The sequence below is a fragment of the Anser anser genome (genome assembly GCF_964211835.1).
Source record: "Anser anser genome assembly, chromosome: 2".
Taxonomy (NCBI): domain Eukaryota; kingdom Metazoa; phylum Chordata; class Aves; order Anseriformes; family Anatidae; genus Anser; species Anser anser.
In genome coordinates, this window is record NC_139721.1 from 109848103 (window position 1) to 109974951 (window position 126849).

The 126849-nt window shown below is 41.7% G+C and overlaps 2 protein-coding genes and 1 long non-coding RNA gene across 15 annotated transcripts; 2 read left to right on the top strand and 1 right to left on the bottom strand.

Annotated features, from left to right (window-relative positions):
• Window positions 1–40596: 40596 nt before the first annotated feature.
• LOC310893613 lies at window positions 40597–42380 on the top strand. The gene is made up of 2 exons (XR_014579135.1): window positions 40597–41645; window positions 41794–42380. It is a non-coding gene; the product is annotated as an uncharacterized lncRNA (long non-coding RNA).
• An 802-nt stretch (window positions 42381–43182) lies between these two features.
• On the top strand, window positions 43183–117785 carry RNF182 (ring finger protein 182). Of its 13 annotated transcripts, none has more exons than XM_083822826.1 (6): window positions 43183–43517; window positions 58997–60732; window positions 66522–66621; window positions 68201–68322; window positions 93924–94052; window positions 114586–114821. In XM_083822826.1, the coding sequence occupies exons 2-5, from the start codon at window positions 60705–60707 to the stop codon at window positions 94007–94009; spliced, it is 336 nt and encodes a 111-aa protein (XP_083678952.1). In that variant the 5' UTR covers window positions 43183–43517; window positions 58997–60704; the 3' UTR covers window positions 94010–94052; window positions 114586–114821. The 13 variants fall into 13 exon arrangements, with proteins under 13 accessions (XP_083678952.1, XP_083678953.1, XP_083678954.1 ...); XM_083822827.1 differs by having other exon boundaries at window positions 93924–94048; XM_083822830.1 differs by lacking the exons at window positions 43183–43517; window positions 58997–60732; window positions 66522–66621; window positions 68201–68322 and adding exons at window positions 86861–87091; window positions 99327–99367; window positions 102056–102354; window positions 102958–103143 and having other exon boundaries at window positions 114586–117785.
• Window positions 51194–64233, bottom strand: CD83 (CD83 molecule). Its single transcript, XM_083822837.1, has 5 exons — window positions 63974–64233; window positions 63702–63832; window positions 55273–55486; window positions 55056–55159; window positions 51194–53009 (listed from the first exon to the last, which is right to left on the bottom strand). The coding sequence occupies exons 1-5, from the start codon at window positions 64014–64016 to the stop codon at window positions 52854–52856; spliced, it is 648 nt and encodes a 215-aa protein (XP_083678963.1). The 5' UTR covers window positions 64017–64233; the 3' UTR covers window positions 51194–52853.
• Window positions 117786–126849: the final 9064 nt, after the last annotated feature.

Genomic DNA, 126849 nt, shown 5'->3' on the forward strand with positions numbered 1-126849 from the left:
TACTTTTTATGTCTGAAAATAATATATAATTAAATATATATTTATTCTTTCTCATAATCTGTGTCTTAGGCTGTCCTGTATATTATCTTTCTACATCAGACCATGCGAGTTATTTTTAAATCCAAATTTTCTTCTCTTTATCCCATTCCAAAAACAATAAACAGAGCTTGCGAGGAGAAGGAATAATAACATACAACCTCCTTATAAACACATGGGTATAATTCCACCCAAATTCCACTCCTGTCTAGCAACCACCCCAGAGCTCACCTCCTCTTGCTGCTCACGGCACTTCCTTTGGTTTAGTCCTCATGTTCCAGAAGGGACTGCGTGTTTATACGTGCTGTTACATGTTAACTTGTGCAATGCTTTGTGGGGCTTTGTATTAGGTTTTTAAAACCACCAAGCCACGTTCTGCCCGTATGGTCTGGCTACAGCCACATCCAAGCTGTGGAAGATGCCCATACAATGGATGTGTTTCTGCTGCCTGCTCTCACTTGTGTCAGTGCTGGAAACTCTATCTCCAAGAGGTGGTTGGTTATGTGACAAAATCACACCTCACCTTAAAATGCAAAACAAATTCTAGCTCTCCCCATTGTGGGAAAAACTCTGAGACAGAAAGCAGACCTACTGCCCCGCAGGAGCCACGTACCCAGTGAGAATCCAACAGGCTGCACATCACGTCCCCATCTTGTCCAAGAGGGGAGAGGTTTTAAGCTGCATTTAGCAGACGCTGGCTGCAGAGTTGCAGTGAGACGCACACACAGCCAAAATAGCTGTGATCGTGTTTCCTCCTGCTTGACTCGTAGGTGGAGAGATGTGGGAAGATTTCTCTCTCTGCTGGGGTCATAGCAGCATAATGTTTGTTGTCTTCTGCCCACCGTCATATGCCCCATAAAAGCCCCAAAAGGCCTTCTCTATTGAAAGAAGTACTTGGCATATTTGGAGCACATGCCGACACCAGTTGCTTTTCAAAGGCTCTGTAAATTCCAGCTCACTCTTCCATCCCATTTTCCATTCAGAGACACAGCGAGGGGCATTTGGCAGACCATGAAATAAATCTGCACGTGCTGTAATCCTTTTCGGGATGAGGCTCCTGCTCCTGCTCACTCCCCTCCCTCCTTCCCTCTCTCCCTCCCTCCCTTTTATTCAGATTCCCTTTCTCTTTGAGTGTCGCCAACTACAGGAGCACCTTGCTTGGATTAGACAAGGTCATGAAGAATGCTTGGAAAAGCTAGGGCTTGTTATGAGCTCAGCGAGCAGCGTTATTGACCTTACTAGTTTTAGTAGCGTGAGGCTTTAATTCCACCCTATGAGCTGTTTTTTTGCTTTCTCCCCTTCCTTCTGTTGTTAACCAAGGTTAACTCTTTGCAGACTTAGGAGAGGTTGGCTCCTTTGTCAGCTGTAACAGGAAAATACACAGGGAGGACCTCAAATCCATCTAAATCACTGTATCATACTTGCAAGCATGAAAAAAAAAAAAAGTCAGTTCTGTGCTTGGTGGCTGAGCTCAGTCAGGTTTGCGGTACATGTGCCTAACGCTTCACTGCATGCCTGGATTAATTTGATATTCCCTTTCCGGCACTGAGAAAGCCTGCTGCCCCACTTGGAAGATAAAACACGAGAGCAAAGAGCGTGTTTCTCAGCCTCAGTGTCGGGCCTTACTCTACAAGGGGGTCTTTAGAAAGCACTGGTGCAAAAGTGGTGCAGAAGGAAACATTTGAAGTGATCCTCAGGAAAAGCAGAGGGCTGGAGAGCGAGGCTTCTTGAAGATAACCCGTGAGCTTCAGGGACCAAACCTACTTAGTCAGTTTAAATTGGCTTTGTTCCATTGACTTGGTTTCTCACTTAGACATTGCTTTGTGTGTTTCCGGGTCCCTTAATTTTAGGCCTCTGAGAAAAAAACTTCTCTGATTTCCCACTGTCTATTTTCCTCTGAAATGTTACAGTTCTGCCTGTCTCTCGTGGGTCGGTGCTGCCGGCTAATGGCACGCTCCCCCCACCTCCTGCCTGCCTCCAGCCACATGCTCCTGTTCCCCTTCTCCTGCGCCACTTAGCTAAGACGTGGGCACAACAGGGACATCTCCTTCCCCTCCCCCTTTGTCTGCTGGTTGCTTTCCTGCTGTTTTGCAAGACACCGTGAGTTGCAAAAGAGCCTGATGGGTGCTGGATGCACCCATGTGAAAGTGGGAGCAGGGCTGGAGAGGAGAGGTGGGAGGTGAGGCTCCCACCTCACCTTTTGGTGCTGGTGTTGGGTTATCCCACCAGAGCTATGCCCTACAACCTTAATGATTTGGCACTCAATAACCATTTGCCTTTGCTGAGCCCAGCCATGAATGGGGCAGGGTGATGGACAAGGCCCTTGCCCCAGAGAGCTGACATCAGGAGGAGGTGGGAGGTGGCCACAGGCTGGCTGATGGGTAGAAATCAGCAGCGTGAGAAGCAGCTGCCAGGGGAAAGCAGTGTAACAAGCTGGGAGGTAAAGGCACAGATCAAAAGAAAATGCAGAAATGCCTTATGAGAAAAGGGAAAAGTCAGGAGGGAAGGATGAGTTAATTAACATAAAAACAACCAAGCTGTATTAGAAGGGACACTTGTATTTGAGAGAGTAGTTTTCCAGTACATGACCCTGGCAAGACTTCCCAGCCTTATTTCTCTAAATTAAATTCAAATATACATTCTTGATTTGCTTTCAGCAACTTGGAGAGAGTTCATATCTAGATGCAAACCTCATGGCTTGGTCTAGTCCTTTTTGTGTCTATCCATTTATTTAGTTTCCAATTTATAGCTTTCAGATGTGGGCCATGGATAAGACAACGTCATTTCATTAACTTAGGCCCCTTTTAGGTGTCTTCTAATAGAATAGTCTTCAAATACATATTTGTTCCCTTGGTTTTCTTTAGAAAATTGGAGAAATAAGTTAGCAAATGTGGGTACGTTAGTGAAAATAAGCAATATTTCTCCAGACACCTCTAAGCCAGTCTCTTTGTACCCAGAAGAGGTATAGTTTTTAACTGCCTTGGTTTTAAACCCAGTGACATTGGAGAATCAGAGAAGCAAAAATGATGAGCCCCAAGGTGTGTATACATAATGTCCTTGGAGATGCTGTAAAATCATACCTACTTGTGTCTCCTCTTGCAATTCAGAGAAGCTGTGAGGAAAGGGGAAGCAAAAATGCTGATCTTGGCAAATTTTGGTACAAATGTGGGCAAAGGATCAAAGATTCTGTTTTTATGGAAACCAGCTGATCAATCCTTATCTTTTTTTTTTGTGCATGTGTCGTTCTTGTTAAAAATGTGAAATACAAAATAAATGTTTCATTGCTGGCCAGAGCATGCTTTCCACCAACACGTGAAGGCTTCTTTGCTGTGGTCTTTTCTAACAACCAGTAAAATATCAGAACACATCGTTGTGCCAGATAAAAGAACGAAGTAATAGTACAGTATGAAATCAGCCAGGGCAGCTAGTTAATGAATTGGCTTTATTTTCCTTCAGAACTACGGGAATCAGATTCAGTTCTGCACTGGTATTTACTGTCAAGTGGCCTACTTCAGCTTTTAATGATCTCTTGAGACCCTGGCCTGACCCAAAATGTTGTTACAACTTGGCCCACCCCAGTATAATAAACTATAAACCTGTCACATGTTGCCCCTTATCCAGTAATTAGAAACGTCCTAAGACCAGTGTTAAGTACTGTGCCTAAAAACAGGCTGAGCAAATGCCAATTTACAAGGGATTCATGGTCAAGGTGCTGAGTGAATTGCTGGCTGAAGAGGCAGACCACAAAAAGAAATGAAAAGAAACCTTTCTAAGCTCCCTTTGGGGAAATTGAAGCAGCCTCCCTTCCACATAATCAACAGCTGCAGAAGCAAAGCATTGTTCATCTGTTTTCCCACCAAGTGGAAAATATATACTGTATGCATCATGGAAATGGAAAAGATATATAGAGGTATAAAGATGCTATAGATAGAAAACATTTATAAATGGCTGGTTGGATGTTAGTTTTTAGGCAAAGAACCAGTGAAACAGGAGATTGTCACAGAAAAGTAAGTGCCAGAATATGTTTTAAAAATTGAGGAGTAATGAATATACACTCTTGTGACTATATGTTATGAATGTAGAACTAATTTATATTGCATTTCAGCAGTGTTATACACTACTCCACACTTAATTGTACTAGATAAATACCTGGAGTGAGAAATGCATTGCTGACACTTAGAGCTAAGGAGGTCTTTTGTCATAAAAATGAGGACTAAATTTTTGCAAGGTGGAGACAGCTTTAAGTATTATTATAGTCAACCAAATCTCTACTGTTCATTATAAGTAGATAATTAACACCCTACGTTTCCAGAGTCTTTTCCACTTGAAGACCTTGACATTTATGCCCCATCCCACGTCCATGAGATCAACGTCAAGTAGTGATGTTATATCTTTTTTTATCCTATTCCTAGGCTAAGCAAATGGACTGCTACTATGCAGACAGCAAGCAGCAAAGCTTGGAGTAAAACTGAGACCTCTCAGATCTGAAGCCTGGGCTTTGTCTGCAGGATGGCCCCAGCACTCCACCACACCCCTCATGTGCCCTTGACAAAGCCAGCACCATGACCCAGGCAACATCACACACTTTCTGTTTTATAAAGTGTCTGTCTTCTGGAGAGGGCTATTTAGTCACTGTGGCTTCATCTCTTGGCCATCACTGGTCATGTCTATAAAAAGCAAGCATTTTGATACTGTAAATACCATTTATGCCTCTTCCTTCCTCCACTCAGTCCTTCTTGTCTGATTGTCCTATGGAAAATCAGGCCACAAAAGCTGCTTTTCAGTGCCTACAGTTTAATATCCTCTATTTGTGTCTCAGTCAGATTAGTAAGATTTATGTGGAAGGGGACACAAAGCTGCCTAAGCTCATTTGGTAGTCAAGTTTTAAAGCTTTTTCTGAATTCATGACAGCTCTGTGTTCGGATCCTTTCTCACAGACCTGCTTCCCCTTGATTTCCCTCCTAACTCACAAGCCCTCCATGTCCATTGCCCCTCTGCTGTGTTTCCAGCCTGGCTTCTGCTCAGAGCACTCGTTTTCTGCAGGCAGCCAAGCAAGGTCCATGAGTTTTGATGGGATCAGGAGATGTGGGAAAAGCAGGTAGAAAGGACAGAGAAGTCCTAGCATTGGCCTTAAAGAAATTCATTAATAGTTGGAAAGTTTTGTTGCTTTCTGATCCTTTTCAATGCTTTCTCAAGAAGCATTTAGCCCACTCATACTCTAACAAAACAAAACAAAACAACAACAAGAAAAAAAACACAGCAACAAAACCAGCATCACAGAGAGCAAAAGGCAGAGTTTCTAAATGTATTTATTAAATCCTTAAAACCTAGCAGATCAGACAAAACAAATATCTTATAAAGACACATAAGACTCACATGCATGCAATTCATTATTCCTTTCCAGGTCACCTCTCAGAGCCAGGTTGGCCTGGGCTGGCACAGGGCTGTCAGGCATAGGGCAGTGTGAACACTTGGGTGACCTGGAGCAGCCTCACCAATAGGGAGGAGGAAGCAATTGAAGGGATGGAGGCAGCTGCAGGAGGAAAAAGATAAATACAGACCCTGCAACCCTTCAGCCAGGAGGCATGGTTACAGCAGAACTGCCTGTGCATCGTTTGTCAAGCCACAGGGCACACCGCTGCTCCAAAACCCTGCTGGAAGGCCTGACCGCACCGATGTGGTGGAAAACTTGGAAAGTGCAGAGAGACTGTTTGTTCTCATTGCCCTGGAAAGCAGAGCCCATGGAAAGAGGATGCTGCTTTCCCAAGTAATCATATTAGTAGCAGTTACCATAAATGGAAGATAAAATAAGCATGTGACAAGATTCATGTAAATCTCAGTTGACTGTTTGGGGATGCAGCTAAAGGGTTGACTAAATGCATGAAAATATTTTTTCCCTTAGTAGCAGACAGATTACAATTTGTGTAAAGAATGAATCAACACATGCAAGGTTTAAGTGTGCAGTGGATACAAACCAGCTCTCAGGTCTGGTATGTAAATCATTTTGTTGTGTTCTTGGGCCAGTTGAGCATCTCCGTCACTCTGGCACTGGTGGGATAGATTTGACCCTGCACACATGGAATCAGAAACCTCTCTAAGCTTCCAGAGCTTTTTTACTGGGGCCTCTCGATGACAATTTTCTGTAAGAGTCATCTACAAAAGAGCTCATAAACTGACATAAAGGTGGGCTGGTGGCTTCCCCTAAGAGGATCCCCTGCTGTAGAAATGTCTAGAGCTAGGTTTTGATGGGATTTGATTTTAATATGTAACTTGATTTGGAATTGGAAACTTTTATATAATCAAATCAAATTTATTTTGCCATAATTCTATGAATAACGGTAGAATTAATATCTATCAGATTAGTCCAGGACAGTACTTAATACACTTTTAATTTAGATGAGAGGATTGAAAAATCTCTTAAGTACATTTTGCACCATTGTCCTCTAGGCTTGGTCCCTTTCCAAGGATACTGGTCAGAGTGGTTATCAAAAGACTAAAAAGGTCACTGGCAGGACAGCTCTTCTCTATTGGACAGCGCTGAGTTGGCATGCAGAGACGCAAAGCTTTAGCTGACCAGAAGGAGACAGGCAGAGTGATGGAGAATGAATGAACACACTGATATAACCCCAATTCAATCTGCAGTTGGCATCTCTCTGAAGCTGCCAGCCTCGGGATTTTGCTTGCAGCTGTCTCCAAACAACGCACCGAAAAGCCTGTAAACTCAGCAGTCTCTCCATGGGGAAACAACCTCCAGCTGTCTTATTCCTGGGTCATTAGAAAGCCAGCAGAGACCACGGGTAACCCTACAAGGGGTGCCTATGTTTCCTCCATTTCTCTGCGTTACCTTTTTCCCCATTAGCTACTTGAAATCAGCAATATCTGCCTCCAAGTCTAACCATGTGCCATACTTCTCAGGAAGAATTTGTTTGCAGGATTACTGTGGAACAGAAGTAGTGGGTTATTCCTCAGTTTTGAATGCTCCAAAACTTGAATTAGGTGCTTCACCATCAAGTAGGACAGATGTGTTCCCAGCCCACACATCCAACTGATAACATGGATAAGAAAAGGAAGCAGGGGGTTACATGATATGCAGTTTTAATGGATGTTTAGATTGGCTGTAAACGTGCAAGCACATGTTTGTTTAGAGTTACCAGGATATGAATCAAAGAAATAAAAATAGCAATGCATTAGGGCTTAGAGAACCTCTTGGGAAGAAGCAAATTAATATTTTTAAATGTAAATATTTTGACCCAACCTATTAGTCATGTTCTTGTGCTACAGTGTGAGAGATCTGAGTTTGATGTGGTAACCAGTCTCTTGTTTTCTGCAGGAACAGCAGATTGTGCTTCATCCACTAGCACCTTGTCTGGCTGATTAAGTAGTGGCATTTTCCAGGTGATAAATATCTGTCAAAACCTTGTGCTTTTCAGAAAACACATGTATCTTCAAACTTTCCAGTGCTGAGCAGCACATCAGTCTCTCCCTGTGTTATCATGTTACCACATTAAAATAATCAAAACCTTTTTTCCCCCAGATTTTCTGTTATTAGTGTGGCACTGCCCTCAGTCAGTCAGCGAATTTGCAGTTTGGGCCCTCTTTTTAGGACATTTACCACATGTGTGTAATTGCAAGAGACATTATGATGACCTCTTCCTTAAATCAGTGAGCTGCTTTTTCACTTTCTGTCTCTCTACTCCATATAATTCCCATGGACTTATTTAGTTAGGATTTAAATGGGGGTGATGTTTTATCCTGATAGATGTCATGATATTACAGGAATAAGTAACATGTTACAGGTTGCTAAAAACCAAAAGATGTCAACATAGCCCCCCTGTCCATTTTTAAGATATTGTACCATTTAGTAACAATTGATTTTTTTATCGGCATCTTCCTCAGATACTTACAAATACAAAACTAATATTAAACATGACCTACATTTACAAAGATTCATCAGATCGTTAGAACTGACGATAATTGGAAGTTAGTTTTCTCTGCTAACAGATGTATGTATGCCAAGAAAGATGATTGCAACAACTTTTCTTGTTCATCTCTGGCCAGTTTTTCTTGAGAGTGCTGTTAAACCAAAGGAGTTAGCTAACACCATCGCTGATTCTACGATTCTCTGATTTTGTGTCTGCTCCTTGTGCCCAAGGTAGAACTGATGTCCATTCTGAGTATAGTCTCTTCCTGCTTTGTCTTTCCTTTGCAACTTACTACCTGTGACAACTACAGTTCAGTTGGGGTAGCACAAGACTCAGAGTCCATTATCCCAATTACTTAGCACTGTTAATTAAAAAAGACTGCTAAATCAGTATTCCAGTGACTGCACTGGGCTCCTGGTCTTTATAGAAGCAGTCCAAGCTGGGGATTGCAACGCTCTGAGTTGCATTGACCGGTACATGATGGCCAATCATAAAAACAATCATTATAACCATGAGCATTACAGCTTAGACTTACAATTCAGGGCATTAAAAGAGGCATTTCTGGGGTGGGGTGGCCCCAATTATTGGAATTTCCTTTTCCTATTGGTCTGAAACAAGTACTAGCACATGACACGAAGCCTGTCTGCTTCCTCTGTTTCTTACTTACGGAACAGCTATTGTGAGAAATATAAAGAGTTTTCTTCCAAGGAAATAGCCTAAACAGGTCTATAATGCTCATAGATTTACATTTTTATATGTCCCCAGATATGCTGTAAAGAATACATTTTATATATAGAATATATTATAGAATAAATAATAGAATTGCAAACAAAAAAGCATTTCATGTCACAGCTGTGTGCATTGCCAACCTGTGTCTTGAGTGACCCATTCAAGGAGAAATGAAATAAAGACTCCTCTGCCTAGGATCACTTCCAGTTAATTGTCATTTTAACTATATTTAAGCCAAAACTCTTTCTGAAAGTTTGAATTCTTACAGAATTTATAGACAAAGAAATAACAGTAAGAAGCAGAATAATACAGTAGCTATATCTGATAGTGAAATGCTACCAAAGCTTTTACCTATTTAATTTCTTCGAGCTCATTCTATATTTTTTTTCCTGAAGTCTTTCTTGGGTGTCTATCAATGCATGGCAAAAAGGACAAAAATCTGTATTTATTGAGAGTCTCACTGTAGTATGTGAGATTTTTATTTCCATCATCTACTCCTGATATGAATGACTAGTAGTAGACTGACCCTGCCTCTTTCTGCCTCCTTTTTACTCTCTGTTGGAGAGACACAAAAATACTGGTTTAACTTTGGGTGAGCTAAATAAGAAGTCAAATACAATTAAGTTTTTCAGCTAAGTGGTGAGCAAACTACACAATAAAAATAGTGGTGTTGAAAATGAGATGGGAGATTCCCATGGGATAAAGGATGAGGCAGCTGGAGGTAGAGCCACATAATCTGGTAAGACAAAAAAAAAATGCAAGAAGGTTTTAAAACTGGGCTATCATAGATCATTATTGACCAGTGCAGGAAGTCAAACGTGTCATTTGGCTCCAGACAGTATCTCAAATTATAATACTTTTACCACAGCTCTGAAATCTCCCTCCCAGATTACCTCCCTCTCTTATACAGTTCCCCAAAGACTTCCCTTGTCTTTGAGGTGACATGCTGATTTCCCACTGGAGTTATAATTCAAATAAAATCACGTCACAGTGACACCGGCACAATTAAATCATAAATAAAGACTATGACATGTATTTCTAAAAGCTGTTGTGAAGAATATATAGAGACATGTAATGTGCACTAGAATGTTATTGAAAATGTTTTTGAAAAGCCCTGTTTAAGTCAAAGTAGATTACTCTTATTTGCTACCCTTTCTTTCTAACCCCAGGGTTTAGCAAATATGAGCTTGTAGTACTATCCCAATTATATAAATAGGAAGACTGAGACTTTAAATGCAACTTTCTCCTGGTCAGAGTGCAGAGGGCATGGGAATGTTTCAGATCTCCATCTTCTTGACTTCCCTTCTCCTCTCTGTTGCATTGACATGTCTCCATAATTCCTTATTTAGCTATGGCCTAGATGTGCCCAAGGTGATCCTTCACTAGATCTGGAAGATCTACCAGTACTGATCCCACAAGGTCTCTTCCTCAGTTCTTATAAGCATCCTTCCATCCAGTACCTTCCCAAAAACGCCTGGGCTAAACAGATTTTGCTGCATCTGAAACAGATATTTAAATATGAAACAGCTTGTAGGAATGAACTTACAAACATTCATGTACATTTATTCTTGGGGCTAGAGGTATCCAAACCATAAGTCACGTCCAGCTCACTGAAGAACAGCATACAACAGAAAAGGGAGAGAAAAAGTACTCCCGCAGCTCTTCCCCTGCTAATTAGGAGATGACATGGGGCTACACGGACCCATCAGCTGGTCTCTGGTCTGCTAAGGAAACAGCTTGAGCTTTCTTTATCGCCCTGTAAATAGCATAAAGTAATCCCGTGCCAGCTGCCGTCTTTTCCTTCCACATAATGAAGATCTGTGCTGGATGGAGTGGGAAGGATGGGTGCCTCCAGAGGCACCCATCACACTCACACTCCAGGCACAGAGGCTTACAATGACGTGTGTGACAGTGACTTCACAGGCTGGCATAGACATATGCGAGAATCTGTAGATTTATGGTTTCTGGAGCTTATCTTTGCTTTCCAATCCTGCTGATTATCTTTTCAAGAGTATTTCATTTTCCTAGGCCAGCTGTAATTTATGACATTTTTTCTTTATCTTTGGGTAGTGAATGGTAAGAAATCAACCAGATTAATGTTATCACACAAGTAAGTAAAAAAATGGCCCATCTGGTGACGATCTGGAGATATGATTCCCGGCTGGAAAGAGCCTTGGGAGACTGAGCTTCTTAGTCCATGGGGCCTCAGCAGCAGGGTACGTGGGGACACGAAGGGCAGCAGCTGAGAATCCATGGGCTGGCACGAGTCCGGAGCATGTTGTGTGTCAGCAATGTCAATGCACTGCACAGGAATTTGGTGCACTGTTGGCTCCAGTCCTGCAAAGGCTTAGGCCTGTTTTTAAGATGCATAGGGAAAGAAAAGACTGTAAATCTCAGAGCATGCAAAAGACTCTATAAAGCAGAGGCATATTTTCACCCAGAAACAGGCTTCACTGCACAAAGTTTTGCACCCCAGAGTATCACACAGCAGCAGAGTTAAATGGACTCACATTAATAAGCACGGATAATCCTATCATCCGGGGCTGGGCTGATGGCAAAGCAGTTCAGAATGCACACAGCCAAGTGAATTTTTCCTGCAATTAATTGGATTTGATTAATTTTCTCATTTAGTGGATAGAGGAAAAGAAACAGACCAAAACCAGGAACTTTCTTGCTAAACTGGAGATTTAAGGAAAAGCTGTGGATCTAGGAAACCAGGTTCCTCACCACATTAGTGCCACTCCGAATATAGGAGAGCAAGGGCAAGAACCCAGATTCTCATGACCTTTCTCCTTGTGCTGACCTCCTCCTTTTCTGAAAGAGAAGATGAAAATTTTGACCCCCAAATGGCTGTTCTGATGCTATTACTTTTCCATTAAAAAAAAAAAAAAGTGGAAGCCTTTTATATTTTTGTTCCCAGGAAGGAAGAAAACCAGTTTCAAGGCCCTGAAAGCTACTGGGAAATGGGGCTGTCAATGTGCAGACAGCTTTAGATTATGATCTGTGAACTCGGCAGGGAGCACATCAGTACCAATGCCATCCTTGTCCTTCCTTATACAGAGCTATGCTTGACTTGGGAACACAGGATCTTGATTAAAATCACTTATATCCAGCTCCTGAAAAAATAAATGAAACAAGCAGTTCCTTTTGTCATTTTGCTAAAATTGCACACGACACAGGAAGGCTTTTGTGGATGCTAAATATGGCAGAGATTTACCATCAGATAAATGCTGAACTAGTTATATACTAAAGGGCTTGTCTCAAATGATAAAAATTGGGCCTGTTTTCAACTCCATTTCTCAACTCTATCATCAAACCATGTTACCTGCTGAAAACTTGATTTGTTATATGTCAGTGACTTGAGTTCTTTTCCATGCCACTTTGAACAAAAAACTGGAAAAAAGCTATGAAATTTTCCAAAAAAACACCATATCATTTTTCAAGGACTCTGGCTGCAATATATGGGAAGGTTTTTTCAAAACACACTGTAAGTTTTCATGTTAAAAGTCTCAGTGAGTTCTGCTTTGCCTGGTTTTCTGTCATAGGAAGCACCAGTGTTATAACAACAGTGAGAGATGATAACATCTGCAAGATCACTTGGGTTTGGTCAGATTTGCCCAAATCACAGAGGTAGTGTTTAATTCAGGCTGTTCTGTTGCAGGGGTCCTGCTGTCTTTCCAGCAAGTGGCAGTTTCCTCTGAATGACAACAGGGGATCTGAATCTCATGCCCAGCTCTTGATCACTCAGAGTCACACTCAGCATTAGTGGATATCTTGGAAGACTTCAACACAAAAATTTCATTTTTGTTGAATTGATCACAGTACCTCAGTGCATGAGAAAAAAAAAAAAAAAAGGAATGAAGAGAGGCAGTAGCACAGCTCAGTCTCACATGCACACGTACACACAAAGTCGTACATATGCATGCATATAGACATGTGGGCACACTGAGCCATAGTTTCTTAACATCAATATAATTTTTTGTCTGATTTAGATCACTTACACATGTCACCTATACATAGATCTTGCAGGGTTCACCTTGTTGCCACCAACCAGTCAGCCAGGCAGGGTGCTGACACCTGGTTGCCACTAAATTTGTGCCCTAAATTTACAGTGAAAAAAGTACCCCTCCATCCCTCTCAGCGCTGGTTAGGGGCACTCCAGCAGCATGGATATGCAGGTATTAAGCCACAAAAATCCAGCCTCAAATGGAAAGGGCTATGCTGGAAAGGATGTGACTTTTTTTTTTTCCTTCAACATTATGGGCAACACCAGACCATACAAGCAATGCAAGGTAAAAATGTCTTTCCTAGTTCGTTTGCTTTTTCTTTTTTTTTCTTTTTTCTTTTTTTTTTTTTTAAATTGCATCCTCGGGCTATTACCCTTTCTTCACATTCAGGGATTTGCAGCACAGGATTTAGAGAGGAATCCAGGCAGCACTGAAGCCCGTGGATTGCCTGACATAGCAGGAATGGGGTGTCAACTGAAATCACTTGTGTGATGTATCACACAGAAAGTCTGGGGTGTATTATGGGATTAAACATTGGTTTGGGGAAAAGAGCCCATTTGAAACATCTGTCCTTTTTGAAGAAACACACTCTTTGCAGAAATAAAAATCTTTTTGGTCCTATGTTAATCTGTCAATGTATTTCTTCAAGAACAACTCATAATAAGAGTGGGGTTTTTTTGTTACATTTTGTTATGAGATTGCTATTTTTTTGTTTGAATCTTTTTCTGAAATCTGTGCCACATTGCTATTGTCAGAAACACCTGAACTTCCTCTTGCTTTCCTGAGTGGGTGTAATGAACATTGAGTTTAAAAAATGAGAACAAAAAATATCACCTCAGCTTTTTCAACATGCAGTACTTAACTTCACTACATCCATAATGAAATCATTCAGACTTTCTGCACTTAAGAAAAAGAAAAAAAAAATCAGCATTTGTGTGTTGCCACTTTGGAGGAAAAAAAAATCCCAATCATACTTTTCTCACGTTTTCCCCCCAAAATGAAGAATTTCTGGCTTTCCAGCCAGTTCATTCAATATCTTGAGTTGGAAGAGACCAGCAATGCATCCCTGTCCAGTATCTGCAAGTCATCCCCCTCTCCTTGTCTCCCTATAAAAGATGCCCTTTCAGCCCTAGCCAGCTACTGGAGGGCTCTGGACTAACCTCTGCTGTGCCTCCTTCTTATTGCCTGGCTGGAAATCACAGTTTGTAAATGACACATGAGCCATTGTGACAGGAACTTGGGTCAGACTGCTTTGGGTAGCCGGTACATGAGGGCTTGCCTTGCCCCTGCAAGAGAAGGCAGGAGGTGCAGGAGGCTGAGTTTCTGGATAAGGAATTCTGACCATTATTCCTTTGGGGATAAACCTGGGATAACGACTTATTCCATCCTGGTCAGTGTCAATCACGTGCAGCATCCAAGCTCCATTGCCGTGAGCTCGTGCAGGATGCAGGCGGCTGATCTCAAGGTGATGGTCTCTCCATCCCATCAGACACCCCTGAGACATCCAGGCCCCTTCACTTTTTCTGCACTCCCTTTCATTTATTTTTGCCTCTTATTTTAATCTTCTTAACATGTTATGTCTGGACATCACAGAGATGTTTTCTATGCAGTCTAGCAAATACATTGTTCTCTACATTTGGGTATCAGGGGTGTTTTGGGGGTGTTTGGCAAACATCTCTGTTTCAGTAAAGCTTATCTTTCAAAGTGTCATCTAATATTAACAGGGCAGACATGAAATAAAAGTGGAGAATGGGTTCTGAGAGGGGATGGGGGAAGAGAGGAAATGGCTCCACATTTTTTTTGCAAGCAAGGGGCTGACAAGAGGAAGATGGTGATCACTGGATTTATTTCCATAATATAAATAATAAATAAAATAATCCACCCTACTGATGAGTGGCCTTAGCTCTGCTAAAGTCTGGATGCAAATATTCTGCAGAAATGCACCAGAAATTGTACTTTGCAGGTAAATGGGGGGGAAAAAATCAAGACTTTGTTACAAGAATGCAGAGCAGCTGGGATGAATAAACGTTGTCAGTATAAAATGCCTTACTCAGTAGGAAAGAATGAGCTTTGTTCTTGTAGGAAAGGTTCACGTTAGGGGTTTCTGGGCTGCCAGTGTTCCCTTGGTGATGCCTATTGCAGTGACTGGCTCTGCACAGAGTGGTCCTGCAGAAAGCAAGGCGCTCCTGGGGCTGTCACCCCCAAGGTCTGTGTGCAGCAGGGTGAGACCGTTCTGCCACCCCGTAGGTTTGACAGAAAGGTCCTTTGGTTCAGCTTTGTTCCAGGTGAGGGATGTCAAATATGGTTTCTCTTTTATCAATCTATCCACATCTCATTTAATTTATATGTAAGCTTTGGGTTATAAATAAACAGTAGTACATCCCTATTTCATATCAAGTAATTTATCTGAATATATGTATATATCTATATCTTTTTTTCTTAACTGGAATGCATGACACATCAAGGACAGACATGGTTTTCTTATAAATGCCTCCTGTCTTTGTTATGGCTCCAGATGTTTTCTTCCCAAGCAGTAAGACTCACAGCTGGGACCACTGTTCTCCAGCTACCTACTGACTTTATTCCTAATGCTAGGAATTAACTTTTCAGGATCTTGCCATTGCGTCTTGATGCTTTAAGAGGCAGCTTTGTATTTTGGCATCTTGTTCCAAATATTTTGTCAAAGCATAAGCCAACAGATACCGTATTACTGCTGTTCTAGTTGCTCAATAGAGGGCAGGAAAAAAGAAGGCAACCTGAGAAATGAGTAGAAGATTTAATTTGATTTGTTGCTTATGCTGTGTAACTGCTGTTGCTGAAAATGTCTGATGGTGCAGTACAAAAACTGTTGAATACATGATTAAAAACTAACATGGGGGTATTTGTAATTTCTATGTAATGCTTTACGTAACTCCTGATTATTGTCTGAAGTCTTGTGGGCAATTTTTTTTTTTGTTCCAACAAAGTGTGTCTTAAAATCAAACTGGGGAATTTAATTATAATGTATTTTATCCAAGTGTCTTCACTGATGTGGAAAAATAAGACAGTTTTTGTACTCTGTTGACTCAGGACACCTGGCACTGCAAAGAGCCATATCTTCTGGCCTAATGCCATCCCAGGGTGGCTCTGAATGTCAGCTGTCCTGCTACTGGAGATACCCTGGGTTTGCTGCAGTGTGTAGTAGTGTCTAGCGTCCTGCCACTTGCAGGCTGTAGTAAGTGGAGCCATAGCCACCTTAAGGCAACTCTGTTGTTATCACATTTCCTTATTTCCAGTGGTCTCTGGTTCAAGAGAGGCTCCAACTAAGCCAAGGTTTTGGTGGGATTATTTGGGTAACTAAGACGGGGGAGGCTGGTGTTAGCAAAGGGCTGGTAGGGTCAGCATTTTGTGCCCTGGGGCACCAGAAATGAGAGGGCAGACAAACACCGGAAAAGAAGAAAAATATAAAATCCTAAAGGAAAGTGGGACTGAACAGAAGGGAGGAAGGACTGCAGTTGGGAGCCTGCCAAGGGGCTGCCATGCAAGTTGCATGGTTGCTGGTGCTGCAAGGTCAGCAAGGACCTTGGCCCAGAAGTGCAATGATCCCCATCCCGTGCAGCCTGGAGCTGGTAACTGCACAAGCGAGGAACGTGGGCCACAGTTGCCAGAACCCAAATATACAGAGTTTAGCATAGCTTTTTTCATGCAGATAGGCTGCTCTGTCTCAAAATGTGTTTTCCCTTATTAAACAATTATTTTGTGTGTTAAGTTATGTCCTGGCTCCTGGTGCCAAAGATACCACAGGTCAAATACACCTTTAGATGTAGCAAGGATCAGGATAGTGAGGAAGGGCAGGAAACATTGAGCAGTCCTGGAGCCTGGCGACTTTCTGCATCATTTCCAAGTGGGAGGGGCAGATTTGCCCCTGGCCTTAGTCTATGAAGTTGAGATGAAAAATTCTATGATATGAATCTGAAAAATCTCTTCCAGACTTTCTTACTAATGTGGTAAGTTTTTGTTTTTTAAAATGTGGCCAGCATTGGAAATGTTATATGCCTGAGTACAAAATCACACAAGTCAAAGGCAGGATAATGAAAGCCACACTTTCACCAAGCTGATGAGATAAAAAGTAAGGAGAAGCATGTTAATACAGTCACAGGAGTTTTGACTTGAATGTCCCTTAAATCATCTGCATTAAGTGAGTCAAGTTTCATCTCTCTGGGTGTTAAGAGTAAACACCAAATGTTGTGGACAACCACAAAAGCCTTTTAACATGGGTTTAACTACCAAGCCCAGAAAGATTTCTTGGCTCTGAAAAGAAGATAATAAGCAGCAGTCTAGATGAAAGTAGTTGTTCCATAGCTGAGAAGACGCAGGCACAAAAACTTTTTTGTTAAGTTAGGAAGAGCATTAGCATAATGGATATTGTTATTTTTATATTATGCATTTAGGTTGGTGTTGAAGAAAGTACTTAAATAGCTCTAGGTTGTTCCCAATGAGAAAAAAACATATGCACATTCTATAACATTAGGCAGGTATTAAAAACATCTTATGTCTCTAGAGCAACTGGATCAAACTCAGTATTTATTAGTAAATTTATGGAAAACCACTTTCCTGTACACACAGCTTGAATTCTCTAAAACCAAATGTGAACTAGAAATATTTCCAAGACTTTTTCATTTAATTGTATGATAGAGAAAGAAAGAAAGAGAGAAAGAAAGAGAGAAAGAAAGAGAGAAAGAAAGAAAATGGTTGGAAAGAAGTAAAATCAGTCCCCTGTAGCATACTATTATCTTTTCAGCCCAGAGGAGATCATGGGCAATAAATAGAACAGGACAATCTGATATACTTTTTGCACCAAGAAATGCAAAACCAATATGAAAGAAAATGTGTTTTTATTTAAACCTTTGTACTGGGGAGTTTTAGTTGCCTATCCAGTTAGCTGTTTGAAAAATGTCTTAAATCAGGCTTCCATCCAATCTTTGATGCACCTTTGTACAGCTTGATATACTTGTATATAGCTTGTACATACTTGGTTTGTAGCAATATGATTTACAATAATCAAGGACCACTAAGCCTGGCTCTTCAGAAACTCAGATCCCCTCCCTCTTGAACACTTCATTTTAAGTAACAACCTATAGAGTGTTATTCGTAATGTGAGTCGAGGCATTTCTACATACTCCTTGATTTTGATCCCTGCAGCTTCCACTTCAGCTTTCAAGGAAAAACATTCATGTAAAGCACTGCCCTTTGACAGGTGCAATGCACAATTCTCCCGCATCCCTTGAGTTAGGCAGAATGATACTTGCTATGGTGTTAACCTACAGAATACAAGCTTCAACATCAGCACCAACCAGCCTGAAGGGAAGTAGAGACCTGAGAATACAGGGAGCTTTCTAAGCAAAAGAAAATGCATGGATTTGTTCTTATTTACAAAGCAGAGGCCTCAGACCTCTATTAAGCTTAGACCTGCTATAAAACCTTCAATCTGGGAAGCTGACCAAAGTTTTATTTTGTTTGTTTGATTTTCCCCAAAAATTATTTTTTCAATGTTGGAAGCATGTACACCCACCCACCTCAGCTTTTTGAGTCTCTTTGAAATGGAGAAATTTTGGGTATACCTTGGTACCACTCTGTGCCTCTTGGTTTCTAAAAAATAAAAAATAAAATCCCACACGTTTAAACTAGAGGCAGGTCATCCTGTGTGTTTGTGAGGCCCTGAACATGGTGGCATCACAATTCAGAATGAGCTCAGAGCAATATAAACTACAGCCAGAGGAGATCTAATGAGAACACTTGTTTCTACTTTGCTTGTATGCTTGCATATTTATCCCAAAACATTTGGCCCTACTCTTCTCTCATGCCTCTATAAGTACGAGAATTCTCTGTCATAGTAAACAAAATAATACCAGAGGAAGCCAGGAAACAAGTGGGCCTATCTATAATTGCTCTGTGACTAATGTGCTCTTCCAATAGCTTGCCCAGACCAGAGGTAATTGTGCATACCCTCTGGAAGAGCAGCTCTGAATCCTGTAACTATAATTTTGTCTCTTGTCAGAAGATGTTTTTATAATGCAATCTATGTTTATAACTGGATTCTACACATCCTATTACATGGATACTTTAATATTAATTATTTTGACCTCTCTTTGACTGTCACTACACAGGGACAGAGGTAGCTTTTTCCAGGAACACAATCCCAGTCATTTTTCCAGGGGAATGACTTTTGTCTTAATTCTGGTTCTCTCCACTCAGCGTAATATTCGGCTTGTACCAAGGGTCCTTTTACAAGAGGAAATGATCCTTCTGCATGGACTTTTTTCCTTTTAAGTCTCCCCTCAGACTTCCTCTCCATCAGATGGACAGAAACAAAATTCTGGTGTGCTGGCAAACTATGCAAAACCAAGACTCCCAATAGGTGGCTGGCTGTCGAGCTGCAGTCAGCTGTCGACACACACAACCTCCTGGCTCTTCCCTAGGGCAGGGAGCAGGTAGGATGCCTCGTGGTGCCACTTCTGCAGAGGGTTTTGTGGTGACCAGCAGGTGCTGGTGCTGGCAGAGGAGGCTACCTTGCACAGTGACAGGAGATGGCTTCCTGCTTCTGGTCACTCCACTGACAAGTTGAGCAACCTTGCTGAGACCCCAGGCCTGCTCTGTGTCACCATGTCTCCTTTCTGCCTGCGTTCTGCCTTGCCTAATTATTGCGTGAGTTCCTCAGGGTAAAGTCATTCTGCTGCTGTGTGCCTGGCACTCTGGGGCTCTGATGTGGGTTAGGGCCCTCAGGCACTAAACGAATGTGCTGGAAGTCATTAATATGTCCAGAAAAAAAAAAAAAAAAAGAAAGAAAGAAAAAGAAAGGCATGCAGAAAGGATGGAACAATCCCCCCCCCAAATTCTCCAATGTTTACTGGCTTGAAGTTGGAGCAAACTGTTCTTTGAAATCTAAGACCTTAGCTGAACTCTTTGATGTTACTTCCTTTTCCTGACTGAAGAGCAGTAGTTTCAACCAGCCCCTCCTCTTGCTCTCCTCTCTTCCCTCTCTCCGTATCCACCACTGAGTCCTGTACAAGGAATGTGGTTTTGGTTTGCAGTAGCAGTTTCTCATCTCCAGCATTAAGCTGGGCTGCCTGCTTCTCCACTGTAGTCCTCTGGACTGGCTCACCATTGTACTCTGCTGGCAGTCAGTGACTCCCATATTGGATGTTACTATTCAAGAAAACGAACAAAAAACCCTGCAGCTAACCTCTCTACAATGACAGTATCGAGGCAGATGCTTCTCTAACCTAACCTGAAGTGCGGCCAGGGAAGGTGCTGCATTGCAATGACTGTGTTACATGCAGCCTAAGCACGCACTCATCTGCTGGTGCCCATGATGGAACTGATGTTCCCTTATTCCCCAGTGCCTCCGCTGCAGCTAATCTATGCCTGCCCTCTAATTTCCTGGCAACTGTTCTAATGTACAGGCTAATCATGTCTGCAGCAATCCTGAGAGACATCAGTGCGCAGGCTAGCTTTGAGCTTATAGGGTCCAGGGGAGGATTAATTAGGGGAATTGTGGCATCTGGGAATGGGTGAGCTATTGGGAAGTCCTTCATCCAGGTGGTGTGGGCAGGAGTTCAGATAAGCACCCAAATATTTCTGTGAAGAACTGGAATGCCGACCCTAATTGAAGTTTGATTGCTACTAAGTCTTTGTGATAATTTCTTCTCCTTTCTTCTTCAGGCTATCTCTTTTGTTATTTCCAACTATAACTTAATGAAAATACATTTGAAAGTAAGATGATGAATTTCTCCAGGACTCTGACCCATAGGGGCAGCCATGGAGATACTGCAGAAAGAGCTGAGTATACAAGCACCTGTTAATTAGAGCAGAGTGAATGATTCACAGGAAATAATTTATTCAATTAATTTAGCCTCTTTTTCTTTTGCAAATTATCTATGAAAAGTTTACAGTTTTATTGCATTTAGCTGCTAGACAGTGAATGATTTCTCTGCATGTAGCTGACCCCCACACAGTTTGAAATGTAAGCTCTGGTTTCTAGTTTTTCAGTGAACTGAAGTTGATGTTCTTCATTGATTAAACAACTGGCTCTTAATATGTGCCTCTTAAAAAAATGATGTTCATTTTTGCAAGTGTAGAGGTCACCTTCCATGAACGTTATTAACCATGATGTAGAAATAACTCTGCCTGGCAACTCTTTTGCTAGAACAACAGTCTGGAAAGTCTGCCCAGCGCTTCCCCTCCTGTGCCTGACATGCTGTGCCTTTGTTAGCCTTCCCCTTTGGTGTGCTCAGGGAATTTCCACTCTTTCTCCTTCACCAGACCTGTGCAGAGTCCTCCACTAAAGCTTATTACACATTGAGGCAACCTCTCCAGAATATCAATTGCCTGATCAAAGCAGCCGTGAAGCGCAGTTGTTAAAGTCAAAGTCATAAAATTCATTGCCAATAAGCTGATTCCTACTGGCTGAAGTCCTTGTTGGCAAGGTGGATATTTATTCACCAAGAAGCATTCATGATGCCTACCATTTTTCATTGTAAAGATTACAGGTTATTTTACGATCAGCACAAAACCTTAAGGCATACCTTTACTGCTCCTCCACTTCTAAATGGCCACACTCTCTTCAGAGTATTTCCCTTTGTGTCTGACTTTCACAACTAGGGTAAACAAAATTCACACAGGCCTTGAGTATGGGCAGCTGGATGGACTCCTGGACGTGTCTGTCCAGGTGTAGGGCAGGGGCATTGACTCCAGTGGACTTATGCCCTGAGCAGAGGGACCTGCGGTGAGGTGGACCCACTGAAGGCAAGCTTTTCTTGAGACGCATCCAAGCACGTGGGTTCTTACTCTGCACTCAGGACAATGTAGAGATGGTGGCTTAGTTTCAGCATCAGCTCTTCTTACTCCATCATGAAAAAACATTTTTAAAGAGCAATGGTACTGTGCAAAAATAAATGCATGGCAGCATTCTTGTAACAGGTGCATAACACTTCTGTAATAGGTTTGTGAAATGTTTATTCACTTGCCAAATTCATTTATTAGGTATTGGATTCAAAGGATTTCCCAACAGGATATCTACAGAGATTAGTGAGCTAGGAAAATATGCTTTGAACAAATGCATCCTTTCAGCAGGCAGTCATTTGTATAATTCTAACATCAACATGCTTGCTGCTGGAATGGGTCAGCTAGTAATTACATTAACCATTTTTCCAGTATATATATATATAACTGTTTGGATCCCACAAGGGCAAATGTTGGCCTGTGACCTCTTAGTAAGACATGCATGCCCAACCTTGCCAGTACATGTGCAGTTTCAGCACATCCAGTGTCACCCAAAGTACCATTTCTTACCTGAAGAAACTACTGTTTCAGGGGGCCGAGGAGGTAAGGGGAAAAAACAAAACAAAAAAAAACCCACACAAAATCTTCTGTGAGACTTTGTCAGTACAGTTTGACAATACTTTGCTTTGAAAAATAATTAAAGAAAAACAATCTTGGATGTGAGAGCACTTTATTTCAAAGTATTTTAGAACTAGGTATTCCTAGTTTTCATTTTCTTGTCCTCTAGAAGATATTTTTTATTTTGTTTTCAAAGTTGAAAAGAAAATGAAACATACTTTCATACCAAAAAAAAAAAATGATTGTCATTTGATTTGATTTTTTTCCCTGGAAAATCTTCTCAGGAGAAATTTTGAATCCATTTTCATTTTGATGGAGTACGTAGAAATTTTCCTATTATTTCAGTATTAATTTCTGATTTGAAAAGTTCTGAAGTTCAGCTGTAAGTTAGAAAGTCATGTAACAGACACATTGAAACCCAAGTGCCATTAGCAGACTAACGAAGAAATAGAAAAGGTTTTGGTAGTCCTGTTCTACCAACTAAATGGCTCATTCTTTTTTTATATGTGGTATGCTATAAAATAGCTGGACCTAAAGTCTGCAGTGACTAATCATGCTAATCATGGAAAAACTAATCTACTTTTTTTTTTTAATGGACAGTTATCTCTTAATAAATTAAATCTCTTTTTAGGACAGTTGTCTGCCCAGTCTTAAGTTCCTCTCAAGATGCCTGTTTTGAAGAGCCCATGTTCTTCTATTGCTTTTTGAAAAAGTAGATCTCTATACATGAAGTACCAAGCTTAAATCTCCTAATGTCTTAAATGTGCTTTTTCTGTGCCTTGAATTGTAAAAGTTAAAAAAAAGAAAAAAAAGAAAAAAGAAAGAAAAAAAAGAAAAAAAAAAGGGTGTTTGCTTTTTTTTTTCCAGACTTTTAAGTTGCGGAGGGCTGAAAGACTATTTAATAAATGCATTTTGTGGTACATCAGGGCCTTCTGAGTTGTGAAAACAAATCTTATGTAGCTCTGTCCACTTCACTGTGAAGGGAACCAGGGCCATGGGGACAGGCCAAAAGGAAGAAGGGCTTTCTGAGAAACAGTAAAGGAACAAGGAGGGTGAAGGCATGCACAGGATTGGGATGGTGGCTGAACCTGATTGTATTTTCCTTTCTTTTTTGTTGGGCATATTTTGTTATTATTTATGAATCTGCCAGACAGTAGGAAGGTCCTGCAGAGGAACCTGGACAGGATGGGTCAATGGGCAGAGGCCAATGGGATGAGGTTCAACATGGCTAAGTGCTGGGTCCTGCACTTTGGCCACAACAACCCCATGCAGCGCTACAGGCTTGGGGGAGAGTGGCTGGAAAGCTGTGCAGAGGAAAATGATCTGGGGCTGTTAATAGATGCTTGCCTGAACATGAGCCAGCAGTGTGCCCAGGTGGCCAAGAAGGCCAACAGCATCCTGGCTTGGATCAGGAATAGTGTAACCAGCAGGACCAGGGAGGTGATCGTCCCCCTGTACTCTGCTCTGGTGAGGCCACACCTCGAGTACTGTGTTCAGCTTTGGGGCCCTCCCTACAAGAAGGACATTGAGGCCCTGGAATGTGTCCAGAGAAGGGCTACAAAGCTGGTGAAGGGCCTGGAACACAAGTTCTGTGAAGAGTGGCTGAGGGAACTGGGGTTGTTTAGTCTGGAGAAGAGGAGGCTCAAGGGAGACCTTATTGTTCTCTACAACTACCTGAAAGGAAGTGGTGGGGAGCTGGGGGTCAGCTTTTTCACAAAGGTAACTAATGATAGGACTAGAGGGATAGGACTTGAGGGATTGCCTCAAGTTGCACCAGGGGAGGTTCAGGTTAGAAATTAGGAGACATTTCTTCTCAGAATGAGGCATTGGAACAGGTTGCCCAGGGAGGTGGTGGTGTCACCATCCTTGGGAGTGTTCAAGAAAAGGTTGGACGTGGTGCTTAGGGACATGGTTTAGTGGGTGACATTGGTAGTAGGGTGATGGTTGGACCAGATGACGTTGAAGGTCTTTTCCAACCTTAATGATTCTATGATTCTATGATGATTCAAAATAGTAGTGTGTAAGCAATTACAGATGGCTAATTGCTTATATTAGGACTGAATTTCTGAATCTAAGTATTTTTCTGTTATTACAAGTAGCATTGTGTGGTAGGTACAATCCTATTCTTTATTGTTATTATTTATATTGCAAAATAGCCATTTTGGAACATGAAAACTTCCGTGTGCACCTACCCGCTTACACCAGAAAGCATGTATGCAAAGTGCACATGGGAATTAGGGCTGAAGATGCATCTTGCTTCTGTTCTTTTCTGTAAAAATAAAATGAAATTACCTAAAAAACAGTGTTAAAAATAAACCCAGAGCACAGGATGTGAGGTGGAGGGCAGTCCCTGTGGCCAAGGGGCAGCCTTTCTGTCTGGCAGGCCAAATGGCCCAGGGGAGCCAGCCCCAGAAAAGGGGCCCTCAGCCCCACCGACCCTCCTCCTTCTTCCACATGAAGGCATCTTCCAGGCTGCTCCCAACACGGCCACCTTTGGCCATGCATGGGCCACTCAAGTTGGACATCACAAAGGCTTGCTGAGGTTGAGTGGCCACCACTGCCCCGCCTTTTCTCCAGGCCCTATAAAACAGGACCTCTGCAGCTGGCCCACCACTCGCTGAGCTTCTAGGCACTCTGACAGCCAACTTGTGTGGCAGGAAGAATACCAGGAGCAGAAAGGCAAGCAGCAGGCTTCCTCCTCGGTGTGAGAGGACAGTGATGCAGTCCAAGGAAACAGAAAGAGAGAAGGCACCTGACGGGAAGGGAAAGTGGCATGGGCAGAGGGATTGCACCTGCATCATAAGAACACACACCAGTGCTCAAGGGACCTCTGGTGTGCAGCTCTGTTAGAGGCAAAGAAGATGGGCTGATAGACGGGCTTCCCAAGTCTTTTGTTTCCCTGAACCCATAGATGGAGGCTGGGCGAGCAAAGTCCCACCTACTCTAAGTGAAGAGCAGGTTTGACACCACCTGATGAATCTAAACAGGTGCAAGTCTATGGGACCTGATGACATGCATCCCAGGATCCTGAGACAACTAGCTGATGTAGTTGCCAAGCCTCTCCATCATAGCTGAAAAGTCCTGGCAGTCGGGCGAAGTCTCTGGTGAGTGGAAAAAGGGAAAAATCATGCCCCTTTTTAAAAAGGGACGAGAAAGTCAGGTCATTTAGAAAGCAGAACTCCTACTCAGTCTGGGAAGGAAGAAGACGACAAGATAGGCTACTCCGAAGTGGCTGGGCCATCAGAGGAACAGGAAGACAAAGAGGAAGATACCATAAGAGCATCAATAACTCCCCGAGGCCTATACCAACATGAGCCTAATGGAGAATGAGTAGCAAAAGCATCCTATTGTGACTGGCCTGGATGCTCCATGCATCTATGGAGACACAGGAGGAGAGTTTTTTTCTCACTTGTTCACTCTCCCTTTCTCCTTCATCCTCCTCTTCTCCACCAGGCTAGTTACAATAGCTCTTCAGGTCTTTGAATATCCTTGGGATGCTCAGACCAGCATGTTGTTATTGTTATGTCTCCTGAGTGAGCTTCAGGTTTTGTTCAGGGTTAAGCAACTACTTAGGAAAGCCATCCAGAGATCTGCTCTGCCTCAGGATAGTTATGAGAGGCAGGGAGTGTGGGAGGATATAGGCAGGCATCTAGAGCAGTGGGCACCTCCAGTGCTTTGTAAATTCACCCCTGAACAGGTGTAAAATCCTAAAAAACTGTCAGAATGCTTGAAAAAGTTGTGTCATCACTCTGGCAATACCAGAGATACACAAATCACTACAATGTGCTGAGGCTTGTCCTATGCTTACCAAGCTGCAATCAACACCACTATAACCCCAGTGACAGGCCCTGCGGCCACTCCAAGTCCTGTGACAGGCCCAGCAGCTACTCCAAGCCCTGCAGCCACCCCAACCCCTATGACAGGTCCTGCAGCTACTCCAACCCCAGTGGCCACTCCAAACCCCATGTTGGGCACCAAAAGGACTGTTGTGGTTTAACCCAGCTGGCAGCAAAGCGCCACACAGCTGTTCATCCACACTCCCCCCTCCCTCTCTGGGGTGGGGGAGAGAATCAGGAAAAAAAAGAAAGCCTGTGGGTTGAGATAGAGACAGTTTATTAGGACAGAAAATAAAATAATAATAATAATGACAATAGCACTACTAATAATAATGTGTACAAAACAAGTGATGCACAATGCAATTGCTCACCACCCACTGACCGACGCTCAGACTATCCCCGAGCAGCTGGTCCCTCCACCCCGGCCAGCCTCCCCATGTTAATTGCTCAGCATGACGCCATGTGGTATGGAATACCACTTTGGCCAGTTTGGGTCAGCTGTCCTGGGTCTGTCCCCTCCCAGCTCCTGCTGCAAACCCAGCCTGCCTGCTGGCAGGACAGAGCGAGAAGCTGAAAAGTCCTTGACTCAGTGTAAGCACTGCTCTGCAACAATTAAAACAATTAGGAGACATTTCTTCTCAGAAAGAGTGGTCAGGCATTGGAATGGGTTGCCCAGGGAAGTGGTAGAGTCACCTTCCCTGGGGGTGTTCAAGGAAACATTGGACCTGGTGTGTAGGGACATGGTTTACTGGGTGACATTGGTAGTAGGGTGATGACCCTAGGGTGATGACCAGATGATCTTGAAGGCCTTTTCCAACGTTAATGTTTCTGTGATTCTATGACTCGGTGAACTGTAATAGTTGATTGTCAAAGCAATGGTACACTTCCAGCAACCTGCTTCCTGTGTTTGCATGCTTTCGGAGGTCACTAGCTGTTCCTTTGGATTGAGTGGAGGACTGGCATTTGCTCCCAAGCCAAAACAATAAACAAAATCACTTTCTTGTGTTCATTATAAAAACTTACGAGCAGATGTCCCAGGCTGTAAGGTTTGGATTGAATGCTGAAGGCCCCAGCAATGGCCAGGTACCATACGTGTCTGTGGTGGAGTTTGGCCTGCTCCAAGGACAACATATAGATTCAAGTCTGTGTTCCACAAAAAAAAAAAAAAAACAAAAAAAAAAAAAAAAACACTCTCAGAGCTCAGATATGTTCCCAGCCACAGGCTTCACTTGCACCTGTGCCTAGGTGCATGAAACACGGCATGGCAGAGGGGTTACAGGCTTCCACACATGGTTCTGCCCCTGCGACACCACCACCGCCTTGGCTTTCCCCACCAGTCAGCCTTCATGGGGCCACACCATCTATCTCCACCTGTCCCACCATGGTACACCCTGATGTCATTGCTCTGGGCTCTGCCAGGGGCCCAGGACCCCACCACCCAGCCATGGGCATCCAGCAGGAGCCAGCAGGGAAGGATGCAGGCAGGCATCCCACTCTCCATCACACACAGAGGGCAGGCTCCTGCAGGCAGCTCTGGCACGGAGATGTCTGCGTGCAGGAGCCCTTCAGCAGTGAGGAAAGGAAAACCAGAGCGTGCTGCTGCTTTCTATCACGGAGAGTTTAAAAGAAACTTGCTGGCTGACAGAAGCAGCAGCTGCAAGGAAATTTCAACCCATCCCCCCTACTTTTTTTTTTTTTTAATGACAGCAATGTTTTAATCAACTTGGGCTGAACATGAAAGTCTAAGTGGGAGGAATAACTGGGGAGTGGAGGAGGAGTGGAGGAATGGCTGGCTGCTGGCATATGTCTGAGCTGAGGGACACGCTCTGCCTAGGAGGACAGTTAACCTACACAAAATGTGCTGGCTTCCTGCCTGCATCAGGCATGTCATGCTGCTCCAGCCTTTGTGCCAGGTCCCCAGGATGGTGACTGTCACTGACAGGGAGAGAGAAGATGGGGGGAAGGGGGTTTAAAAAAACCAACACACCACAAGCCAGTAATAAGCTTGATATCAAGCCCAGGTTGAGCAGCAGTATTTCTGGGGAATGAGCTTCGGTGCAAAGGTAGCGAGCCAGCTGCGTGCTTCTGCAGAATAAATCAAGGCTGTGCCAAAGGGCTGGGAGTGTGAAGTCAGCAGAGCTCCACAGAAATGTCTATGAGTGTGTGGCATTTAATAGGGAACCTGCAATAACCACCTAGCCACAAGTGAGTCAAGACTGGAGATGGAATTTTTTTCCCGTTAAATCCAAGTGTAAGAAATGTATTAATTTATGGGGAAAAAAGTAATGTAGCCAGGAAGGCTTTGATAGCACTTTCATTTCTACAGAGACTTGCTTACACAAGGGATATTTTTACAGCCAGTTTACCAAATCTTCCCCTGGTTCTGAGTCAAATACCCTGGCCTCCTTACGTCAGGACTTTTGCTGCCTCCTCCCTTGCAAACTTCATCTTCTGGAGAAGGCTATTAGCTCCCACAAATAGGAAACTCCTTCTCCAAACTGTTCTGGCAAATCAAGTGGGTGCTCTCTCCCGCTATGCACTTTGTGTGTGGGAGTTGAGAGACCCATGTCATTACCCAGTCCACAAAAAATTCTTATGACTGGCAGCACAACTGCCGTACCCAGGTTATGCCACACAACCTTCACCGACTTCCCCAGCACCAGGGAATTAGTTGGGCACCTTCAGCACGGAGCAAAAATGTTGTTCTTCGGTCAGTGCAGCGGCAGATGAAGAAGAGGCAATGTCTTCTTGGCCTCCATGTGTCATGGTGGAGCTGGTGGCTCCCCTGGCAGAGGTGGCTGAGGGAAGCCCTGGGGAGGGACTGCCCCTGTCCCATGAACACTGGGTTGCGAGCAGAACAGCTTCTCAAAGCACGGGGCAGGGAGGGGATTGCTGATCTGACAGAGAGTGTTTGAAAGCAAAGAGACAGCTGCAAAGTGTGTCTTAATAGCCAAAAGCTGTGTGTGACTGCATTCCAAGTCCTGGCTGCTGATCTCCTAGCTTGTGCTCAAATTGTGCTTTCAGACTGTTCTCTGAAAGCACTTATCTACTTCAAAAATATTTTAAATGGAACCTGAGATTCTCCAGTAACTTGAGCTGTAAGGAAAAACAACAAATATAATGAGACTCAGGTCACAATAACACATTATTTCAAGGTATTCGAGGATGAGGGAAGCCACCTAAGGTCTTTTGAGTGAAAGGATTTGAGGTGAGAAGGTCTGAGGATCATTTCATTTGCTTTGTTTAGACTTACCACAGAAAAAGAAAACCACTCAGGGACTGATAATGTGATTTTAAATCACATTTTCAAAAAAAAAAAAAAGGCAAGAATTCTTTGTAAGCAAACAGATAAAACGTTGTTTTAAAATACCCACTGGGGAAGCACAGAGCCACAGCTGCTCTTCCAAGCACCCAAGGTGCAGGTCTTCCCTCCAGCCAACCTGTCATGCAAGGACCTCAGCAGATGCCTCGTGAAAACCCTACCAGAGCCAGCAGGCGTTGGTCTCCCTGTCCATGCTGACCTCTGAAGGGCAGGGAGGGAGGCTGGGCACAGGGCTGCCGCAAACACCTTCCGTCTGGGAGGTTAAGCTTTCATCTCCTCCGAATGGATGGTAAGGCTGCTTAAATAAGCCGTGTATTTATCTAGCATACCCTGGGGGAATTATAAGCGGCATTGCTGCACCTCAGTGAAAAGGCAGTAGAAGTTGAAAAAGTAAACAGAAAAGCCTGGAGGGTGGATTTATAAAAGCTTAAGTCATTCCTGCTTTCTTACTGCAGGTCCAATGATACCACGCTGAAGGCAAAACACATGTGATAATCAATTGGCATGCAGATGTATCTGCAGTTGCTCAGGTGCCAGTTTTACACCTAGTATTATATGGGACACAAAGGAAAAGTGGGAAAAAGTGTTTTCTATGCTTTTGCCACTTGATTGGGGTTGGGGTCTAAAGACTTGTGAATGACTATTTTCAGGGCTCTGTTTCCTTCCCACCTCTCTACCTTTAGCAATATTATTTGTGTCAATTTTGTTGTTCAGCTGTCTCTGGTGGAAAACTTCTTACAGGCATCAGCAGCAAAGGTCCTTCAGATTTTGCCTGGACGTTTTAGTGCTTGAGCAAAGGCTCCATTCTCTCATATCTGTTAATAAAAAATACTCGACAAAACCCTGGAGCTTTTAATAACTATATAGATATTAGAATAGGTGAAAGATTTTAACAGAAGTGGAGGCTGCTCCATGAAGCATCTTTTTTGCAGTGAGCGTGGTGTAGACAGCTCACCCATCAGGCCTCTCTGTCTGCCTACACCAAAAAAGCCTTTGGCAATGGAGCAGGCTGGGGCTGCAGTGCAGAGATGTGCTCAGCCAGCAGCCCCCTAGAGCCCACCTCTGTAAACAAAGGCAAAAGGGGGCTCTTAAGTTATTTATTCAGTTAAACTTAGATATTGGAAAGATCTGCATTTTGAACAGGATGCCTTCAGGTGCGGCGTACGTGTGAGCATCCCATATGGTGGTGTTACTCCTACAGCTGGTGAGGGATAAAATATTAGAACTGCCCTTGAATGTGCTTGTAGCCACCTGCAGACAGAGCAGCTTTTAGATAGGCATCACCTGAGGACGTGTCTCCCTGGGGCATCAGATGTGTCTGAAGGAGGATGCAGGTCCTTGAGAAGCAGTGTGGAGCACAGCTGCCCTCATTCTGCGAGGACACCTCTAGTGCTCACCTGGCATCCTCAGCATAACTCCTGGAAAATAGTGCTGTTACATAGACAGTGACATCAGTTTTGTACAAAGATCCTTTCTGGAGTGGGGAGGAGGAATATTTGTACCTTTCAGCCTAAAAAGAGGAAGAATTATGAACTCAATTTTACCTGTGTAAATTATTTGAGGACCGGGTTTCAGAGATGGCCTCACTAACCTCAGGAGAGCAAGACCGTCTTTTTGCTGTAGCCCCTAAAGAAGTAAAACAGCCTTGTTCAAAAGAGACCCCAGAGCATGCACATGCATCTGCTGCACATGTGCTGGGGCTCAGGTTCGTGTCCAGTGGGGATCTGTGACAGAGAGTGGCTTAGGACCGTAGGTAGAGGCTTTACTCAAGGGAAGGTAGGAGCTATTATTATGAAATCTGTGTCTGTTCCACTTGTTAAATAAGTATCAGCTACATTCCTTTCGTAATTTCATCATCTTCTTATAGACTTGTTTCTTGATCATTGTCATAAAGTGATCTGACTGCTTCTGACAGGAGCCCTAAACCTCACCGCTGACCAGTCAGTAACACAGCTCTCGCTGCCTGATCCTTCCCCAGAAAAGAGGGATATTTGCAGCACCCCTGGTTCCATCTTCAGCAAGAATGAACAAAATAAACATCGACATCTCTGGCTCACCCCTTCCAGGTCCACTTTGTGGATATGCCAGTAATATCCTTGAGAAGGAACCTCTCAATTATTTCCTTTGGCCTCCTGATACACATCTTGCAAGAGGCAGGACATACTGTTTACAAGGCAAATGCTTTCTGACGGGCCTGCCCCAAACTCACCATTTGTATGGAAATGACACTGCAATTACTATCCTAGAGCTGCATCCAACCTTGGCTTCTGCCAGCAGAGGAGACAGGGTACCAGATGGCAGAAATCTTACTAGAGCACCAAGCGGTTTAAACTGTTCTTTTTGCTAGGAATTTAAATGGTCCATATGCTAAAAGTATAACGCTCGGATGCACCCTGGCTGCCTGGCAGAGGTCTCCACTGTTTGGGCTAACGGGGAAGAGCAATTAGCAAGTAGCAGCTAGTAGCTTATATGCCCCGTTATGTCCCAATGTGAGACTGCACTGCAGTCACACACACTAAAATGTCTGACAGCGAATCCGGAGGAGGATGGTGGTGCTTGCATTTGTGGTCTGAGTGTCAAACCAAGGCTTTTGCTCAAGCTCAAGCCTTGGGCTTGGGAGGAAAGCAAAGACTGACCGTAGTCTGTGTGTCTGGTCTTCTCCCCTTCTCCTCAAACAGCTGCTTCTGAAATCATATGGTGAAACCCTGAGCTAATGGATGCAAAGACATATTTTATCATGGATTTCAGAGCAAAATTGTTGAGGGATTTGCAGCCTATGATTTCCAGGTCCTGGTGTCGCACTGCTTGGCAGCCAGCAGCACCGTGCCTGGAGCAGACAGTCATCAGGTCTGGTTACAGGTCCCTCACCACAGGGCGCCTGGGACGGCCCTGCTCTTTCATCATCCCAGGGATCTCATGTTGCCACTGAAAAGGGCTTGCTTCTCCCCTGAGCAGATCCCCTGCTCTAGGCACCCTTCATAAGTCATCTTCCAAAAATCTGCCCTCAGACTGGCTGGCATCACTGGAATAGCCCCTGGAGAAGAGTCCTCTCCTGGTCAGGAGAGTGGTCAGGTCACTCTGCACTACTCTCCTGCTTCAGATGTTTTCTCGTTGTCTCTGTTCACTGCTTCTGGATTTATGATGTAATATTTTTATAATTCAGATTGCATTTTCTGCTTACTGGCTCAGTTGCCCAAAAGATCTGCTTCCCCCTGAATCCAGTTATGCTGGTCTTCATTACTTGCTTTTTCTCTCTCCAGTGTTGGTACAATCGAGCAATGCTGATATATCTCACATCTGACATTCTTATCTGAATCGTTGACATACATTCCCCACGACTCAATGCATTTAAGAGATGGGGAGGTCAGGTTTTACAAATCTCACGAGGTCACTGCAAATAAGGCTAAGATGCCATTTGGTTTTTGCTTGTCTTTTTCATATGGGAAATTGTATTTTGATATTCACAAGGAGACTTTTATTAGCAAATGTAAAAGTGCCTTGAAACAGACATTTTACTCATGCATGTAATTTTTTATGATTGTGACTATTAGTATTTAGCGTGCTTGTTATCCTTGATGTTTTTTGCCCAGAGGGTCTCCAGATGAACAAAGCAGCATATACTCTAATAAATTATTCTCTCTGTGTCTGTGAGTTATTGACCCTTTTAAAAACAATTTTTGTGTTTAAAAAAAAAAAAAAGATATATATGTGTAAATACAGTGTTGTTTCTAATGGGAATAGACAAGGAGATTTTCCTAGTGCAAATGACTCTTTCTGGATGGTTTTACACAGCTAGAAACAGTCGTTAGCACTCTGTCAGCCCTGTATCAGACCTAGACAACCACTAGGGGGGCTCCAGCCCTGCAACAGGAGCCCAGAGCTCCTTGGAGACTACACTTTGAGCATGCTTGCTATGGTAAGCAGTGCATCAAACTTCTTTCATGTCTCAGGCTTGTGAAGGCAAGTGCTTCTTAATGAGTATTTTTGGCTAGGCTCTCCAAAGCATCTGAATCCCAGCAGTGGGGCAGCAGCAGGGCACAGGGGTGGCATCTCCTCATCTGTTTGTGGAATTGGTCCATCACTCACTCTTCTGGAATAGGTCGCATGCGCTTCATCTATGGTCCTCGTGTTTAAATGATAAGATGTTGCTTATGGGTTCACTCCAGACTCACAAATGCTCAAATTTCCCCCTAAGGCTGTTCATAGGAATCATAACACCTCAAACTCCAGGAGGCTTAACTCTTCCCACTATGCAAAAACTTTTCTCTTCTCTTTCATTGGGCTTCAGAGCAAGTTTGTTTATTTCAACAAAGCTGATTTATCTTCCCAAATAAAAGGAATCATAGGTAATCCTTAACAGTAGATGTGAATCTATTTCAAAAATATCAGGGCCTACGCCTCAGCAAGGAGACTCCATTTTCACAAAATAAGTAAATAAAAAGGTTGAGGTTTGGAAAGTTCCAAAGAAAATAAGTATCACATAAGAGGGAGCAGAAAAGCTTTCTCACGTATAACACGCACTGAGTTGGTAGTTTCATGGTTCATGTTTAGAGTCATCTCACATGTTTCTAAAGTGTAGAAGTTCTGTCATTCTCACTTTATCCATGGGTCATTTGATGATTTGCAGATGAGAAATGTATAAGAATACTAGAAAATAATCTAGATCTCATGAGTACTTGCCTAGGAAAAGCAAGCTAGGGGGTTAAAAAATGTTATGGTTTAGAGGATAAGTCACTAGACTAGGAGACTATAAATAGTGTTCTATCAGGGATTTATTGCATTTACCCATTCACAGCTTACAGTGCTGAAATAAAAACGTCAACAATTGACAAAGAAATTAAACCGACCCAGTAGCTGTTACTGTTTTATTCTTCTCAGGTGGTACTAGTCACAAAATAACACTTGACTAATACATGTGCTGAGTATCAACAGTAAGTTTCAGTATTTGTCACCAAATATTGTTTAATACTGAAGCCACCCATGCACAGAAAAGTAGAAGGAACAACTGAAAAGGTACAATATCTGTAGACAGCAAGATGGATCTAGATACCATGCTAAATACAAACACAACCGTTCAGAAAACCACCCTGGTTTGTAGCAAAAGAAAACTATTAGAAAAATATATATATATATATTCTCCCCACTAAAATATGTTAAAATAACAGAGCTAGAAAAGATAAATTATTGCATGTTAAATGCTAAATGTAAAACTAAATTTTGTAGGACAAGGAGATGTCTAGGGGAGCTTTGCTAAGAACTTAAAAGGTAGTAGTGATAATAAAAGTAGCATAATCAGCAATAACAATTTTAGCCACCTTTGAAACAGCAAAGGGCTAACGAAACTAGTAGATGATAAACAGGCAAAAAAAGTATCAAGGAAAGAGGAGATGAATTATTGGTCTCACTATTCACTACCTGTGAGAGACAGTCTCACACCAGAACTGTAATCAATGCTGAGGAGCCTAAGAAGCTACCTAGAACAGAATTGTCAAGAGAAGAGGTTCCTGGACACATCACAAGAACAAGACAGAGATCATCCAAGAGTTATAAGGGAATTCTGATATAAAATTATTCAACAACTAACTGTGGTATGTAACCTATCATTCTATTTTATTTTTTTTCCCCAGAATAACAAAAGTATGGTGGCAAATGTATCACCAGTCTTTAGAAATGACTGTGAGCATCTCTGGGAACTACAGATCAGTAAATCTCCATTAAAGACTAGTCAAATTTGTAGAAACAATCATTATCAGAATTCTCAGACACAAAAATAAATACACGGGACTGCACAGACATTGTAAAGGGAAGTTTTACCTTTACAATATATCAGAGAGCCTTGGTGGAGCTGGTAGCCACATTAACAAATTTTATTTGATTGGTATAGAGAACTTATATTTTACAATGATTTTGACAAGATCTCTCACCATCGTTTTTTATGGAAGGAAGGCTGTTGTGGAGTCTACAAGGCAAGGGACGTGAGGAGGGGGAGTTGCTGGGCAGCAAATCTCTTGCTCCACATATCTGTGTGTTATCCAGCAAAAGTGGTGAATCACAAAGTGGCCAATTTTGCAAACAAGACAAAATTGCTCAGAATAATAAGACAAAATTACTTGGAATAACAAAATATGAAACAACATTTGAGGGAGAAAATCAGAAGAGTGATGTGGAGCAGATGAATGATGAATGATGATTCATTATTTCTGTCAGTACAAGAACCCAATGGAACAACGAAGCAGCAAGACTGAAACAAACAAAAGGTGGTTTTTTTTTTCATATAGTGATATAAACTCTTAAACTGTGGGACTTGTTGCTACAGAAAAATTGCAGATGCCAACTAAAAACAGGTTCAAGAACAGATCAGGCAACTTAGGGCTATGAATGACTGAGACACATGGGCGTGAACACATTTCAGGACAGACTCAGTATGGTAGTTTCAACACGCTGTTAATATCTTTTTACTAATGGTATGAAACATTATTTCTTGTCTTAAAGTATTCTTAAAATGTGTCCTTAGATGGCAAAGAGAGCTGTCAGAGTTTTGTTCTTGGCACAGTTGGTCAGAAAAACTGCAAAAGAACTATATGCCATCAGAAATCAAAATACTTCACAAAAGAGAATTGCTTTCAGCAGATTTCTGGAAGAAAATCAGTAGAAAAAGTACTGATAATTTAGAATTGAAACATTCTGCCTTGTTTTTGTCTTTGTTTTTGTTTTGGTTGTTTTTTTTTTTTATATTTTATTTTTTACTTTGTATTAGCTTTTTTTGCTACAACATAATATTAACTTTAAAAAGTTGAAGTCAAAACTGAATGTTTCAGTTTCAATTACAACAAAACCTGTCAATCAACCTGAAGTATGTTGAATTTTTTTATTCACTTTTGCTGAGAATTGCAAACTTTGGGGGTCTGATTGCAATTCAGAATAAAGTCAGCTTTTGAAACCTGAAAAACCTTTATAAAACAGGACTCCTGTTCTTTAAAGCTTGGGCAAAGTCAGTCTATTTTCTTTATATTTCAATTTGCCTCTTTGGAAAGGGGGAATAGTGTCATGGATGCATCTTTGCAAAGCATTTTCCATCCGAGCACCAAAAAATCACACATTTCTGTGTTTTGGGTTAACATTACATGATCTCAGGCACCATCCCAATCCCACTGCTTTCAGCTGTGCCGCTCTTTCCCTTAGTCATTTGTTCACAGACTTCAAAAGAATGAGATGATAGGGCATATTTCTTCTATGAGAACTGCCTTTGACACATTTTGGGCCCTCTCCCTTTCTTTTTGTATTTGTCTAATGTACTTGTTTTTGTTTTGACTTTTTATTTGTGCAAGCTGGGAATTGTTCCCTTTTTTGGTGGGAGTTACTTTCCCGAGGGCCATTGGATTTTCCCTCGTCCAAGATGCTTTTGTGGTTGGTGCTTTACTGAAGGGAGCGTGCAAACCCCTGGCAGCCTGAGCAGAGCTGAATCAACTTTGGCAGGACAGCATGAGGAAGCTGACAGTGCCGCCACTTGTGCCATCGGTACAAAAATAAAAGGAAGACCTCATTCCCTAAACTATGCACATTACGTCCTCAAAAGAGAGACTCAAGAATGCTTTGTGCTGTACATTAGCCATCTGCACCAGAGGGAATTTCTTCCTCCTTCTGTTCCCAGGATGGAAGCATCAGGATTGCTATGAGATAGCGTGAGGCAGGAAGAGTTTTTTGGGTCCTGGAATGCCAATAAGCACTTCAAACATCTTTCTTGGCTTCTGGAGTCCCTGTATCCAGCACCCCGGAGCGTGATTTCTTTTTATAAAAAGAAAGCCTGTGCTATTTTTCATACCAATCACATGCTGTTCTAAATGGCTTAAAAGTTTCAAGGACTCCAAATGCTGAAAAACAGCTGTATGCTGATGTGAGCAGCATGTGTAAGGATGATTTAAATCTAGTTTTTATCCTATTTAATTCCCAGTGGCTTTTATGTTTTCCATAAATGGCTGAGAAAAGTTCTTGACTGGAAAGAGCCATAAAAATATGTAATAAATTCTTTGTAGTCTCAACATTAGTAATTCATCATATTTCTGTTTGTTTATTTTCTGGGATTTTGTTTGTTTGCTATGATTTGCTATGTCTCGGATCCCTGATGAGCCTCTTGTTCCTCACTACAACAGCCCATGCAGATAAACTCTCCTTCATGCTGTAATGTCAAGGTAGAGACAGACATCGAGGGCAGAACTTCCATTGTCTGGGATGGCCCCAAGGACAGGGACCACCTGTGTCATACTGAGATGTGACTCTTCCTTAAAATCTCCCCTGTGGGATAATTATTCTCAGCAACCCCAAGTCCACAAGAGGCAGTAGGGCTCCACAGAAAGAGCTTAGCAGATTACAAGTAGAAGTTTGGGTTTTGACTGTGCCCTTTTACTAAGTTGGGAAAGCGCCCTGTGGCACCCAGCCTACCTCAGCAGAACTGCTGACAGAGGGTTTCAAGCCCTCCTGAACAGACAGACCGTAGTGTGCACATTCACATCACATCTCTAGGGTCAGATTTAGTGATAATTTGACTCAAACTAATATCTACATAAGGGGATTTTGCAAATTTATAATTTCCAAAGGGCACATCTGCTAATATTCTATTATAATTTCTGAACTCCATTTCTTTCATTAAGGAGCTAATTTTGTTCCCAAGAGGATCATTAGCTTTTACCCATTTTGATTAATTTAATTCATATTACCAATAGCTACCTAAGGCTTTATGAACTGGATGGGAACTTTCAGCTCCTGCTTTAACGCAGTCTCTCGCCATGAGAAATCTTGTCAACTCTAATTGCATTTAGAGGAATTTAAATTCACTTCCTTTGACATTTTTTTCCAAATCTATACTGAGTAAAGTGCACGTTACACTCTTCACAATGCTGTCTCATTCAGCCTTCATAAAAACGTTGAGTGTAGAGGGCTCTTTGTCCAGGATTAACTCAAAATCTTTCTCAGGAGATTTGATCCCAAGAGGTATAGGATTTCTGCAGCTCCCGTTGAGCTTCAAAGGAGCATTACAGATTTTTTTTGTCCTCATATCTATTGCAGTGGAGTTTAGCCTTGGTCCCTTCTCCTCCACCCTCCTGAGGTTCTTACATGCAGCTTAACAGCTACCTTGGGACATTTGGGCAAAGGAGAGAGGAAGTGGCCACGGGAAATAACCTTCAGCCATCATGGACAATAGGACGAGGTGTCAACAACAAAGAAGGGGAGAAGGAGAGCTTGGTATACGGCACCTGGGATGATACCCACACTTTTCCAGAAGCAGGAGCAGATGCTGTTAGTGAATGGGCTAAGCTGGGCTCCTTGGACATCTCTGATGGTTGCAGCTGTCTCTGCAGCCGCTATCAGTTAAAAGCCAGCCTGCTTTCTCCTTCTCTACTGTCAGGTTTAAGCTCCAGGTGCTGGCTGTGACCGTAAATATATCCATTATGGGCAATTTCTTCTCAGATACTGGTAGAGACTTGATAGCAAAGTGCAAATGTATGTTCCGGCGTTCCCTATTTCTTTCCATTTTTGTTTCAAGAGCTTGTACTTGCAATGGCTACAGGGGTGTTCAGTTTTTCAATTCCATTGAGTGTCAATGGGAATTCATTCTGGATGAAAAAATCACCCTCCTCAGGCCTAAAGTCTCACTCCATGTGTTCCTAATCATCTTGTTATTTTTGGGTGCTTAGCTTCAGCCATGGGAATTGCAGTTGATCCTGCAGTTCTCTGATATTATTATTAAAACTGGTGGGCCGTGATCGCAGGTGTGATAGAGGAAACTGGCTTTCAAAGCCCTTTACAGTCACAACTATAAATGGTTGAAATGTGGCAAATGTTTTGGATGGACAAAGTACGATCAGAATCTGCATTCTCCAAATGGCACCTCCTGGGAGACCTCACAGTTGCTATTTAGAGACCTTGAACAGTCACCAAACCCAGCAGGAACTGCAGGCACTATAAATAGTACATGCTGGAACTGATGTGGCAGGGCTGAGTGCTAGTACTGCAAAACCTCTGGGATAAAGGGAAAGATGTAAAAAAAAAATTGGTCCAGATGCAGAATTTGGTCTGTATTGTTGAAGCTAAGGTAGTTACAACTACTGTTATGTGAATTCCTTGTTACACGCAAACTTTGCAGTGCACAAGTGGGAGGCAATCTGCAAAGCTCTACTTTGCTACGTGCTGGTTGTGAGCTGGAGACAGCACTGACAGTAACAGTGCAGAGAGGACCAAATGCTGAAGCCGCAAGCTGTCCTGTACATACAGCACAAGGACAGTAAACTCCTTATCTCACCAGCCTATAAATCTTTGTTGACCATCCCTGCACACGTCTCCATAAGAACATTTGATCTAATAGCCTTTTTAAAATTTTCCCTTCATTTTGCAGTAGAACCCCCCAGTGAATCATTAATGTAACAAGATAAAGATCTCTAGCTAAGGAATTATTCTTATTATAAAGTTCCCAAGTTCTAGTAGCAAACCTCTCCAGGGTATATATTAAACCAAAAAGGTCCCACACAATCATTTAAATCTACAAAATTCAATTCATTTCTGACTCCCTCCAGGCACTTGTTTTATAGTGATCTAATAAAGGGGAGTTGTGGCTGTTAAATGATAAAGTCTCCAAAGGGGATGTGGGAACTCTGCACACCAGTCCCCAATATTTGCTGGGAAGCTTTATTGCTCCATCTCAACTGCATCCCTTTTGAAAAGGAAACCTTTCAAAGTCTTTCAAAATGAATACATTTTTCTGTTGTTGTTTTTGTTGCTGTTGTTTAAAGCAATGTCCTTAAAAGTTTTCTTATATAAACGTACCACTCAAGGATATAGGTTACAAAAAGATTAAGCATTTAGGTGTTCCAGAAATTACGTGTATGCATTCAGAAAATCACTGGAACTGAAGATAGAGAAGATGCATGGCTGCTCTCTGTCCTTTCCTGTGCAGGAATGTTCCCCATGATGCTTTTTCTGCTGCTTTCTCCAGCCTAGTTCTAAATTACCTGTGAAATTATCATTGATGCAATTCTGTCATGCTATAATGCACATAGATTCCCTAGCAGACAGTGTCTGATGTTTTTTTTTTTCACAGTCTTGAAAATAGAGAGGTAGGGATAATAAAATACTAGCTCTCCTGATTGCATCAAAACCATAACTTCAGGTATATAGGTATCATCCACTAAACTGCGCTCATGAAACATCAGAAGCTTTCTGCATGGTTGGAAAATATATGTACATAAGGTATTGCAGCAGAGAAATGAGTTGCTTACCTGCTGTTAAATACAGCTTACTACCTCATGCAGACGCAGGTCTAGGTCAAGTTTGATAACACCACAGCTGGTTAAAGATCGCCTGAGAAACCCCAGGGTCAAGCCCAACCAAATAATACAGCTTTTCAGGCATCCATTTTTGTCTGTGTTGAGAGAATATTTTCATTCATTTTTAACTTTGCGGTGACTGCTGTGTTTTGCAACATGCACTATTTTCCCCGTAAAGCGGGGGCACTAAAGAGCAAAGTGGAGCTTCCTTCCAAACTGAAAGATGCAAAGAAAATTCTCTGTGCCTGTCATGGGCATTTCAGTTTGGAAGTCTATCTCTAACCTCAAGGGCAGGAGCAGGAAACAAAGGAGAGGCTGCATCCAGCCTGCGTGAGGGACAGCACCAGGGCACTGCCTCGGGGGGCTCTGATACCTCCTCCTTCTCCCCCCAACCCCCTGGGGCCTCCACCCCCCTGGGTTAAATGGTGTGATGGGTTACGTTTGCAGGCTGGTTTCAGGAAAGCCTGCAGCTTTGTTGCTGTGTACAAGTGGCAAACAGTGACCCTTCTGACGGGGGTTCATGGAGAGCGGAGGAGGACGAGGTGTATTTCCAATTCCATTCATTTTGTCCTGCACTGCCCACACCTTAAATCATCAAGTGTTTTTTGGGGTTGCCACCTGTCTGTATGGTTTATTTTTCATCCAAAGGCAGGCTTTGTGAGAATGTTTAAATAAATCAATATGGGAGGTTTGTCTAAGGTTACATGTTTGTTAATGTTTTATTGATTACATTATTGGTTGTAAATTATGTAACTTAATAAAGCTGTGGGCTCTTTCTAATAAAGACAAAGAGGTTATTCCATTAACTGGCATCTTAAGGCACAGAAACTTAATAATATAGCACATTATAAGACCACAGCCCAGAGGCTGACAAATCCAATTCATCATGGAAGTGGCTGCGATATTGCAGACACCAGGTTACGTCCTCATGTGATTAGGCAGCACAGGTTTTGTTTAAAAGGGCAAAGTCAACTCTCTGAAACAAATAAAAGCAGGTGGGAGAAGCGGATGGCCTGAAAGGACACCTGGAGCAACCCTGGAGCTGGGTGCATGCCCTGGGCTTCCCACACACCCTTGCCCTGAGTGTGCTCTAGCAGGTGTGTGTTTTCTGCTCTGCAGAAGTAGACCATCTGTGATGTGTGTGGGCAGGACAAAGAGCACTTCCAAGCAAGTTGTCCTTGCTAAGGAATCGAGGCTGTATGACAGGGGTGGATGGCCACTTTTCTGCTTTTTTTCTTTGTTTAGGTCTCGGGGGAGTTGGTGTCAGAGCCAGAGATGACACATGTGCCACCACAGCATTTTTTCATGCATTCCTGTTGTTAGCTTTGACTTCTTCTCAAAATTAGTTTTTCCAAAAACAGCTTCCCACGTCTCCTTGGAGATGAACCTATTTTACTTTAGTTTAAAGAAAGTGCTCATCACCAAAAAGAAAAAAAAAAAAAAGGAAAGAAAAATCCTGAACATGTTTTTAAAAGGAAATGAAACCATGGATTTCAAGTGTCTAAAGATCACCTCTCCACAATCCAAGTGTGTGTCCGTGGCCGAGGAGGACAGATAGTACAGCTCCCCTTTGTACACTAGGGATTGACGAGTGGCTGGTGGCAGAAGTGGATCTAGTAGCTGACTCAAATGCTGTGCCAGGCACTGGGGCCTTCTTGAGAACAGAAACAAGCGGTGTGTGTCAGATGAGGACAGAGAACCTTCTCCAGCTGCCTCAGCAGCCTGCTGCTGCTTATTTAACTGGGAGCAGAACTGTCAAACCCTGTCTCCAGAGCGCTGTCCAGCCCTGGTCCCCTTGCCCATCTGCACACATCAGAAATTCAAAGGCCAGATTCTGCTCACAGTTACAGCTGTGTGAAATCAACGGCGCTACTGGGTGTTGCAGGCACAGAGTAGGCTCTGGCATTATGAATTTGAAGGTGTGAATTAATCCCGCAGGAAGACACGTTTGTATCATTGCAAGTGGAAGGGGAATTGCATAACAAAAGCGGCTCTGTTTATATGGGCTTGTTTAGCAAGGGATCTGTCCTGCCCTAGAAAATAATTAGAATATACCTAAAATAGTACAAATCCACCAAGCATGTAGCAAGCATCCTAAACTGAAGTCCATCCCCACAGCTAGCATCTTACCCTTTCACTGAGAGCACTGCCATGTGTGTGAGACTCCTAGAAAAGTTTTAGAAGAGCAAAAAAAAAACTCACAGCCCAATCATTATCTCATAAATAAATAAATAAATAAAGCTTAGAGAAAATAACAAAAATGCCAAAATTAAAAAAAATAAAAATCCACTTTTATACAGCACCATAGCGAGGAAGAGACTGGACTGTGCTGTTACAAGGGTGTTCATGTGGGATGCTTTGGACCAGCTGTGTCTCTCAGAGTTAGCTTGTGTGGCAGTGGTAACAGGTTTTATTTTTAAAAATGAGCAGTCCGTGAAATACTGGACTGCTGATGCTCTGAATGCGAAAATGAGCTTCCAAGCGTATGACCCACATACTATCAAATTATTCTGCCTTGACCATTCCCCCCACGTGATGAAGATAACAAGGTAATGAGGAGCTGCTGACCAACTTTCAGTCTCCTGTGGGAGATGGCCCAACCCTCTTCACGTTGCAGAGGATGATGAGGTGCTCAGCTGCTGGAGGGAGAGCAGCCCCGAGCCCTGCATTTGTCTGGTTCTAAGTTAACTTTCCTGTGGGGTGTGAACAATGGTGGGATGGGGCGAATAAGCACTTAAAAAATGTAAGGCTGTGTTTGAAAGCTGGATTGCTGCTGTAAGAGGGGAAGTCTCTCAGCTGATAGTCTGCCACACCACTGTTACCCTGAATTGCTCTGCTGGTTCAGCCCTGGCCCAGTTACCCCATCCCATTTTTCCTAGCCCTCTGCTGCTTCTAGCCCCAGGCAAACTGGGAAGAAGGGAAACCAGAAAATCTGCCGGAGCATCAGGATGAGCACGTAACTCACCCAGGTGAGCTGTACTCTATTGCTGTATTTTTCCATTTTCTTTTCTCCCTTTTCTTTTGTCTTGCAACCTGTCATGCTCACATCTAATTATGTTCTGACCGTGCACGTGCTTGGTATCATTTTGATATTTATTCCCATGAACAACCAATCTAAAATGAAAGAAATAGCGTTCACAGGATCAAAACCACCTTAAACTCTGTGTCCTTTGACACGGAGAGTATGTTCCATATTTGCTCCCTAAGCTTCTTTGAACTCTGTGACTGCTGCAAAAATAATGCATAACAAGGAGTTTTTAATAGCAATACTTAATAATTTGTAACTGACGAGAAAGGAAAATGTCTGATTCAATCATGATTTTGTTATGATGGGTGTTTTCTTTACAAGCTTGTTAAATTAGCATGAGGTGTAGTACTGTGGTTTTATAGGAGGTGTAAGCATGAGACTCATTCACAAAATGGTCCTTACTATTGTGTGTAACTGAAAAACAGAAGAAAGTAGTCCCTTCAGGAGTTTAACATTTAGAATTTCTTTGAAAGAGCTAATGCTTTGGGAGATAGGAAACATTAATTCTGTGCATGCTCTTTTTAACTTGCATTATTTTTTAATCCTTTCAGTAAATCAAGACCCAATGTTCCTAGCTTAATACTTTTTTTTTTTTAATTAATGCTTACAGTCCAATGTCAGGTCACTTTCCCAAAGCGTGACTTGGATGCATAACTTTATTGCTCATTGATTTATATTCTGCTAGGACCCAGCATTATCAATCATTGTGCTGTGTACTCTGTGGACTTCTGACAAAGATGATGGCCCAATCTACATGATCGGAAACAACAGCTGGGCTAAAGCAATAAACAGCAGCTCCCTGGCAGGGAGGGGCATGGGAGGGAATGCCAAGAGGACAAGTTCCGCTGTTGTGGTGGAGTTTTGCAGAAACCACCACACCATTTTCCTAGTATCCCTTCTCCTTGCCTGTTTCATACAGCTTTTGAAAAAGATAAATAAGTACAAAGAGGCTGGAAGTAAAAGTAATGCTGGAGAAGGTGGTAGAGATTATTCTCTAAAAGGCTCTTGATGGGAATTTATTTTATTAAATGGTATAAGGTGGGAAAACCTTTGGAAATGACCCTCTAGGTTTCTTCTCTGCTTCAGTTCTTTTATTCCTGGGAGAAGTTATCTCACTGCTTTTCCTCATTTCTAGTGATTCAACGGACAAATATGTGCTGAGGCAGTGCCTGGACACAGAGCGGTCACTGGGGGATGCAGGCCTCCAAGCACAAGGGATGCTGTAGAAACGCATGGAGGATTTGGGTCTCTGCCTTGCTGGTGTGCCCAAGGGTTGCTGGAGGTGACGTTTCTTTCATGCCCTGGCATAGGGGGGTTCGCATCCCCTACCATGATGAAGCCAGGAAAGTTTCTCGTTGCTGTGCTTGCAGCATCTGGGAACTGCATGGAGTGGGAGAAGGCAGGAGGAGAGAAAAGATGTTATTGAAGACCATAGGTCAGGTTCTGGTAAACTCCTTAAACCTATCCCAGTTTTGTCTACTTAGCATTTCATTAAAATGCAGCCATGTTTTAAACAAATCTCTGAAGCCTTTCTCTCTAGTGAAGCCCATTACATTTTGTGCTGCACAACTTTGATCTCGCAGAACAGTCTCTTTATATTAAGTAATAAGGCATCATTTGGTTTGCATTTCATCCATTCTTTATCACATTTACATTCAGGTAATTGCTTCCACATGCTCTTTAGTAAAAGAAAAATCCCACTGCAGTTCAGGCATGTTTACGTTTATGGACGGATCGAGTATGTCAAGTGTCAACGCTTTATTTTTTTTCTTCAAAGTGACCAATCCTAAAAGACTGTTTTGAAGGGGGAGGAGAAGGAGAGTTGGTAATACATGTTTAAAAATTTACCAAAATTGCTCCCAACTGAGGTGGTTTTCAAAGCCCTAATTTACCATACACAGAGCTTTAACGCTTGCCATGCCATCGCATGTATGTCAGGGTAGGCCTCCTGCATGTTTGGTTGTGTGTTGCTATTTAATACGGCAAAAGCTTTAACTCTTTCCGTGCTACTAGCCATAAATAGGCTGAGCCAGTGAGTATTGCTGCAAAATGGAACAAAGCTGTATTTTGCTTCCTAGGAATTTGGGTAACTTCATTTGTCTTCTGTGCTGCGAGCCAGAAGAGAAATAGTTTGCCAACCACAACATGAATTGTGAAGCCTGAGAGAATAGTGGTGTGAACATATTAGTGCTAAAATACAGCGGCTCTCGCATGAAAGTGATTGTTGAGAAGAATCAAGGTATGGGCTGTGCTGGAAGATGTAGAACAGACTCTCGCTCTGCGTGCTATATAAAGATTAATCTTCATACACTGACAATTGTTGTCAGCAGAGTTGACTTTTTTTCTTTTGCTAATGTTAATGGAAATGTACTAGCATAATTTGCCAGAGACGTTTACAGCTGTTAAGATGAAGTGAAATGGAAAGAAGCTGTGAGAAGACAAACCCGGGAGATTTGACACCTGTTTAGGTGACAGGAAGCATGAATTAAGAGGAGACACTCTTCTTCAAGGGTCACTGCAAACTTTGTCAAACTCTGTTTTTTAGGAAAGGTGGTAAATGTAGGAGTGCTTCATGTCGTCTTGGCTGATGCTTTTCTTGTGTGGAGAGGGAGAGTTGGTTTTTTTTGTTTTCCAAGGGAAGGAGTACTTCAACCAGTGTCTTAGCCTCCTTTTAAGCAGAGGGTAGTGAGATGGTCACAACAGCCTGGATTCCCTCCACTGTATTTCTATAGTAAGTAGGACAAAGGGTCCATCAACCTGATTTGCTTGTAGATACTGCTCTGCACACTTAGCAGGTGTTCATATAGGACGGGAGCTGTGTGAGGCAGTACAGAGAAAGATGAGAGCAGTTTGTGTCCCGCTCCATCAGTGACCTCCTGCTGCACTGCTCCACTAGGCTGCGGTCTCTGAGCACAAATGTCTATGAGGACAAAGGCCATGTAGAGCACCACAAGTGTAGGGAAAGTGTCCTTGGCTTGTGAGCAGGAGGCTCACTCACCACACCTGAGCTACAGGTTGTGGGTTTTCTTACCGACATGTAAAAACTGGTGTGGCTCAGCAATCACCTGGTTGCATAAACCAGTGCATATGTTTGTAGCCTCTTGCCCTTTGCTATTGTACAGCTCTGAAATCTAGGGATGGGATGCAGGAAAAAATGTCTTTATTAAGTGTTACATATTATGAACTCCTGCAAAATTCAAGTGCAGAGATGTTGGAGACTGAATTTCTGCAAGGGCTACCAAAAAGAGTATTTCATATTGAAAAAAGACCGAATACAGAAAGGTGCCTCTGCTAGTGTCCCTTTTCTTCTTGTATGTTTGTCCTTGAGCAAAGAGGTGGAGTTTAAAAATCAAGTTTATTGTAAACAATACTGCATTTTTAACCTGCATTTTCATTCACTTGTTTTTAACTGATGGACAAGGGTTCGCTGTCCTTTTTTGAGGCACAAAATTGTCTATTGTTCATTTTTCTATCTTGCAGCTACTCTTTGTACTGTAATCTACGCAATTTTGAGATACCTTTGGTCATTAGTGGCAGCGAGCAGATGTCTTGGAGTGGTCTATACCTGATGGAAATCTCCCAAAGTAGTGATGAATAATGGTCCTCTGACCATGAAGAGTATAGACCTATGGAATAACTGAGGTGGGAGGAGACCTCAGGAGTCTCTAGTCCAACCTCCTGCTCAAAGCAGGGTGAGCTGTGGTGCTGCCCAGGTAGCTCAGGGCTTCATCCACTTAGGCTTTTAAAACCTTCAGGGATGGAGACTGCACAGCCCGTATGAGACACATCTGAGCAGTGCTGTGCTCAGCACACTGACCGATCAGGGGAGCTGGAGCTTCCCCACCAGCTCAGTTGCCCTCCTCAACCCCACCAGCAGCCACATTGCAAGGGAGGAGTGTTATCTGGGGCTAACAAAGGCAGAGGGTTAATTTCTCCTGGCTTGCATGTAAACCTGCACTAACAGCTCGGTAGATGGAAAGAATGTGATTAAATTGGTGTTGATACCAAGTCTGAGAACAGATGTGAGAGTGAATTGGCAGAGCTGGAATTCATATGGGATGAAAATAGCAAAAGGGAGTGGGTGGAAACTGTCACACGTTTATTTTGCAGGTGCTTGTTCTAGACCCCAGCATTTGCAGACACTCCTGCCTTTTATTCTTATGAGTTTCCATTATTCCAATTTCTCTGATCAGCAGGACCTTTTTTCCTTCATGCAACATGCAGTTTTTCAGGCCTCGTGTCTTCTCACCTGAAAGACAATGTGGGAATAAACTTCCCTTCATCTCCAAGTAGACAACAAGGTGTAAGTATTGCCAGTTTCCCTGCCCTTTGCACGAGACAACACTTCAGCTCATTCTCTCACATTTGTAGGTAGGTAAACTGAGGCACACCATCCAAAATTTTAAAAAACAAACAAAAATGTTATAGTGTATTTTTACTCCCTTCACAGAGGCAGCTGAAAACCTGCAGGGAGTAAATCCCAAGTTTGTGCTGGGTTTTTGCAGTCTGTGCTTCCCTCAGGACCTGTCTCTCCTCTTAGTCATTGCCCCTCGCCTTCAATCTTGTCTGTGGGCTACTTGTTTTATTTTGCACTGTCTGTAACATCTGTTTGGAAGCATTGTAACAGAGTGAAGGCTTAAAATCAGCAGAGAATGTCCATTTATGGCACAAAAGATGCACATCTATCTTGGCTTTTTCCATCAAAGGGTGGGAAGACTTGCAGGGCTTGGATGTGAGATGCAGCCTTCAGAAGACCCACCACTCCTTGCAGCAACCCATGTCAGGCTCGACACCACCCATTCCCTTGGTGGATTTTTCAGGATTTACGTGATTGCTCTAGAGATCCAGCAGCACTCTTCCCACAGCTTTACACAGAAATAATATCAGCTGTAGTCAGCGAAAAGCTGAGAACTGCAAACACAGGTCTTGGCAGGGAAATGAGAGGGAACAGACCGTTAACCAAAAAAAACGTTGATATTGCATTTGTTTGTAACACTTTAACCTCCCCAGTAGACTGTTCTACAAATAACTAAGAGTTAGGGTTTTGCTGATGCTCACTTAAAAAGGAGATGTGGGGGAAAGCACCTTCACTTTACCTTTAACTACATAGCTGTAGCACAATGTAGAGTTGTTGTCTTCATGTATAGGGATGACAAAAATCAATCATGGGTCCCAAAGTGCAGCCGTGTTGGTTGGGAAGGTCACTGAACACCCTCGGCTGCTCAATAGACTTGGAGCAAGACCCTGCCTGTGCAGCTCTGCTGCTCAGCTCCACGTTGGGATGGGGAAGCAGGGGGACCATGGGCACCAGGGAGATGATCTTCATGCTCTCCAAAGCTGTCCCAGGAAAAAAAAAGGAGGGACAGGGACATTCAGATGTAGAAAGCGCCATGCTCTCTGTACTGTTCACAGGCATGTACCAAGGACTGCTTTGGCACACGTGGTTGAGCACAAGCCCGCTTGTAGCTCCTGCTCAGGAGAAATAGGTGGAAAACTGTGCACAGTGTGTCCTTCACCACAAATAATAATGTGGCAGTGCTCAAGGTCACTGTCAGCCTAGGTTATCTGCTGTGTAAGTGCCAGACACACAAATCAGGCTTAGCTAAGGGCTATAATTCTTATACCCGGCGTTCTGTGGATTATGTCCTTTAGCTTTCCCTCATTGACATTTTGTATATTCATTTCGGTTCAGTGTACGACTGATGCACTTTCTCTTTGGGTAAATTTCCCCTTGTGGTGCACTGTTTCTCTATGTATTCCTTAATCACAGGCATACAAACTAGCTTGGTATGTGTGATTTTACGCATAATGCTTATTGTTATCTTTGAATGCAGATGGTTCACCTTTGGACAAAAAATACAAAAATACAGGTTATGGGGTGGGGGTGGGGAATAATAAAATCAATGAAAAAGGTATAAAACCAGGAAGAAATATTAACAAGAAAGCTTCTGTGGCTAAGGCACTCACAGGAGAGTCAGGCAATCTCAGATCGCTTCTGGATTCTGACCCAGGGTGCTTCAGACCTTCGTAAGCATTCTGATTTCTAGGTGTCTTTAGCTTTTATTTATAAAAACAAAGATCATGGCATTTCCCACCTCATGGGTTTATTGAGATCAACTGAAGATCTTTTCCTGATCTAAAGAGTATTGTAAGAAAGTAGTACAAAGAATGGTTCTGGCATGCACGTATGTTAATATAGTATCTACAAAACTAAAGGCATCAATAAAAAGAGTGGTGGTGAAGAAAACAAATGTGTCTGTCCAAGAAAGCAATTATTCTGTATAATCAAAACAGCCTCTAGATTGTGCAACAGACAGATGCGCTGTACTGAGGTGTTAAAAGTCTGAAAAATGCGTGCATGTGCTCATGCCTATGTGCTGGGCTAGCTGGGGCAGTAACTTTGAAATAGGCTATTTAGCTTCACAGGTCCACATTACAAGGAAAAGAACATCACTTCTGAGATAGAATGCTGAGAAATGTGTAGCTGACTCAGTAAGACTGTCAGCCAAGGCATGGCATTTGGGTTTTTGTGTGAGTGTGTTAGCACTGAAGCCCCTCTAATATACTAGCTTTTATCTTTCAGGTGTTTGTTTCTCATAATTAATAGTTTCAATAGTTTCTTTACATTCATTGTTTCATTTACATTCATTAACAGTTTCTTTACATTCTTTACATCCCAGATGTCCAGGCACCTTCACCACTTCAGGAAGCTGCCTGTTTCTTTCCAGCTCTGTGATTCAGTCAAGCATAAGGCTTTATCACTGCTTACTCTTTCTAAACTCTTTTAACACATTTAAGTGGCCTTGAACATTATCACTTCTTCAGCACAGCTGGGCCTACAGCAAATCTCCAGAATCAACCAGCCTGAAACTTCTGAGCCTGAAATTTGACTCCCAGTGTTTAGCCTCAGGACCAATCTTCTGTATTGCAGACAGTTTGGCTCAGGAAAAAAAAAAAAAAAAAGAGGGGGGGGCATAGTTGTTTACACAAAGTCTCATTTTTCATTCAGTCCTTTCTGATCTGATCCTATTTATACATCTGTAGAAACAATTTTAAAAGTGTTTCAGCCTTTGTTGCTGAAACAACTATTATCAGCCCCTTTCAAGTGAATTACCCCTTCTTTCCCCTTGTCCCCTCTCCTAAAAAAAAAAAAAAAAAGAGTAAAAAAGCTGATTGTCAGTCATTATGCATTTCTGACCACATGGAGAATCATGAATTATCTACATTAGTTAGGTGGTTATTACACATCCACAATAATTCAGCTTGTACTATTGCCATCTAAACATGCAGGTCATCCATGATGCTGACCCATGTTAAAAAGTGAGCACAGTCCTCATGTTTTGCCTGTCAGAAGGGGACAGGTGGTTTTGAATGTACTTTTGACAGAAAGTGAAATTTTGAGGAAAATTCAAATGATCTTAATTCCTTAGAAATGCATAAAATTATCCATTGCTTAATCAATTATTCACACATGCATGCCATCTCCCACAGAAGAGGCTGGATCAGGCATCTACATTATTTGATGTAATTAAGTTGGTTGTAAAATAAAATGCAATTGATACGGAGTACTGCTGGGATTATTCGCCATATGTGGCGCACAGAAAAACAAATGGTAGGTTACCTCTGAATTTTTATTTCAAGTATGTTACACACATTTATATGTAAAAATTGATTATAAAAAAGCAAATGTGACATTAATTCACCATGCCCTAAGTAAATTGCATATTCCTTGTAACCATTCTTCTGGTCAGGAGCTCCTTGGACTCCATCAACACAGACATCTACCCCTCTCACAGAGAAGCTACTTAGTGATGCACGGTGCTTTCCTCCTATCAACACTTCAAAATTAGTTGAAATATTATAGAAAGAGCCTCTTTGTCACAGCCAGGAATTCCAAACTGCAATAAAAAAAAAAAAAATCCCAGAGCTGCAGTTTAGCTTTCAAAGGGTTTTTGTTTTCTTGGTTGCTTTGTTTTGTAGAAGGTATTGTGTTCTCATGTGTCTGCAAATTCTGATGTTTTGGTACAAATTCTCATGTGGTGGCATAAACACCCACTGTCACTCTCGATCCTTCTTGCTTGGCCTTCTGCACTGGCAGCACAGGAAGTAGGGGTACTTGATTTCAGTCTCCAAAATGTCTCTTGTCCTCCTCAGCCCAAAAGATTAAGTCTTCTCTCCCTTATATTGCGTGTCTGAGTTCAGCTTCTCTCATAGCCTTGTTTCACATAAACTACACACTGTCAGCACCAAAATCTGGAGTTCATTTGCCCCATCTTCTCTTCCTGTATCTCGTGGCTGACCCAAATCATCCCAAAGATACTCACGGTTGATTTCCTCCAAGCCGTGAATTTGGTCACCACTGGTGTAATTTGACTGACATAGGCTTCATTTCATGTATTTGGCTTCTTATTTTATAAACCACAAAGTTAGTTGTCTTTGTGTATCCTGAACATCACATGCTGCGTCCCTCTTATTTTTGTTTCCTTAAGGTTAACAGTCTTCTTGAAGCTCCCTATGGATTAACCTATCTAGAGATGTCTCTAGGAAACGACTGATGGACCCATTATGCAAGTGCATCCCTTCTCTTGCAGAGATAAAAAGTTCCTCTCAATCCAAAAAGATTCCCAGAATATTTTCTCCCTTCCTATGCTTCAGCCTGTCTGTCACTCCAAGATTTAAAAATGCATGTTGATTTGAATCATCCAGGACAACAGCACGAAGCTACCTCTTCACCACAGTTGAATGTCGTACAAGTCGCATCTCATTTGCAGTAAAGGAACTCCTCCCACGATCAGTCTCGTAGTGTGGAACAGAGAAAGCCCTGCACACTTAGCTTTTCTGAAAATACTGCAGCAGCTGCGGTGTTTGCCTTTGCAGGACTATTAGTTCATTGGCAGGCCTAACACCCAGGCTTTGCACTGCCATGGTGTCCCTACAACCTGGTCCTCATATCACAGGAGTAGTCCATCTTGCTCAGAACAAGAGGGCTGCATGGCAGAGTGAGAAATGTTGATACCAGCTTCTTTAACAGCATCATGATACCATTGCGTAGCTGTAATGGCTTTTGTTAGCCACCTAGCACCAAAAGTTACTGTAGTGCATACCAGTGCTTTTTGAAGGCTTGTCCAGCACAAGCACATAACTGATGGGTTACCCATGCCATCAGGCAGTCCTGAAGAGGCCGTACGTCATTGTTTCTCTCCTTTCCGTACCACCCAGCTACCCATCTCACGTCATATTTTACTGATGAGTCCACGGTGCTGTCAACAACATCAACTTAGACAGAACTTGAAGTAACCCCGTTTTTGCGTATGCTGTCACCGTTTAAAACCTGGAAAGTTTTCATTTCTTGTGCGTTGATGAGGGTGAGCACGTGTTTCTCATCTTTGCTGTTCTTATAACTGGTAGACATACTCTCTTTTCTTAGGCATGTCTAGAACAAAAATCAGAAAAGAAAACTTAAAATTTAGAGTTCCTGTGAAACACAAAATTTTCAAGTTCAAAAAATTTGCTTTTTCTCCTTGCTAACCATAGCTCATTACACCTTTTAAATTTATTTGTCAACAGAAGCACCCACTATAAAGAAAAGCTGTTGTTTCTTGTGCAGTGAGTGAGCTTTATGGGGCAAAACCCTTAGTCACAGAGGGCAATTTCTATTTAATTCATATTTTTAAATGAATAGGTTTTGCATTAAATGTGTTTGCACCTGTCCTCAATACAGGCCTGTCTCCAAAGTATTTTCATCAAGTTGTCAAGGTGAAGCCTGAGTCCTGCCACCAATCTTAAACTTAATGCCACTTTTGAATTTAGTGGAGATCAGGCACATGGAGAGGACAAGGCAACCTGTAAGAACTTAACAGACGTTTTAAATAATGAAGCTCCTTTGTGAGAACAGAGCAATATTAAACATTGATGAAAGCTATGTTGACACCTGAGAATGGACTCTCACCCAAGAGTAAGTTACAGGTAATCCCATCAGAATGCTTATCTTCTGATATGGCTCTGCTTTTTTTTTTTTTAATGGCACCACTAAAGCTGGACATTTTTTTTTATCTATGGGAATGGGAGATTTCTTTAGAGATCTGAAATTCTTTCAGGACACTGAGCAGAACTGAGGCATCTGTCTTTTTCTGAGTGATATCCTTGCTTTCATACTTTCATCCTAACAAATTCCTACAAGATTTATCTTGTCAAACTTTAGTCTGAATGGCACAAATTACTGGCAGGATTGTCAATCTAAAAAGGAGACAGGCATAAATTTAATTGCTCCCTGAAGGTACATGAAAAGCTACATTTAGCTGCAGCTAATTAGATATTCTCCAATCAACAGTTATGATTCATCTGCTGATGAACAAAACAATAAGACAAATATGAAATAGGTAACAAAAGTTAAATTTGGCCTCCCAAAATGTTGGTGTTGTTTTGCTTTTGATAACGCCTACCTGTAACTCCATCTCATAGCAATTCTAGAAGAAGGGGAAGGCAGAACAAGCCCATTGTTTAGAGATGGAGCTAGTCTTTGCACTGCACTGAAACCCGAGGCACATGATGCCCCTAAGTCAGAAACCACAGGCCTGCCAGGCTTTGTGCACGATGGGGGGACTTCCCTGTTATCACAGACAGGGCATGGGTTTGCTTCTGTGAACTAGCATTCCATAGTCCATCTTCTCCTAACCTTCTCCAGAACTACCAGTAAGAATTAAGGGTAGAGATAAAACCTCCTCAGAGAAGGAATGGGTATTTATGTTGCCATATATTCCTCTGATGATTCTACACTGGTGCTTTTCTGTTCAGTACACTCATCAGCTTTTTGCCAAGTGAATCTAAGGACATGGATGGCATGCTTTGCTGAACTATTAATGGTTGCCTTTTCTTGTAATGTTAATTTACAATTCCAGATTAATTCTCCCTGAAAGATCTCAAACAAAAGTTTAAGAACAAAGAACTTGATAAAAAATGCCCATCTGACATGGGATTGTCACTATTTTAGGTGTAGGAGCTGAAGCAAAAAATAGATGGACTTGAATTTGTTCACTAGGTTGTCACACAAAGCAGTGTCATAGGTGGGGAGAGGATCCCAGACATCTGTGCCTCTGTCTGTGCAAATTCTGCTCCCAAGTACCAAACCAGAAGTGCTGTTGAACTCTTAGCTCTTAAACTAGAGAACAACTTGCACTTGGAGTAACTGGAAGCAGAAATGAGCAGCAGGGTGCAGGAAAATAACTGTCTGTTTTAAGTTAGCTCAGGGTGGAGTGAAATGTTTTATCTCTTTGGGGCTCCATCCTGTGTTACTTGTGCACCTGAGTTTCTGTCTGGCCTCGAAAATACTGTGTGAGTATTTAAAGGATATGGTCATAAATTAAGTATGATGGCCAACTTCTGGCTGGCTTTGTTAAGGTGGTGTGAGCAGAGAAAACAAGCAGGGCATTTCTGGTGGTTTGGGTTGGTTGGTACATTTGTGACAGAGAGAATTACTTACACAGGTAAAAAAGATGAGCAGCAAGTAAAAAATCCCGAGGCAAGTCAGCATGAAAAGCTCAGTTTTATATTTTTTCAGTTTTTCGCCTTCTATTCCAGGGCAACCTAAAATGTAAAATAAGGTGTTACACTGTTCTGGTGTCTGTAAAATATTTTTGAACTGTTGTCTTTGTGAAACGCCATGCAGACCATGGATCAGCCAAGAACCGTAACTATACCTGTTACTTTTAGTGTGACGGTGCCACTTAGATTGTGTTCTCCTCCCTGTTCTCCCCAAGTGCATTTGTATGTGCCACTGTTTTGGCTGGTAGCGTTTCTGATCCTCAGCGAAAAAGTGTCATTGGTGAGCTCCAGGGACCCTCCAAGTCCTTTCGGATAATGAGATTCCACATCAAGGATTTTCCACGCTACTCCGTCACCATCTCCAGCCATCTGGAAAACACAAATATGTTTCTTGTCTTGGGCAACCACGTCATCCCGAGCTTTAGGAGAAAGGGTTTTAAAGCTGGCTTATGCCTGAAAATGCAGAGGCTAAAGCGAGGTGGGGAAAGAAGCTCAAAAGCATTCAATACATTCACATTCCAACCAAAAAGTATTTGATTTTTTTTGCTTAAATAAACACTGCATTTAAGAAAGTGAGTGCTTAAGAACACTTGCAGAACTATTCTTAACCTGCCTCACTTGGACAAAATGCTGGCCGAGAAGCAACGTGGTGAAAGGCAGTGGTAGAAACTTGCTCTCAAAGACTCTGAGCAGAGGCCCCAGCATGGTTCCAGGAGTAAAAGACAGCACACAGGGAGGGAGCCGCAGCAGAAGGAGGCCGCCTACCCGGCTGTGAGCGGTGGCTTTAGGGACCAGGCCTCTCCAGGAGAGGGTGGCAGGGAGTGCAGGCCTGGGGTTTGCATTGCCTTACACTGGTTTTTGTGACCCCGGCCCCTGAAACCATGGTGCCTCTCCGGAGGGGTGGGAGTGCTCCTCTCCCCTCAGCTCTTTGTTGAAACCACAGAGCACAAATTGCTTTGACTCCTTTGGATGCAGTTGCGTGAAGGTCACAAGCAGGTTTTTGGTGTGCTTTGGGAGCATTTGTATGTTGAATTTCTTAATTGTAACCAGAAGAGCTACATTCCTTGGCATTGCTGAGAGGCTGCTGGAGGAATGAAGCGTATTCCCAGAACAGCTTGTACTGTGGGGCAATAGGATGCGCTGAAAATGACAATTGGCTGGGAACCACAAAGAAGAGAGGAATCCCTAACTTGATTTGAAAGATGGGAGAAGGGTTTGAATTAGCCCGTGTCCATTCTTATTCATTGATGCTGCTCCCTGGGATTTGAGGCAGCCTGCCCTCTGTGAAGGTTTCCTGGTAATGAATTCAGGCTTTCTGTGGACCAGCAGAGCCAGAGCTAGCTCATACAGTCCAAGGCTCAGCTTTTCAGCCAAACCTATAACTAACATAAGCCAAAGCTTTTTTATTATTATTTTTTTATTTTAATATACATATTTTTGGGTTGCATGTCAGTGCTTACTTACTGCCGCTATAGCTACTGCATCAGGGTATAACAGTTACACTGCAAGTTATTAAAATTAACACAAGGCTAGGAGTATCTGGTTTCTCTTTCATGTGTTTGCACGAGGAAAGCATACTTGGGAATCTGGAGAGAAATATGGGCCTGATGCTCTATCATATGTTTTTGTTCTTTGAAAACCAAAAGTGGTGTAAAATAAGCTACAAGTTGGGGAACTTTTCAGGAACTGGGGAATTGGACAAAAGCACAAGATTTTCCTGATTGTTAAGGTTCTTTCTCAGAAAATTTTGTGTGTTTTTTTTGTCTTTTTTTTTTTTTTGAAGCACATCAACTGAAAAAAGGAGCAGTAATTCCCTGGGACTTTCCACACTATATACAGCAAGAGGGAAGAAAGTACCTTCTTCCTCTTAATCCCCCCATAAATTTACCCCAGCTTCTCTTTCTTATTATGCTCAACCCCAAGCAGCTAAGAGACGAGCAGTACCTATGGTGGTTTTCAGGCTGTCAGGACTTCACTTTGTTACAGGGACTGAAATATCTTCAGGCCCTGCACATTGTCAGAGCTGCAGCCAGAGCAGTCCTAGTGCTGGGTTCAGCTCTGGTTACAAGTGGGTCAATAGCAGTTAAGTGGATAGAGTTGACCTCCCTCAGATCTAATTTTCACCACTCTCACTTCCTTTACCATCCCCTTCCTCACTGAAATATAAAACTGCCCATAGGGCAATAAGGAGAACCAGCCTGGCTGCCCTGGGTTTTTGTTTGTTGGCTTGTTTTCTTTTTTTGTTTTATTAAAAACAAAAAAAAAAAAACAAAAAAACCACTGTTAGCTTAAATAATTGCTGTCCTGGGTGGTAAATGACGCAGTGATTTCTTGTGGCTGAGACTTGGGAATCAGAAAACAATTTGATCTTTCTGTATGCAATTGTAATCACCACTGCTGGTATAAGGGACAGGTAAACAAAGTCCACATATCCTATGCCTGACCGTGCACTTACTCCCAGTGAGATTTTGGTATATTATTTATCTTCCTTATTTTTATGGGGGCACTGAGGTTTGATTATTACCTCCAAAGCTTTTTGAGGAGCTCGGTTTAAGCACAATTACAGTCACAAGTACTGTGACAGCACCATGGAGACAGGCAAGCCAGAAGGATTCCCTCTGTGTAAGGCAAAGCACTGTTCTCAGGGCTGCGTGAACTACATGCCTTTCCCCAAAATAGAAGACAAAGTTACTGTGTGGCCTAATCTGGCTCCCTCACTTGGGGAGAAATCAGGAGTGACCTGGATGTGGATGTTCACAAACCTTTGCCATCGGGATGGAGGAGGAGAGGTTCATGAGTGCAGATTTAATTCTAGGTTTGTGTGCTGCTTGTTCTCCATTAAATCTCCACTTTAGTGGGGAGCAAAGGCAAGCAGGCCTGGTGTTGACCATGCGCCCTGCAGCCTCCCTTACATTTCTGAGGCTACAGAGACATCTGGTGGCATTTTCCCAGCCTCTACATGCAGCGCATCCATCCCTACTCAGAGGTCACAGCGATCCTTGCTCTGACACTTGAACCAAGCTTTTCTCCGTTTCAATCTCATCTCCTGCTATCTCATCAAAAAGCATCAAGCCCTCCCCTTTTAAATTGCACAGGTAGCAAGGAAACAGCAAGTTTGCACGGGATGGCTCAGTCATTTAAAAGGAAGTCCTAGAAACATTCAGCAGTCTGCCTCTCGCTCTATTGAAGCTTACTTTTTCCCCAAACCAAATTAAAATTACAAAAATGCCACTGCGTTTGCCACCCCCTGTAAATTACTTGGCAGACTCTCACCAGACAGATCATTTCCCAGCTCAGGTGCCTATGAACACCCAGCACCAATTCATGCCAAGTCTCCTCCAGGTGAAGGAACAGCCAGAGGTAATTTCTAGGGGTTTCACCCGATTCATTCCCCAAGAGCTCAGAGGGATCGAAGCGAATGCTGTTGGTGACAGCAATCCATTTGCATAGGGACCATCCCCTCCTTTAATCAGTGACAAAATGCTTTCTGCCTATGTCTGTGTTTCATTTCCCTTCTGCTGTGCTGGCGAGCGAGCCACAGCACGCTGCCTCCCACTGCTCACCACCTCCAGCAGGAGGAAGGGGAGTTGGTCTTTTCCTGCTGCCACCTTCGTTGTTAGTGGCTTTACCAAAATCCAAAAGGCAAATCATGAGACATGTGGGGGCCCATAGGAACACTACTGAACCTATTTGCATTGAAAGAGTCTCAAAATCACGTTGGCTGCTGGGGATGACTGAAGCACGAGTTTTGCTGGGAAGCGAGGACCTGTAGGCAGGCACTATCACTCCGCTTATTTGCATTGAGAACATTAAACAGAGAAAAAGAAATGCAAGTTTATGTGGGGTTTTTCTGTTGTTTTGTTTTTGTCACATATACAGGGGCTGGAAGCAAGCAGGGACCAGAATTAAGACCTGAGAGTCCTGGTGGCCACCAAGGTGACCAGGAGCCAGTGATGAGCCCTTGTGGCAAAGAAGGCGAACAGCCTCCTGGGCCGCCCTAGGACATGCTGGAGCAGGTTCAGCAAAGGGCCTCAAAGTTAATTGAGGACTTGGAGTATCTGATGTACAAACTGAAGCTGAGAGAGTGGGGACTGTTCAACCTGGAGGAGACAAGGTTTGAGGCATCCTGCTATGTATAAATACCCCTTGAGGGGGAGAGGGGAGGATAAAGAAACCAGAGCCAGAATCTTCTCAGTGGCCTTCAATGACAGGACAAGAGGCAATGGGCATAAATTGAAACTCGGGACATTCAACTTCAACATGAGAAAGCCATTTTTTACTGTAAGGGTGGTGGAACTGGCACAGGTTTTGGAGTCTCCATCCTTGGACTTATTCAAAACACAACTGGACACGGAACTGAGAAACCTTCTCTAGTTGGCTTATTTTTGTGAGTTTAACGGAAAGATTTTCCACTTCCCAAAAGCTTGGAAACATTTGGTCTAAAGAGGTTATGATTTTCTTATATGTATTCTCTAGCCAGTTGACTGATTCCTGTAAGTTTCTCCTGGCCCAGAACATATTGGTTAAGAGTGGTGATACTGTGGATATTAAAATGGGATAGGTACGACTGAAAATACTGCTGAGCTGATATATTTCCGTTTTCTGACTGGATGAATTCTGAGAAATAAGTAGAATAATGCCTCCAAGATTTGCCACTAAACAAAGGCAGTTCACCCATGCTGTAGCACTTGCACCCAACTAATCAATTAAAACTTAATTTTACCATGTATGTGTGAAAGCAAGCTGTTTTTAAGTCAATTCATGTTCTCTGCTCTCATTAAACACCTTTTCTCATCACACTTTTCCCAGATTAAGGTGGCTATTTGGCTCCCAGGTAAATCAACTGCCAATACAATCCACTTTTCCCATAAAAGCAAATTTTTATTTGAAGCAAAATGGTCCAGGCCCAAAACTGATGTAAGTTTAAAGGTGGAATGTATTAACAGAAATCTTTTTTTTTGTTTTCTGAGGGTGGGATGATTGTAAAAATGGTTTTGTTTAAAATTTACCATGAATAAAGGCCAAGTTGAAATTTCTGACTGCTAAAGAGATCTAAAAACTCTATATGCAGCCAGAAGGAATTTATTTTCTGAAAGTAAAATATCTAGAATTCTGGCAACGCCTGATAGCCAACATATAATGAATTGCAACTGAGCTGAAACCACTTAATAGGTACGTTTTGTAGCACAAAAGCACTTTCACATTTGATTAGCGCTGAAGGTGTATCCATATGGTTCCTATATGCTGTCATGTAGAGATATGAGCGTTAAATTTGAAGGAAAAAAAGAAGTTTTTTCTCTAAAATTGATATAAGTTTTGGGCACATGTGAGTGAATTCTGCCTGTGCTTTAGGGGAAAACAACAACAACAAAACAAACCCAAACCCAAAGCATCAGTGAAGGAACTGCTTGTGCCGCATTAGCCAGCCCCTCTGGAAAAGCCCTCTGACTCATGCAAACAGCCTTTCTATTGTGTAGGATGCCGTAGCTCAAGTCAGGCAACAGAAATGTTTTGGTCATGAAATCACTTCCACTGCTCTCTTCCTGCCTAAATCATGAACATGTAGGAACCACTTGAAGCTGGATAGATGTCTGAATTTGACTGTGTTTCTTTGGGTATGTTACGAAATAGATTGAAGTAATTTAACAACTATTTACCTATGCTAATAGATAATAACTATGCACATTTTGCAAAAGTAATTTCCTTTGAAGGAAGGTGAGATTAATGTTAAACATCTATAAAGTTTCTTTTCATTTTGTAATATGACTTCCCCTCTAATTTTGCCACAATTTTATATTTTTCGGGGAAGTGTTATAAAGTTAACAGACTTCTCTCCACTGTAGTACAGTCTTCTATCCTCTTCCTCAAAATTTGTTTTAAATTAAGACTGTTCTGAGTATTACATGAGCAACATAGCTAAATATCCACTGGGACTTCATTTGTGTGTTTCAACTTGATTTTCGAACTGGATATAAAGTGATAATTACACATTTTTATGAAGTGGTTCTCATTTTCAATGTACTATACAAAGAGAAACTGTTCAGTTTCCAATAGCCCTGTGAGGCAGAAAGCTAGCTAAAGTTTCATTGCCCAGATTCTTGTTTCATAGATGGGCCATAGACACTCAAACCAGTATTTCCACATGCAATTGCCAATGCCTGTGTGCTTATGCAAAAATGCCCTAGTTTTCATTTCTCAGTTGGCAAATGTCTGCAATGCTGATAGTTTTATGGCACACGGGTTGCTCCATGCCCCGAAGAATGGACCACCCTTGGTGGGCACCATCGTTATGAGAAGTTTCTCACTAATTTTCTCAAGGCCACTTAGTGAATGGGGTGAGACCTGCAGCAGGCTGGAGAGGAGGAGGAGGACTGGGTTCTCTACCTTCTTGGTGCGCTAGGCATGCTTGCTTTAAATATTTCAAAGTAACAATCATTTTGTCTGAGCTTGACTGACTTTGATCCTAATTCTGCACAGGATTACTCACACGCTTGATTTTGTGCCTACAAATAATCCTGCTGGCTCCAAGAATACTGGGCGTTTGACAGGTTAAACACATACATGCCTATTTGCAGTACGCGGCGCTAGCAACAGCAAAGGAACTGTTAAATGTAAAGCTTCCTTTTTACTTTCAGCTGGATTTTGACACCAGAGTATTAACTCCTTCACACAGAACTGAAAAAGAAGGTACTTTAAAATGGCAGTTTGTTGTTCTTTTTTTTTTTTAAGCATATCATATAAAGCTATTTAAAAGTATCTCTGAATTGATTGGAGCATGCATAGGTGCCAGTGGGGAAAAAGTGTTTTTTTTTACCACGTATTCACCCTGTGCAAACAGCTGCATGTGCAGCACCGTAATGTTGTCACCATAATTTTTTTAAAGCAGCAGGAGCAAAGGTTAATTACTTGCATTTACTGCACAGTTCAAAGTGACCTCTTACAAAAGATTTACTCTAACAGCTGTTTGAACTTTACTGTCTGAAATTTCATACTATTTGTCAGAATTACCTTTTAATTAGCCCTTTGGGGGTAAATGTGGTGTTTATTGATTATTCCTGCAGTTGTTGTTTTTTAAATAAAAGATTAATTCTGTGTTGGGTAGCCTAGTCAAACCCTGTCATTCCTCTAACCTCCTTGTGAGATCTGGGATGGGGACAACAGCACACAGCCAAACTGGGGCAAGCAGAGAGGTATGGAAAATACACGTCCTTACCCAGCCTTTGAAGCAGAAGGTAAACAAGAATAAATTGATGTCTGCCCCAGCTTCTACAGTGATTTTCAACCAAAGGTCCTCTCCTATATGTCTCTCACCTGCATTGAACCCAGCATCTTGGAAAAAGGAGACTATAGATGCTGCAGTTGCTGAGGGGCTCACCAACACTTGTTTGTAACAGATCTGACAGAGGTAGGCACCTTTGGGTTGCAGGTATCATCTAGTTGTTAGGCTGATGCTTATTGTTGTAACAACACTGAAATTCAGATGCATTGCAAGTTGCAGCCACAGAATCCCCACCTAATGACAGAGCTTATTTATTTACTGGGGGGGGGGAGGGGAGGGGAGGGGGGGATAATTTCCCCCTTCCTCCCTTCCACTGCTCTCCCATCAGATGGGAAAATAACTTAACTCTGTAACTACACCATTTTAAATTCCCAAATAGATCTTCCACTATTACAACAATCAACAGCGAGCTGGATTAGCAGGCAACCAGAGGACCATCAGGGCTAGCCCACAGTAAGCAGCAGGAATGCATGGCTGGGAGTGAGGAATGGGGCACAGCAAAGCTATCCTTTTTGCGTGCTAATTTGGCACACTGTAAACTGAAACTATGCACTGAGATGCAAGCACACAGTGCTGTGCAGCAAGTCAGCTACCGCTTGTTCAACCAGTGGACAAATTAGTTTCTATAAGAAATTTCATCTTGAAAGTGGTAAACAGTGTTTTCTGCTCATTAGCCGATGGATCCTTGTAGCTTTCCCACAAATAAATGGCAAGCAGGGTACTCCTGCATTGGAGATGGAGATTCTGAGCCAGGGCAGCTGAGATGTGACTTTTACTTTGTGACTACAAGCAGATAACAGAGAATTTCTTGCTGTCTGTCTACGTTCTGCATTTTCTTCCATTATGCCCATACCAACTAGCTAAATCTTTCTAAAGAAATGCAGTTATTTGTTTAGTTCTTCCATTGGAAAGAAAAAAATAATCTCCTGTTTGGGGGAAGATTAACCAAGCGACAATATCAATAATGTTGTAAGGTTTCAAGAAAAATCCTGGAAAGACTCCTCTTTGGAGTCGTATTTGGCAGGCTGTACATGGGACATCCCCTGAATTCTGATCCCTGCAGGTTAGCAATAGTTAGATAGAAAAGCAGGCCAGGAGCAATTCAAGGATCACGCTCAGTCTGTCTACAATGACATGGAAAACTCCTGTTCCCCGTGATCAGCTCAAATGCTCTCATTGCTGCCTTATCTCTGCTGCACTGACAGGAGGATGCCACTTCATAAAATAACCCATTTTGTACAAGAGAAGCCAGTATCAGGTAGGAAAGCGAAGCAGACCGCTCAAGTAACTTAGGATTTTTCTTACTTTGTACCAAGACACTGTCTGGTAGGTGATCAAGGAGTCCTGAAGAACTTTACAGGGCAGCAGCGCTTCTTCAGCACATCTCACAGCAATGTCTGGGCCAGCTACAGCAGCCCCATGGACCAAGCACCACACTGCAAAGCACAGGTACACATTGCATTTAAAAGTGATTGCCTATGTAATGCTTCCCGTCGTCCCAAAACATAACCCCACAGAGTAAGTGTGGAAAAAAAAGAAGAAAAAACATAATGAGAAGTGTGATGCTCCCCACTTACCATTGCACAGGGTGATGAGCACAGCGTAGGCTGCTGTAGACATGGCTTTTGTTGCTTCAAATTAGAGAGCAGCAGCACTGTGCCTCTTCACAGGATGGACTGTGAGAGCAGAGTGAAACTGCTACTGCTTCGAGAGTGATATTTCTGGAGACGGGCTGGGGAATCCCCCACAGAACTTATCTCGAGGTGCCCCATGTCACAGGGAAAATCCCTACGTGTAGGAGCCAGTGCTCCTCCCATCACATCAGTCGGGTCCCTCCCATTTCTCTAACCGCCTGCACTGGTAGCACCTCCCCTCCCTTTTATTATTATTTCCCCCCCTCCTGCGTTGATCTCAACAGAGATATTGTTGATCATGGGGTGCTGTGGGTCAGCGTGAAGGGCACCAAAAATTGGCACTGGAAGAACCTCCCTCTTGACTGGTGAAATGCCAGCCTCCTGAAATCCCCTCTCAGCCTTTTTAATGTGTGTCTAACAGGAGAGTGTTTGTGCAAAGGTTGGCCATATGCGGTGGCATTTCTGAAACCACATGTAAACCCTTAGCTCATAACACCAGGAGGGCACAGTGACTCGACTCTTAGGGCTAATCGGGAACTTACAGCATTCGCGTAGGTACTCATGATTTAGCAGAAGCATCTCTTCCAGTGTATTCTGTCACTGTAAAAACAAACAGGGGCAGCTAGAGTGACATAATTCCAACTTATATGCTGAAAAATTTCCTTATGAAAAGAAAAACAGGCAGCTCCCAGCAGAGGAACTGCTTGGACATCCCCTCTTGATATCTGAAAGAAAGAAAAAAAAAAAAAGAAAAAAAAGCCCTTTCCTTGTGATCTGTCAGAGCTGTTTCCCCCTGGAGAATTTTTGAGGAAGTCTGAGGTTGATCGCAGAAGCATTTACAAATCACGAAACTCTGAAAGCTGCTGACGTGTTATTTTTGGAAAATAGTTCTGGCTGCTGTCTTTAGGCTACTGGTGGTGAGTAGTCATTTACAAGCTTTTTGATTAGATTTGATGGGTGGACAATGTACGGTCATCCCCCTTTGAAAACCAGGTTCCTGGAAGACACATCAGGCTTTGCATCCTAAAGCAAAATCACCTCCAGAAAGCTTTGTGAGGACAAGTGTGTTTGAGGTGTCCTCAGCTTGCAGAAGTCCATCTCAGACTGGTGAGCTCCGTGGGTGGGTAATGCTTTGGGAAACTCCGGTCTGCTCTGTGAGTGAAGTCAGGCAGCAATCTCACTGGGGGCCTCGCTGCTGAAGCAGCCTACTTATTTTTAAGGCTTCTGTCTTCACTGGCCAACGTGGTAAATATAACAGGCTCTGAGCTTTATTCTTCTGTTAGTGCTTCCCAGTTTCAAGGACGTCATGCCACAAGATAGATACAAGTGAAATGTAAATCCCAGTGTATCTCTCTAGAGGGAGAGAAAATCCTGAGCCCTCGCTGCTTTCTCCTGTGTGAAACACTAGAGCCCTTGAGGAGAAGACAGAAGTGAGGGGTGGGATTTTTTTGCTAAAGAAAATCTTGGAGAGAAGAGGGCTCCAGTTAATATATTTCACATCCATTCTTCGCTAAAATAATGGCTCTTCTGCCCCCATGAGTTAGTCACATCAAGCCTACCTCTGAGAAGGGCACTCAGCTTTCATCCAAGTGCCTCGTTCTGTCAGTCCTGCAGAGCTGCATGTTTACCCTTCACAAACCAAGCTAGAGGCAAAGACCTCCTCTACCTCCCCTTCCACTGTGGGGAAACCCATGCTGAGCAAACCACAGCGAGCTGCCGCCCCTGCTGTGGGTCAGCCCAGGGTAATCTTTCTGAAAATGACCTGACCAGATGTAGTCTAGAGGGTCTGTGGCATGCTTAAATCTGAGGTCACAAATGTGCCCACACAGAATTACAATAACAGGGAAGCATAAAGGGGCAAGCTACGGTTTGATCTGGGAAATGTACATGCCACATGCACTTGCCAAGGTGATGTTAAACTACATTATTTCTCTGCTAAAATACAGGAGTTAGGACTTTTAAAACACATGGTTTTTCCCTCTAGGACAGGCACAGCTTCAAGCAAAACAGCCCTTTTCCTCCAAAAGTCTTTCTGAGCTCAGCTGCTGTTCCAAAGAAAAACATGTGAAGCTAGAGAGCAACACACGAAAAACAAAAACTGAAACTCCCTTTGCTGGGGGAGGAGAAACCATTTCACTTCTAAACTTTCCCTGGCTGGGATTTTTCTTTAGGGAAACTTTGAACTGGGCTGTACTTTCCGTTCTAACTTCAAATAACTCATGTGGTTTCAGAGAGCATGCCTGTGATTTCCAGAGCCCTGGAAGCTACCCTGAGCTTCTCTCCACTGGAGTTCAGTGGAAAGCATGGGACTGGTGTGGGTGTGGGAGGGAGGAGGTAATGACTGCCTGTCAGGCTTCTCTGTGAGAAATAGATCCACATCTGTGATCTTTGCAGGGCCCTCAGAAACTGCAGGGGCTGCATGGCTGTGTAAGTGGAAGTTTATTGTTAAGCATGTCGTTCTGTGGGCCTAATGAGATCTGCTTTCCTACAGATGTGCCCTATTGCATCTTCCTCCCCTTTCCTCTCCGTATTGCTCCCTACACCAACGGGAAGCCCTGGATCTCACTGAGCAAGGAGCACCATCTGCTCTGGTGAGTCCAGAGCCCTGCACGTGATGACTGACATTAGCAAGCAGCGTGTGAAGCGGGTGCGTTATGCCTACTTTTCCTTTAGCAAGGGCGCTCCTTTGGGTCTCTGTCTTTGACCCAGCTGCTGATTTTCATGAATTTCATAGGCACTTAATTCTCTTTGAGCCCCTATCCCTCTGTCAGCTTGATAGAAAGCAGGTTCGGAACATACTGGCTGATAGACAGCCAGATGGCATGATCACAGAAATTTCATTCTCTGTGGGAAATGAGGCTAGAAGCACAAGGATGTAGGATGGATTCATGGGACAAGGTTAAAAAGTCAAGGCTCAATATTTTTCCCAGTGTTGCTGGAGTCCTGAGAATGCTGTTTGTGGAATCGTATCCTTTTTCTGTGAACCAGATAGGTTCTGGCTCCCTCAGATACTTAGATAGTGGGTCAGTCTTATTTTTTATTCCAGTGCCTGGCTGCAAAAGGTCTTTCTTATTCCATACATTTGTCCCTCATTGCCAGTGTCCATCAGGAGGAAAAGAGTGTTCTCCTGGAGAGTTAAATATGCTGGATATTCCCTAATCTCTTAAACAAATAAACAAAAACCTTACGTCTCCACAAGGTGCCCAGAGCTCTCCACAGAGAAGCACCAAAGGTTAAGGCAGAGATGTCAAAACAGCATTTAGCATTTCTGGCAAGGCACAGATTTTTCTGCATTAGATATGATAATCAAAGTTCTGCTGTTCCACTGCAGTTAGGTTCCTGTTTTGAACGTGATTCGTCCATGTGCCTCACCTTTGTTATGTAGCTACTGAGGAGGAGGGGGTTGTTTATTTTTATTATTATCGATCTCCTGTGCAGCAATAAAAACTGTATCAGTTCAACCGACAAAAAACAGGAAGGCTTTGGTTTTATGTTTCAGCAGACAACTGTTTTTTTAAATAATATACTGTGCGTAAGGTCAGATCCTAGGTGCTGTCAGTCAAAAGAAAGGTGACAAAAGAATGCAGAGCAACAAATGAAGAGCAGTCATGAGCTTTGAGGGGCCCAGCAGAGATGCAGACACTTTTCTTTCTTACTGGGAACTTGACACTGACCATGCCAACAATTAAAATCAACTGAGAGTTTCCAGGTTGCAGCTAATGAGAGGTAGGCAGATTATTCATAAACTGGAGTCAGAAAATTTTAAGGACAAAGTTCCCTTCTCTGCCCCTTCATGGCAGATGGTGATTCAGGCTCTGTCGTTGCTGTTTAAACAGTGGCAATCCAGCAATACTAAAACCTAAAAAACTGGCCCTGTGATCTGCTGTGCAGCTCAGGCTCTGTACTACAGACTATCTTCTGATGCCACTTGAATAAATAACACCTAATTAATTATACACAAATGGCCACTCTTCTGAGACAGAAGAGAGTAAGAATTGGAGTAAGGCTGTACTGAAGTCCCACCTCGTCTGGCATCTTGTGTCCAGCAGAGGCAGAGAGCTACTGGGTGGCCGAGCAGGCCAAGCTGCTGCATTCAAACTGCAGTGTCCACTGGCAGTGTGCACTGAAATTTCATTTCTGACACATCCCTGGTTTCTCTTTTATCATCAGTGTGCCAGATGGTGCCTGTGTCGCTGGGACTAGGGACATCTTGGACCACGGTTTGCAGATCTGGGTGGACCCTCCATTGCTTAACTTCCAGATGGGGTCATTCTGGCCGCCTGCCCCAGGAGGTAAGGAACAGATTTCCACCTGCTGTCTCTAGTGAATCTTGCAAGAGTTTTCCCCGCACAATCCCAGCCTTGCAGAGCTCCTTCTTGGACTTTGCATCTCCTTACCACTCCTGGCCATGCACTGTTCTAGCAGAGATCTAACATTCAACTGATTTGTCCCCGAATCATGCTGTTGAAATACCTACTCCTGCTGGTACTCCTCTCTCTTTTCCTTTCCCTGTATGTCCTGCCTGGACATACATGCTATGGGACTTCTTACATCAGAAGAAAATGAAGGATACTAGTGGGTCACTCCTAGCTGATCCCATGGCCCCCCAGGTGCATAGATCAGGAAATCCTCCTGGGAGCAGGGGCACGGGTGTTTCACAGGGGGCCCTGATCACTGGGTGCAAACAGGGACCTGACCATGCACACAGACCACTTGTGCAGGCCCTCTCCTGCTGCCTCCAGAACCTCTTGGGTTTTTTTTGTTGTTGTTTTTGTGTGTGTGTGTTTTTCTTTTTTTTTCTTTATATCTACCCCCTTTGAGGTCCCACTGAGTCATGGGACTTCCTGATAACTTCCCCCACCATCCCCAGCAGCAGAAAGAGGAAGCCTGGTGGCGGGGACCCTGGTGACTGCAGGCCTGTATCCATTCCCTTTTACTCTCAGGTCTCCCAGCACATCACCACTGAGCACTGGCTCCTCAGATATCTTCAGGGTGGCGTGCCTTGCATCCTCCTCTGGCTTTCCATCAGTACATTTCTGACCCTTTGACCTTGATCTTCCTCTCTTCTCCTCATTGTTGTCCCCATTCGGCTTTCTCAGGGTCTTTCAAAGAACATAAGATCAGTGCAAGCATATACTTTAACAGAACACTGGCCTAGCATGAACAGATTTAAGGCATCTCACCCCTACTGTGCATAACAATTTTGTGACTTCACCCAGTTGTCTTCTCACCATATGCCTACTTTTCTGGCTCATTTATAAACAGGTTCAACAGTAGGAGACCAGGAACATAACCCTATGGAACATCACTGGAGACCTCCCTCAAATGTAAAAACTGACCATTTATCCTCCTCTTTTAATAGGTTATTCACATGAAGACTTTTCCTTGTGTCCCATGGTGTCTTAATTTCTTTCAGAGCCATCAGTGATGGACCTTTATGTCTTTGAAAATTTTTGCTGCGATTCTAAATGGCTGACCTTGTTGTGGTTTTCATTTAACTTGCCAGAGTTTATGATCCTCTCTATTATCCATTCTTGGACATGGTTTGTATTTTCTGAAGAAAGTCTTCCACTTCTAATAAATTCCTTTATTCTGCTGTTAGACATGTCAGCTTTCCCTTTTGGTCTTTCCAATGGTTTTGTCCATACACAAAGCCTCAGAGCAAATGTACGCCTACATGTCATGTTGAAATAGTCACCATGCAAACATTCTAGTCTTCAGGCATCCATTTTAGTTTCTTTTTAACAAGTCTTTCTGTTCCTATGTAATTCCATTGTAGTTGTTTTTCTGGCTTTAGTTCCATAGGCAAGACTATTGAATCTAAGCATGGTCACTGTTACAAAGAGTCTCTTGAGCAGAACCATTCTGAAACAGGTTCTGCATGTTGTTCAGGGCTGGTATAAAAGTTTTGTCTTTTGTAGGCTCCTTCATGTAGCAACACTTTTTTTTTTTTTCTTCAGCAACATCAATCCCTGATGTGACGCTTGCCTAATAAGCACTTGGAAAATTAGTATCTCCTGCCACTGTTACGTTTCTAGCCCTTTCAGCAATTCTGATCTCCATCAGTATGTAATAGATACAGACATTTGATCTAACCTTGGAATAGTGTTTCTTAGGCCTGGGCTGTCAGACTATATAGATTCTCTGGTGCTTGTAAACACAATTAGTTTATTACTTTCATTTGGCATAAAGTTTTCTCTAATATACATTACTATTTCTCTTCTGCTGTTGTCTCCTGTTTCACAAAACTGTTGTTATTCACTGGAGGATAAAGCTTCCCTGACTTCCTTCACTCGGTATCTGTCATTCTGAATCATGTTTTAGCGATTGTCAGATTCTCCCTTTCTCCAATTAAAAAAAAATAAAAATCCTAACACCTTTTTAACTGCCATCACTGCTTTTGCTTTAGTTTACTTGAATCCAACTACATGTGTTCTGAAAGTTTTCCCATTTTCTAACGAGTTCAGATACTTTGTCTTCAACCACTCATTGAGAATCTGTTTCCTCCAGTTCAGCCCTGCTCATCATATGGGAGGCATCCCAGCTGAATCTGCTATGGAGCTCCTGGCATCCAGCTAACTATCTGACTGTATGTATTTTGCCTCCAGAAGCCCTCTCAGGAATGCTGATGGAAATGGCCATTTGTAAATGCATACTGTTACATTGTTTTGCCCTCAGGTATGCTTCAGATCTTCCATTTTTTAGATTGGAAAGACATTTTACTGATGTTTCGGTTCAACTGCTTTGAACAGAGACATTCCATAGGAGTCAGAAATTAGGACCTGAAAATATGAGACCTTATGCTAACAGCATTTTAGGGGTTTAAATGTATTCAGTCTCTTTGCTTACACTTCTTCTGTATGGTGACACTTGGTCCTTCATTCTGCTTTAGCTTTTAAAGCAAAGACCTGCTCCCTGAGGCCTGAGAGCTCCACACCTGTGGCAGACAACAAGATTGAGATGGCAACAGCAAAACGTCATCATGCTACAAGGACTGTGAACTGCCAGATATGTAGTTGTTCTCAGTGGAACAGCAACTTCATTGGGGGTGTCCTAGGATGGAGCCCAGCTTGTCTGGAGATGAAGGACAAGGAAAACTAGATAAGGGAGCCTGCTCATCTGCATTCCTATGAAATCCCTAAGAACCCCTTTGCCCTAGTAGGATATCAGGCTCTCCAACACCTCAGCTCAGACAGCCTCCCCCTTTCCTTCAGCCCAAGGCTCTGCATATGAGCTGTCGTCAGCAAAACTGTTAATAACAACGATGATGCATGTAAGATGGAAAGGGGAAGCACTGTTTCTTGAGTGGGAGGTTAAGGAAACAGGTGACGCATGGTGGGAGGATGAGCACTGAGAAATGGAGAAATGAAAAATAGAAAGTTTTCACTAGAGCTGTGACAAATATAGGCTCATCTAAGTGTAATGGAACAAGACGGCAAAGTGGGCAGACACAATCTCGTGGTCTTTTGAAAGAGGAAGGAGTGACATACATACATTTGAAGATACTAAACTGACCTATGTCCTGAGACTCTTAAGCTCTGGGGGTTCATGCGGAGGTGATTTTAAGATGCTTCTTGTCCAAGTTGCCCATTCGTTGCCACAGATTATTGCCGTGTCACTGTCTCATCAGAAATGGCAGTGCACCCACGCTGTAGGCACCAGACTGATATATTGACACAAGCTGAGGTGGCTGTAGCTAATTCAGTTCACTAAGATGAGGACTGTGGTGGCCAAGGGCTCTTGCTGATCCCTGTCAGATTTAGTGCAACAGGTCACCAGCTGAGGTCAGGAACCTCCTGAGCCATCACAGCCTAACCAGACAAGTGCCAAGATTTGCCAAGAGAGAACTAGAAGAGCCTGGACACCATTTTAGCCAATTTGCTTGGTTTTAGGTCTCCTTTCCTGTACTTTTCACAAACTCATCTGTCACTCTTGCTTGCAGAAGGCATTGTGGAAGGTTTACAAAAGCCCTGTAAGTTTGGGTTTGATTCTGTTGTCTTTTGTTTTCATGCTGAGTAGTGCAGGCAGGATATAACCCCTTGATATGATTTGGAGAAGAGCACTAGTGCAGTGAAGGCCAGCAGCTCCTTCAGAGCTGGGCAGCAACCCCAGGCCAGCAGGGCCTGGCCCAGGAGCAGGGCCCATCCCACCACATTGTCCATGAGTGGGACAAGGCCATGAGGATCTGGAGGCCAGCCCCGCTGCGACATCACTGGGGCAGGACCTGATGGCCCCAGGGGTTGAAATGTGGTCCAGGGGCACGGGCAGGGTGTGGGGAGCTCCTTGGAGTGGTCAGGGGTATTGGAGCTGGTGGTGCCCTCAAGGCAATGGCAATAGCATTGACCAAGATTGGCCCTTTTGATCATCTCTGCTTGTATGGAGAATTACAGAGAAAAACCTGTTCCAGAAAACAGGTGAGTAGCATAACTAAGCTGAATCCACTGTAAACAACCTTGCTCAGTGCAAATTCCCACTTAGAAGCCAAAAAGATGCCAGCCCTGCAGTTGGTGGCAGCTCTGCTTCTGGAGATTTGCTTTAGCTTTGACTGCAGCTATACCAGCATGTGGTAGGAGGAGCTGCTGCTAAATGGCAAGTAGTCCCACGAGAGTCATGGCTAATGGCTCCTGCTCAGTTAGATAATCAACCATTTAATAAAGGGTGAGCTTCCACCTCTTTACTTCCGTGGGGAACATTAATGCATTATTTTTACTCTCCTTAGCTATTTATTTTCACAAAACTGGTAGGAATTTAGTATTTTTGAAACCTCTCTTCCTCTACTAATACTACCTGAAATTGCCCAATGGATTCAAGTTATTAGGAATAGCTAGATGGTTGTGCAGATGTTGACAGAGACAGACACAAAGCATTAATGTATTAGGAAAGCACTCAAGTTTATAGCAACATAGATTTTTAAACCACGTTAACATCCAGCAGACAGCTACTACTTTGAGGATTATGTTGCATTCCTACACAAGTCTTCCTCCCTAATGGCTTGAGAGCTAAACAAACTTAGAAAGTGGCCATTTCTTCTTTGCTTAGACTTTATGCTTTGATGGCCTTCTCTGGGAAGGAGTGATTGCATGGCCAGGACTCAGCAGGAGAGTTTGTATAAATATTTTTCAGACACTAAAAGTTTGGCTATGTACATTTGATTCCAGATATTTCAAAGTTGCAGTGATCATCTTCAAAGCTGCAGTGATCATCTTCCCCCCTGGCCCCCTTTTATAAATTAAACCCGCAATCGAACTCACCATTTTCCGTGCTAGATTTTACCTTCTTGTACCTTGAGACTTGAAGGGCAGAGGTTATTTTACTGATGCTAAGCTTCTCATTAGCTAAAAAGCTGTGTTGCTTTTTGTGGGTATTTGTTTCTCAGAGAAGTTCAAGCTTTAGATATAAAATTTGTGAGTAATCGCTGCTTAGGAATACTTAAAATAGAATGAGAACTACATTTGATATTGATTTGAACTTTGGTTTACTTCTTTTTGAAAAAGAACAGATGCTGTTTGTGTGTTTCCTTTGAGGCAGATTAAACACACTCTAGAGAGCACACCTGAACCAAAGGTCAAGCTTTCTCAGCATGACAGCCAGCTATGAACTGCTCCGTGGTTTTTCAATTTGGTAATGAAGGCTTGTAAAGTAGATTGTAAAGAAATTATGTTTTATTTATTTTTATGTAAACTTTTACAAACTACTGAAATATATGTTTGGAATTTTTTTTTTCTTTAGTGGCCCAAAAGAGGATAACATCTGTTTTTCTACCTACTGTATTATTTAATTTGGAAAATTCCAAGTCTTCCAATAAATTGGTCTGGCAGCTTTCACAGCAGATTTACAAGTTGAGTCATTTCCAGTACCAGTTGTGCCTACAGTTCTGCCTTTCTGAGAAGCCTATTTCTCTAAAGACTTGAGCTTCTTTCCAATTAAAGTCTGAAATGGCTTTGCCATATCTTTGGGCCACTGTGCTCTTATTGTAAAGCACCTCATTTAATTAATCTCATTGCCATTGGCTTTAAAAATGATGGTGTTCATGCCTAGGACAAGCACTCCATTTCTTCCATGGGAGGCTTGGTTACTCCAGAGAGAGTTGTGCCAATTACGTCAGGGAAAATCATCTCTTCAAAATGCTCCATGCTGGCCCCAAGCAGAGTAGTAAAAACGTGTTGGTGAAATAAAAACAGTGATCTGTCACCATGTACGGCTGGGACGAATTACTGAAAAGCTCACTGTGTTCCTTCCTCACCCTTTGAATCCACGTGGGTATTACAATTCAGGCTGTGTATTTCAAAAGCAGAAGAGAAATCAATGTTGCATGAGCATTTAAAATGTCAAAGGGACCCAAACAAGCAGTGGATGTGTCATTTGTTTATGATAATTTCTACTTAGAGCTTCTTCTAAACTGTAAACTGTATCTTAAGCTAAGGATATGGTTTATTTATCTTTGGGAATGGTCAGAGCAGTTTTGCTGAGGAATGAAGGGAGATGGTACTTTTTTTACAATGAAGAGCTTGTTATTGCCATTCATCCAAAGACAGAGCAACTGTTAGCTGGTCAGTGTGAGTGATTTTCTTAAATGAAGGTGGGGCTTAACAAATCGCAGGAAGTCTGGCCGTGTTCCCAGGAAATGGCACAGCATTTGTCTTACATCTATCTAAAGTGGCCACCCAAAATGTCAGCTTCCCTCAGCAAAAAAGCAGAATTACATGAATTTTAAAATACCACAATAATTTCAGTACCTAGCTACATATGCCATGCAGACTGAGACATTTCCTACTGGCAGTCAAAGCAGAATGTTTAGATTATATATTATTCTTGATGGCGCTGAATGATGAATGTCAAAAACAAGTGATACTAGAGGGAAATCTACGCTAGAGAAATTCTAAACCCATTTTGAAAGGCATACTGAGCCTGAAGAAATTGATGGAACTGATATTTTTCAGAAGCCCTTGGTTTTCTCCTTTCATCTGCAGTTTCTAAATACAGGTCTGTAATATTTTTCCCAAGCATTTGAAAGATCTGAATTTCTCCTGAGATGACTTCCTAACTTTTTCAACCACCACTTCACCCTTGTTACATATTTGTCCAGATATTTTGCCACTCTAAAGTTTTGAATCAAGTAAGTTATCTTTGTGAATTGCCTGGTTGGGCAGCTATAGGTTACAAAAGCTCATGTTTCATGCTCTTTATCTGATAGAGACAGGAGAAGAGAGAGGGCCCAGTCAGCGAAATGGGCCCAAATACCTCTAATCTCCTTTTTCTCTCTTATTTTCTGCCTTAGGAATGGTTGCACTTCAGAACGAATATCACTGTGGTTTTGTTTTTGTTTGGATTGTGCTTTTTTTGCCTTTTTTCTGAAGATTTCACCAGTTGTAGTTGCTCTAGAACTCCCCAAGGTGACATTTGAGTATGAATCATTTCTCAGATTTTATTAGCAATTGATGTGAGAGGAGAGCAGTGAGAACAATGTTGGGATCTTAGACGCAATTCTCTTCAGTTACTGTTTTCCAATTACTCTGGTTATAAAATGTGAAAAAATATATAAGTGGATAACCTAATTTTGTTTCAGAAGTCAGTGCTTTATTGCCCAGTGTAGAAGTGGATACCACATTTACAGAAAAGAAGGGTTGTGAATCTGCACTGGTTGTTGAATCCTCACTGGGATTTTACCTTCCACCAGTTTTCCTTTCCATGTGAGTTAACACAGCAACCAGCCTTCCTAGCCCTGTCTGCAGTGCACCAAAATCTCTGTGTGGACAACAGCAACAATCTGAAGAAGGAAAAGGGAAATGGGGTCAGGAGAGAAGTGGGGGAATTCTGGCAGGAGCAGACACGGAGAGAGCTACATTTCTCCAGGCTTCCCAGTGGTCCATTTCAGAACAGGGCAACGCTGGACATTCATGTTTCACCTGCTCATTCTTTTCATGGCCCTAGATTCAGCTTTACCTACCAGCAAAACACCCCAGCAGCCATGAACTTAGCCTTGGCACTGTGGCACTGTGTTGCACACACTTACCACTCCTGAGTGAGTTCAGTTTGTTGAAAAGACAGAGCTGTGCTTCCACCGTCAAAAGATGGTCAAAATCACTGATGGGGGCAAGTGGTCCATCTGCAGACCCTAATGAAAACAAGGTCGCTGGCTGCTTGCATTCTCCAGAAATTCACTTTGAGGTACATAACACGTTGGAAATATACCTCTTTTTTTTTTTTTTTTTTTTTCTAGTGGAAAAACTGACGCTAAGTGGCAGGATGGGAGCTGTCTGGGTATGTTGGAGGATTCCTTTTACTTTAAGTGGAGGCAAAAGAATAACATGCAGAATTTCTATTTTGATGAACCAACTCTAGGTGGCAACAACACGCTGCATAGCCTTCCTAGTCAGTCAGAGACTATTAATGCTGCTTACATAGAGGCAAAAAAATATAGCATTTTCAGTAACGCTTCTAGAAAATTTTCCAGCTGACTGCACCAGCTGCAAATTGCTAGAAACATTTCCAGATTCTGTGAGTTTTCATTGTAACAGAGGCCCTGTATTTCAACATGTATTTTGAATAAGATGCTGCATGTTTCATTTTGTAGACATAACACTGCAGGTGTACAGAGGAAAATTAGCAAACTATTCTCTTTTGGTTATCCCGCTTGGATGGGCAATCTCAGGAAGCGCATCCTGATTTTTAATGATGCCTGTAAAAGTGCACAGATGGATATGTACAAATGCAGTTGTGTAGCATTCACCAGCGATGCTCTTGAAATCCCACTTCATCACCTCGTCAAAAAACAGCCACACACATACCTACAGAAATGCTTGCCACATCCTCTGTGTAAAGCAGTATTATCTGCCAAGAGATTCGTAATGCCCTATTTCATTCCCTCTTCACTATGTATCCAGCTTCCTGGGCTTAGCAGTAGATAAGCAAACACTTGCACTCTATAAAAATTTTTGAGTATGATGAATTGCAGTGTTCTGGAATTTTTCTCAAAAGTCAGCTTAACTGTTAGCTCCACTGACCCCTAAAATATTTAAATCTGTTATCGATGTGTTCACAGGCACAGGGAGAAAGCAGAGAAAAAAATAATAATAGTTTTGATTACCCATTGCAGCAAAGAACTGCCAATGTAATCATACTGTATACTAATAATGACCACAGAAAATCTTTCAAGTGTGATAACATCATATTTGTAGTAAGGCCAAAGTGTCTGGTGGCATCTACAGGATATGATAAGCTTCTCTGTCATAGTGGTAAAGTGTGAAACCCTGTGATTAAATGAGCTTTGTATAATTGACCCATTCAATTGCTTGTTCTCGATTAATCTCCTTTGGGTCCATTTCCAGTATTGCAAACCTCTAATCTGCTTTCAAAGAGAAGAACTGTCCTTCAAAATGTAGAAATGCATCATCTGGAGGCAATTCTTCCTTTCTTACTGAAGTGTGGAAACTCCCTTTAAATGAGACTGAGTCAGCTTTCCAGATTTACAGTATTTAAAATCAATATCTTACAACCCTCCACAAACCTGGTAGATTGATATTTTAAATAAATATGTATAAATGAATTGGGATTTCTTCCTACTTTGTTTAAAAATCTTCTTTACTTTAGTCGAAGTTCAGTTTGTTACATCCACCCAGTGACTTGATTGTTTTCAGAAAATTATTCTTATGCATAAATACTTAGTAGATATAACATTTTTGAACTAAAAATGGATAAATACTGTTTTTCCTATAAGAGAGGATAATAGAGATGTAATAGAAACTTCTATTTCTGTCACTTGAGAAAATATCACACTAATAATAACATGATACTTAATATTTGAGGAATAGCTAGGAATACGTAAACCTATCTGGGATAAGGGTGCTTTGAAAAGGAGAAGTAGAATTCACTAACCCTTTAAGTGTCAAGCTACTTTGTGTAATGCTTATTCTTATTAGTTTTTCTTCCTTTCAATTAGGCAGTAGCTTCACTATACATTTTTCAAAAAGTGGGGATATAAGAGCAAATGCAAGGGAAACACAGTTGGAAAATCTGGTTATATCTGTGACATACTGTCCAAATGCATATCATAATATACCTTTTTTATGTGTGTGTGAAAACAACCCTGCTAATTATGGTGGGTGATTTCAATTTATTTTGGAGGAATCCACACTTCATATCAAGATCCTAGGGCTGTTTCTCAGAGGCACAGATACCGCCCCAAGATCTGAGGTGTGTTGCATCCTGAAGTATTGAGTGCAACAGCACTAAAGACTCATTTTGGACAGGCCCTGAGATGCTTCTCAGCTTGTCTCCCACACAGTTTGAGGAGGCTCTTGATAAAGTATCATTGGGTATAGCTATCGCAACACCTATCTCGCATTAATCCATGGTAACCCTCAAATGCAACAAGTGGCACTTTCATTACACGCTATTGCTATTTCCAGGAGTCCTTCACCTTGAGGCATCTGCACCAGACAAGGCTTCTCACTTCTGTTCTTTTATTCACGGGCATCCCATATGTCACCTCTACTTTCACATGTTTGCAGCCTTCGTTTCCCTCATGTATGTGCATGTTTGTATTTTCTCACACAAGGTGTCCCATTCTCCCACTCTCCTGCCAGAGTAGGCTCATCTCACACTCCTTAGAAGCAGTATTTTCATGCCACATTCCACATCTTTTCCCAAAAAGCTGAGTGTGCGCTAATAATCTCTACACTGGTTTACCACCCTGATGGCTTCTCCCATCAACCTGCTACCCAGTTTCTGTAGCCTTCTTCCCCTCTCCATATCAATGCTCTGCTGATCCTTCTCTACTGTACTTAAGCTGTGGTTTCCCCCTTTGCTTTGTCTGTCCCCTTCTAATTTTTGTCCTTCCTCCTATCTCTTATTCCTTTCTCTTCTTTCTCTTTCAAGGTGTCAACAGTTTGAACACAACTGGGTTACACAGCCAAGCTAAAATGAGTAATGCATTGAGAGTAATGTGCTTTTCTGCCATCAGCTTGTTCTTTGATCCACAGAGCTTTAACAAAATGTAATGAAAATGCTACCTGTCTCTGATGCAAATGTGGGGAAATGTGTTGCTTGCTGGAAGCCAACAGGTTTCCAGATAGAGATAGTTAAGACATATGCTAGCAGCTCACCACAGTCTTATCCAGTATTGACATGGGCAAAATCAACGTGACTACAGACAGTGAGAATTAAAATTGTGGGAACTGATAACTGCTAAATCATGTATTCTTTAACTCTTCAGTATAAAACTGTATGGGGTCTCTACCACCACCCTTTACCTTTTCTGGGTCCCTCCCCCCCTAGCTTTCATCCATGTCAATGAGCTTTTCCCAGTGATGATTGCAACTTTCCCTGAAACGTGTGAATAGGTCACATAACCAAAACTTACCACATCACACCTAAGCTGAAGGTGCCATGAAGTTGTATAAAATAGCTTTGTTTTTTTCAACCTGCCATTGAAACATGAAAACCATAAATGATGTCAGATGCCAAGTTATGTTTGAAGATAAAGCATCATGTTTTAAAAATAGTTTTTAGTACGTTATTATTATTATTATTACTCTAATAAGGTCAGACATTACGTGGTACAGATTAAGGTATCTTATTTTATAGAGGGAGCTGTCTCCTGTTTGCCATGAAACAGTTTGCCACTGTTTAGGTGTAATATGAAATGCCATTCTCTACAGCTCCAGCAGTCCCAGATAGTCAACAAATGGAATAACATAACATTTAAAATAAAACCAAACATCTATGTGTCCCCATAAAGAAAGTCACTTCATTCCTTGTTTACACTCAAGAGCTGTATCCTTTTCAAAAGAAGTTTTGTTCAGCAAACCAGTTTTCACATTTTCAGGAGCTCTTGATCTGCTACTGGGTTACCCATATTTAATTTGGTAGACCACCATTATCATGGAATACAACAGCCTTTGGTGGGAATGGCACAAGCTCCAGAAGGAGGCATTTGTCTGTTTGCTCATCATGGACATAATTCTCTTTCAAATAGGTACTCTATACTTGCCTCCAAATTAAGTGTGATTTACAGTTCTAAATACAACCCTAGTTATTTCAGATGAGTAGAAAAGTACAGCCTCTCTTAGTCTAATAGTGGATGTATATATGAGTAGAAAAGTACAGCCTCTCTTAGTCTAATAGTGGATGTATATGGTACTCTCTCCACAAGCTGTGGAACAGGACAGTATATACCGAAAACAACCTTAGAAGAATTTTATTGATTATGCCCCCCCATATTAGTTTTTAAATTTATTTTTATATTTATTTTATTCATTTATTTTTATTTATTTATTTATCTATTTATTTATTTATACTTATCAGGTAAATCTTTAAATGAAAAAAGTGGAGTACAGGATGTCTCCCATTTAAAGTTAGAGTGCACCAGTTGACTCTCTCACAGACAAATAGTACTACAAAGTTGTGTTTTGTTTTCCTAACCAATGCCTAATTTTCTGAAACTCTTTCCCTACCCTCAAATTCACTTCAAATCATAGAATTATGGCCTCTCTTCAAAAATTTTGTCTTTGCTTTTCACTTTGGTTCTCCAATAGTCTATTACCATAAGGACTTTTTTCCACAAGGCAAGCAACATTTAACACGAGTTAAATTTATTATATTGCAAAACTAGTTTAAGGAGAGTAGTAATTAATTAATGACAAATCATTGATTCAAATTTTGAAATTACTGTTGGGGGCTTACAGATCTCAGTGATGCAGAAACATTTATTCAATATTATTCTGCCTGCAGTGGCCTTACTATATACATCATTAACTCCTCGATGTGCAGTTAACAAATGAACAAGAAAAGAATGAATTCAAAGTAAAGACGAAGTTGACAGGAAAAGCTGAAGTGTCTTTGATTGTTTTTCAGGGTTTAGAATTTTAAACCCCAAAGCTGCAGCTTTTTTTTTTTTTAACCTTAAGAAGCAGCAAAATGTGATTAATGCAGGTTGTAAACATTAGGGCTTCTTGTTACTCTCACAATGTAATTAGCACTACCCTACCAACTCCTTTGCATAATACAGAATATGTTCTTCCTCTCTTAACTAGTATACCTACAGAAAACTAAGATGGTAGCTCATAATGTGAAATCTACAAATTTCATGCCACTTACAGTTATAGAATCACAACCCAGGGAAAAGTTGAGCTCCATTAGACTGGTATTTTTCCTTTACTTTTATTTGGGTTCAGGGGTGGGGAGTAATGGTTCATGAACATTTTTATGGAAATTCATCCTAGTTTAGAAAATCAGAACAAAACATTACATAGATAGTGTTGGTGGCAAATGACTACTGAAATGCAATTGCTACACTTTTCTGCAGTTGCTTTAGCGTGCCATCATCTTTCATGATGTGGATGGGAAATGCAAAGGGAAACAGCTATTGCTGGTACCAAATTACTGCACAGACTCCAGCTGTGAGACAGTAATTGGTTTTTTGTGTGAGTCAAGAAAAGATGGGCACATTTTGAATCTGTTAAAATGTAGTACAGGTTGGTCAATCTACTCGAACAATCTCAGTCTGGTTTATCACACAAATAGCATGGAAAAATAGTGATTCCTGTGTACTGAACAGATAGTTTCAGTCTGAGGACTTGTTTTAATGATGTAGTTTATAAATAAGAGAGTAATAGGTGAAGTAGTGCTCTGCAGCACTGGCATCATTAATTCACCATCAAATTTAAGCATTATTCAAGTTCATCTATAAGTAATGTCTGTGTGAGGTATAAGTAGTTTTCAGCTGTCTAAACATCTTGGGATATGTGTAGTCTATGTCGATGATCTATGATCTGTGCAGCCAGAGAGGATATTCACATAGGCACAAATGTGTGCCTGTTTTTGGGGGGAATGTTAATCCCTCCTGGATGAGAAAGTGAATCTGCATATCAGATGAGAGCCAATTTGTTGTATCTTCTCCCACTAATGGCCAGCAGCAGATAATTCAGAAGAATTTTCAAGAAATTCAGTAATTTGCCCAAGAGGAGTTTCTGTTAATGCTCCTTCCCCTGTCCCTCGTACCTCTGGCTTAATTACAGGCCTCGTGAAGGTTTCTATCCCTTCTTTATACATGTTTTATATAATCTAATCCTTTCTTTAAATTCTATCTCATGTAGCTGAATGCTTTCACTTTAATAGCTAATATTTCCTTTCATCGTTTTAAAATTTGTATCATTTTAATTCCACCAGATGAACTCTTGTTCTTAAATTATGAAAAAAATGGAACTAGAAATGCAGCTTTTATCTTCTCCCTGCCATTCATTATTTTTTATAAAGTTCTGCCATGTCCTCTCTTATTCATGCCATCCCTAAACAGGTTTAATCTTTTCAGTTTCTCCATATACAAAATCTTCTCTGTTAGCTTCTAATCATTTTCATATCCTGTCTCTAGATACTTTCAGTATCTGCAAAAATCTATTTTGCTGTTGAGTTCCCAGAACTGAACAAAGAATTCAAGATGTAGCAGATAACTGATCTGTGGGAATTATAATATTTCCAGTCTGATTTTTTCCCCACTACCATTTTCTTCACTTTCTAAACACTGCTGTCCATTGAGCTTTCCACAGTAATGCCAGGATCACTTTTTCTGAGCAGTTGCGCTCAATTAAGATCCCAGTAGGCTGTGTGAATAACACAAAATATTCCAGCCTGATTTAAGTTTTCCAACCATTAATCCCTTTAGCTGCTGTGGTGTTTTTTCAGCTTCTTAGGTGAGGTCTTTGTTCACTATCTCTGAGCCTCTTTCACACCAAGTGAAATTAAACTACGGCATGTGTTCTGTATCATTTTACCATATCATTTTACCCCTTCCCAAACCAATAATATTTTTAACATATTCTTTTAACTCACACATTTCCTCAAGATGCCAGGTTGTCACAGGCAGCCTGTATGTGCATACCCTTGGGACATATCTATGCTGCCCCCCACAGTGAGTGCAAACGCAGCCAAGCATGCCTGTAATGGTATAGCACCACACTTCAACTCATACCCTGCCTGCTTCTCAGCGGGCGACCTGGCTGCCTTGTTTAGAGTCGCTTCGGTATCTCAGCATGGCACTACACTGTGAAGGGCAGACATGAGCCTAGTCATGTTGAAAGTCAACCAAATAGTACTAATATTTGCTTTCCAGCAGTTTTGAATGCTCAGCAGTACCTTCTCTCCCACCACAAGGCGCCTTTATAAACCTCTGATAATTATTTTTTAAAGGATCTGCTGAAAGTCTGAATGCATTTACAGATACCTCATTTTCCTTATGCCAGTATTTCCTCAATATAGTAAAAAAATGTAACGTAGCCCTGCAGAAAGGAAATTTTTCTTTTACAAAGCCGCAGCCTAGGGGTTCATCCCCTATCATAGCATATTCATGTTTTATTACTTCCTTCAATTATCAATTCAACTCATTTTCCAGGGACTGAAGTCTCTAATTTCCAAGAGGACTGCCAGCCAATAGACACAGGAAAATGGCTTTTCATTGTCTCCTGACAGAATTATTATTACAATTATTACATTATTTAAAATTTACATTATACATGTCTAAAAGGCCACAATTAGATTAGGCCCCATTGTGCTAGCCACTATACAAATGTGTAACAAATGGTATTCCAGGCCCTCAGGAAAAACACTTAATTCTAATGTAAACTCCTTGGGGCAGAAAATATGTACATTTTTGTTCTGTGGGAATACAATGGCACTGGGGTCCTTCACCAGTGCAGCTGCACCACAATCCTAATAAAAATATAAGTAATGGTAATTAATATAAGTATTAAATATTGTTATTTCAATTCTACCACATCTTACCAACCTTTTTTTTTTTTTTTTTTGGTATAGTGTCCTAAGATCATATGTAATTCTTTTGGTTGAAGAATTCTTTATTTGTTTTAGCGCTGTGCTAGGAATACTTTGCTCTGCTTACAGGGAACAAATAGTCCAATGGAATAAGTATTTGGTGGGATGAATGGTGTTCAGAGAGAGGACAAATGGCAAGAGAGAGGGGACACCATCAAAAGCTGTTCTTCTGTGAATGTTAACGCTTGTTCAATGTTCCACGATGAACTCCTTCAGTACACTGCGTTACTGGAAAAAATCCTCCACGCTGAGAAAGACGCACATGTCACTACTGAGTCAGAAGTTGGCAGTGGACATATCAGCACACTTTTTTTTTCAAATGTTCTTTTTTTTTTTTGCCCTCCCCCATGGAAGTATACACTCTCTAAAAAATGTTGCCAGAAGGCATTCCAGTTGTTGACTTAAAAGTATTATCTTCAACATAAACTGGGAAAAATGGGAACAAAATGTTAAAACACAAATGCACAATAGCTTAGTGTTAAAATGTTAGAAAATTGTGATGTTCGTCAATAGTGATTAGTTACTGAAATGCAAGAATTTAGTATTTTTTTCTGTTGCAACCCCCCAACCATAGAAATACCATGACTGCAAAGAGTTTGAGTATCAAACTGGCCTATCTGCAGTTAGTGCCCTACCTTGTTAATGTGTTCCAAAAGTTAGGTTCCAAACGACATAAAGCTAGTTAAAATTAAATACATTTCAAGTAGAGTTTTAAAGAACAGTTGAATACTTTACAAGAACGAGAATGGTGAGCTAACTAAGGGTCTGTCCTAAAGCTACAGGTGACATCCATCTACAGAAACAGCTCATCTCTTTCAGTAAAATATCATCATAAACTTGATATGAAAATTAATCTAGAAGGCAAAGATATCTGCACGGTAGTAAGAATAAGATGCATCTGATTGTGCCTGCTTGCAAGTCCTTTAAATATCACCCAATTGTCTCAAATGCACCTTCTGGAAATCTTTTTAATTACTTTCAGCCCAGAGAAGGAAACCTGTTTAGAAGCATGCGTGTAAAACTGCACTGAAGAATAAAAGCCCCAAGAACATGTGAAATAGTATCACTATTTAGGTGCTTTGTATCAATGAAGACCAGAGAGAAAGTCTGTCCTATCATTTTTCTAGCCTCTCCTGGGCTTCTACCTGGAAGAAAGTGCTATGAAAATCTTTTGTAAGAAAAATGAATAGGCATCATATCAATGGCACTGTTTCTTGCTGTCAAAACAATGACCATTTATTTCAGCGACATTTGTGTTGATAAAACTCTTTCTTTTCAAAATACATGTTAAGTTAAATAGCATCCTTACTTTTCCAAAAGGTTTTAGAATATAAATTGCTTTCCAGAATTCAGGCTTTTTAAAGAAACATATTCATTATCAATAGTGCTCTCCCATGTGATTAAAAGGATGAAAATATTTTATATAAAGGAAAGAAGAGCAGAACATCTCTTACACTACAGGAGTCAGCATGTGGCAGGTCTTTTATTTCTCTAATGCTTCTTCCACCTCAGAGAAAGTGGATTTGCTAAGGTAAATTATTTCATTCAGCTGTGCTAGGCTCTGACTGGACTTATCTCTTTTAACTCTAGAATTAGTATTTAGCATGCAAATTAGACAGATAAATAATGTGGTGACCCCCCCTGTCTTTTATACCCAACCTTCCGTCTCCCTCACTTGCGCTGTCATTGTCATTTGGCTGTGTTGTGATCTGCCAGCAGTTCTGCTGTAAGCGCCTTGTTTTGTGAAGAGCTCCTGAGGAGGAGTCTTTCTTGTCTTTGGCAAACTCTTCCTAAAGAGTATTTCTGCAGTGTGCCAGCAGCTTTTGGCACAGATTCATCAGCTCACAGTGACTTGCAGTGCTGATACTTAATAGTCATCCCCAGTAGCTTAGCAGTGGCAGTAGCTGAGATTGATAATGCAGTCTCTGATCTGCATCTCGCATGTTGGGTTTCTCCTGTCTGGTAAACTTGGAAGACCAATTTAATCTATATAAACCAGAGATCCATCTTTCACTTTGGAGGATGTTTTATCAACTTTACTGTTATTGAGAGAAATTGTGTGAAAATAGATTCAACAAACGAATACCACTGAGCCTTCGGTAGGCGAGAAGGAAAGGAAGAATGAAAGAGGGAAGAACTACCTCAGCCTTTGTCTGTTGTGCAAAGCAGGGAGAAAGAAAGGACATGAAGATGGGTGTCTGTGACACGGAGAAGGCTGTGGGAAAGCATGCCGTCCTCCAGGTAAAACAAAAGAGACCTGAAAACTCAGAGTGTCAGGACCCGACAATACCTCCCATCCATCTGGCCATGAGGGAAACGTTAAGACCCCTACCAGAAGGGGCAGCTGCATAAGTTTCCAAGCTTGTCCTTCCCAGGCACTGCTGCGCTGGCCAAGCAGATGAACACTATCCATTTTATCGTGATGCATGCTTGTCCTCTCCCTCCTTTTCCTTTCTACCACACGCATTTCCCTTCCTGCTGCCTGCCTGCACAGCACCCAGGACAGCCAGCCCTGCTCCTCCCCATCTCTTAGGCCACCAGATGAAACAGGCAGCAGTGAACAAAAACTGCATCCTCAGTTCTCACTTCTGAGAGATGATCTTCAGGGGTCCCAGCAGAGCCCAAAAGCAGAGGATTCGGAGCTAAATCACTTATAAAATGAAATGTAAATAAGTTAGGAGGCCTCAGACCACAGGGGCCATGAAGGCCGGGTGGTGGGAGTCCAGGTCAACCCCTGACATTTCATGGCGCGGGCACCCACCGCCCAGCACCCCCGCCGCCCCGGGGTGTCTGAGGGGCTGCTCCCCGGGCGGGTGGGAGTGCGGGCGTGCTTTGGGGTGACTGTTCCCCTGAGGAACGGGCTGAAGAGCCTATTCCCGGCTCCGGGAGGCACGTTGAGGTGAGGGTGAAGGCCGGGCCGGGGCGGTGCCTGGCTGCAGGGTGGTGGTGGTAGAGGAGGAGGAGGAGGTGGAAGAGGTGGAGGAGGAGGAGGAGGAGGAGGAAGAGGCCAGGATATTCCTGAATGAACGTCTCCCTCCCTCCTCACCCCACACCTCCGCCCGCTGCCCGCCTCCCGCCCGCCACTCGCCGGCCCCGCTCCGAGGCGCAGCCAGTTTCTATAGCGACGGCGCCGAGCCGCCGCTCCTCCGAGTAGTAACAAAGCCGGCTGCCCGCGGCCGCGCCGACACGCAGGGGAAGCGGCTCCCGAGGCCGCCCGCCGCCGCGGCACCCAGGCAGGTAACGCAGCGAGGGGCGCCCCGCTCCCCGGCCGGCACATGGGGGTCGCCGGGCTGAGGGACCGGGCGGCGGCGGCCGAGGGGCGGCGGTGGGGGGCATGGAAGCGGCATGGAAGTGGCTCGCTGGGTGCCGTCGGGCGGCGGGTTGACCTGATGTCCTGGCCGAGGCTCCGAGGGGGGCGCACGGGGAAGCGCCCCGGGCTCAGCACCCTGCTCTGCAAACGGGGGTCTCAGCTTTGTACCCCCTCCCTGAGGGCAGCCCTGCCAGGATTACCCTTGGCGACGAGAGAATTCCTACTACTGCTGCCGTGACCCACCCTGAAAAAATACGCTTTGCCCCCGCCTGGCAATCGTGGGGTCACGAAGTTTAATTTGTTTGGCTTTATAAAGTAATGTGGAATAGGATGGTAGTTTTTCAATGTGTTACTTGTTACAGAGCTAAAGCGTTGATATTGAGGAGTAATCATGAAATTGCTGCTTGGTTTTAGGAGTAACTGTAGCAAAAAGGTTTTATGCCAGATGAGTTTGTAGCATTCAGAGTCAATCCCCATTAGAAGACCGAGTTGAGGTAAGATGGTAGAGATGCCAAAACATCACGTCTGCTTCTCTTGGACAGCCAAAGTTAGACAAGAATTAGCCATTCTGTGCTCTTGAGGTAGTAATGTCAGTGGGACGACGGGAAGGTCATGAGCAGGACGGTTGCCTGAGCAGTGCTTGTAGTGTCTGTACATATATGCGTCTGTAGCACACGCATTTTAGCAGGAGTTGGAAATTCAGAGCAACTTCCCAATGATAACAGAATGGCTATCCTTGCATGATAAGATCCTAAGGAGAAGCCATGGTGGTTCACTGATGAGTGATTTAGGAAATAACCCAGTGGATGGTCCAGGGCAGTGTTCTACCATAACATGGATGCAGCCAGGAGGACCCTCTGAACAGGATCTTTGAGATGTGAACAAGAAACAAACTGGGACCGGTGTGTGAGTTGAGGAGGGTGTGTCCATCATAGTTATTGATGGATAGACAAGAACTGAAATTTTAAGTAACAAGTGATCTAAATATCAGATCCTTTGAGATTTAAAACTCTATGTAAGTAAATATCAGGATATTGGAACCCCAAAGCTAAGTAAGTATCAACTGGAGGAAGTTTTTGAGAGACATAAAAAATAGTGACTATTGAATGAAAGGTGGGGCTACAAATACCATTTCAGTAAACAAGGTGAAAATATGTTATTGGGTAGAAAGAGAAGATACAGCTCTCTTCAGCAATCGTGAGCACAAGCAACATATAAAATTCAGCCTTCTTTTCTTGCAAATGTATGACTGAAATTAAGTTTTAAATGAGGGTTAATCAAGGTTAAGTGTTTTTACTGTATCTATTTGCTATGATATCTCATTTAAATTTTATATTGAGAATTCAGATCTCTTAAAAGAAAAATTCTGGAGTTTCTTATTTATTTGGATTGCAATGACTTGCGCAGTGTTTATCAGTGTTTCTCCTTTGCTTCTTGCAGAAGTGTCACGACAGTTGTTTTGTTGGAAAAAGTTATAACCTTCTGAACGACCTCTGCTTTTCATGCAACACTGAAAAGCAAACTCTTGAGTTTATTAAGTGTGTAAAAATGTAGACCTCGGATTAGTTTAGCATGATGGAAAATAGTATTTCAAGACCATACCCTGGGCTATCTGAAATTGAATGCACCTAGCAGGAAATAAAAGGTCAGCTGTGTATAATAAAGACTTGGGGACTTCTATTCCCTTAGCTGCATGGCAGAGAGTGAGAGAAACATCAGAACTCAATACAATCCTGCTTTAAAAGCTAAAACGACAGGCAAAATATTTATGGTTACACAGCTACATGACATTTCAGTCCTGAAATTATTCCATGTGGAACAACTGCAGACTCCCCTTGATGAAGTTTAGGGTGGGGGAATACAGTAGTTGAGGCAGTACCAGAAAGGAACAAGACAGCTCGCTGTAGATGTGTCCCATAGTGTAGCCTAACATGTATAAGGGCTTCTAGTGGTCTGAGCAGTTCTAGCACTTAGATCCTGTCTCAGACTGTGTCATTTCACACCTTCCTGATCGGATGCCTCTCCATCCAAACTAGGTTTATAGGAATCCTCTTCTCAAATTGTCATGACAATGCCCTCTAAAACTCTGCACTCCAGCAGTGATATAATGCCACTCACTGCAGGAACCAGTACTCACCACTATTTCTCCTGCCTAAATCAGTCTCAGTTTAATATATGTTCGTCTATATTTTAGGTTTGATGACTATGTTAAGTGGATTTGCTGGAGATGTATGTATGCTTGCTGTAGCCAGCAGCTATTTCAGGTATACAGAGACACTTATCACCTGCTGCCTAGGGGGTTGTGATTTCAGTCCTTCCAGCAAGGTTGCTAAGGAGTACCAGGCATCCTCTGAGAGCAAAGCTCAGGAAATTCTCCTGTGGCCTTTGCATGCAATGTGTGCTGAAACACTTATATCCGATATAAAATGCTGTTCCAACAGTAATGGAATATTGGCAGATGTGTACCTTAGCATAGGTACATGATACATTACCATACAATAGTTGTGACTTTCCAATATAAAGAAAACATTTTCAAGTGTGAGAATGATGTTGTAAGCTGCAAAGAACCAAGGCCTCCCGAAAATGTAACTTAGGTTTCAAATTCATTTGCAATGACACACAAAAAAAGTACAAGCTTTTTTCACAAAGATGTGCAGCTTTTAACCTACTGCAGCTCTACATTTTTTTAACCCAAATCCTTTGTGGTTTCACTCTTTTCCTGCAGAGAAGATGCAGCACAGCAGTTTAGGCACAAAAACCGCCATCATTAAGCATAACTTTCCTTTTTCCATTTTATCTTTTTCACTCTCTTTCACAGTCTCTTCACATCTCTTTCACAGTTTAATCTATTTTTTCAGGTCTGGTGGGGCTTACGCTAAATTATTTTGCAGAGAGTGGTGGATAGTTGTTCATGTGAAGGTTTACCTTCAGTAAATTGGCAAATGGATAGAAATCTTTACTAACTCACCAGACAAGATCCATGTAAACATTCAGTAAAAGTTTAAATTGCTCAGCAGCAATGTAAGTTTCATCCAGGTAGCATGAAAACCTGTGATGCTCCAGCATCTGCAAAGCGCTGAGCAGAGACCTGAAATTCATTACAGGTTTTCCTGATGTCTCCTGCAGTTTCTGGGAAGTTTAGCTGCAGTGTAGCAAAGTTACAAACCTAAGACTTTCAGAGGGTCACAAGTGGTTTGTAGGCATGTATTGTTTTGAAAGCAATGTCTATAAGGATTACTAGTACTGGTGCTGCCATGTTCAGGAATTGAAATTGGAAGGGGCACATATGGATATCTCAGCTTTCTTGCCTCAGCTGGGAGTTGCTTAGGTTGTAGGGAGAAATGGCAACCTGGCAGAAAGAAAGGGATGTAACAGTCTAGGTTTGAGAACAGCTGTAGAAAAACCTGAAAAAAGGCAAAAGGTGTTTTGGGGTTCTAGTGAGGAGCAAGGTAGGGTTAGATGCGCAGCCTGTGATGGAGACATAGCCCTGGACTCACAGAGCATGGTGGGAGAGAGCTAGCTACCTGTGAGGAGTCAGGCTGAGGTGGTACTGGATCAGGGGCAGGCTGGTGGAGGCCTGGCCAGAAAAAAACGTGAGTGTGAGGTTGTGTGCTCCAGTTCTTCCCAGTGTGTGGCCTGGTTAGGGGCTGAAGGCTTCTGATGTCTTTATGGAACCCATTGCAAGCATTCAAGTAACATCTGTAGCAAAAGGTGTTGGTCAGAAAACCCAAATCTTTCCGTGATAGTTTCAGGGCAGGTGGTGCTCCAGGCAGGGGAACCATTTTTGGCAGGCAGTTCACAGCAAAGAGACAAAAATCCCATTTCAGATGATATATGGATAGCCAATCTGTAAACCTCATGCAGATGTGCTGCTATGAACAGAGAGGAAATATTCCACCCTTGGTGACTCACAAGCAGTGACCTGATCAGAGTCTCCTTGAAAAGGCATCTGACCTTGGAGCTTCTATTGCGTAGAACAGTTGCATGTAAAAGTATGGGTAGACCCTGCAGCAGCTACAATGCAGGTACTGAGAGGAAGAGGTTGCCAGGAACCTGCCGAAGCCATTTGGTTCCTGATGTGCTGGGGGATCTGGAGTATCGTCTGCACAACAGTATTATGTGGTGGAAACAAACCCACTCAAACCTAAAGATGATCTTGGCCTTTCACTCTTAAAATAATTTTTAAAGTAACTCTCAGAAAAGCTTGAAAAGGCTTGTCAGTGCTTCTACCACAGTAGAAAATGCTCAGCTTAGGTAATTAGAAGTTTATGAACACTTGAAGGAGAAATTATAGGTAGGATTTGAATTGCCCTTTGTCCAGGTAAAGCGTTGTATAACATGCGTGTTATGAGGGCTTTTATCTTCCTGTATCTTTTTCAGTTCATTGAATTACATTCATAGGCTGTTAAAGTGACAGCCAAATGAAAGTCAATGCAGAAAGAAGCAGAGTTATGTTTGGTGCTAGGTTTAAATGGCGTATAACAAGTGAGTTGTGGGGCCACAAATAAAGAGAATAAAACATTCACCAAACAACCACCAGTTATCCTGCACGCTCAGCGAAGTCTCCTCTAGAAGAAAATGTTGTGTGATTGTGTGACTGAAACTATTGTAATGCATACATTCAATAGAAAGCTGATGTTTTGTAACTCAGTAGTACTTGGCTCTGCTTTACAAATCACAGCTAAATATTAAAGCCATTTTACTGTGTCCACTAAATCAAGGAATGCTTTTGTACCTGATGCTTTGTTCCTGTAATCAAGTTGCCTCTCATTCACTGATAAGCTAAGCAGATAAAGCCTTCACTGAAAAGAGGTTTTTTCAGCTCATGAATAATTTTTAGTGACTGATCTCACTGTTCCTGACCAATCATTCAGTAACCTTTTAAGTGTGTGAACAACAGAACTGTGCAAAATATCTTAGTTTGACCCTCACCCAAGCATGAATGGTACTGTATCTAGAGGAAAAGCAGCTGTTTTTTGCTCCCCCTCACCCATCCAATGTTGCTGAATCCTTGTTGTTAAGCTCTCATATCTGGTGATTTGTCCTGTGTGACTTCTATATACTTTCGGATTATTTGCTTTCCAGTAGAGAGTCCCTCATGCTCAAGGACTGGTTTGATAATTCCAGATTTTGTATCTGCTTGCACTCAGGAGCATCACTAGAGCTAAGCTGTTATAAATTGTGGTGGATTTACTCTGCTGGGCTGCTGAACTCCACCACAACTGCTCTCTTACTCCCCCTCCTCAAATTAAAAAAAAAAAAAGGGGGGGGGAGAAAATATGATGGAAAGGACTCAAGAGTTGAGATGAGGACAGGGAGATCACTCACCAATTATCATCATGGACTAAACAGACTCAATGTAGGGAAACTGATGTAATTTATTGCCTATCGCTAGCAGACTAGAACAGTAAGAAATCAAAAGCAAACTAAGAACGCCTTTCCCCCATTTACCTTCTTCCACATCCTCCCCCGAGCAGCGCAAGGTAACAGGGAAATGGGGGTTATGGTCAGTCCCTGATGTTTCGCCTCCACCGCTCCCTCACGGTCCCTCTCTGCCCCTCTCTGCCCCTGCTCCCCGTGGGGTCCCTCCCACGGGATGCCGTCCTGCCCGAACTGAGCCTGCGGGGGCTGCCCACAGGCAGCAGCTCTTCAGGAACTGCTCCCACACGGCTCCGTACCACGGGGTCCATCCCCCAGGAGCAAACTGCTCCAGCACGGGTCCCCCACGGGCGGCAGCTCCCCCCAGACCCCCTGCTCCTGCGTGGGCTCCTCTCCACGGGCTGCAGCTCCGGCCCGGGGCCTGCTCCTGCGGGGGCTCTCCATGGGCCGCAGCCTCCTCCAGGCCACATCCACCTGCTCCACCGGGGGCTCCTCCACGGGCTGCAGCGTGGAGATCTGCTCCGTGTGGGACCCGTGGGCTGCAGGGGGACAGCCTGCTCCACCAGGGGCCTCTCCACAGGCTGCAGGGGAACTGCTGCTGCGTGCCTGGAGCACCTCCTGCCCTTCTGCTGCACTGACCCTGGGGGCTGCAGGGCTGGTTCTCACTCCTCACTCTCCCAGTTGCTTGTTGCCCAGCCATTTTTTTCCCTTTCTTAAATCTGTTCTCACAGAGGTACAACCAATGTTGCTCCCTGGCCCAGCTTGGGCCAGCGGCGGGTCCCTTTTGGAGCTGGCTGGAGCTGGCTCTGGTCTGCCATGGGGCAGCTGCTGGGCTCTGCTCACAGAGGCCACCCCTGCAGTCCCTTGCTACCAAATCCTTGTCGTGTAAATCCAATACATAAAGTTAGATATAAGGTCCCTCAGCATTGTTCAATATTTTGAAATAAATCTTCTTCCTGTTTCCTCCATGGTAGACCTGAAGTTGTCCCATCCTCCCTGTGGGTGTCTGAGATAAGTCCTTGATGTTTATGCTATTAACAGTGACACATTGAATAGCAGTTGTTAAGTACATGGACATGAAAAATGATCTTTCTAGTCTGATCTATTTAAAAAGACAGAAAAGGGGAGCATCTTCTGACTGTATAGCTTATGTTCTTCGTTGGCCATCAGGTGGTATTTTACACTTGAGAAGAGAAGCATGGATGCCTGCTCATTTAAAGATCAGCTAATGATGAAAACTTCATTTCCAACCATCTCTGCCTTCTAAAAATTAGGAATAAACATCTACCTACTAAGACAAAAACTTCCCTCTTTATGCTCTAAGTTTCCCTTAGCCTGAAATATGGCAGTTTATGATTAAGGTGTTAATGTCTTCCACAGGACAAAGAGAGAGCAGAGAACATACCAAGGATGAATCATCTGTTTTTATTATCAGTCATTCAGGCAATGTGGTGATGGATGGATGAATAGATAGAGGCCAGATCTGTAAGCCAGCTCGGCATCTGGTAGGTAAGTCCCTGGAAGCTCACCAAAATGTGTTCTCAAGAATCATGTCTCTATTTTATACGTTATATTTTGCCAAATAGTATCCTAGAATACAAATCATCTTCTTCAGGAAATAAGATCATACTTAAGCATACAATTCCATAATTTTAGTGGAACGTAAGCACGTGCATACTTGTACATGTGTTCAAGAATCTGAAGAAGGATGCTTTTCTGGATGGGGAGATAGAGAAACAACTCTTACAAGACTTAAAAAGAGTGAAGCTGAATGAAAAATTAATGGCATGCAGGTGATATAAAAACAGAACAGTAATATTGGGTGTTGATGGATCCCACAAAATTCTTAGATGAATTAAGTTTCTAGTAAATCTTATGTCATCTGTCTGTTAAGAATAAATGAATCTGTCTTACATGACTGCTTTGCCTGTCTATGTCACCTGACAGGCAAGTTAAAGCATTTTATAATCCTGGAAAGGAGAAAAATTGAGTGTATTGCTATTTCCCTATCCTTCCCTTGGTGTAACTCCCAAGACAACTTGTCCCGCAGTGGTATGCTGTGCTTATGGACTTAGCAACGTTTGCATTATAAAGATTATTTTTATGAATTTGTTGTAATGTGGCCAACACAATTGAATTATGCTGAAGAGTGTTTGTTAGGGACTGAGGATAATTTTCAATGTTTCTATCGGTATAAATATAATGCTTCAGTAATGCATCTTGATATAGTCTTATTAAAATACAAGTTCTCATTGATTTGGAGACAGGGAGGAGGGAAGCATGTCATCATAATAAGTAGAAAGAAACTTCCTGGGGTTATTCTTTTTCATGCAGTTTGCTTATTCAGACGTGGCTATGAAAAAGTTAAACAGCCTTCTGAATTCATTCTGTTAAAATCAAGTCTTCTGCTTATTTTTCTGTGTCAGTGAAGTAAAATTATTCATAAAAAAGGTTTGTCAGTAGTACAGGTCTTGTAATTTGTTTTTCAGTTTTAATAACATTAATATCACGATACTTGACTTGCTGTATGTCTTGTGAGTGTGTATATATATATGTTTGTGTATATTTGAAGTTCTGTAGGTCTCTTGAGAGGGCGAGGTAGCTTTTCTGCAGTTATAGTCCACACAGACACAAGTACATACAAATTTATATATGCTACCTTCTCAAGAGATCTATTGTATTTGCACAATTTAAAATACTAGTGCGTGTGTATGCACACATTTATATTTGCCAGATAGGCTAAGGGTATCAATTGACATCACAGATACACTTTTTGCTCAAGGCAGAGAAACAGTTTCACACAATATGACCAGTAATGAGTGGCTTTGGATGTAATTCTATGTAGATGTCCAAAAGACAGTGTCTACCCACTGACCTTAAAATAGTAATAACTTGTAACAAGCAATAATCCAATCCTGCTGTATATTTGCTACCTCCTTCTTTACTGCTTCACTCTGCATGTATTTCAATGGCAGTTTTGTGTCTTTAAACTTACTTTTGTCACAACTCTTTTCATTTGTGGTCTGTGTGAGTGCAGGAAAGCCAAACTCATTAGAAAACAGGGTTTTTTTGGAAAGGATTTTCCAAGAGTTCTTTTAAATGTTGTATTTTGCTGCTCACATACTAACAGAGTTGAGTAAAACATTCATAAAGGGCAAAAAGAAACCTAATATAACGCTATGACAATAGTAACTCCCAAGACAGAAAGAAAATATACAATGGTCAGTGTATGACTGTCTGTATTGAGAAGTAAGGTCAACATTGCCCCACTGCTTCTGGCCCAGAGCTCTATTTGAACAGTTAAATTTGTATGGGAAAGTTTGGAGAATTGGGGTGAGAGAGAGCTTCAATGAACCCTTGCTTTGATGTCTGTACAGGCATAAAATTAAAAATTCGAGTGTGTGCATATAGCCCTTGCTGTACAGAATTCAGGGTCTAAACAGACAGAAGTACAGCAGGTAGAATATGTCAGAAGTTGCAAAGAAGATTAACGTTATTTGGCGTCACTTTTTAGTTGAAATTGATTGGAACGGTATTCTCTTTTTTTGTGCATTTTGTTCTTGTTTTTGTGTTTTTGGTTTTTTCTCTGTAGGAAAGATGGAAGAAATGGGTCTATGGGGGAAAAATATGGATGAGGAGAGGGGGAGAGGGATTTCTGGACTGCTGTGTGGATGAGAATGAATTTCTGTTCTGGCAGTATGCCTGTTAAAACCTCTAACTTTGGACAACCACTACACACTGCAATGATTATAACAAATTTTGTAGAGAATACATTGAAGGAGTGTGGAGCTCTCAGATAATAGACAAAGCCTGAAAGCCTGTTGAAAAATTCAAAGTGAATCCATAGACTGCAAGATCATATTGTTCTGAGGGGAGAAACATGTCTTAGGAAAGCAATTTCATCAGCATTCATAGCACTAAGCAGTGGCACAGTTCCTGCAAAACCTGCTCCAGAAATGGCGTCATTTGTCCACACAAGGCCACTCTGGAGCGCAAATACTGAGCAGCTGCCCCACGCAAACCCAGCAGCCTATCTCCAGCAAAAGAAAGGCTCCAGTCAGACACGTGAATGGGTATTCAGCCCTCTGCAAAAGAAATTCAGCATGCCAGGCAGCAGACAGCAAGCAGCGTGCCTTCAGCAATGGGTAAAGCTATAACGGGCGAGCCACAGGGAATTGTCTTGGTAGGAAATGGGCAAAGGCCTGAGGCCTGTTCGGCTGAGCCCTGTGGTTCCAGCAAGGACACTGACAGAGCTCCCTTCCTGCCTGCAGCTCCAGATGTCCACAAAGCTGTCCGTTTTTGTCCAGTTTTTCTTTCACAGTAGCAAAGAAGGGCACTTCCACTGTCATGCTGGAGATGGTCTGTGGAGAGCCAGAGGTCTGGAGCTGGGAGCTGCAGTGGCATAGCACTGCTCTGCAGCACCGCATGCACTGGGAAGACTGGGGATGAAAGCTGTGGCCATTGCGCTACTGCAGCTGGCCTTTAGGCTCTGGGGCACGCTAGGCAGATATATGCACCGGTTGTACCACTTTTAGAGTTTCTCTTAGTTACCTTTTGAGCCTATAAGGGCAGTTGTTAAGGAAGAGAGGAGCAGAGAGGCATCATTGATCTCCCCCACCTAGACTGAGTGAATTAGCTAAATGGTGGTTATCTTGAGTTGTGCAATCATTATTGTTCATCACTCTGGCAGGCCGGAAAGAGCAATCATCATAGTTAACACAAGGCACTGTGATAACAACATTGCATCCCAGCTTTAAACTGTTAACACTCAGCTTCTATGTTACTTAAGTAACTCCCTGATAATTCTGTTAAATCTTTATTTTCTTCAGTCTTGAATCAGCGTTTAAATAGAGACATCTCATGTCCTCTGGCTGAAGTGGGTTTGGGTAGGGGATGGGTTTCTATATTTGTGTGCATGTCTCCCTCAATATCCCTTCAGAGAACTGATTGTAGTACACAACTGTGACCAAATACTTTTCATGAAATGTCAGATACAATAACATTTAGCTAGAGAATTTTATATGCTACTTGCAAATGAAAACATTAGCTTATCAAGGTAACATTTAAAGAAATATATTAAGTTACTTTGGCATTTTCAGAAATGCTGTGTTTTATGCCAGTTGAACAGCGGGCATTAGCAACAGTATTCTACCTGGTGTGATTTCTTTTATGAGGAGATGGTAGTACTCATTTTCAATGAGAAAATAACAATCTCAGTTTTTATCCTGGAGTATTGTATATCTGTTTTCCCCAGTATACAGTAAGGTAATCAGAAACAAGTGTAGAGTGTAGGAGGTAACATGTTTCCTCATTTGTAACCCTACCTGTAAATGCATTGTATGTTAGATCTGCTTTTGAAAATCAGAATCATTAAAGAAGTCCTATACTACAAAGAAAAATATCTGAAAATATGAGAATTCATGTAAAACACATGCATGCACACACACACAAACACCTTTATTTGATAGTGCAGTTCATGCATGATCCAAATAAAAATAATCAATGCTCAGTCTTGTTTGTGTGCATCTTGTAATGTTCTTTCACAGTACCATGAATGTGTGATGAATAAAGGCCCATGGATAAAGACAGGCATACAAAAACTCTATCTTTGCTAAAGCTGAGGGCACTCCCTTAATGGCCAGCCTCATTTTAGAGGTAGAAAGGAGATGGATAACTTGGAGTCTAATCATCCCTGAGTGTGGCAGTGACCCAGCTGGCAATTCCATATAGTTAAAGGGGAAAATGTCATCTGCCAGATGGACTTGGGGTGTATTTAATAAATCTAGGAGCAGTAGCAGACACTTCCAAGCTGGTGTGCTCTTAATTAGGGATTATTGAAGATGAGGGTGAATTAAGATAGCTTTGTTTCTGATAGCTTTGTTTCTCCAGAACAGCACAAAGTGACCTGTACTGGCCACAGGGGGCAGATGTCAATACCTGTCAAACTTCTCATATACTCTATTCAACTTCCTGCTGTCTTACAGCCTTGTGTGGCTTTTAAGACCTTCCTCATCATCTTGTTTCCTTTGTGTGAAAGGTAGCTGTGTGGGCATGAGAGCTGCCTTTTATCTGCCCCCAGAATCAGTGAAAGAGCTAGTGGGGATATGAGCAGGTTCTTTTCAGTGAGTCAGGCTTTGGAATGTGTGCCTAGCGGGGCTGTGGATAGATTATGGACCTTATCACGGGAGACATTCAAAACTGAAATGGATAAGGCCCTGAGCAAATACACCTTGAGAACTGTCTCTACTTCCGTAGAGAATTGCAATGAGAACCTTGATTGGTATGAATGGGACGTGGAAGCACCAGGAGGAACAGCAGGAGTTGTAAGAACAGCTGATGATGGCACCCAGATTAGCAGATCATCAAGATCACAGCACACATCTGCATAGGTGCAGTTTTTCCAGACACCCATATCAGGAGACAAAAGTCAGTGAGTAAATCCTGATGACTCACAGAGGTGGGACCCCGCAAAGAGGCTGCTCACTGTTGGTGCCTAAAGAGGACAAAATGCTCATCCAGAGCAGCGATTGGCAGGTTGCCAATCGAAAAGAAACTGGGAGATAGGATGAGGACTGGATAGCTGGCATACCTCGTCCACCATGTCATTGCAAGGAATGCGTCTTCACGCTGAATGTTGGGCAGACTACCTAGTTACATACATCTTCGTGCAACTGTTACACAGCATTGCAATATTGTTTTCTAGACTTTTTATGTTTGGACAACATATCCTCCTGAGGTTCCTTCCAATATAAACTGTTCTGTCATTTTGTGATTTAACTGCAGGAATTAGTGGAGTGTGTTCCACAGACTCCACAGCACAGGAGGTAAGATCAGTAAAGCTTTATGGTCCTTTCTTAAATCTCACGTTTGGGATTTTGCTTTTGTTCCAAATACTTGTGTCCTCACTGGAAACACTTATAGTTTTTGTTTTTCTTTTTTAAAAATGTTTTTGAGTCAAGCAGGTATAAGAAAAATCCTGAAGCATCTTCAGAGCATGAAAGTTACAGTTTCATTTTCCCAAAAGGGGTTGTGTTAACCATCTGTTAAATAATCTCAAGACTTGAAAAAATTCCATTCAATGGGTCTTTTTGATCAGAAAGCTGTAAACCTCTGAAGTTCAGGGAGCTGGGACTGAAACGCTATCTCAGTCATTGCCTCCTGTGATGGGATCAGTCATAAACAATGAGGATTATGTAGCCTCTTTAAAATATTATATATGATATATATTTTATATGTGTGTATATATATATATATATATATTCATATGGTGCCCAGATTGAACTCCTCACTTTGCAGGCTTCATCTCATCTTGTTGTTCATTGTACTGGGCTGACTCTGAGGCTGGAGCCACAAATTATCTCCACTGTTGGTCTCTGCTGTAATGCTGTAATAGACCCGTGTTATTCGGAATCATGCGTGTCTGTCAGCTCCACTGCAGCCCAGGTGTTGTGCTTGTTAGTTTGGATGTTTGAGTAAATACTGTTTCTTTACAAGCACTAAAAGTCTTGCTGTGAATCCCATCATCCACTCCTTGCCCACTCCTCACCCTTAATAGAATTTCCTGTTAAGAGAACCAAGCCATTTGTCATGTTGGCCTGACAACTCAGGGAGTAAGTGCTGTGAATGTGTCTCTTCCCTGCATCACTCCCCTTACACCCCTAGTCTTTCCTGCTTTTTATTTTGTTTTGTTTTGTTTTTTATACCTACTATTTTGTGTCATTGAGCTTGGTTTGGTGGTGAGAGAATTTGGTTATACAACGAAATCTAAACAGCTTTATTCTGCATTTTACTTTGGCTAGTTTTCTAACATTTCACTGTATCTTTTTTTTTTTTCAACTGGTATTTCCAGTTTCAAAATGAATTCTAGGTTTTGTTCCTATGTCCTCTCCTGCTTTATCATTATGTTGCTATTTATCATGTTCATTCTCATCCGCATGGTAGGCAACATAAGCCATGTGATTTCTCTATTTATTTTTACGTTGTTCAGTACCAGATTTTCCTGTTACCAATTTTTGTATAACACACAAAATTTTCCTCATCTCCCACCTCTGCCTATGGCTTAATATTTTTTTACTTTGACTCCTGTAACTTGTAGCACAGAACCTGTAACCTACTCTTTACCAGCTGGCTTGACACTTTTATTGCTCCCCTTCCACATACCTAAAACCCTTCTATCTTGTCTGGCCATCTTCCTAAACCATGTAATCCTGAATCTTTAAAACTCCCCATAAATTCATCTTGTGTATCAACTCAAACTTGCTTTTATTACATTCAAGCCTTCTTTCACTGTATGGGCTTCTGCTCCTTAGCATGCTGATTTAGAAATTTATTTCTGTAGATGTTCTTTACTTGCACTTACCTCCCTCTGTCCACTCTATACATAAACCTCTTTCAGATTTATCATACCACTGCTGTCTGTTTTATCTTGATTCAAGGCTCCCTTCTGTTATGATCCCAAGAATCTGAGATAGCAATCTTGCAAATTGTATTTTGTTCGGTGTTGCACACATGCAGCATCAGTTACTCAATAGAAATGAGTTCCACGGCTTTGCACAGGTATAAGCAAGGGTAAGAATTACTGTAGAGTGGTTAGAAAAAATAGTGGACATTTACTTTGAAGGGCCTTTTTTGTTCCATTTAAATTCAGTGCTTAATGATGTTCTTATTAAGGTGTCATTGTAAGATGTCGTCCAATCTTTAAAGACAGTTGTAAAGCATAATACTTAGTTTCCTTTTTTTAAATGAGCCAAAAGCTTACGAGGTGAAATGGTTATGGATTGCTACCGCTGATGAGTAGGATCTTTCAAAAGCCAATGGTGTAGTGCTACAGTGGTTCCACCTGGTATATTCACAGAATATGAGACAAGTGAGACCAGTGTTTCATTTGGACATGATACCAGTTCTGTGTGAGTGCATCAAATACTGATCGAACATTAAGTGAATGAAGTAAGTCCTTCAGACTCGATATCCTGCCAGTGAGGCTGCCACAATTTGTGTATTCATAAACACCATCAGTGAGATCTTGTCTGTTCCCTTCTGCGTGTCCCAGTGTATTAAAACAGGTTTATCTTTTTGGGTAGGGAGCAGCATTCCCCAGTTTTTATGAATTACTAAATGACATCACATTTCTTTACTGAAGATGTTTCCTGGCCGGATTTAGATACTTTAAAGCACAGATGTTTGCAAGACTTCATAATGTGCATATATAAAAAAATATAATTGCATGCAGATAACTCAAATATCAGAATACGTGCACTGCATTTAGAACAAGAAAGCAGCTTTCTCCTCAGCAGTCAATCTTAGATGTGTATGTAGAACTTTTTGTTGTTTAAACACATAACTTGGCATTTTCAACTAATCTGGAGACTGGATAACTTGTTTAGAGATAACCCTGTCAAAGAAAAGTTACTCCTGTAAAGCCATAACTACAACAGATCAGTTTAGTCATTTGTCCTGATCTGGCATATAAAGCTGTGGTCATTGCTGTGTGACATGTGATTGTTTTTTTGCAGCAATCATTTGGTCTGATGAATCCACTTAACGTTCCCTCTCTGAGCAGCTGCTTCTCCCTCAATCCACCTTTTGTCTTGTGATCCATCCATATAGCAGTGTTCTGTAATGGCCTGCAGAAATCGGCATCTTGTCTGGGAAAAATCGCAGCAGTTAAAGTTTCTCAAACCTTCTACTGCAAGCCTTGTTTCTTCAAATACGCAAGACGTTAATTAGCATGACAAAACTTAGAAATCTGGCATCTGAATGGAGGAACACCACCAGACATGATATGAACAGCAACGTTAGTATAAAGTTTTGAGTAAGTGCAGATGAAAGTCTCCATATCAATCACTTACCAAGGATCTGTTGTGGCAAGGAATCTCTCATGAGGAGTAAGGGATCTCTGCAGCAGACATGACCTTGAGAGGCGTCCCTGCTCAAGGGGAGATCCTATTGTGCAGCCAGCTGCCATGCAGAAGAGCTCAAAGGGCTCTTGGCCTGCTCACTATTTATGGGGTATGATGATGGACTGATAGTCATACTGGGTTTTGGTGCATGCTCTGTTGGCCCTCAGTTACTAAGCAAGATGTCTGTCAGTTTCGCCAGCACCCAGTTTAAGCTGATGTTGTAGTCAGTCTCTGCATCAGCAAGGCCTTGGGTACAACAGCCAGTGTTTGTGCCAGGTAGTGGCCAGACTGAAGGTGGGTGGGGAGTGTGGGAAGCACACCAACACACCGAGTTATTCTGAATCTCCTAAGGACCAAGTTAACTTAGCTCATGCAGGACAGTGTGTTGTTACAGCTAGGTTACTTCCAGTACCAGATCTGGCTCAGTTATATCTACACCGCGCTGCAGTTTGAAGCATAGATATACCTGCTGTTGCAAAATATGCCCACCACAATTAATGGGAAATGTCCTTTAGGGTGTGCTTTCTGAGGGTGCCCTCCAGAAGCAGAGAAGGACAGATAACAAGCACAGAAGTAAAGGACAAATATAAGCTCAGATGTCCTCAGGTAATAATTATTTGACTCTGGAGAAGACAGCAGAACTGGATCTTACTCAATTTCGCTGAGCTCCTTCTGCCAAGAAGCCAAGCCCAAGGATAAAGGTACTTGAACTTGCTATAAATTGTGGTCCATGTTTGCAGAGATGTGAGAAAGTCATAGTGTCACAGTGGATGCTATGCTGCCTCTTGAACTGATTATTAGTGCAATACTCATAACCTTATCAGCCATGGTCTAGTAGGCTATCAAACAGCAATATGCTATATTGGTGCTTCAAATATGGAGCTTTCAGTGGAAAAGTAATAGCATAAATGAAAACCAATGCTTCTCACCTGCTAAATAGATACTATGCTTCAGTATTCTTTTTTTCTAAATCATCACTTTCTTGCAAATTATATGAATTCAGCACACTGGAAATGAAGGCATATTGAAATATGTGTTATCCTGTAACATCTAGCAAATAAGGTCACTAACTCATCCTTCTAGTATCCTTTCTTGGAAAAGAGACTATGTAGTAAATAGGAGTCTCTTGAATGGTCAAGTTGCTTATGTAAAAGGAGAGCAGAAGAGCTTCGTTAATACAATTATTTTAAAAAAAGGTTGTCATTTAAAGCAATTGGTATTTAAAAATGTTCTTGGTAATGTTTCTGTTCTATAAAAATATTTTTTCTTAGTTAGTAGAAGGCAAGAAATGTTTTTAATTTCCTGCTTTATTCCATAAGCCTCAGCCAAGCTGCTCAGTTGTGGTACAGTACTAGAAAAACTGATAACCTCGGGAATACTGACTAAAAAGCTGCTTTGTTGCTGGGATTTTTATTATGTTAAGGGAAATCCAGAATTTGTGGTCTATTTTCTAGTTTGAACTTGCACTAAAATTTCCGTTCATCATGTGCAGTTGAGAAAACACCAAGATCTGGTCTCAGCCATTAATTCACACTAAACCAGGTAAATAGCTGAGTGTAGTAAATCTCAATGGACTTTTTTATTTTTGTTTTTTAAACCTTTATAATTCCCTTTTATTATTTATTTCCTTTCTAATTAGCTCAACAGACAAGCCATGTTTCTGAGTGTGATTTGATTACATCCAAAATTCCTGAAGCAATGTTTTCCTTTTCTGTATTTTTACACTTTAAATTTACTCAGTAGGCACCATTCAAACATTTTGATTTAGTTCAACATTTCAACTGTTATATAGTTACAAATAAGATCAAAATGCCATAGAGCTCTACTCAAAGCAATGACAATTTCATACCCTCCACTCACTTAGTGAAAATTGACCAGTCTAATTCTGTTGGATGATGGAAAATTAGGAAAGCCCAGGTTGTCCTTGTCCTAAAATAGAATTAGGCAACTCTTGCTGAAACACTTTTTCCAACTGCTTTGCAGATTCAAATTGATCAGATTTAGATTTGATTGGATTAGCTGCCTTTGTGGCAGTATATTCCGATCAGAAACACGTGAGAGGGATGCACAGTCTAAGCTGCTGTTGTTTGCTTAAGAGGATTCCTATATCCCTCAGTGGCATAAAATAAAAGCTGTGTCTATCATTTGACACAAATCAATTCAACTCCTTTCATCTGTGTTTTTTAAATATGTTGGTTCTTTATTTTTTCATATACCAGTGTCTAAAATTACAGGCGTGCATGCAGTAACTTTTCTGAGTATTTTTCTAGTTTCTTTACATGCAGTAACCATGCAACTGTGAATCACTGCTAGACAGAAGTGGAGTTCCTGTAATACTTCTTCATTTTCAGCAGAAGCACTCAGATTTTAAAAAAAAAAAAGGAGAAAAAAAAAAAAGATAATTTTCTTATGACCATACGGGTCATAGATGGTAATTTGCTTACTGTTAGTATAAAAATATAACAAGAAATTTTTCTTTTTTATTGTTTCAGGGAACTTTCATTACCAAAGAAAAATGTTTTTTAAAATTAGCTGAAAATAAGGCTGCTTGGTAAAGGGTAATAATATCAAGTACTTGGAAAAAATAGGCAGTTAAAAGGAGTTTATTACATTTGTAATATCGTTTTCCTTGTACATAAATCAGGCCAAATGGCCCTTTTACTGCAGATATTCAGTAAGAGGGATACACACGTTATAGTCAAAGCTAATGTTCCCAATTGACACTTGTATGTTGGGATCATTCAGTTTCCATGAACGCAGATGAAGACATACAATTTATCTTGTTGACAAGTGGTAAAGCTCTACTAATACTGTATTTTTTCATAATGTCTGGATTTTTGTGTGTTCGCTCTTTTAAAAAATATATAAATAGTATTCTTAAACATTTTTTCTTAGTTATATCATTGCAATTCTAATCTTACATAATGCTGTTGAGTGAAAACAGAATATATGCCGTTGTTTGACATGCCAACTATTGCTATATTGCCAGAATAATTTTAATCCCAGCCATACCTATTTTTAGATATGTGCCTTAAGTGAACTAAATTAAATACTAAAATAACAATTCACTATATCCAGGTTAAATTATTGTTTCCTGAGACCCATCCCTTTTCTTTTCAAACTATTGGAACAATCTATAATGCTGGTGGAGAACTAGGCCTGGAAAAATTGTTTATAAGTGTAAATCTCAGTTGAATATGGATTATTTTGACCTGTGTTTTTCAAACTAATTGAAGTAACTAATTGAAGCAGAAAAACTTGTTACTAATTATATTTAACTGACACGTAACCTTCAGTGTCAGTACTGTCCTGTATAATCCCCCACCCTTTTTATTTTCTGTTTATAATAGCCTATCTAGATAAAATAGAATAATAAAGTCTTTTTATATAGTCATATCCTCAAAAATGTCTGAAACAGAATGAACCAACTTAAACATCCTTAAATGTTGCGCAGATTGCTCTTAATGGCAACAGAAGAAGAAAAAAGTACAGATTTGTTCTATTCTGGGATTATTTTTAGTTCCGTTAAGACAAAGCTAATGTAACATTTCCTATTTAAATCTTATTTTGAAGGTTAATTGGAACTTAATATAATGCATTAAAATGGTTCCCCTGTGTGAAGAGGAATTTCTCATGGAATGATGTAATCAAGATTAATTTTCTGTGATTTTGTCTCACCTGGTTGCTACCAAAGTATATAACATAGAAAATATGCCCTAAGAGAAGAAAACCAGTTCAATCATATTTGAGGGATTTTGTATGTCACTCAATATCTTCTAGTGCAACCGTATTTTTTTTTTTAAGTTATTCGTTTGTACTTCTGGACTTCTTTTAATTGCTTACATTCAAACATACAATAGCAAGCAAAACAAGGAGGTAAACTTCCAGATATTCTGTAATCTAATATAAAATCGCAATGTCTATTAATAATGTCTAATTTAAAGATAAATCGTAGACACATGTGGAGGTCAGATATTTAAATATGCTTATAATAAGAAATACAGGGAAATACAGGGAAGCTTTTTACTTTATCATTTTGTATCTTTTCAAGTCATATTCTACAATCTATGTCCTACAGGCTCTTCAATTCTCAGAAGAGCTTTTAAAGGACACACAAAAACTGAAACAAAAAATTGGAACTCCATCTTATTTGAGAAAACTGCCCCAAAACACCCCTGCTACCAAAGTAGAGAATGTCTAACCTTTCTCTAAATTAATGATCTTAAGGTAATGAGTTGCGACATGAAATATTTTCGTATCGGAATGGATCACTTCTTGGCTTCAGAGTCATAAAGGAAAAGCAATTGTCAGTAAGAAAACAGTACAAGAGAAAATGCTAGACCAGCCCAAGTAAGCAGTTGTGAATCAATTAAGACATGTTAAAAAAGTAATCCTGTTCAACAAGCATATTTCTAGAATTAAACTTGTTACAATTTTAGATACAAATTTCAAGCCTTTTCTTTCTACTTTTTCATTTAGTATAATTAAGTCTGTTTAAATGGACAGCTATTAAAAGAGCAGATCCTTTGTCCTTTAGTGGTTTTATTCTTAAAGAGGCCACAAAGCAACCCACAGCCGTATGTCACATTAAGTAGTCATTCAGCATATTGCTATATAAATTGCTCATGAATTATATATGAGAAAAAAAACATCCCAAGAATTATTGGAAGAGGTTTTGCTTGTGTCTACAAGCCTAACTAATAAAGCATTTCTTTTCTACATCATAGTCAGTTTTAAGATTCATATCGGTACTGTAGCAGCCTCCAGCTAGAATGAAAGTCATTCAGGAATAGTGTGGTTTCAATAAGGCATTCGCCATTTATTCATACCATTTTCCACTACTACCTGACCCATAATGCAAGTTATTGGAATAACAAAAAAGTATTGCAAATGATATTGCTAAGAGGAAATGGAGTCTGGTGATATTGAATGTGTACATGCAAAGGCTGTAGAAGGTACTCTAAGAGCCAGTACCACAATATAGAACAGAGTGAACCCTGTGTTAGCTGAAAATATATCTCTGCTTACTTTCCAGATTGGTGGGGGTGCAGGAAGAAAAAACTCAAACACGTTAACTGTTTATTTTTATTATTACTATTTTAGATGATGCATTTATATTCCATGACTTCTTATGCTAAATGATCAGAGCCCCATTAACTCTGCTTTGAACGTGAAAAGCTCTGATCTCCCAGATTTGGTATTTTTTTCATATTATAGTATGGTAGAGGATTAAAAGAGATCAGGCAAAGACTCTAAAAGTTTTAACAAAAACTTCTTATAAAAATAGTTGTATTTGATATTAGTTACTTGCGAAGCAGTCAATAATATAGAAATATTTGTTGTGTGTATTGCAGAATCTCTCTTCTGTGTATTTTGGGGGTTTCTCTGAGAAATTACTTCATTGCCTATCCCATTAAAAACTGCTTTCATGAAAAGACATTTTTCCTAACAGTTTATACAGCTGACCATAAACTAAACGTGGCTCAGTATGCCACATTCTGTAGCTTTTGTGTAAAGTCACACGTTGATGAGCGCTGACAGGGAAATGCCCATTGTTAAAACCCATCCAATGTTAGTAGAAATGTGGCATGAAACAGGTTGGACATGCGATAGCTGCTGGCACTTTGAATGTACTCTATTCAAGTGTGAGATTAGTAAAGCAGTTTGGGTTTTTTGTTTTGGTTTGTTTGGGATTTTTTTTGCATTGTGCTTAGCACAAGCTGGAAAAATCTAGTGCAATGGTCATTTCCTGCTGAGTCAGAATGCTGCAAAGCTGTTTGAATGTGAGTGCAGTGGTCCACTGGAGATGGTTGTTTCCTGGTCTATGCTGGAGAAGAGATTGCAGTTTGTTTGGGGAAGCCAGAAGTGATCAAAGAGCTTCTTTGAGTTTTCTGAAGGAAAGTATTTTGATATGTTTCTAAAACCCTTCTTTCAAAGCACAGTTTCTCTCTTTAGCTGCTTTGCTGTATTTTCTTTCCAAGCGAATTTCTAACATTTGTGAATATGTGGTTGCTGGAAGAGATAGCACTTCAGAGTGTTTAGCACATAATATTGAAAGAGGCTAGAAAATAACAGATCTGTAAAGATAACTCTGGATTACTTAGCAGAAGTAATTTTAGTAAATGGGATTTACCCAATATATTTCTCTAAACAGAAATCTTAGCATATGGGTATTTCCATCCAAACCAGAGAAGTTGGACTACTTCCTCTCTTTTAGCAGAATCAGACTGAAAGGTCACCCAGCTGTATTCCTGCTTTACTACTAATTTTGTTTCCCTCCCTTCCACCAGTTTTTCCCTGTGTGGAGGAGAATAGACATTTCCTTGCAAGTGAACCTTTGCAAGGACTTCTTTTTCTTGGAAAGTAAGTCTCTATGTATTTATTTCTCTCTCTGTACTTTTTTCCTTCTCCTGTTCCCTAAATACACTTGGCTTGCATTTAGAAGAAACACTTTGAAAACCTTTCAGAATATCACTTTGGGTAGCTCTATGGATGATGATATCATATGCAAGTTAATCTTTGACCTTGTGTTAATTTGCGAATATTTCACATATAACCTATGATTACATTAACAGAAAAGAAGTGTTAGAGATAAAGGATAAAAGGTTGGCTTGATAAACTGGGCAAGGATGATCTTTCATTAGAGAAGGGAAGCACGAATTTCCCATTTTCTTTGCCAGGCCAGCATGACTGAGCTTTGATATTGAGAGTTTCATCTACAACTAATTGTTTCTGGCCCTTCGTAAGCACATTTTGCCTGCAGAATGTTTGATAGACAAGTGCAAAGAGCAGCTGTAACACACTGCACAGCCCATTCACCTCACTCCACACCTGGAATGAAACCCTGCAGCCTGCTTCCAAGCCATGATTAGTAGCAAACTGACGGATGGACAACGGCTCGTTCAGGCTGGTGTAGTCCATTGCGCTCTGTCTGGCCATGTCTGGGGTGGCACACAAAAACGTGCTGTTTTTATTCAGTCTGGTTCTGTGGGTGGCCTTCTCTTGCTCTAAGGGGGTGATACTCCCCCTGCTTCTGGGACAGCCCTCCAGCAGGCTGCTGGATCTCTGCAGAGGCTGCTGTCATTCTTCTGCCATCTGGTTGGCTTGCCTCTCTGTCTTCAGCTTTTCTCCCTTTTTAGTAAAAAGGTCAAGTAGATCAGACTTCAAGGTACAGGCCAGGTGGCATGGAGAAGAGAGGGAGTTGGAGTAGCACCAGGACTAAAGTGAACAGGAATGATGGATTCATTGCTGCAATCCATACCAAGACAGAACTCTTACAAAAGACAAGTGCTTGTCACAGAATAATAGATCTGCTTGTTCTTGGGTAAAGTGCAATGGATGCTGTTATCATTGAACACATCTAGCTTTTTTTATATTTTGCTCTGAAAGCTGCTGTTCATAATAGCCACAGGAATGAAAGGTTCTGCAATTGGACTGTGTTGATCCCATCAGAAATGTTCTGTGGAAGACAGAATAGCAAAAGGTATCTAGGCTTTCGTATAGCAATGAATTCATATGTAAAATGAAAGAGTGATCATCTACAAGACATGTTTAGCTACACAAGCAACTGTCGGCCTGATACCGCAGTCAAAAAAGGGAAAAAGCTGCTCATACAGACCACATAACGTGAATTAAGGATACCAGAACATTGAATCATGGAATAATCATAATAATAAAAAAGTGTCTTAAAGAGAAGGGGAAGACAAAACACAAACACGCTCCCTTTTTCTGCATACTACTGCAGCTTCTCTTGCTTTCAATACACGCAACAAGCAGATGTATGTGAATTGCTACCTTTTTGGTGGGGAACTGGAATTCAGAGGAGCACCAGTTGATCTGTTCCCTATTTTAATTCCTTATTCTGCCAGTTTCTAGTAAATATTCACCTGGGATACATCTAAAAGACAAGGCAGAAAATCTTAGACAACAGAATAGAAGTTGCTTGAAGGAATAATAGTTGGCCATATTTCTCAAGAAATTTCTAATTTTCTCAAGAAATTGGGTCAATTTGAAGTCAAATTTCATTTAATTTTTTCAGTTTTCTAATATTTTTCCATGTCTTTGGTTGGAGAGCTTTTTAGGGTATGTGGCATATTAAGCTCAAAAAAGTGTCAGTCTTCAACATAGAAAAAATGAGTGGGAAAGTAGGTATTGAGGAAAAAAAATAGAAAATTGCCTAAGAAATCAGGTAAGAGAATAAGACGGAAGCAGCATCTAAACATAACAGATCTGAGAGGGTAAAAAGAAAAGAAGTCTGAATATTAATAGGAATTAGTGGACAAATTTTTGTTTTCAAAGGAAAGGATGTATAAATGCAAAGTAGTAGTCAGTGCAAATCACACTAGAACACATAAGGAAAAATGCAACATCTAAATCAAAGAAAAAGGCAAACGATCAATGATGTTTTAATGTGTCAATACGTTTTGAAGAGGCTGTGAAGAGAGAAGTGTGATGAAAGTGTCTCTATTGTACAGTACATACAGTAAAAAGTTTGAAAATAATTCATAGAATAGCTTGTGAATGAAACTACAATACGAGGATCGTTGTTGTCTGGAAATGAAGGAAATGATCCTAATTTGCTATTTGGGACTTGGAACAGAGTCGTTACTCTTTCTATTAATGCTAAATTTGGCAATGTGGTGCCAGTCTACAGGAAGGGCAGGAAGGAGGATCCAGGGAATTACAGGCCTGTCAGTCTGACCTCAGTGCCAGGGAAGCTCATGGGGCAGATAATCCTGAGTGCCATCACAAGGCACGTACAGGACAGCCAGGTGATCAGATAACCCAGTCAGCATGGGTTTATGAAAGGCAGGTTCTGCTTGACTAGCCTGATTTCCGTCTGTGATAAGATAATCCACTTAGTGGACAAGAGAGAGGCTGTGGATGTTGTTTACTTGGACTTGAGCAAAACATTTGATGCTGTTTCCCACAGCCATCTCCTGGAGAAACTGGCTGCTCATGGCTTGGGCTGATGTGCTGTTTGTTGGGTGAAAACCAGGCTGGATCATGGGGCCCAAAGGGCCGTGGTGAATGGAGTTGAATCCAGTTGGAGGCTGGTCACAGGTGGTGTCCCCCAGGGCTCAGTACTGGGGCCAGTTTTGTTTAACATTTTTATTAATGATCTTGGTGAAGGGATCGAAGGCAGCCTCAGTAAGTCTGCAGAGGACAGCAAGTTGGGTAGGAAGGCCCTGCAGAGGGATCTGGATAGGCTGGACCAATGGGCCACATCTAGTTGCACGGCATTCAACAAGGCTAAATGCCAGGTGCTGCACTTGGGTCATAACAACCCCATGCAGCTATATAGACATGAGGAAGAGTGGCTGAAAAAGTTGCCTGGAAGAAAAGGACCAGGGGTTACTGGTCGACAGCCAGCTGATAGTATGGCCATCAGGACTAGGGAGGTGATCGTCCCTCTGTACTTGGCTCTGGTGAGGCCGCACCTCAAATGCTGTGTTTGGTTTTGGGCCCCTCACTGCAAGAAAGATACTGAGGTACTGGAATGTGTTCAGAAAGTAGCAAGAAGATGGTGAAGGGACTAGAAAGCAACATATAGGAGGAGCGGCTGAGGGAACTGGGACAGTTTATTCTGGAGAAGAGGAAGCTGAGGGGAGACCTTATTGCTCTCTACAGCTGCCTGAAAGGAGGTTGCAGCAAGGAGGGTGTTGGTCCCTTTCCTCAGATGCCAAGCGATAAGGGGCAAGGCAAGGGCCTCAAGTTGTGTCAGGTGAGGCTTGCTTTGGATATGAGGAAGAATTTCTTCACTGAAAGGGCGGTTAGGCCCTGGAATAGGCTGCTCAGGGAGGTGGTGGAGTTGCCATCCCTGGAGGTATTTAAGAAATGTGTGAACATGGCAATTAGGGATATGGTGTATTAGTGGGACACAATGGGTCAGGTTGATGGTTGGAGTTGATCTTAAGGGACTTGTCCAATCTAAATGATTCTATGTTACTGATCTGAGTTCACCTCAGGCACAGAAAATTAATGATACTCGTGATGTGAAAGTTCAAAACTATAGCTTTGTTTGTTGGCTTTTTTCTTAACTTTTCAGCAGTACCTTGCCTTCATGTGGGTTGGCATTTCATTTTCTTAGGTCTGTTTTGTGGTGGTTTGTTGTTTTTTTTTTTCATCCTTTGGTATGTTAGTATCTGATGACATTTATATATGCCGAAAAGTTATCTAAAAGATGATATTTGGAATGAAATAAAAAGGGTAGTGGAATGAAGAAGGAATCCTGTAGTGTAACGAAGGATAAAGGGTAGGTTATAAGAACAGTAGGAGACGTACTTTTTGTCTTGTAGAAGATATTTACACTCTGAAAGTTATGGATCAACCTTCTTATGTTTGCATTGCCTAATTTGTGGAGCACACTACAAATATAGCCACAGTATGAATAATAAAAACAATGGTGAGGTAGAGATGAAAACTAAAAACACTAAAATAAGGTGGAAGAGGCAGATTTTTTTTTAATGAATGGGATGGGGGCAATGTCTGTTATAAATTCTTACAGAAATATGTTTTTTCTTCACTATGTTGTCCTTTTTTTTTTTCTTCTCATCAGTGCATTGTCTGTAGTGTTAACATCTTTGTTTTAAAATCCAGGAAGTGAGTTTTAAAAATTCAGTCACTAATAGACCTAATATTGTGCAGAGCATTAAGAGACAGAATGGCAAATACTCCAAGCACAGTAAAAACAAAAAGCCCATGAAAGAAATTTTACTATACATTGTGGTTGGCAGGTAAAATGCATTGATGAAAAGAGCATATGGCTTGAAAGAGGGAACTTTTTGCCTTGTAGGAGTGAGTAAAAATTTACTAAGGAGGTCATAAATTATACTGGAAGGAACCAACCATTTACTAAAACCAAGAGTCAAGAAACAAGTTTATTGAAAGAGAGACACTTCTTTCATATTGCATGTGCCTGCAGTTTACTGGTAATACAAGAGGCAGTTGGACCCAAGTGCTGACCCATTACCAGGGCAAGTTTCTTGCTACAAAGAGTACCCTGGCAGTGAAGGAGAGAGCTTGAAAGCCTGCAAAATTGCAGTGCCACACCTGTCTTTGTGAGGAAGCATCTGCTTGAATCTGGGAGAAGTTTAATCCTCTGGCAGACATTGCCATTGTGTGAATGCTGGTAATTATAGCTCCCTGTAGCCCTGGTTAATGTTTTGTTTTTAATACACGGATTATTTCCTGAAGTCACGAAAATGTGTGGTTACATAATATGACAAAACATTTGTTACGGGAGGCTGATGTGTCTGGTGGCAAAAACACTGCACAGGATGGGAGTGCAGCAGAGCAAGCATGCCACAGGCCACTCCTTAGCAGAGGTGTGAAACAGCTGTCACAGCCATAAAACTCTTGGAAGCCAGTACATCTGGAAAATGCCCTTGAGAGACACGTTAGTCTTCACCCTAGCGTTTTCATGATCTATGATCAGCTCTGTGTTTAGCAGCTATGTGAATAGACAGAAAAAGGAGTTGTTCCTCAAGCAGCAAAATTAGTAAAGCCTGATCGTTTACAAATTTGACATATCTCCCCATATACTTCCTTACAGTAGCTCCAGTCTTTTTCTGTGTCCCCTTCTCCCCCTAAAACTCCTCATTGCTCCAGAATATCACCAGTTTCCTCCTGTGTTGTGCTCTCTACTTGAACATCAGGCAGCACATGGCCTGTTCAGAGCAGAAGCTGGCTGTGTGCTGATTGACCATTGCCCTCCAGGAAGAGTGATTGTTCTGAACCTCTCCTCCCTCCTCTACCCAACTTCTAGTGTTCACTACTTTTTTAGAAACTTAATTATCTTCACTACTGCTGCACCTCATCCAATTTGTTTGAAATTGGACAGCAGGTTCAAAAGTTATTGAGAAAGACAAAAAGCACCAGAGGCTAGATCTCATTTCCTTAGGAAACCAGGGTTTAAACAAGCAGTCACAGGTCCGTAATTAGATTGCATCTTCTGCTGAGAATTTCGTAGGCTGAGGGAATCTAAGTTACTCACAAAGAAGTTTTATCAGCATGACTGCCACATAGGTCTCATATGCCATGGAAAAAAATGACTGGGGAGGTATATTTAGCAAAGGAAGCTAAGCTTATAAAAAGTATAACTCCCTTGTTTCACCTGCTTTTTCCCTTTTTTATTCCCACAGAAATTCCATGTTGTCTTTTTCAAATGGATGACTGGCTAAGAGAGGACATACAGTACAAAATCCCTAGCAGAAGCTGAAAATGGATGACTTCTACTGATGCTTTTTGATAGCTTCATCTCCTCTTTTCCTGTTTGAGATGGGTGATACGACCATCAGGAAAAAGTTCTAAAATAAGCCTGAGTGACATCTTTATCCCTTGACTCCTCTTTCCACAAATCTACAAATCACCAGAAGAAATGACCAGTCAACTACCAGAGGAGTCTGTGGAAACCCAGAGCTCAGATGAGCTTGAGTGCAAGATCTGCTACAACCGCTACAACCTGCGACAGAGAAAACCAAAAGTGCTGGAGTGTTGTCACAGAGTGTGTGCCAAATGCCTTTGCAAGATCATAGACTTTGGTGATTCTCCTCAAGGAGTCATAGTGTGCCCTTTTTGCAGGTTTGAAACGTGCCTGCCAGACGATGAGGTTAGTAGTCTTCCTGATGACAATAACATCCTTCTGAATCTAGCTTGCGGGGGAAAGGGGAAGAAGTGCCTACCAGACAACCCAACAGAACTGTTGCTGACTCCCAAAAGGTTGGCATCTCTGGTCAGCCCTTCTCACACTTCTTCTAATTGCCTGGTTATAACAATCATGGAAGTACAAAGAGAAAGTCCCCAGACTCTGAACTCAACGCCTGTGGTGGAATTTTACAGGCCTACAAGTTTTGACTCTGTTGCAACCGTGTCCCACAACTGGACAGTGTGGAACTGCACATCTTTGCTCTTCCAGACCTCAATTCGGGTGCTAGTTTGGTTGCTAGGTTTGCTGTACTTTAGTTCCTTGCCTTTAGGGATTTACTTACTGGTATCTAAGAAAGTCACCCTTGGGGTTGTCTTTGTAAGCCTTGTTCCTTCGAGCCTTGTTATTCTCATGGTTTATGGCTTTTGCCAGTGTGTTTGCCATGAATTTCTAGACTGCATGTCTTCTTGATAACAAATACAGTGAAATAAGATGCATTGCCACGTGTAGCATTGTTGATTTAGCCTGTCTCTGTATTCTTATCTATTCTTATTGTTGTCCATCCCACTAAATGGAAGCAGTGACCCTTTTTACATGGTCCTTTTTTATTTGATTATTTATTGTTTTTTGTTTGTTTTATGTTTTAGCTAAGTGTTGGGCATAAAATTTACATGCTGATTTTAATGGTCTGGGTTGTAGAAAGGCATAAAGGAAATTTGGTGCCTGCTGCTGCTGCCACTATTCGGATGAGTAGCTCTTTGCTTTGTATTGGCTTGATCATGTAAGTTAAGGCTGTAGGATCTGCCCTAGAAGAAATTAGTACAACAGGCACCTTCCAGTTCAGAGTACAGCATCTCTTAATGCAAAGCATCTCATGCTCTGGAATATCTGTCATTTCTGGTAGCAAATGAAGTCACTTTGTTAGTTAATACTAGAAGAAGAAGAACTTATCGTTTCTTTTTCCAGTTCTTGTTATAGCAAAAATATTTGTGGGATGCCCAGTGGTCAAAGATTTTTTGTGTTCTGATATATGAGGAACCTTTTTTCCCCCCATGCTCAAACAGAAGCCCACTTTACTTGTACTGTAGTTGCAGCTTCATCTGAGAAACTCCTGATAAAGAGTACTTTTAGGGACCCAGCCACACATTTGCTCTCTTCTAGGGGTGCTTTTTAAGTGTGAATACACCTTAGTTTTTCTTTGAGGGTTCAGAGATCTGCAGGCTTCTCCATCTGTGTTCCATAATGATTACCCTCCCTCCCAGCATTTCCACCACCACACAACATTTCCAACCCTTTAGTCCTTGTGATAGATTGTCTGACCAATTTCATGCGCAACTACTTTTGGGTAGTTAATGTGGAAAATTTCCCTTATGTGACTTCAGCTGTCACGATAGATCTTTATTCCTCATCATTAGGAAATGAACCTACAATGACTAATACACATTTCAGAAAAAATCTGAAATGGTTAACGTGGCTTTTTATTTGTTTTTGTTGTTTTGTTTGCTTTCTGAGCTCACAGAATAGGCACTGTAAGGAGGTAGTGTGACTTTGGGGAGGATTCTGTTTAGTGCGTTGTCCATAATGTTTAATACCCTGAACTCCCTCTGTCACCCTTGTGAGTTGACAGCACCCTAGGTATGGCAATTAGCCTGACTGGACTAGTTGAGTTCAGAAGAATTACTGATGATTTACCATTCCACAAATACAATCAGGCCCTGTAAGGTTTGCTTTTACGTTGCATGGTTTAGGCTACTTTTTCCAACTACTGGAAGAGCGTAAAAATAAGAAATGTTTAATGCTTGTGTGTATAACTAGGTCTAGTCAACACCACAGCTGCAACCTCATTTTTCTGAGCACAGCAGGGTGAAAACTGAGAAGAAGCAGTTGATCAGTGCAAGCACAGCTTTTGGATCAGGCGCACGATTTAGTAATCTCAAGGCAATGTAAGAGGGAGACGGGTTGGCTGCGTGAAGACTGAATGTATGGCCTAACAACATATTCTTAGAGCAAACTGACTTTGGTAAGAATGAGAAATGCCAACAGGAAAAGGAGATTATAAGTGGTTGTTGTGTCTATCAATGGGATTTGAAGTCAAGTTGGTCCAATTTTTGTAGATGGTACAGGTGGTGTCTACGGTTTAATTCCTATTGAAATCATGGGGAAAATGTGAAAATGTGAAGGTCCTGCTTTTCTTGACACTCGAGTTTATAATAGTGCATATATATGTGTGTGTATGTATATATAGACACATATGTAAGAAGAAAATATATAGCAAAATAATAGTTTTCAAGTGTGTGGAGTTACAGAGCTGTGTACTGAATGATGAAAGGAAATGTTTCAGACTTTTCTGTAATCACTTGATAACAATTAGAACTAAAATACTTTCAGAATTCCTAGAAATGACTATTCCGAAGTAATTGTTTTTAATGTTTGTTGTAAAGCACATATGGTTAGAAGAGCTGTCATCTCCAATCCAGGTATACTGCAAGGTTTGACTCATCTATGAACTCATACATTTTAAATATCCAATAACAATCATGTCAAAAAAAAAGCAAGAAAGAGAAATCTATGTGATTTACTAGTACTTCATAACTTTGGGAGAAGATGTATTTGTAGTGTTAGGGCTTTATGTATTTTAGGGTTTGTTCAATTTGTCTGAATATAATATCTCTAATAAAGGGCTGGCTAATACAGGAAGTAGGTTTTGCAAATGTGTGATGTATCTGTTTTACCTCTGTACAATGTGTCTGCAGTGCTACCTGTTGTCTTTCCCTTTTTTTTTTTTTATTCCATTTGATTATGATTATTTTAGCTCCATCATCAGTTATTTTGTACTCTGTTTTAAAACAGAGCCTAATCTTGGCAGGATTGCACTGGTTACATATCACAGCACAAATAAATACACTTGTTATTATACTTCACTATTTTTAAGACTGCCACACAGTTAAATTTATGCTGTTATTTTAGACTGTGCTGCAATACTAATCCACTCAAAAATGTGAGTGCAGGAAAACATACTGATTGTGTAGCTATTCCCTTGCTCAGCCAGAGCACGTTATTAAAGCTTCAGTCTCATAAAATTCCTGTATGACTTATAATATGGCCATTGAGAATTGCCAGGAGGTCTAAATCTCAATTATTTGTAGAAAACACGTGAGAAGATATTGCTGTGAGGTTGAGGCTAGAAGAACTTCAGCTAATACTATTTAACTGTTTGCATTCTCTATCACCCTTAAGACTCAGAACTGAAAACTCATGACCTGTGTCCTCTGCGGTGGAGTAGCTCTGCTGAGGTCTGTATAAACGGGGCTAGAACCGAATCCTGCCCACCAGTGTTTCCCTCCCTTTCTGTGGCTTTTGTTCTCCATGGAGAGTTATGTCTCCTGTAATGGTAAAATACTGCTACATTTATGCCAAGAGAATTCTCTTTGAGTGGGATTCTGTTCCTGCTTTGCCCAGAGACATGACTCAACAAGGGACAGTGTTATAAATTCATTACTACAGGACTCTATTACCCCAAATAAGGTGTTCATTACCACAGGATTATTTTACCCTAAAAGGTGTGTGGTTTTTTGTTTTCTTTTGTTTTTCAATTCCTACTTATCTTACCCTGTGAATGCAGACTGCTAGTTTACAGTGCGATATAGCAGAGTCCGCCGAGGGCTGGGGCTGAATGATGCAGAAGCAGTCACGGGACACACTATCATGAGGATGTTGAGGTGGACCTTCCTCTGAGCAGGACCCCGTGAGGAACGAAGCTCTCCTGCAAGCACGGCCTGAGCCCAGAGCCTGAAGAGCAGTGACCAGAAAGCGTGTTACGCGTGGAGCAGGCTGCAGGGAGCAAATGGGACGGTGCAGGAACATCAGGGCTGTGACTTACGGGGCAGTGGGCTGTGGGTCCAGCCTGGGAGTTTAGGGACAACTGTGGAGATTGAGGGACTGCGGGACAAGGGTGTGGAGTCCCAGGGCTGAGGTTGTGGAGCTGTGCAAAGCAGAGAGGGACCTGTACCTGGGCAGAGGATGTGCTTTAAAGGATTTAGAGAGAGAACTGCCAATGCAGTTCAAAGTTTTTCATACTGACCCTTTTATTTTTCGAGTTCATTTGGTAATCAGAAGCTATTTGGTACTGCTACTCCAGTTGAATATTTTCATTTTCCAAATGCCTAAGTATTGGCCTTTGTAGTTAAAAATATCCTTAGATTTGGACACAGTCCCTCTATGATGTTAACAACTTAAAGCTTTGATCTTGTGAACACGATTGACCGAAATAAGGACTGATGTCTTTGGTTTAGTTGCATTGTGAGCTTTGTCCTACTACATTTGATTATATGCCTGCAAAGCTGTATATGATAATATAAAACACAATAAAATAGGTGAAATCTTACCCAAATAATGCAATCGGCAAACTGTGGGGCTGCCAGCATTTTATGGTGCATCCAAGAATAGACACTCTTCCCGATGGGCTTTATCATCTAAAGACAGCAATGGGTCCAGCAGCACGTAGCCAGATAGACAAGTACAGAAGAGGAGAGCACAGCATTCCAGCTAAAAGGCTATTGATCACCCTAACCAGAGGAAGGGGAACTGAGAAGGTTCACAGGAGAGCAGTTGATGTGTTTGAGGGACCTCCTTGTGATTAGGGTGTGGAACCGTGTAGGTAAAGAGTGTTTTGAAATCAAACAAAATCAAACAACCTTTCCTAATGCACTGAGTTTATAGCTCAGTCCAACAAAAAAACAGCAGCAACAACAACAAAAAAAAGATTAGGAGTGAAGAGATGGCAAATTGCAGCCAGGATGTGAGAGTCAATGGGGTGCAGAGGGGAAATGGCAGCAGATTGTTGAAACAATTTTGATGTCAAAGCAGGCCAAACCTATGGCTACGTCTTGCCTTCTCCTGGCTGGTCCGAAATGACTGCGAGGCTGCCCCACGCCTGAGGACCACCACAACTTGGCACCCTCCCCAGCCTTACCTCTGTGGCAGCTCACTGCGGTTGTGGATCTTGATTTCTGGTACAGCAGGTGTAAGTCATGATTTCATCTTCCTGTGTGGATGACCGGTATAGTGAAAGGTCCACAGCCTTCTGCTCTCAGACTGGCTTGTTTTAACCGTCCTAAGCTTTCTCAGATTTTGTTGCAGGATTTCTTCATGTTTTTATAAAAGCAAGACAGTGCAGTTTATTTACATGGAGCAATGCCTTCAAGCAGGAAAAAAAATGGGGCAAGAAGAACTGAGAATTGTGAAATCATTTTAGGACATTCAAAGTGATGGAAAGAGACTTCTGAGAGTCAACTTTTACTTTCACGCAAGCAGATTAGATGTTATCCTTTTGAGTGACATCAGTAAATATTTAATGCTGGAAAGTCCTCATGGAGTTTTTAAGTCTGTCAGACCTTCGGCACAAAACCTCTGCTTCCTGCACAGCACCATTCTCTGTCTTTTGCATCAGCCCGCCTTGTCAAAAGTTGAAGCTTCACTGTTTAAAGAGTTCTGACATAGAGGATAAATCCCCAGTACAGGGATGCTAAATCATCTTTCTGGAGACGTGTGTGGCAGTAACAAAGCTTTCAGTGCTAGACCTTAAACAAAGGGAAGTCATCTTGCAGCTTGAATGGGTAGCATAAATTTCATTTTGAATCAAGTTTCATTGTTCTTGGCAACGCTACAACTAAAATCATTTTATTGTATTTCTGCCTCTTGCTTGTGTTATATGAATGTGGTTTGCATTTAAAAATATATTAAATCATAAAAATCAGAGATGGGTAGAAAAAAGCCTAAGAAGTCATTTTATCCATTTCCTCTCTCCCCGTAGAGATGACTGCTTTCTCTAGTCTGGTTTTAAATATCTCAAGTGATAAGGCCTCCACCCCTTCCCTTGAGGGACTTTTCAGCCATTTAATAGACATCTTTGTTAGGAAATGTTTTCTTTGTACTGAGCCTGTTCTTTTTTTTTTTTCCCTTCTGCATCATGTAATTCCTTTATTCTGTGCCCACTGTTTTAAATTCTGTGAAATCTGTGAAATGTATCGTATTTTTCTCTTTCATACCACAGCTGAATCATTCATAATCATTGTTGTTCAAGCAATGTAAGAGATAAGCAACCAGTTGCTGAACAGCTAATAATGCTTCCCTGGGACGGCATGCCATGTATCAGTAAACATTTCCTGGCAACTCCTGGCTGACACTTCTTTCTACAGTAGGGAGTGAAAAATGTCAAGTGAAACTTGAAGAAATGCGTCTTCCCAAGGGCATCCACGGCAATATTACTGGCATTTCAAGAGGTGCTGAGGCAAGCAGCCTACTTTTTTAGATAGAGCTTTTCTTTCTAAAAGTGGATGATTTTAAATTTAAAAAAAAAAAATATGCTTTTAAAAAGCATTTAAAAGTCCTTTTCACAAGGAAACCTCTATGTGAGAACCACACTATATCAAAACTCTTAACTTGTTGAGAGACAAGACTGTATTGATTGCCACTCACTGCGGAGCAGTTTTTGCTGACAGCTTAGCTCAGATGAAAAATTGAATTCAGTGTTAAGGAGAACAGTTTGAAAAGATGCCTTTGCAACTGTGTCTCTGGAATCAGATCTGTGCATGAAAACGTGACTCATCTTGACAACAGAAACATTACATTGCCAATTTAGTTACAACATCCTAGATAATCCTCTGCCTATCTCAAGCAACTGGAAGGAGCAGTGTGATTAAGGAAACCCTATGTGGACAGGTGTACTTCATGGGGTTTTTGCATTCAAAAGACACTAACTTAAAAAAAAAAAGAAGCGCTATGCTTCATGAACAGACGCTGATCCTAGGCCAGGTGAATGATCTGCTGATTCAAGAAAGGTCTCTGACAGTGACTGGTGGTGGACACATGCAAAAAATACCAGCAGCAGCCCACACGGACAGTGAGATTCCAGTATACCTCCTCACTTACGGCAACGTGCAGTTTGGAGACCTCTTGAGATGGAGCTTAACCAGTGCCTGTGGGTTTGATTCTCGCCTTTGGATTTCTGTGAATTCCTTTAAATGTCGTTTTTAACCCATTTATATTTTTGGTGTCCATGAAACCCTGCAGCAGTGAGTTGCGTAATTTAATTACATGCTATGTGGAAAAGGTCTATTTTGTCTTTAATGCTCCTAAGACGTTAGTTGTGTGTCCTCAACTTTTTTCTCTTACAAAAAGCAGTTCCAAGGTGTGATTACACATTGTTCGTTTCCTCTGTGCCATTTCTAGAAATTATCCTAGAAATATTTCTCTGGAAATATTAATGTCATGTTTTTATCCTTAGTGCTTCTCTGGCTGCCTCTTTTCCAAACTGGAGATCCTAGCCAGTTTAACTTCTCCATATACTACACAGAAGTATTTCCATACTTGACACCAGTCATTGTACTTGCCTGAACCTGTACTGAACCTTTTCTAGTGCTGCTTTCTTCCTTGCTTTGAGGTGGGGAGAAGCCCTCAGAAACAGGTTCTGAAGGCAATTAGTGTCATTTGTTAATAAGTCAGGTAACCGCCTGAGACGTCCGTACTGCATTCTACTCACTCTGTTTACACAGCCCAGCTCAGCTGGGTGCAGGAGACAGCAGACTGCAGGAGAATGCTTAATTTCCCTTTGGCACAGGCTGTACAGGTTTTAGCTGTATTAAACGTGGCCTGACGCTGTTGGGCTGAGCAGCTCCTCGTGGGCAAGCACTGTGCAATGCCTTCTGTCTGCTACACAGGCACACCTACCTCACCCACCTGCTTCACCCGTCCTAAACTACCACCTAGAGCTTTTCATTGCAAGATCAGATTGTGTTTTTTTGTTGTTGTTGTTGTTTTGTTTTGTTTTTAAATACCTTTTACTTAATCGTTTATTTCCTCAAGGCTTGAGCCCTAATCCATGTTCTCCTTGGTTGAAAGGAGATGTTGGCAGGAACAGAAAATACTGTTTAGAAATTAAGCCCATTATATTTGGTCCTTCGTATTGCCAGTTAGGGCAAAATTTTGGGATCCGTGCCTTCGGCTCCCAGGGAGGTTAGGGGCTGAGCATCTTGGTGTCCCAGGCCCTAGGGAAGGTCTAGTTATCCTGGCAACCTCCAGAGAACTTCCTTACCATGATGCTCTTTGCATTGATGTGTCATCCTTATTCCTGCTTTTACTTAGAAAAACAGAATGATAGTTTAAAAATAAATAAATAAATAAATAATCATTCCATGAAAACTAGACAGGGCTCATTTTCTCTGGGCAAAGAATAAAATTCTGAGCAGAAAACTCAGGAACTTCATGAGCTTCCAGGGTCAGCTGCAAATCTCTGTTTGTTTGTTTGTTTGTTTTTTCTGGTAATGAAGCACCAATAGCTAAATAAAACCAGGCCAGCGAAGCTGTAAAAATCATGCAGACAGTCAAGAAAGCTTTGCAAGTAGGTCCTGAAAGTGAGGGGGGAAAATTGATGGAGAGGGCAAACAGCCGAATATACCTTGACAGGAGACTGCAAGCATCAAGTGCAATGACAGGCAGAACGTGTGCGGGCTTCAGAGAAATATTGACACACTGCAGTGTGTAACTTGTGGCCCAGCTCTGGAAATTAAGAAAGCAAAAGGTTTAAATGTATTTTGCTTTAACGTACTCTTTGGCTCCTAGAATCCACTGTTTCAAATTATTGATCAGCTTGAGGTTTACCAAATGTAATGCATAACGTGAGTTTTACGGGAAGGGTTTGATTGGTGTAAGTTTGCCTTCTATACTTGTGTTTTTTAGTTTTATGAAGAAAAGTCATAATGTGGGTGGTTTCCTTTTGTTAATTTTTATTTCAGGAGTGGAACAATGAAATAAAATGTAATCTTTCAGACATAGAAACTATAACTTGAAAGTAAATGGCAAAAGTATAACTCCCTATCTGAAATAAGGAAGCACTAATGTAAAATGCAATTGTTTCACTCAATAAAAGTTTAATTTTTCAGTAAAGGTTTGTCATGACAAGCATATTTCTTAATGCCTGGATTTGGACATCTTTCACTGCTGTTATTCACCAGATCAGTTTAAAAAACAGATTAAAGGTGGGTATCACGCAGCTGTGATATGCGGTCTTTTAGTAGGGAGTAGAATAGGGAGATTTATTCATATGATGAGTGAGCGTGGAGGAAGAGCCCGGTGGTTCTGCATAAGCCCGAAGTTGCTAGACTAAGTACTACAGTTAGACTTGATTGAATACTCTGTACAATTTAGATTTTACCTTCTCCCGCTTGCAGAATATTGTCCCAGAGGTCATGGCTTCCTGAAAAAATAATTTTTTTATTTCTCTAGCTCAATATATCTTTGAAAATTCTCCTTGATAGAGCGATGACAAATGCTTGCAATTTGAATGACATTGTGGATTACAACTCATTAAAACAACTGGGCTGGTGCATCTTCAGCAGCATGTGACACAAATGCTGGCAATGCCTAGACATTTATACACAGATTTCGAATTTGTCTGGAAGACGAGCATAAATGAAGATGTGTAGGGTTGGGGCAAATCAGTCTGAAACATCAATGATTATACTTAAAGGAAAAAAAATAAAAATAAAAATTGATTTTGATGCATTGAGTCCCCAGGCTTCTGGACATCATGAGGTGAGATAAGGTATGTATCACGTGCCACTTCTGTGGCTGGTTGATGCCAGCAAAGGGTGCCACAAGTGCTACTCTTCCTTCTGATTTCACCCCCCGGGCTACACCAGGAACTGTTCCAAGCCAGCTCTCCGTGGAGGCAGGGGAGGTTTCTCCACCAGGACGAAGCCATCAGGAAGAAGTGGATGATGTTCCTCCAGCCCTTGGCTAAGCAGGGAGAGCCAAGAGCAGTGGTTGAGGAGGGAGCAGGACTGAAGGCAAAGAAATGGGTAACAAGCAGGGAAGGCAGCACAGTGGAGAGGAGGTGGAGGCTGGTGCAAACACCTCTGCCTGCTGACAGACGAAATGCTGCTACTGCAAAGTTCGATATTTACACCCAAGATCCTCAAAGGATGACCAACAAAACGGAGATCAGAATGTATGCCAAGCAGGGCTACCCATACCCACAGCAACATCCCAGCCAGGTTTGAATCCAATGCTTGCATTAACCCACCTGCCATTTGGGGTGTGCATATTGAATGTGAACATACTGATCCCAATGTCATTTTGTGTTTGAGTTGTTGAAAAATTCCACATTCTTTATGGTACAGGAAGAAAGCCAAGGTGAAGGTAAAAGCATAAATGGAAAAATCTACTAGAAAAAAAAAATACGCTGTAGGAGTTACATGCTCCTGAAAAATCACCTAAGATTTATTTACTAACCAATTGTTTCAGCAGTAAAAGAATTTTTCTATTGACAAGTGGTGGTTTTTTGTGTTTTTTTTTTTTTTTCAACTGCTGCCAAGCACAAATCAAGGGATGTTTACTTCAGTGCATTTGTCTGACAGAGAAGGATTATTTTTGGCAAGTACTTTATGTTGTATTAAGAAATCAGTCAAAACAAGAATGTGAAAACTACTTTTTAAAAGTTATTTAAAGCCACCACACTGGATCTCAAACATTTAAGGATAGAGTAAGGGCAGATTTGGCTGGTCTGAAAAAAATACATCAATGAAAGCGGCAATATATTTGCTTCTTTTAAGTTCCTGAAGTGAGGGAAACTCTTCTGGGTCTGTGGATCGATGGATTTTTGCACAGGGAATACAGCTCAGTCCTTACAATGGACAATGAATGTTTCCCCCTTCCTCTAGTATAGACACCCCAAACAGTAAGACAGCATGACTGTGCAAAAAACATTGATAGATACATTATCTGCAGGCACTTCACAATCAGCTCCTCTATTTCCACCATCAAATACTAGAAAGATTACAAAGAAAAGAGAAAAAAACAGCAGATAAAAGCAATGTTCTTAGTGTATTTAAAATCCCTTTGAGTTAACGATTTATCTCCTGTACGTAACAAATGGTAAATCAAAAATGCTTTGGGCATGTCATTTTTTATTTCAACTTTACATGGTCTTTTTAACATATATGAATATGATTGTTATGAGATTTCCATGAGTATTTTTCTTTCCAATGCCTTTTTGCAGGACTTTCTCTTCGCACTCCTCTAGGTGTCAAAAGCTTCGGTAGCCCCCCATGCTGGAAGCTGCTGCTATCAGCCCCACTCCAGCACTTGTGAACCAGATATGACAGCTCATCTTCGGTGAGCAGAGACAAAGACAGAAGCAACAATCTACCTGAGCCATGCTATGGGGTGGATTCTTCCGGGGAATACTGTGGGGTTGCGCGAAGAGAGCAAAAATTGAAATTAGCATGCCATGAATGCAGGTATGGGTGCAAAAACCACTCCGGTGCCCATCATTGTAGGGTTCCAGAATGGAGAATCCTGGGCCACAGGTGGGGAATACAGCTTCCTTGGGCACCCAAGGAAGGCCTTGGGTGGGAAGGTGTTTATCTGTATGAATATGTACGTATATGCATATGTGTATGGATATATTTATGTTACTGCAGTCTCTGATGTGTTTTACTAGTTTACTTTTCTCTGATGAATTCCTTGGATGCCTGTTACATTTGATGGGCAAAATTTGTGATTACATCCACATTCCCTGCCACTTCTAGGGAGAACAGCAGTGTGCGTTGGTCAGCGCGATTGAAGGCCTGTAGCGAGATCTAGAAAAGGGCTGGAAACAAGTATCCCCCATGACAGGGAGAACCCTTTGGGGTCAGCATTCCCCTCTGGGATATTTCCTTGAGTATGGGGCTTACTACGTGAAATAAGCTTGTCATTGGTC

Coding starts and splice junctions, on each gene's coding strand:
- RNF182 (XM_083822828.1), top strand. CDS start 114,822: ATGACCAGTCAACTACCAGAGGAGTCTGTGGAAACCCAGAGCTCAGAT.
- CD83 (XM_083822837.1), bottom strand. CDS start 64,016: ATGTCTACAGCAGCCTACGCTGTGCTCATCACCCTGTGCAATG. Junction 63,833..63,973: donor GCTCATCACCCTGTGCAATG/GTAAGTGGGGAG, acceptor TGTGCTTTGCAG/TGTGGTGCTTGGTCCATGGG. Junction 55,160..55,272: donor CGTCACACTAAAAGTAACAG/GTATAGTTACGG, acceptor TTTACATTTTAG/GTTGCCCTGGAATAGAAGGC.